This window comes from Heteronotia binoei, unplaced genomic scaffold (assembly GCF_032191835.1).
Source record: "Heteronotia binoei isolate CCM8104 ecotype False Entrance Well unplaced genomic scaffold, APGP_CSIRO_Hbin_v1 ptg000813l, whole genome shotgun sequence".
Lineage (NCBI taxonomy): Eukaryota > Metazoa > Chordata > Lepidosauria > Squamata > Gekkonidae > Heteronotia > Heteronotia binoei.
In genome coordinates this window covers 16,049-160,227 of record NW_026800104.1, presented here as the reverse complement: position 1 = coordinate 160,227, position 144,179 = coordinate 16,049, and the positions used below count along the sequence as shown (strand labels likewise).

Here is a 144,179-nt window from a genome sequence, read left to right as displayed (position 1 = left end):
GTGATTGCCTGTACAGTATGGAAATAATACTACTGAATGTATTCAGCCAACAAACCACCATCCTGTCTGATAACCATCTTTGACTTTTTTTGGGGAGAAATAACAAAATATCCATTATTACAGTAAGTATGATGGAAATGTAGAGGAGCGTGTATATGCTACAAAAGCTCACGTGCATGAAGTGTGTTCGTAATATGACTTACATAGAGATATACACTGTACCCCCCCCCCACCCCATGAGCTTTCTGCAAGGGGGTGACATTACACTTGGGGTGGGAGGCAGGTGGCAGACCTTGTCCTTCACTGCAAGTGTTCCTGTGTTACGCTTTACTTTTACTTGCAGGAGGTCATGGGAGCCATCCACCTTTCTTGCCTGGTGAACCCCTCCACTGACTACAGCCACTGCATATCAGCTCAGCTTTTATCTGCATCACCTGGCTTGGATTCCATGGAAAATGTCATTAGACGGAAGGGTTTCCATTGGAAGACATGCAACTTCCCCACCTGCTTTCTCTTACTGTGGCCCCCAAATGTCCCTCAAACACTGGCAAACCAACACAGGGCCTTCTCGGCTATGGCACCATAACCACAGAACCCTCTCCCCAGAGATATTTGCCTGTCCCCTTCCATCACTGTCTTCTGCCAGCAATGAGAACTTTTTTTGTTTTGCCAGGTATTCCCTCAATGATCTCTCCTTCCTGCCCTATGTTTTAATTATCATTTTATGTGCTTTTAATATGTTGATTTGGGTTTTAATAATTTTAATGCTTTTTTAAAAGAAAATAATGTTTTAACAGCCACCTTGGTGGCCTTAATTGGGCAGAAGGGCAGCATACAAAGACTGTTAGGTAAAATAAAGTAAGTTTCAAGTAGTCAGAGGGACTGACCTGGAAAAGTTTGAAGTAGTAACAAAAGATATGGTCTCCCATGAGGTTATTTCTTGCAAACTCTTGTCCCGCTTTTGCTATATTCTTTGCCTGGCAGGGAGAAGAGAAAATAAGTTAAAACTATCTTTAATACTTCACGACTAGATGTTGCATCCTGTGCACCACAAATGCAGCCACACTTGCAGCCAATTGCTCCACATCCCCCTTTCTGCTGCAGCTTGCTGTGGTTCCTGGAATCCTGCTTCTGCGGATGGATGGATCAATGGATCCATTGGGAACAACACAGGTTGCTTCCAAAGTGAAAGGCAAGAAGTGGTAGAAATCTGACTCCAGGAGAAATGCAGTTTATGCTAGTGGAATGAGCTGTAGACTCCAATCCTTGTTTCTGCCGCCCACCCCCATATATGCATAAATCTCCTTGATTTGGAATATATTACTACACCTTTTCAATGTTCACAATAAAGTAGTGGAATGGATATTCCTACTAAATTAATGCATATTTCTAGGTGATGTAGGAAGAAGAAGAATTGCAGATTTATACCCCGCCCTTCTCTCTGAATCAGAGACTCAGAGCGGCTTACAATCTCCTGTATCTTCTCCCCCCACAACAGACACCCTGTGAGGTGGGTGGGGCTGAGAGGGCTCTCACAGCAGCTGCCCTTTCAAGGACAACCTCTGCCAGAGCTATGGCTGACCCAAGGCCATTCTAGCAGGTGCAAGTGGAGGAGTGGGGAATCAAACCCGGTTCTCCCAGATAAGAGTCCGCACACTTAACCACTACACCAAACTGGACTCTAAACCCAGAATGCACAATTTCTTTGGTTTCCCGAGTGCACTGTATGGGTACTGTGTTCACCATGCAGAGCTTGGTGAGTGAAAATAGGTACATCTAGTCATCTCAGAACATCCCTTTGGTGGCATGATCTTAGATGATATGGTGATGTCCCTATAAACACAAGTGGCTATTTGGAAGTAATCTTTGTGCAAAAAGTACCCTGCATTCAGCAGCTCTTCATCTTCTCAGAGCATACAGATAATGCCACAATCCATGAATTTTAAGAATCCTCCCTTCCATATGGTTGTCATCATTTCTGTCAGCCCTAATGAAAACATGAATCTAAATGGCTGGATTCTGCTTTTCTACCACAAAACAGCACCAGACGAGAAACAATTCGGCATATACTCTGTTGGTATGTACTCTGGCTTAGCCCTTTCCTTTCCCAACATTCTTCTCCTATAACTCTCCCTTTCTCTGATCTTCTTCTCCCAACTGAGGTTCTAGCTCCACATTTCCATGTTGTATTTTGATTCACAAATCAGAATAGTGATTTGATTTCACTAGCATAGCTTTACAGGACTTGAAATGGGGTAAACTATAAGTAGAGCAGTGAGTGCATACAGATAGAAGGCTCTATGTGTCCTATGCAGCGTCATTCAATCTTGGTGGCACATCAAGACAGAAAATCCATGAGTGGCCACTGAGAACACCTCCCCAAAGGAATTTGTGTCTGAATGAGGCCTGGACTTTTGAGAATGCTATTCAAAGGCATTATTGGCTTGTAAACAACCACTTGCCTAAGTCCCAAGCAAACAGATTTTTGTGGACAATTTCCAAATTGTTGGGATTTTTTTTTTTTTAAATAAGTGTATCTTACTTCCTCATCATGGTCCTTGGCCCACTGCAGTTTTTCCAAGAGATCACTCAGGTCATCTTTAAATGGAATGTAGTGTTTCCACGGCTGTAACTCGTTATAAAAATGCTCATAGTAGATGGAATCCTGCTTCAGTACTACGCTGTTCCCGGCTAGAAGATAAGGCATCCGGTATGCAGCCACTGTGCCATCAATATTAATTTGGTATTTATACTGCAAAATACAAAATGACAGTAAACACACAGCTTATCAATTTTGTAAATACCCCTTTCCAGGGCTTTTCTTGTAGCAGGAACTCCTTTGCATATTAGGCCACAAACCCCTGATGTAACCAATCCCCCAAGAGCTTACAGGGCTCTTCTTACAGGGCCTACTGTAAGTTCTTAGAGGATTGGCTACACCAGAGGTGTGTGGCCTAATCTGCAAAGGAGTTCCTGCTACAAAAAAAGCCCTGCCCCTTTCCCCCACCAGGTAGGGCTGCCCGGTTCCCCCAGCCTCAGGCAGGCTGGATGGGTGTAGGGATGTCAGATCCAGGTTGGGAAACTCCTGGTGATTTGGGGGTGGCGCCTGGAGAGGACAGTAACCTCAGTGGGGTACAATGCCATACAATCCACTCTCCAAAGCATCCAATTTGGTCCAAGGAAATGGATCTCTGTACTCTGGAGATAAGCTGTAATTCTGGGGAATCGACAGGTCCTGCCTGGAGGTTGACATCCTGATCACCAATCTTCGGACTATGCTGGAAGTGTTTACAAGTTTCGGTTAACCTTGGGATCATTTTACACATTTAGCAACAAACCATGGTTTCCCACAAAATGCACAATTGATAGGGAGTTGAAGCCAGTCTTTATTCCCTCATTTATTTTTCACTTAAGATCAATGTTTCCTCTAAGCTGTGGAGTCTTGTGAGCAAAAAATTCTACTTCATGAGCTACTGGCATTAAAGTTGTGAGCTACTGCATAAATTAATTTGCTTTAGGACCATTTTTCCTGAGCTAAGACAAAAATGGGTGAGCCAGAGGGTAAAAAATTGTGAGCGAGCTCACATTAACTCAGCCTAGAGGGAACACTGCTTAAGATTTCTAAATCTGAAAATGTAATGTCTGAAGCAGTTCTTGGTTATTTTTTTTTTACTTCTATTAATTACAGCTGACATGTAGCTCAGAGACTAAAATAAAATCTTAAGAAAGTAGTCATGTTAATTATTTTCTAAGGGTTTTTTTTTTAAGTATAAAGAAATACAGGTCTTCATTTCAAAAATCCTTGCATCTACTGAAAACTGTAGTCTGTAGTGGCAGAGAAACATACACAAATCACATGTGCACAGCACAGAAAGTGTGATTCAGACATTAATCTCTAACAGAAAGGCTGCCAAGAATAGTAGTCTCCGATGCTGTAACATCAATAATGGACATAACAGTATCAACTTAGCAACAAACCATGCATCGATTTAAAGGCAGGGAATATTTCCACATCAGCACTAGTCAACATCAGGGACAGGCTGAGCTGGTGCAGGTACTGTAATTCCACTACAAATGTTCTTCCTGCAACTGGACTGCCAACCAAGAGAAAGGCATGAACTTAACATAATGTATAAACCAGCCCTGAGTGGCTGTTGCTGTGTTGTGATAAGAGTGTAAGACCAGAAATAGAGAAACAGAGGTAAAAATATTCAGTCAACTATGAAGCTCATTGAATGACTTTGGGCCAATCACTGTCCCCAAACTAAAGGGTGGTTGTGAAGATTAAAAAAGAGGATTAGAGAACCATGTATGCTCCACTGAGTTCTATGGAGAGCCAGACAGAAATCTCTACTTTAACTAGTATTGTTTCTTCTACTTTTGTCACAAAGAAGTATAGAAGGTTCGCCTTAGAGAGATTATACCCTGACTTGAAACAGTTGCACTGGCTGCTGATTGAATTCCAGATCAAATTCAAAGTGCTGGTGACTACTTTTATCCAGAAACGATCTTCGTACCTGGCAGACTGCCTCTTCTGACATGTTCCTCTCCCCTCAAAATTTGCATTCTTCAACCCACAACCCACATGTGGTGCCTGATCCTGGGATGTTCATCTGATATCCACCAGGATGAGGGCCTTTTTTGTTGTGGTCCCATCTTGGTGGAACCAGCTGTCAGATACACAGGTACACAGACTACACAGGAACTTCCATAAGACCTGCAAAGCAGAGCTCTTCCATTTAGCTTTTTAGTAGTCAGGTCTGTTTATGTGTGCTGTGTTTTAGTTCATAGCAAACTTCAAGAGGGGATTGGATAAACATATGGAGCAGAGGTCCACCAGTGGCTATTAGCCACAGCATATTGTTGGAACTCTCTGTCTGGGGCAAGTGATGCTCTGTATTCTTGGTGCTTGGGAGGGGCAACAGTGTGAGGGCTTCTAGTGTCCTGGCCCCACTGATGGACCTCCTGATGGCACCTGGGTTTTTTGGCCACTGTGTGACACAGAGTGTTGGACTCGTAGGGCCATTGGCCTGATCCAACATGACTTCTCTTATGTTCTTATTTGCCGGGGTGGCATTCTAGCAGGGACTCCTTTGCATATTAGGCCACACCCCCTGATGTAGTCAATCCTCCAAAAGCTTACAAGGCTCTTTTTTGTAAGGTCTTGGAGGACTGGCTACATCAGGGATGTGTGGCCTAATATGCAAAGGAGCTTCTGCTAGAATTCCACCCCTGCTTATTTGTATTATGTTTTTAATTGATATCTGTTAATATTTTAGCTGTTGCTAGCTGCCTCGAGACAGCTTGGTGGCGAGAGGAATAACAACAACATCAAAGGAAAGAATGAGAAAACCCAGTCTGCAGACTTTTCTTGACACACTTGACTAGATATCATAGCAAGTGAGAAAACATGAACTTATTTTACCACAAGCAATGATGGCTGTTATCATATCCATTGAAGCTTATGAGTTATATTCTGCACATAGCCTGAATATGCAGAATGGAGCAATCACTCAACCAACACAAGAAGAATACCAGTCATCCTTGCTTTGTGATCCTCTTTTTTGGTGATCTAAACAGCTGCCAAACACCTGGATCAACTTCAAAACATAAATTCTCTAAAAATGTAAATAAACTGGTGCATATTTATTTATACTGTACCTTGAAGAAATCAAAAAAGGATATATGCTTCACAATGGGGCCATACAGACTTTCATCATGCTGGAAAAAGAAGAAGTTGGTAAATGCTGCATCAATTATTTCAGGGTATTTTCTGCTTAACTTCACCAGTTCAAGCCTCTCTTTACGACTGTCTCGACCTCTCCAGATTGCCGTAGTGTTCTTTTCTTCCCACCGTGGCCCAGTGTTCGCTTGAACAGACATCATGTCCAGACTTACTCTATAGGAGGAAATGGAATAAATATTCTCAAAATGTGCCTTTAATAAAAAAGTTTATTCCCCCAGAATGTGATAGCAATGATTTATTCTGGGTCCATCTCTTCTCATAGCAGAGCAGACTAACTTTCCAGGGAAGTAGTCCAAGAAACACATCTCTCTAGGTGGACGTGATTAATCCTCCGGAAAATAGAATTTCACTAAATTCCATTGGGGCAGGCAAGTTAAAAGAAAAAGAATTTTATGACTCAATTGTGAAACAGACATATGTGAACTTTAATAAACTGCCGCTTTACAAGATGTTGGGGAAATCTGCATTTTAAAACTAGACTCACTAGAACAGTGAGAACCATTTAGAGCCGTCTGAGGTTCTAGTAAAGAATGCAGCATTGGGGGAATCTTTGTCTGATCCAGAATTTTTTAAAACAAGAGTGCATAGACAGCTCATGTTTACTTACAGTACAACCAAACTGTTCCAGAGAATGTACTTTTACTAATAAATTTAACACACATTGGGGAGTCTAAGGGGAAAAAAATCAGATCAAACACGATTGAAGTTTGCCCAGTCCTTGTTTTAAGAGGTACCATGATGATTATATATATACAGGGATGAAGAAAACCTGAGCTGCACCCAGCAATGTACCAACAGAACAAAAATGAAAAAAATGCCAGGTGACAGATAACTAATTTATTATACAAAGTCCCTACCATTTTGCCACGTAGGCTTTGTCAGGGGGAATCTGTAAAAAACATAATTTAATAGAGAGCCCTCTTTAAATTTTATATTTAATACAGGTAATAGAAGAACCCTTAATAAAAGTTATTAAAATAGTATCCTGTGTCTTTAATATTATTTTGATAACTTTGTAATAACTTTTATTAAGGGGTTCTATTATCTGTTTTAAATATAAAATTATGTTTTCACAGATTTCCCCTGACAAAGCATGTATGGTGAAATGTGTAGGGGCTATGTATAATACAGAACTTTTTGTTCTATATACATATACAGAGCAGTGTTTTACAGCTAGCAAGGGCAGAAGAACCCTCTTGGTTTGATGTTTGCACAACTATCATCCATACTGGAAATACGGCTTCTGCTACAACAGCTTTTGCTGAGGGAGATGAAATGACCTTAGATTGGCATTTCTTCCTCTCCATTCCATTCTCTCGCCGCTCAGTATTGTGGAACAGTTTTAGGTCTACTCTGGTCTAAGTACTTTACACATACCCTTCCTCCTTGGTAAACAGAAAAAAAGGCTTCAGTGGGAGGGCCTAAGGTTATTTCATTTTGTCCCCTCGGAACTTGTAACCATACAGCTTTATAAAGCCTCTCTCTTCAGCCAGCTCCTCAAACAGCATTTAGAGGTGTCGGAACTCCACCACCATGAATTTTGGAGATTACTCAGACTGTCATGGAGCCCAGCTACTTCCCAATCTCTGTGTGATGGACGTGTGCCTTTATTCTGGTAGCCAATCAACATGGTTATTATAGCAGTAGCTGTTTATTTGCTTGTCTATCCAATACAGTCCAATGTTGGTCGACAATACAGTGTGCACAAGAGAACCAGCTGGTTCTATCAGCTCAGTTTTTGGCAAAACAGATCATAGGACTGGACCACTGATAGCTTGATTTGAAATCGCTTTGTTTGGTATACAGAACAAGTAGAGGCATCATAGAGGAAAAGAAGGCAGATGTTACCAATGGCATGGATATAGCATTAAGCAGGGAAAACAACAACAAGCCCCATCCCTGAAAGTGGCAAGTTGAAGCTAAACAGGGTTATACTGCATCAGTGCAAACATGCACTATGCAATGTTTTGATTTAGCTGAGTATTGCTTCTTGGATTTTTTTTTTTAGAAATGCCATTTAGAGGCATAAACCAAAATGCACTGATTTACTGTATTTGCTTTTTCATTCTACCTGCATGGCAAAGAAGGAAGTCTAAGTGCTGTCTTCCCCTTGCTCACAGCTTCCACGTTTCCATTTGCAAGGCAGTCACTATTAGCCTCAGCACCAATTACCATCAGTTCTTCCATGCCTCCGTCCCCCAAGTGATCCTTTCAGGATTAGGGGATCTGGTTGGAGCAAGAGCTACACGTCTTGGTGGGCTTAACTGGACAGGGGATGGGATGGGAAAAAGATCCTCCATTGTTATGTCCACAGATCACGTGATCCAATTGCTTGTCAGTAAGAAGTATCATTTCGGAAAGTAAAAATCACTAATATTTCAGTGAATTAAAACTTCAGAAAAGCTCTTACCGGCCCATTGTTTCTAAAACAGAATCTGTCAGGTCATAGGTGGGCATTACGATATCTTTTGAGTCAGCAGATCCACACCAAGAAAATATGGGATGAATGCCCTGAGAGGATTTCTTCTTCTCCAAAGGCCAGTCTCCCAAATTGACAAAAAATTCTACATCAGGCATTTTTACCTAGGACACATACAGGCAATCATTATATATTTACTGCACTGGGCTACTTTCTCAAAAGTTCCATTTTTAATAAACAGGTCATAACTAAACAAGAGGGATCATACCTAACTAGTTTGGTGAGCCACTTTGGTGTAGTGGTTAAGTGTGTGGACTCTTATCTGGGAGAACTGGGTTTGATTCCCCACTCCTCCACTTGCAGCTGCTGGAATGGCCTTGGGTCAGCCATAGCTCTCATAGGAGTTGTCCTTGAAAGGGCAGCTGTTGTAAGAGCTCTCTCAGCCCCACCTACCTCACAGGGTGTCTATTGTGGGGAGGGAGGAGGTAGAAGGACATTGTGACTGTTCTGAGACTCTGAGATTCAGAGTATAGGGCAGGATATAGATCCAATATCATCATCTTCTTCTCTGGGAACTCATTTGGTTACCAAGTTTTGATCCACAGCTTTATAATGTTTGTGACCTGATTCTGTAACACTGCAGAATCCATAAATGTGACCATATATACAACCATTCAAAGAACATCAGCTACAAGCAAGATACAAAGAAGAAAAATCTCTGAAATTCAGCAGGTGTTTAAGTAATATGCATATTTTTTTACACAGCATTTGCTTCTCTGCATTTCATACAACTTGGTATTGCCATCCCTTTATTTTTGCTGGGTGGCTGAAACTGAGGCAGAGGAAGCAACCCTAAGCAGGTCTACTCAGATGAAAGTCCCATTTTATTCAATGATGCTTGCTCCCAGGAAAGTGTTCTTGGGATTGCAGCCAGATGTAAGCTGAGAGAGAGGGGGGCTTGCCTAAGCACACTCAATGAGTTCGTGCCTCAGCAACCATCTGAATGAAGGACCCCCCAGCTCAAAGCTTGTTCTGTTAGCCAGTACACTAGCCCAGGATGCTGACTTTCCCAGAGAAACTGCCTTTTAACAGTCAGAGGGAAGCAGATTTGTTTCTACATTTTGTAAGTGTCTGTGGTAAAGGGAAGTAAGTGCTTCAAAGAGTAACACTTCCCAACTCTCGTAGAGCACAATGCCATCTGCTGGTCTACAGCCCACAATGTAAAAGTGCAATTATAACTTCAGACGATAACTGCAGCTTATACACAGACCACATCACCTAGAAAAGGAATGCTCAACAAGGGTAAAGTTTGGCATGCTAAGAATTTACTAAGACTCCTGACTGGGATGACCCAAGCTAGCCTGATCTCATCAGATCTTGGAAGCTAAACAGGGTCAGTCCTTGTTAGTACTCAAATGGGAAACCAACAAGAATATCCAGAGTTACTGTGCAAAGGCAAGCAATGGCAAACCACCTCTCAACATCTCTTGCTTTGAAAACCCTACAGGGTCACCATAAGTTAGCTGTGAGAGTTTTCCACCATTGAGAGTTTTTGGATGGAAAACTTATAAGAAGATAGCCCTGAGTTTTAAACACAATCCTGCTGATGTCCCTTCATTTGGTGAGGATGTAAGGTAACCAGTGTGTTGTCAAAGGTGGCTCCTAAGAGCTTGCAGATTTTAAATCTCTTCAGTGTATGCAATGTCTTCTGCTCCTTCCACTTCCCTGCAGCTAATGAAATTTCTTTCTCTCTCCTTGTCTGGAATCAAGCAGGAATTATTACTCATGAAGTCCCTCTAAAGCGTGTTTTTCTTTTTTTTTTTTGCTTTTCCTAATCTCACAAGCACAGTTGTTTGTTGGAGTCATCTGGTTCTGTTTTTGCTAATACTTATGACACACCCTTCAGGCATCTATTTTAAATGCAGCCCAGGACACAAAGGGCCACGCACAGCATGTTTTGCATGCAACACGGCTTTTCAGACCCTCCATTCTCATTGCAACCATTCTAAAAAAACTCTTCTGAAGGCCAAAGTGTAGCACTTGGTGTGGTACAAGGGACAGCAATGAAGGGGAGAGCTGGCCTCCCTTCCATGTGTGCACAGAATTGTCTTTGACACATGAAGGAAATTACTTTGGATCTCAGCCATGATGTTCTATGAAAGTTATCCCCACCATATTGAACTGGCTCAGAATCTCAAGATGGCAGCCAGTCTCTAGAACATTCTGCCAATTGCAGTTTGACTGGTTAGATCTTACTCACCTATGCCACATTCAATTAAAATGTGGATTTTCTAAAAGTCCTTTCTACATGTTAATGGTGGCCAGAGATCAGTTTGTTTTTTGTTGGCTCTCATGTTGAATATTTTTGGGGCTACATAATCCTGCTTATTAATATCAATGTGTGTTTCTAGACTTTATCATTTGCTTTTACATTCTTGTTATTTTATTGTGTTGTATAGACAGCACATACACACACCTCCTGACAGAAAATGTGGTATATTTATTTTAAAATAGATTAAATAAATGCCAGTATTTGTTACCGGAAGGTATAAAAAGCTAACGAGAGACACTCACTTTTCTAGTCAAAGAAAGAAGGATGGCATCCATGAAAATCCTAAAGCCGACGTGTTCCCCATGGGTCTTTATATAAACCTAAAAGAAACCCGGAGATGCTGAATTAGCTTTCTTTTTCCTGTCAAAACAAATATAACTTAGAACCACCTCCATATTCTAACAAACAAATCAAGTAAACCATCTCCTTTCACTTTTTATAATTACAAGACTATGCAGCTCAGCAAGACAAGATATATGGGCCACCTTGTAACCGATGAGCCGTCACCCACTATTATTTGACGACCATTAAACAACAAGAGTTTAACAAGAGCTTAAGAGCTAACAATAAGAATGAATCAAATTCCAATTAGGAGGATTCAGTAAGGATTTACTGTAGAGGACTGGCACGTTTCAGAGCAATAGCTGGAATTCATGGAATTAATAATGTCAATGAAAAAAAATTAACAAGCAACCTTTGTAAGGTCAGTGCCAGCGGCTTCATAAACTGTGAAGGATGTCCAGGCACTGGGGCATGAAGCCAACTCAGAGTGCCAAACGCCCTGCATGGACTCCAATGCTTTCTATTGTGTCATATCAATACAAGGCTACTTAGGACCCAAACCTCTGTACATTCTGGGGAATCAAAGATAGTTTTTACACAAAGGATTAGGCAGGGCTTTTTTTGTAGCAGGAACTCCTTTGCATATTAGGCCACATACCCTTGATGTAGTCAATCCTCTTGGAGCTTACAGTAGGCCCTGTACTAAGAAGAAGAAGAATAAGAAGAATTGCAGATTTATATCCCGCCCTTCTCTCTGCATCAGAGACTCAGAGCGGCTTACAATCTCCTATATCTTCTCCCCCCACAACAGACACCCTGTGAGGTGGGTGGGGCTGAGAGGACTCTCACAGCAGCTGCCTTTTCAAGGACAACTCTTGCTAGAGCTATGGCTAACCCAAGGCCATTCCAGCAGGTGCAAGTGGAGGGGTGGGAAATCAAACCCGGTTCTCCCAGATAAGAGTCCACACACTTAACCACTACACCAAACTGGCTCTTTATTTAGGACCCAGACCTAAGTAGTCCTAGGCCCTGTAAACTCTTGGAGGATTGGCTACATCAAGGGTGTATGGCCTAATATGCAAAGGAGTTCCTGCTACAAAAAAAGCTCTGATTAGGGAACTTCAGAGAGGATAGGTTTATTTACAACTGTTTAACTATAATAGTGAAATAAAACCTCCATGTCCAGAGGCTGGGGACACCACAAAAGGGGATTGATCCTCTCCTTTATACCCTTTTTATGAAGTTCTAGGGCTATGTAGCTGATTACTCTTTGAAAAAAGAATGCTGGATTAGTGGTCTTTGGACTGAGCCAGCCAGCCAGCCTTCACAGTTTTACATTTGCTGTCCCCAGATTCTTTAATCTCAAAGAAACCACCATCTACCATATGAATCTACCTATTCACTCTGCTACTCTTTGGAGACCCCCCACTTCAGTTGCCCTCACCATCTAAATTAGAATGATTGGTGGTGACTTGAGAAAGGGCTTTCTTCATCGTGGCCCCAAAACTCTGGAACTCCTTCCCCGGGGCAATTCATCTGTTTCCCTTTTTCATTGTCTTCCACCATCAGATTAAGACTTTTTAAATTTCATTTGGCATATTCTCAATAATGGTTGATTCATCTGAATCACTCTCTTCCAACAGCACATTTTAAAGAATTCAATCGAAATGCAGCTTTGGAGGAGAGTTTTACAGATACTGTGGACCACCAAAAAGATGAATAAGTGGGTTCTAGATCAGATCAAGCCTAAATTCTCCCTAGAAGCTAAAATGGCTAAATTGGACTATGGTGCTTTGGCTATATTTCGAGAAGACAAGAGTCATTGGAAAAGGCAATAATGTTAGGAAAAGTTGAAGGCGGCTGGAAAACAGAGAGACAACATGAAATGGATTGACTCAGTCAAGGAAGTCATGGCCCTCAGTTTAGAAGACTTGAACAGGGTTGTTAATAATAGGATGTTTTGGAGGTCATTAATTCATAGGATTGCAATAAGTCAGAAATTACTTGACAGCACTTAGCTCACACACAATGACAGTTATTGGCTCTCCTCCCTGTTTCTAGCATTATTCATTTATGCATTTTTATTGAATTATTGTATAATAGCTTATATTTTACAAAGTTTTTAATTGTTCAGACATATTAATGTTTTCATGAGCATCACCTTGGGGACCCTGATTGTGTGGAAAACTGGCATAAAATGTTTAAAATAAATGAATTCCCTACTAGCAGTACTGTAAGAAAAGAAGATTCTTCTTTCACTTTCTGCGATACATTTTCTGTGATACACAGGGCTTTTTTGTAGCAGGAACTCCTTTGCATATTAGGCCATGCCCTGCTGGTGTAGCCAGTCCTCCAAGACCTTACAAGGCTCTTAGTACAGTGCCTACTGTAAGCTCCAGGAGGATTGGCTACATCAGGGTTGTGTGGCCTAATATGCAAAGCAGTTCCTGCTACAAAAAAGCCCTGGTGATACACCTTACCTCTTTGCCTGACTCCCTGCATTCCTACTTTTCCCTCATTCTTCTTCCCAGCTGTGTCACTGGTTGGCCTCTTCTATCCTGCTGAAACTTCAGATTAGCTGTAAGCAAGGCTCACACCAGGATTACATTCTGGCATTCTCCAAGGACTTTACTTCATACCTTCAGAACAGCCACCTAATCAGCAGTTATGCAGGCCTCAGGACAGTGTACCTTATTATCTTTTATGGTGTAATGGCACAAGCTCTGTCTCTGGCCAAATCGTTGTGGAATTTCTTGGGCGATCTTCTCAGGATCTACAGCAGAAAACTGGGCCAGGTCTCTCTGGGTTTGTGGAATGATTTGAGAGCAGCTCATCTCTTCCAGCCAAGCACCACTGTCTTCCTGAGGGCAGTCGCAGTTCTCATGATAAACAGGACCTGTGTACAATAAACAGTTTTTAAAATAATAATTTAAGCCGTGTTGCTGTCTGAGGTCAGACCTTCTTGCAGACTTTCCTGAGCTACAGCTGGTGGCCACAACCCTGGCCTCAGCCTTCAGGCTGCTCACCACCCCAACAGCAAGAGGACCACCATTGAGCCAGGCTATGCAGTTGAAGTTGGGCCAGACTGGCTAAACCATGAGGCAAATGGGGAGTAGGTGTGGGAAGTCAGGGAAGGTTGCTGGGCATGCACATGGCTAAGCCTGGCCCACATATTGGTCCTCTCCAGGCTGTGGAGGAGAAACTTAGGAAGACAGAACAAAGTGTGGACAACCCACTCCTCCCTCTGCACTTTTACCTGCTGGGATCTCATTCTGTCCCAGTATATATAATTATATAATATTGTATCATTTTAGGAAGTAATTGATATCTTTATTTATTTATTTTATTTTATTTATATTCCACCCTCCCCGCCGAAGGCAGGCTCAGAAGAAGAAGAAGATGAAGAAGATATTTGATTTATATCCCGCCCTCCACTCCGAAGAGTCCCAGAGCGGCTCACAATCGCCTTTATCTTCCTCCCCCACAACAGACACCCAGAGGTGAGTGGGGCTGAGAGGACTCTCACAGCAGCTGCCCTATCAAGGACAACCTCTGCCAGAGCTATGGCTAACCCAAGGCCATGCTAGCAGGTGCAAGTGGAGGAGTGGGGAATCAAACCCGGTTCTCCCAGATAAGGGTCCGCACACTTAACCACTACACCAAACTGGCTCCCCGCCCTCCCCACTGAGGGCAGGCTCAGGGCGGCTCACAGACCCAAGGGTCAACACAAGCACACTAGTGTGACCGATAAAATAAACAAGAATAAAAACATAAGACATAAAAAACAATTTTAAAAACATTTTCATGTGCTACTGTCATGATTTCAGGCAGCAATTAAATTCTGGTGGTTAGCTGTACTCAACAGGTCTCAGGATCGCCACAGTTTGTTCCAGAATGTCCAAAAATTCTGTAACTCAACTTCAGAGGGACATCATTGTTCTCTGCATTGTCCCAGGGTCAAACTTGATGTAACGATCCCTGTATGCCCCCTTGAACCACAATGGAAGGCAGTGTTTTAATAAATAAATTAAATTTAACCTTCCACCACCACAGGGAGTTGTAGCCAGACAGCAGCAGGTTTCCCTACAGGGACTCATTTCTGCAGTGCCAAAGAAGTCTGGTTCAGACCGGGTCTTCAGCACCGGGGAAGTGATTTCCCCCATGAAAGCTGCAGCTGCTTTCCAACAGCAACCACCCACGAGAGTCACAAGCAATGTTCCCTCTAAGCTGCAGAGTCTTGTGAGCAAAAATTCTACTTTGTAAGCTACTGGTGTTAAAAGTTGTGAGCTACTACCACTAATGTTGTGAGCTGCTGCATAAATTATTGTGCTCTGGAGTCATCCTTCCTGAGCTAAGACAAAAATGTGTGCACTGGAGGCTAAAAAACTGTGAGCTAGCTCACACTAACTCAGCTTAGAGGGAACACTGGTCACAAGTTAAATGTAATGGCCACATTTGGCCTCAAGATAGATGGGTGTGGTGGTGGAAAGTCACAGTAGACTTAGGCCAACATCATAGGGTTTTCAAGGCAAGAGAGGTCCAGAGGTGGTTTGCCATTGCCTGCCACTTCATAGCAACCCTGGACTTCTCTGGTGGTCTCCCATGCAAGTACTAACCAGGTCAGGGCATGATGTTTTAAAACCTGGAACACCAAATTAAAAACTGGAAGCTGACTCAACTCTTTCACTTGATGTGATACTTTTTGCCCATTGGCGCAACTTGAGGATGTAGTAATGCCTCCTATCAGCCAAGGTTCAAGGGCTGGATTATGCTTTCTGGGCAAAGATGATGTTCTTGGAATTCCTTTGCACAACAGCCATTGCACAAGCAGTAGCATCAGAGGTAGAATTCTGGCAGGAGCTCTTCTGCATATTAGGCCACACCCCCTGATGTAGCTAATCCTCCAAGAGCTTACAAGGCTCTTTGTTGTAAGCTCTTGGAGGATTGGCTACCTCAAGGGTGTGTAGCCTAATATGCAAAGGAGCTCCTGCTTGAATTCCACCCCTAAGTAGCATAATGTTTCATTGTCCATACATTGGCAGACAGAACTACAAAGTACCTCAATGCTTGACAGACTAGCAATGCATGGAACATCTCCAGTGAGGGGCACAGAGTGAGGGATCCAACCAGCCTCCTTATTTTTTGAGACACACCTCAGCCCCTCTAGCAGTATGTACCCCAGCATATAAGTGGCGATTTCACTGGGACTTTAAACAGCATTCAGGATTAGTGATTTTGAGCACTATTTCTGTACCTTTTAAGATATATGGAGATTTGGCAATGTGTTTGTCTTTGGTTTGAACCTCAATCTTCAGACTTTTGTAGCTTGCATACATTCTGTACCTCACAATGAAGGAGCCATCTTTCCTGTCCAATATTTGCACCCCTACCCGTGTGAACTGCTCATCTGGAGCTGTGATCTTCACCTGAAATGCATTTTCTCCTGGAGAGACAGTAAACCTATGTACGGAACAAACACAAGGGTGAAGAGCAACTCAAACAAGCTTTCTCATGTACAAACAAAGAAAACAGCAATGTGAAAATATAAAGTTTTTCTAAAATGTCAAACGTTGTTCAGAACTGAATGACTTTTATGATCATCTAAAGCTGAAATGCCTTCTAGTCATGCAATAGTCTATCCTGCTTTTTATCTTATTTTCTATTATTTTGTATTTGCTACTGTATTTTACTCCTGCCTTTCCTCTGAACAGTTTGAGCAGCATACATGGTTCTCCATTCTATCCTGGCTTCCTGGGAAATTTGTGCACATGGTAAAGAATCTGTGGGCCTGTTGTGGGGTTCCTGTTCAATGAATGTGAGATGCACAGCTATTGGTTACTGCTTTGCATTAATTCATAGCATAACCTACTCAGTACAACTTTCTTGAGAACATTGGTAGAGCTGAGCAAACTGGTTCATCTTTATGAGCTGGGTACCTCAATGTGAAACCCCTGATAAGCTTCTAAAAAACCTCAGCATCTCCAACAGCATCTCCAACGGGACTCTAGGGAAGTCCCTGTTCTTTGCTGAATTGGACCTGGATGAGCTAACAAAACATGACACAGAAATATTTAAATATGTTGTGATATCCAAAAAGCAAAACATGCACTTTTGGGGGAAAAGGGGAGGGGGAAAGGGGGGTATTTTATAGGTTCCTTGTCTTGGGAAATAGCCTGATTTTGAGGGTGAACCTTTTAAAAAAAATCAAGTTACACTTCCTAAACCATTCATTTTAGCAAATAATTAAATTGGGGTTGGGGTAATGCAAATGCCTTTGAAAATGCTCAAATTTTCTAGCCAAGTTTACTGTGTGGAAAGGGGGGGGGGGAACCTATAGGATGTTATAAAACCAACTGGGTGATTTTTTTCACTTCAATGAAGATGTCCTTCCCCTCAATTTTTTCCAGACTTATTTCTCTCTGGTTCTGCTTATTTTATTGAACAACAACAACAAAAATCATCATGCAGCTTCTCCCAAGTATAAAGTTTACATGAAGAACAGTGCAGTTTGCAAAGCTAAAATCCCCAATCTCAGCTAAATGACAATCTAATTTAAATTTAAAAAGGCTCCAAACCTGCAACCAGGTTCAATTTAAGGCTATTTAGGCAGCACTGCAGTTGCAACATTACCCTTCAGAAGGACTTAGGCTGCCCAACACTTCTCCCCAAACAGGAACTCAGAGCAACTTACATCATTCTCTCCTCCATTTTATCCTCACAACAACTTTGTGAGGTAGGTTAGGTTGAGAGCATGTGATTGGCTCAAAGTCATCCAGCAAGCTTCCATGGCAGAGCGTGGATTAAAAACAAAATCTTCCAAAGCTAAGTATAATCAACACAATGGAGTTACAACTATTCTCATGGGGAACTGGGTTTCTACATGTGGACTGACTTGGGGGGGGGGGGGAGTACAAATGTTGTGCAAGAGGAGGAAAGCCTGCAGCATTCAGTGGCTAACATGAACAAAAACAGAAGTTTTGCATTGTGGGTCTCTCAGGGAGTGATCCTCTCTGATGCTTTTTAACATCTCTATGCACGCTCACACAGCTGATCCAGGAGTTTGGGCTTGGGTGTCATCAATATGCAGATTGTCATCTGTATCTGTTAATGGATGGCCAGCTGGACTTGGCCACAGACATTTTGGACAGGGCACTGGCTGGTTAAGGCAGAGTCAGCTGAAATTGAATCCATCAAAGACAGAGGTCCTGTTCCTGAGTTGCGAGGAATGGGGGGGATCCATCTCTTGGCCTTAGATGCGGTATCTTTGGTGTTTGTGGAGCCTCCGTGTGACACTGGATGTCACCTTGTCTATGAAGGCCCAGGTCACAACAGCTGCCAAATCTGCCCTTTTCTATCTTCAGCGGGTTTGGCAGCTGGTTCTCTACCTTTCTTCCCATGACTTGGCCACAGCGATCCATGCAACAGTCACTTCCAGATTAGGCTATTGCAATTCACTCTACATGGGCCTACCCTTGTGCCTTACTCAGAAGTTACAGCTGGTGCAGAACACAGCAGCACTCCTGCTGCTGATAGTGTCTTTACAGGTTCATATCCAGCCGGTTCTCTGCAGTCTGCACTGGCTACCAGTGGAGTTCTGAATCAGGTTCAAGGTAGTGGTTTTGACTTTCAAGATCCTGAATGGCCAGGGACCAACATACCTATGGGACCACCTCTCCCATATGTCCCTCAAAGGGCTCTAAGATCAGCCAATCATTGTCGACTCAGGGCGAGTAACAACATAAAAACATACATTAATCCATTAAAAACCTAAAACCAAATATGTCTTCCTAGTTTCTACTAGGACCAGAGCCTTTTTAGCTCTGGCACCTACCTGATGGAATGAGCTCCCCATGGAAATCAGCACCCTGCAGGACCTATTACAGTTCTGCAATGCCTGTAAGATGGAGCTCTTCTGACCAGCCTTCCAGAGAGTTTAAGACATCTGACTCCATCTGCCCCTCCTGCTGTATGCTGGATACTGGCTGAATATTGGCCAGACCTGCCTTTGACTGCTCACCTGTGACATTAACTATTATCAGCATGCCTGGAGCAGATTCATAGATTACGACTATCTTGTGCTTAACTAATGTTGTGAATTATGATTTATTGGTCTGTTGGTTTTAGGTTTTTAATGGATTAATGTATGTTTTTATGTTGTTACTCGCCCTGAGCCTGCCTTGGTGGGATATAAATCCGATAAATAAATATTTGAGTATGCGCCAAAGTTTTTTGCTTCAAGTACAATAGAGGCACAATTACGTTGCGGCACTTGAGATTTTCCTCAAATGAAGGCAAGTTTCACAATAGCTTTACACACTGCATTTTTAGCTGTATACCTAGGATATTTTATGTGTACTTATAAAAGTATACACTTTCCTTTCCTTCAAGCTCCTTTGCAATGATTTTGAGCAGCGAATGAGGAGTTTTTATTTCTTTAAGAAAAATATGGTATCTTTTGTTAATATAGAATAAAATTTAGGTAAAATAGCAGCGATTCATTAATCACGGTAAAAGTTATAGTGAGTGGAGAGACGGCCAGACTTTACTGGAGCAACTGAGCATGGCTGGCTCCCGAATGGTCTTTTGGGTGGGGGGTGAGGCATGGGGCAGGGAGAGCGAGCCAATAGGGGGCACCCCTGATGTGATTAGGGGCACCTCATTCAGCCCTCACATCTGTATTCTCAACTAATCCCCCAGAAGGGCCATATTTCCTCTTTATTTTATTTCTTATTTGGAATAATAGATTAGAATAGTAGATCACAATGGAATTGAATGAACAGTAGAATGTTAACAGAACAAAGTTTGAGTCCAGTGGCACCTTTAAAACCAACAAAGTTTTATTCAAGGTATAAACTTTTGTGTGCAAGCACACTTTTTCAGATAGTGAAACAGAATATCCTCAACCATTACATATAGGTAACGGGGAGGCATGCCAGGAAGGGCCAATTTGGAATGGTAGATTGTATTGTATTTCTCTGGTCCAGGGACATGAGAGATAACTCTACAGCCAAAAACCCCACTTCAAAGAAGAAAATGCTGTAAGGTCAACTCCATGCTTGAGAGGAGACAGATGGAGCATAACAGGATCTCAGTTAGTTACTCGCAGCTTGCCACAATGAAGGATACATATGCTCATCAATGTCCAGTGCTGATGTATTTATTTCCTTCGCTATGTTCTCTGGTAGCCATTTGTTATGCTACTAGATCCAGATGGGCAGCTGAATTGGTATGAAGCAATAGAACAAAGTTGGAATCCAGTAAAGTGAAAGGCAAAGGTAGGCCCCCTGTGCAAGCACTGAGTCATTACCATGACATTTTCTTGGCAGACTTTTTTTTTTTTTACAGGGTGGTTTGCCATTGCCTTCCCCAGTCATCTACACTTTGCTCCCAGCAAGCTGGATACTCATTTTACTGACCCTGGATGGATGGAAAACTGAGTCAACCTTGAGCCAGCTACCTTCAGGTCATGAGCAGAGCTTGGACTGCAGTCCTGCAACTTACCATTCTGCACCACAGGGCTCTACCAACAAAGTTTTATCCAGAATGTAAACTTTGGTGTGCTAAAAGCAGGCTTCATCAGACAATGAAATGAAGTACAATTAGCAGTACTACTACATATAGCTGATGAGTAGTGGTTAAGCATGCAAAATAGTACAAAGTTTGAATCCAATGGCAAAATATTGAAATACATTGAAAGAATAATAAGTTTGGTCTGGATATGCTGTATGCTAATTTACTGTTCACCCTCTCCCTATATATATGGGCTGAACTTTTCTATTTCATTGTATCTGAAGAAATCTTATACCTTGAATAAAACTATGTTGGTCTGAAAGGTGCCACTGGACTAAAACTTTGTCAGGCTACAAAATTGTCTTTCATCCCCCACTGCCCCAACGAAAGAACAACCGCACTTGCCTCTTCCCTTCAGCGTCCACAGCCTGGACATAAAAATACCGAGCAGGCAGCACCACATCCGCTCTGAGACCGGGTCCCCATACTAAAGTATCCTCCGGACTGAGCTGGCTTCCTCCAGCCGGTCCCCAAAGCACCAGAAGAATTGTCCCCCAAGGCAAGCAGCAAGTCAGCCAAAGGCTAAACATTTACAGAGTTTCCCCCTTCAGAATTACAGCAGAATAAATGGGGTGGGGAAGGGCTCCGTTAGAAACCGATGTAAGTACAACGGGGGAGGCGGGTCTCAGCAGCAGGGATTTCTTCGGGGCTGCATCTCATCTGTCCTTAGGGGGAAGCTGGGCTACGCTCATCTGCCTCCAGGCACGACACGGCGAAAGGTCGCTTTGGCTGGGCGCGATTCCCATGGAGGAAGAGAGGAAGGAAAGCGCCGGAGCGCGCCTGCCCCGTTCCTTTGTCCTGCTGGCGTCGCCTGCTCTCACTCTCGCCTATTCCAGCAGCATCTTCGCTTGAACCCGACTGCCGAGCGCCAGAGGGGCGGGGAAGGGATGCTTGGTCCCACGGAAGTTCTTCCGAATGAATGATCGTCCCAGATTCAACAGACATGCTGGGTAATGTAGTCCTGGATAGATCTGAAACAGGCCAAGTGGATGGGAAGCAAAATGGAAATAATAAATTGCTTAAAAATCCATCCAATCTGAAAAATGCTGGTTCCCCAAGAGCTCTTAAGCACGAACAGCTTTAGAAAGCTAGGACTGAGTTGCGGCACCAGATTGCACAAGGAGAAGGGGAGAGAGGCGGGATGATGGAGTAGGCATGCAATAAGGTTGCCAATTCTAGGTTGGGAAATACCTGGAGATTAAGGGGATGGTGCCTGGGGAGGGCGGGGTTTGGGGAGAGGAAGGGACTCACTGATATAATGCCATAGAATCCCCTTTCCAAAGCTGCCATTTTCTCATGGGGAAATGATTTTTGTTGCCTGGAGATCAGATGTACTTCCGGGAGATCTTCAGGTCCCACCTGCAGGTTGGCAGCCTTACAACTCAGATATTTGCTGGTGGTAAATAAAGCAGCTAAATATGAAAAGGGAGGGCGGAGTTATTAAAAGAAAACTTGAGAAGAGTGGAATACTTTACAGGTGTCCCTAGTCCTTAGTCTTTTTTTCAAATATCCTGTGCTGGATAAGAAAGGAAGATTTTGACTTTTCCAGGGCTGGGGATAAAAAGAGACAAGGAGTAAACATGCAATGGTTTCTGATATTCAGTCTATGAATACCCAATTACTCTTTTTAAAAAAACAAAACAAAAAGATGTTTGCATGTACAGGCAGGATGTAAGTACATTCACTATAACATGTGAACAGGGTTTCTATAATCATCAATCAACCAGACAAAAATCGTATCCAAGATAAAACCTGTACAGCCACACACTTACTAGACAATGGGTGTCTTTCTAAAATTAAAACACTGACTTCTGATATAAACAATGCATTGTATGTTAGCCAGGTATTGCTACATTTATCTGTTGAAATTCTTACTACCATGCTACATTGTGACAAAAAGATCTTTTGTTAACCTATACCAAAGAATATTATGATTTTTTAAAAAAGTGTTTAAAGAATATGTGATCCAGGTACAATGATACAGGATAGGATCTCGTTGGAAACTAGCTGTGGCCGGTGTTACTTCGACTTCAGCAATACTAGAAAATATGAACAAGAGTCCAGTAGCACCTTAAAAGCTATCAAAATTTGTGGCAGGGTATGAGCTTTCCTAAAAGATGATGTCCTAAAATGTGATGTCCTAAAAGATGATGCTGTTAAAGTGATGCACACATTATGTCAACAAATCTGGAAACACAACAGTGGCCACAGGATTGGAAAAGATTGCTTTATAGTCCAATTCCAAAGAAGGGTAATGCCAAGGAATGTTCAAACTATCGCACCATTGCACTCATTACACATGTCAGCAAGGTCATGTTAAAGTTTCTACAAGCTAGGCTTCAGCAGTATGTAGATCGGGAACTACCAGAAGTTCAAGCTGGGTTTCAGAGAGGTAGAGGAACTAGAGATCAAATTGCTAACATTCAATGGATTATGGAGAAAGCATGGGAGTATCAGAAAAACATCTATTTCTGCTTCATTGACTATGCTAAAGCCTTTGATTGTGTGGATCACAACAAACTATGGCAAGTCCTTAAAGAGATGGGAGTACCAGACCACCTCACATGTCTCCTGAGAAACCTGTATAAGGGTCAAGAAGCAACTGTCAGAACGGGATATGGAACAACTGACTGGTTTAGAATAGGAAAAGGAGTTCGACAAGGATGTATATTGTCACCCTGCTTATTTAATTTATATTCAGAGTACGTCATGCGGAATGCCGGCCTGGGTGAAGCACAAGCCAGAATTAAGATTGCCAGGAAAAACATCAACAACCTCAGATATGCAGATGACACTACTCTAACGGCAGAAAGTGAGGACCTAACGAACCTCTTGTTGAGGGTGAAAGAGGAGAGCACAAAAGTAAGCTTGAAACTCAACATCCAAAAAACTAGGATCATGGCATCCGGCCCCATCACACCTTGGCAAATAGAAGGGGAAGACATGGAAGTAGTGACAGACTTTACATTTCTGGGATCCAAGATCACTGCAGATGGTGACTGTAGCCATGAAACTAAAAGACATTTGCTCCTTGGGAGGACAGCTATGGTGAACCTGGGCAGTATAATAAAAAGTAGAGACATAACCCTGCCAACAAAAGTCTGTATAGTCAAAGCAATGGTATTCCTGGTAGTAATGTATGGCTGTGAGAGCTGGACCATAAGGAAGGCCAAGCGCAGAATTGATACTTTTGAGAAGTGGTGCTGGAGAAGACTCTTGAGAGTCCCTTGGACTGCAAGAAGATCAAATCAGTCAGTTCTAAGAGAAATCAACCCAGACTGTTCCCTGGAAGGTCAGATGCTGAAGCTGAAGCTCAAATACTTTGGCCATCAAAAGAGAAGGGAGCACTCCCTGGAGAAGATCCTGATGCTAGGAAAGACAGAAGGCAAAAGAAGGAGGGGACGGCAAAAGATGAGATGGCTGGACAGTGTTACCGATGTAACAAACACGAATTTGAGCAGACTTCGGAGGATGGTGGAAGACAGGAGGGCCTGGAGTGACTTTGACCATGGGGTCACAAAGAGTCGGTCTCGACTGTGCGACTGAACAACAACAACAATATGAGCTTTCCTGATTCACTGATTCCTTCTTCAGATATTAGTCTTTGGATAGGAGATCACCAAGAAAACCCAGATTTCTGAGGCAGGCAATAGCAAGCAACCCACCTTTGAACCTCTCTTGCCGTGAAAGCCCTATGGCAGGGATGGCCAACGGTAGCTCTCCAGATGTTTTTTTTGCGTACAACTCCCATCAGCCCCAGCCATTGGCCATGCTGGCTGGGGCTGATAGGAGTTGTAGGCAAAAAACATCTGGAGAGCTACCATTGGCCATCCCTGCCCTATGGGGTTGCCTTTGTTGGCTGTGCACCATGAGGGCCCTTTCCACCACCATGTCTTAGATTGATCCAGGTGGGCAGCGGTGCTGAAGCAATAGAACAAAGTAGGAGTCCAGTAGCACTTTTAAAACCAACAAAGTTTAAAACAAAGTTTTATTCAGAATGTAAGCTTTCATATGCATGCATACTTCTTCAGACAAGGATTGAGGTACAGTGAGCAAAGCTACGTACAGCTGGTGGGCAGTGGTTAAGAATGCAAAGTCAGAATAGTGAAATTAACAAATTAAGCTGTCTGAATTGCCCTATTACTAGCAAGTAGGGTTAAACTAAGGATACGTTTTTTCTTGAAGATGTTCCTGTCCACCTAATTGCTAGACGAACTCATTCCTGCAGCGGAGGCACGTAAACTACATTTCTGCTTTGAACTCCCATTCCCGCAGCTTCTCTTGTCACGTCCCCTACAATAAAGACCGGGTCTTTGCCGTTTTCTAAAGCAACTGATGCAGAAACGTCTACCTCGATGTCTGGAGAAGAGCATTCCTCTCACTCCCCCCCGCCCCGTGCTGTTGGTTGAAGCAGGCAAGCCGAGGGGACGCCATGCACCCAAGCCAGCAATAACAGCTTTCCTTGCACGCCCAGGATTGGACGCTTGGGCCGCCCATAAGCCTCCGGGAGAGGGGCGGAGCTTGCGGGAGAGGGCGCAGGTGAGCGCGGGGGCGAGGCTCGAGCCTTTCGTCGCTTCCTCTGGGCAGCCGCGCGGGCAGCGGAGCCGCTCCGCCTCTGCTCCCCCAAGTCATGGCCGCCGCGAAGCAGGTAAAGGCAAGCTGCAGCCGTGGAGGGTTAGTTTCCTTTAAGGTTTCCTAGGGAGTGCTGGTGCAGAGTCGCTGTGTTGTTTCCGGGGGGGGGGGGGAGTTTGCAAACCTTCATGCATATGGCCCCCACCCCCCCAGTGGAAAGGAGGAGTCCCGAGCGGCTTCCACAGACGTGTTTTAATTCAGCTGCACAAGGATTTGAAAGAGCGGGGTCGGTCCAAATTCTTCGACGGTATAGTCTGCTGTTAGGCGTGGTGGATAAATGGAACCTCTGTGTAATAGATCCAGGTAGGCAGGAGTGTTGATCTGAAGCAGTAGAACAAAGTAGGAGTTAAGTAGCACCTTTGAGACCAACAAAGTTTTATTCAGAATGTAAGCTTTCGTGTGCATGCACAAATATCTGGTACTCCAAGGCAATGAGGGGGATCTTTTAGAGTGCCCTGTGTGTAAATGCCCAGAAGCTCCCAGGTGCTGCTGGAAACAGGATGGTGGACTGTCTGGACTCTCCTTGCGCTAATCTTGGGGTGTTCTAATGCAATTGTGGCATTTCCTTTGCTTTTTCTGATCCGAGAGCCTTCTAGTGTAAATAAGTTTAAAACCACAGCCTGTTTTCTACACACCTTATACAGTATTACTTTTTTTTTTTTAAACAGTAATCTCCCATTTTCCCTGTTCTGTATTCTGGATACTTTCCTAATTTAAGTAAGGTAATAATATAATTTTAACTTTTAATGATAATTTTTAAACATGTAGCATCTCTTTGCTTCAGCCTTTATTCCAGCTAGATATTCAGCAGTATATATTTGTAAGTACCACTTGTGCCATGGAGTACGTGCTTCTTAAGATGGCAGTGGGGGGAAATGATTGCTCTGGGGAGAACGTGTGGTTGTTTTTCTCTGTTATAGTACTAATAGTCTCCCTCCCTCAGAGCCGGATTAACAGTGAGGCAAAGAAGGCAATTGCCTATGGGCCCCGCCTACTTTTAAAAGGGCCCCGCCAGCCTATACAGGTTGAACTGCTGAGCGAGTGTCCTGGGGGTGCTTCATTGCCCATTGCAGTCTCCCTGCCCAGCCATGCACAGATCCTCCTTGAGCTGCTGGAGAGCCATCTGCCTCGTTGGATTCCCAGTGGCTGAGATAAAGGTAAATAAAAGGGCTTTGTGCAGTTCCAGAAAAGCCGTGCCCCATTTACACTGTGGAAAGGAGGAGCGGGGTGGTGTTGTCGGGTTCAGCTGGCTGGGGAGGGGAGCCCCTGCTCATGTTTCATAGGCTACACCCACACCAGCTGACCTCGCCTTTCCCTCAGCTCTGCACAGTTCCAGAAAAGCACTGCCCTATTTGAATTGTGGGAAGGAACGGCTTGGCTTCATCGAGTCCAGCTGACTGGGAAAGGGAGTCCCGGCTCCTTTTCAAAGGCTGGGTCTCGCTTTTGAAGATGCTGTGGAGGTTGCTCCTCGTGCCCAGCCACCATGTCCCAGCCCTGCACCTGGAGTCCCTATGGACCTGGGTCCCTTGATGTTTGCCCTGGAGACTGGGTGGTGTGGGACGTGGGAGCACTTCTATCAAGGGCTCCTTCCTTTGAAAGGACAGCACTTCCTATCAAATGAGGTTTGCATCTGCTTGAGGGGCGGCTATTTACAGCTCAACTTGAGCAATCATCAGCAGTTTGCAGAGGGAAAGCTGGTGTTGTTTTTGTGTTTTGAGGCAGTTGAAAGGACGTCCTTCCCTGATTCTGCTGCGGTGCTTGCAAAGACAAACCAGTAAAGGCTTTCCTGGACCCTCCCCCCTTAACGCTACCTCTGTCTTTGGTGCCTGACTTGAGCAATGGGGCTTCAGCTCAAACTGTGCAAAGCTGTATCTGGTTTCTTCTTTTTGCCCCAAGTAACTTTACATTGCAAAAGTGTTAGAAATACATTTTATTCCTCTCCAGAAAGAGATGCTTCCTAATGTTGAGCTGGAAGACATTAATACACCCCCGTCCTTAACACTATAGAAAGTCACTCTGGCTCTAAAGTACGTTGTCTCTCGAGTAGTCCTTCATCTGCTGCTAAATTCCTGCTTGACTGCATATAGAATATAATATAAAGAGAGCAGGAATGTTTCAAAAGCCCCTGATGATGCTGTGTGTGTGTGCGTGCGTTAATTTTACTTTATAGCAGGGGGGCCAAACTGTGGCTCAGGAGCCACATGTGGCTCTTTCACACATATTGTGTGGCTCTCAAAGCCCCCCCTGCCCCATCAGCTGGCTTGGAGAAGGCATGTCTCTCTTTAAATCATTTCCCCAAGCCAAGCCACCCAATGGCTTGGAGAATTCTGGGAAACAGAAAACAATTCTAACCCTTCAAGTACTTGAAGATGGTGATCATATCATCTCTCAGTTGCCTCTTCTCCAGGCTAAACATACCCAGCTCCTTCAACCTTTCTTCATAGGACTTGGTCTCCAGACCCCTCACCATCTTCATCGCCCTCCTCTGGACCCGTTCCAGCTTGTCTATATCCTTCTTAAAATGTGGTGTGCAAAACTGAACACAATACTTTAGGTGAGGTCTTACCAGAGCAGAGTAAAGCAATACCATCACTTCACATGATCTGGACACTATACTTCTGTTGGTACAACCCAGAATTCCATTTCCCTTTTTAGCCACCATGCCTGCAGGCTGCAGCAGGAGGTGCTGGCAGCGGGGTGGTGCTCCAACTCAGAGATAATTTGTGAGGGGCCCCCCAGGATTTTGACTGCCTAGGGGCCTCCACAGGGTTTAATCCGGCCCTGCCTTCCTTCAACATGTGATTAATGTACAGAATCTCCTGCCACAGGGTCTGGTGAGGACTGCTAAAATTAGATGGCTTTGCCAGAAGGGTTAGATAAGTTCACAGAGAAATCTACCAGTGACTGTCAGCCGGGACAGCTAAATGGAACATTCATCGATTGCCCTGTGTTCATAGGCAGCACATCTCTGTATCAGATGCTAGAAGCAGGCAGAAGACAGTTGCCTTTATACAGTTGTGAACTTCTCAGAATCATCTCCTGTACCATTATTGGGAACAAAATACTGGATAATGGGTCTGTAAATGGCCTCATCAAGTTTTCTCTGATGGAACTAACCCTGCTGGGTTAAATAAATAGTCTATCTAGTTCAGCATCCTGTGTCACAAAGTGGTCAGCCAGTTACTGTGGGGGGCTGACATACCCTGCAAGGTCAACTAGAAGACCTCCCCCCATCCCCCCTCACATTTTTTTTTTGTAAGTCTTCAATGTATTTCAAGTTTATTTATGCTGCATTTCTACCCAGTTTAGGGCTCCCAAGGTAGCAGTCAAAAACATTAAAATCAGCTTTAAAAGTTGCAGCTTTAAAAATTACACACACTATTAAGCAAAACACATAAATAGGAAGGAGGGTCAGTGAGAAAGCGCCAAACAAACAGAAGAGTCTTCACCCACTGGTACAGGGGGACAGAAATATATCTCTGGGGAGGAAATTGGTGCCACAAATTAGAATGCCCTTTATTTGGTTGCTACCTTATCTAGACTCAGATGTTTGGGTTTACCGGATGAAAAGTTCCTTGAATATGACCATAGTGGCCGGGTAGGTTCCTATGGAAGTAAGTAGTAGATGAAGAAGAGTTGGCTTTTATACCCCACTCTTCTCTACCTTAAGTAGTGTCAAAGTGGCTTACAATCACATTCCCTTCCTCTCCCCACAACAGGCACTTTGTGAGGTAGGTGGGGTTGAGAGAGTTGTGACGGAACTGTGAGTGGCCCAAGTTCACCCAGCAGGCTTCATGTGGAGGAGTACCTGGTTCTCCAGATTAGAGTCTGCTGCTTTTAACAACTAAATAATATTTAGTCCTTGTCAGTGCTTTTTTTTTTTTGCAGAAACAGCCCAGTAGGAACTCATTTGCATATTAGGCTACACCCCCTGACATCACCATTGCTTCACACAGAGTTTTTTGTGTGGGAAAAAATCCAGCTGGAATTCATTTGCATACTAGGCCACTTCCCCTGATGTTGAGCTAGCTGGAACTGCATTGCTGTGTGTTCCTGGTCAAAAAAAGCCCTGGTCCATTTCATTTGACCTTGGAGTGAAATGGACAAACTCACAAGAATCTTAAAAGATTATGATCTGGAGAAATTTAAAAGTGAATGGAAGAATACTGGAAGGTAAAGGGACATTTAGTGATTTTTGACAGCGGTTGAAATCCTGTGGACTAATGGACTAAAAATACAAAGGAATAATTTTCTTTGGTTTTTTTTCTTTTTCTGGTGCGATTTGTATTTTTTTTTAATCTTTTTTGATAAGGGTTAAAAGATGAGAGTAAGGATGGACTATATGAATCTATAGGGTTTGGTTTTTTCTTTAGTTTCTATTTTTTTATGTTGGTTATAAGGTTTTCAATATGAAGATTAGAATTACCTTGTTTTTTAGAAAAATTAGCAAACACCGGCGAGGGTCTTGAAAAGATGGGAGGGAAGGAGGGAAGGGAAAAAAATGTATTGGTGTTAATTTCATATTAATTTTTAAGAGCTTTATAACAATATATTGCAAAATAAAAATTGTTTTACACACACACAAAAAGCCCTGGTCCTTGTAATGAATTCTGATTTTCAACATCAGTCTGGTCAGGTTGGGTGAAAAAACACTGAATACGCTGCTGGGCTGAATAAACATTCTCTCACAGAGATAAGTGGCCTTCAAAGCAAACTATCTGCACCTGGAAGGAGCTTGTATGGTCCTTAATGGGGGTCTTAATTGATAAATACCATTCAGCTGAGCAGGGTATCTTGAATGATGTGAACCAAGATTGCAACACCTGTTCTTGGTTCCTTGGTAATAAGCATCCTGGACTGTGATTGGCTCTAGGGCCCAGAGACAATCTTACTCTATTTTTTATGAGATAGCTGTGCTTTTGCCTAAAGGCTGACTGCTTCTTAACTTCCTCAGTGGCTAAGACAGTTCTCTGCTGTCCTGGAGGCTGAGGCCTTGCTTTGTCTGAGAAGATGCTGACTTAACATCCATTGAAACCTGATGGTAACAATCTATTTTGCAAATTATTAGCTATTCTAGATAAATGTACTGTCTTGTCTTTTAAAAATATTTTTGCATGTTAAATAAAGCAATTCTTTTTATTAACCTGTTTTTTTCCCTCTTCCATAACCTCAGAAGCTAAACCCAGAAGCCTTGGACTGCTTGGTTTAGTTCAGAAACTCAGAACTACAAGTCTGCCTTGTAGGGCTGACTTTCTGGAATAATTTCCCTGAAAGGTTCAGAGGTCTGGTTCTTACCTCTGGAGTGCTTGGAGATAGTTAAAGCGTCTGGGGGCCTGGAGAGAGGGTTTAGACCAGGGGCGGCCAAACTTGCTTAACATAAGAGCTACATAGAATAAACATCAGATGTCTGAGAGCCGCAAGGCATGAACATCAGATGTTTGAGAACTGCAAGAAAGGAAGGCAAATAGATTGGTGGGGGGAGGGAGAGGTAGAAAGAAAGCAACTTTTAACTTTATATTCACTGTCCAGGCCACCAGCTGGCTTGGCTTGGATAAGTGATTTAAACAGACAAATGCCTTCTCCATGCCAGCCAATGAGGTCGTGGTGGGAGCTTCGAGAACCACACAATAGGTGTGAAGGAGCCACAGTCTGGCCACCCGTGGTTTAGACTCTCTTTAGGACCTTGGTAAATTATTTGGCTCTGTCTTTAAAATGGATCTCTCTTCTTCCTGGGCTTGGGAGAAGAGGAATCCATGACAGTTCTGGGCTGTAGAGGGCTTTAAATATCACCTTCAATTTGGCCCAGAAGCAAACGGAGATCCGATTTAGGTGAAACAAGTCTGGAGTGATATTGTCCCTGTGACCTGCTCATGTTGGCAGTCTGACCACAACATCCTGTGCCAGTTGCAACTTCCAGACACTCTTGAGGGGTAGCTCCATGTAGACGTTTTCAAGGCATTTACCACAATAGCAAGATTGTTTTTGCGAGGAAAGGCCAAAGCTGGTTAAGGTGCTCCTGGCCTTCACCTGGTCATCCAGACGGGAGGGCTGGTTCCTGCAGCATTCCTAAGCTACAAAGCTGCTCTTTGATGTGGTTCATCAAGAACAGCTGAAAGTTGAATTCCTGAATCAATTCATTGAGAGGTTCAGAAGAATGGAATTTGTAATTATGAATAAACATCATCAACAGCGTTACACTACCCTCCTCCATCTCCCAGCACAGGTCATCTACCAGGGTAGCCAAAGCTTCTTGAGGCCCATAACCAGGCCTGAAACCAGATTGGTATAGGTGAATCCTCAGTATGTTGAGATTGTTTCAATAATACGATTCCATAGTGGGTCTGTAAAGTACAGTCTTCCCCCCCCCTTTGGTGGGGTGGAATGGGGTGCAAAATATTTTATGGTTCTATTTTTAATAAATCCTATGAGGTATGATCTCTTGAGAATGAAAGCTACTTTCATCAAATACTCTTGAATTCTCATGCTCCTCCAAATACAGTCTAGTGGCACCTTCAAGACCAGCAAAGTTTTATTCAGGGTATAAGTGTCCGTGTGCATGCATAGTTCTTCATATTCTGTTCTGTTGTTTCAGACCAACATGGCTACCCATCTGAATTTATCTCCACTATCTTGTTAATCTCTAAGATGCTGCTAGATACTCAAATCTATTGTTCTGCAGCCCAACATGGGTGCCCTCTGAAATAATAGTAGTGACACTTAGCATTTGTATAGTTGCTTTTGTGGCTCTTAGAGCCTGGCAGTTCACTATTAAAAGCATAAAACATTGCAAACAGTGGACCATTAACCAAACAGCATCCAGTGATGCAACAAACACCCGGAACAGCATCGATTTTTAATCATCTTTAGTTGAAGGCCTTCTGGAATAAAGATTAGATAATTAGATTAGATAATTTTATTTATATCCCGCCCTCCCCGCCAGAGCAGGCTCAGGGCGGCTAACAACATCATTCAATTTCCCTTATACAAAAGACAAGGTTACATTAACATTAAACATTAAAAATTCTGATAAGTTTAAAATCACTTAATTAAATTGATAAAAGTGCTAATGCTAGTTGCGCTTTTATAATGGCGGTAATCATTAGCAATTTCTTTCTTCGTCAGCGAAAGCCAGTCGGAAGAGGAAGGTCTTGCAGGCCCTGCGGAATTGTTCAAGGTCCCGCAGGGCCCGCATTTCCTCTGGAAGTTGGTTCCATAGGTTCGGGGCTACAGAGGAGAAGGCCCGGTTACGGGTGCATTGCAGCTTCACCTCTTTCGGTCCGGGGGTGGTCAACAAGTTTTTTCCAGCTGACCTCAGTGCTCTCTGGGGTTCGTATGGGGAGAGACGGTCCCTAAGGTAGACAGGTCCTCGACCATATAGGGCTTTAAAGGTAATGACCAGCACTTTGTAACGAATCCGGTATGTTACTGGCAGCCAGTGCAGCTCGCGCAGCCCTGGCTGTATGTGCTCCCATTTAGGGAGCCCCAACAACAGTCTGGCCGCTGCGTTCTGCACCAGCTGCAGCTTCCGGGTTCGGTACAGAGGCAGCCCCATGTAGAGGGCATTACAGTAATCCAGTCTCGAGGTGACCGTTGCGTGAAGTACCGTTGCCAGGTCTTGGCGCTCTAGGAAGGGAGCCAACTGCCTTGCCCGCCTCAGGTGAAAAAAGGCTGACTTGGAAGTGGCTGCAATCTGGGCCTCCATTGATAAAGAAGGCTCCAGTAAAACTCCCAGACTCCTAACCCGGTATTTCCCCTTCCCGGGCGCCCCGACCCAGACAAAGGACTTCTGTCTTCGCTGGATTCAATTTCAGCCCACTCCCCCTCAACCACATTGCCATATCCTGCAAGGCCCGGTCTAAATTTTCAGGGACGCAGCCAGGCCGGCCGTCCATCAGCAGATAGAGTTGGGTGTCATCTGCGTATTGGTGGCACCCAAGTCCATATCTCCTGGCAATCTGGGCAAGAGGGCGCATATAGATATTGAATAACATTGGTGAGAGGACTGCCCCTTGAGGCACTCCACAATCCAGTGTGCGCCTCCGGGACCGCTCGCCACCAATTGCCACCCTTTGTCCCCGATCCTCGAGGAAGGAGGAGAGCCATTGTAAGGCAGACCCCCTTACCCCTATGTCGACGAGGCGTCGGGTCAGTAGCCGATGGTCGACCGTGTCGAACGCGGCCGACAGATCTAACAGATCTAAAGACATAAAAACGTATGTCTTTAATTTGTTCTGGTAAACCTGTACAGATGATGTCTCTTACTTCCTGTGGTAGAAAGTTTCCCAGCGTGTGGGCTGTAAGTTCCCACTTGCAAGACTTCAGATGCTGTGAATTATTACAGGAAGACCCCATTTCCATTAATTGCAATACACAGGCTGGTGTGAATTACAGTGCAAATGTGATTGGCAGAGTTGTTGAAACTGGAATGTAGTTCACATGTCTCCGTGTGATGTCTCCAGGAGTTTCTGGAATATAGTGGCACAATGATACCTTGTTTGGAGTGCACTTTCCAGGTTATCTAGTTGCCACTTAGTAGAAGCAGTTTTCCTAACTGCAGTGTCATGTTTTTTTTCAGTCACTGCAATCCTGGAGTTGTCCTGGAAACAGAATGGCTTTATCTATGGAGAACCTGGTTTTATATGAGATATTCTTATATGTGTATTGAGTGCAACTAGGGGGAAGTTATGGTCTGATTTTCAGATATCCTTAATTTTCTTTTTAAAAAGCCACAAGGGCTCTGGTTTGAGCTTTATGTATTCTTTCTGTAAGAGAAATCTCTCCCCCCCTCAATCTTCTTCCTTGTCTCCCTCCTTGTGACTTATTTTGAAGCATCCTTAAAAGCCTTTTCATCCGTTACACTTCACCAGGCTTATGGAGAGAATGCACTGTGATCATCCTGATACATGCAGCCACCTTTTTGACTGAAATGTGTATTTTCAGCCTAGGTACAACACGTCCCAGAAGAACCTTTATTTTTCCAGAGTTCTGGTCCATGGGTACTGAAACTGAAAATATGTGTGTTGCTGCCATTTTGTCTGAAAGGGATCACATGTTCAGCAGGTTCATGTGTGTTTCCCAACATGCATAGTAAGATGTAACGACTGAATAGGGCAAATAGATATTTGGGGATGTGATTCTGCATCTCTCATTGCATCCTAAGATGCGTCCTGCGAAGACTAAACTAACCAGTTGTTCCTTACTTTACAGAATTTCTGATAAATGCATGTGTTGTCAGCTGAAAAAATATATCAAGGTCTCTGTTTATTTCAGGAACTTCAAAATCGCCCTGGAAACTTGGAGACAGCAATGTAGACAGCATCTGAGTCTACAAGGAGCAGTGGCTCTCTGCCCTGTTACTATCAAGAAAAAAGCTTTATACGCTCATTCAATGCCTAACGTTTCAGACTCTCACTTTGAGAGCAGTTCTGGAGAAAATGAGTGTGGTCCTGGAAAAAAGACTTCAAAAGTTAATCATCAGGGTACCGTAAAGCCGTTTTGTGCTTCAGGTGCCTCCGTAGCATCTTTGGGATCTAGCGGAGACGGACATTATCCGTGGGGATGTCCCGTCACTCACACCCGAGAGAAGTTTTACACTATCTGTTCAGATTATGCTTTCTTAAACCAGGTCACATGTATTCGCAAAAGCCCAAGTGCTACAGTTAGTGCCTGCTTACAAGACAATGCTGCCTTAAATGCTGGAATTAATTCTCCTGGTTTCATTGGCATTCGAACTGACGCATCAGACATAGTTTTCAATGAAGATGCTAACTTGGAAAGCTTGTCCAGTAGCCTCGGAAAACTTCCACTGGCGTGGGAAATTGATAAGTCTGAATTCAGTGAAGCGGCACCAGATTTGAAGAACAGACCAGGTACGCATATAATTCTGATGAAACAATAAAACAGCTCTTGAAAATGTCTTTGACTCAAAACATTTATGTATTCTGCTTGCTAGAGCTATTATACATGGATAACACAATCTAATAGTAGAACAAAGTATGAGTCAGTGGCACTTTTAAGAGCAAAGTTTTTTTCAAGGTATATGCTTTCATGTGCATGCATACTTTTTCTCAAGTACCACTGAACTCAAAGTTTGTTCTGCTTCTTCAGACCAAAATGGCCACCCACTTGAACAATATAATCGTGTTCATGCTCCACAGCTCATATAAGTATTTAAAACCTAATACGGACCCTGCTTACAGGTTTACAATCTAAACAAACTAGAAACAATAATTAGCAACATGGACAGGTGAGCATTTTTACCGTGTAGGTAGGTGGACCAGTCTGGTGTGGCGTTTAAAGGGTTGTACTAGGATCTGGGAGACCCAGATTGAAATCCCCCCATGTGCTGTGGAAGGTTGTTGGGTGACCTTGGGCTATTCACCACTCTCAGCCACCCTACCTCACAGGGTTGGTGTGAGGATAAAATGAAGCAAAGGAGAATATTGTAAGCAACTTTAGGTCCTCATTGGGGAGGAAGGTATGGTATGAAGGAAATCAATAGATGACTTTGTTGAAGTCCACTGTGGCCTTTTGCTTATTTTTATGGTTCTTAGTAACACCTGCCCTGAAAGGCTGATATGAAAAAATGTAATGTGGTGGGGGGAAAAGCATGAGTTATGGGGAATGGGTACTGTACTCACATTTTGCTAAGCCAAAGGTGGGTTTTGAAGAAGGCTTTGAAGGAAAAGTTGGCACATTGTAGGAAGTTGGGATGTTATAGGAAGGAATTCTGAGTCACAGAAAGTTCCTTGTCTGAAACTGCATGACACCTTTCTTTTACAGAGATGGTGTTTGTGCAATAGCTAAGAGTGACTGACTTTAATAGTTTACACAAAAGGACTACTATACATAATGCCCTTAACTGAAGATAATACTGCTGTTCTCACTTTTTTGTTGGCAGTTTCACTGTGTATTAATTGTCAAGGCTGAATAACATTTAAGTTAGGGAAGTAATGGGGAAATCTGTGTGTTGAGCTATGTGAAGTTTCAACTCATGATATTATGTTTTTTGTTTAGAGAAGACTGATTGCATCTTCTAATAGACATTGCTGTGTGTTATGTATGCTTCAGCAGAATCCAAAATTTATCTGTATGTCCTAAATTTCTTGAACCTTATTGTAGAAAGAATCTTTAAAATGTTTTAGTGCCTTTTGACACTCATGTTGTTAGTTTGTTATTCCTATATTCCTGTTTTTATTTTGTTTTTTTGGATATGTCTCTTCTGCACCCTAAGGCAGTGATCACACAGACACTGAACGATGCACTTTCAGCCCACTTTACAACTGGATTTTAGTGTGTGAACTGGCAAAATTCAGTTGGAAAAGTGAAGTGAAAAAGGATTGAAAGTGCATTGTTTAGTGTGTGTGATCACAGCCTAATTCCCCACCAACTCTTTTTTCTTCCTTTCAAAAAGATTCCAGCTTGTGACAAATTAATTATTGTATCCAGGATAAATGAATTAAGTATTTAGCTATGTTTTTTTAATGTAGTGAATTGTCTGGGAGTGATTTATTGTTAAATCATATATTGCAGGCAACATGAAGAAGCAAGGAACGAAGAAATTGTCTGTAGAAAAAAAGAGTAAACAATACAAAGAATGTTCACAGCATTACCCCCTCGAAGAAATAAAACAACGAAAAGTGTTAGATCTTCGGAGATGGTATTACTCAAATGTTATTAATACTCTTGCAATTTTGTGACTTTTTTGCTAAATGCTTCATGCTACTTTATTTTATTTGTATTAAATATCACTCTGGGAAGAATGATCAGAGAAGAGGAGTCCTTAGTCTATTGCAGATGACATTATGCCCATTGATATCAATATATATAGAGAGGGAGCAGCCGTGGGTTCCCTGGCCCATCCCCACTTATGCATGATCACAGGCTCATGAGCACAGAGTCCCTGTAGGTAGAGAGGTTGTACTATAATCTGCCTAGTTTTGTTTTGGAATGTTCAGAAAAGCAGCATTCCCTATGGCAGGGATGGAGTTTGGGTATGTACAGTTCCTGTGCGAGCAGACTCTCTCCTCAAAATCTGGTGATCATGTATTGCTGGGGGAGGGGGGGGGAACCAGTGCATTTGTACCCGGTCCCCCTCTGCTGGAGGGAGCAAAAAAACTGCATTACAAGCATCATGCTAACCTGGCAATGCACAAGAATCTGGTTTGTCATTAGACTTGTACACACAACTTGCTTCTGCCTCCATCTTTCTCTCTTCTTGCACCACAGTGAGAGAATTAAAAAAAAATTCTGTGATGTAAAAATTCAGGTGTCTGGATTAACTGCAGTTTCCCTCTCTGTTTGCAACCATGCGAAAATATCAGCATAGTATAAGGCCCAAATGCAGGCAATTCTTTAGTTCTTTCTAGCCAGCATGGCTCTAATCTAGAGAATTGGGTTTGATTCCCTACTCCTCCACATGAGGCCTGTTGGGTGACCTTGGGCCAGTCGCAGTTCTCTCGGAACTTCTCAGCCCCACCTGCTTCAAATGTCTGTTGTGGGGAAGAGAATGGGATTGAAAGCCACTTTAAAACTCCTTAAGGTAGAGAAAAGTATGGTAAAAAAACATATTCTTTTTTTCTATTTTAGGCTTCTGTCACATTGTGGTTATTTACTTGTTAGTAACTTTTTGTTTAACGAATGAACTGTTTCCTATGTTGTTTTAATGTCCTTTTACCCAACTTTAAGATTTTAAAAAATCTGCTTTGATTTTTTTTGAACTGCTATTTATAGTATGTTATCTGTTCCATGCATCTGTCTGCTCTACTATTGTTGTTTTTATAGTTAATAATGTGAAAATTCATCCTGTATGTTGCCTTGAGTATGTTTTTGTAGAAAGTCATGACATAAATCTAATCCCCCCCTTATTTTAAATTAGGATACTGATTCTCTTGAAAGTTGCCAGTCTTTCTGTTGTGAGGTCAGTTGCACAACTTAACATAAGTGTATGTTACTCTGTATAGTAAAAAAATTGGGAACAGTGAAATTAGGAAATAATTTTTCTTATATCTCAGTTTGTCATTAGAACAAAAGCTTGAAATTAATACACTATTTTTTTTTAGGTACTGTATAAGTCGGCCACAATATAAGACTTCTTGTGGGATTTCTTCTCTAGTGTCTTGCTGGAATTTTCTGTATAGCACAATAGGAGCTGGAAAGTAAGTAATTCCTACAAATACTATTTAAATACATTCACCTGGGAATAACTTCTAAGAGCTTCAGTGTGATATTAAAATGCACCCCAATTGTTGCTTATAATTCTTTTCTATCCTAATTTTCTTATCCAGCTTACCACCTATAACTCAAGAAGAAGCTTTGCATATATTGGGTTTTCAACTCCCTTTTGAAGAAATTAGATTTGGTCCATTTACTGGCAATACTACATTAATGAGGTAAAATTGTTGGAATATATTATTCTATTACAATTGAAAATGTTTGCATTTTGCAAATATTTGAATGGGTATTACTGTACAGAATTCGGTTAAGTGGATAAAGTGTCCACTTTACATTTAAAAAGTTTGACATTTTTTGTTCATGAGTAAGTGTAAAGGCTTTCAGACTTGCAGGCAAAATCGCTATCATGATTCTTCTACCAATGAGTGGGTGAAATGCTGTTACATCACAGTAGTTAGGGAAAGAAAGTTTCTTATTGGCTGAATTGCTCTGATTGTTCAGAGGGGCAAGACAGACAAAAGGAGCAGAGTCAAAGGAGGTGGGGGAACTTAGTGGAGAAGGGTCCCCCCCCCTCCCCGAACTGAGTGGGCAGGTATTAGAAGGCAACAAAAAGAAAGTTGAGGGAGATAATGGGCAGAGGTGCACATATCTAGGACCTGCTGTGTGGGTACCTATAAAACTAGTCCCATTAGTTTCCTTTTCATGTATAGTGACATGGTTGTTACAAAGAGACTGAGCATGTATGAACTCCTTCCAGATTCATGTGGCCAGAAATAAAGGATTAAAATGCATCAGTAGGTCATTTTTGTTTTTTTTTAGATTCAGAGTATGAAATTTTGTACTTTTTTCCAGGTGGTTTAGACAAATTAATGATCATTTCCATGTAAAAGGATGTTCATATTTTCTTTATAAACCTCATGGTAAGAATAAGACAGCAGGAGAGACTGGTAAGTATCTAACTTTAGAGATCCTTTTCAGAACGTACATGTTGCAGAGCAGCAGTTAACAAAAGCAGACAGGATAATAGCAAAAGTGTGCATAGACATAGTAAGTAACGACAGAAGTTTTCAACATGCCTGTTCTTGGGAAGCTTGAACACAAAGGAACATGAAATTGCCTTATATTGAATCAGACCATTAGCCCACCAGGGTCCGTATCATCTACTCAGACTGGCAGCAGTTCTCTGGGGTCTCAGACTGAGATCTTCCACATCACCTAGTACCTGACCCTTTTAACTGCAGATTCCAGGGATTGAACCTGGGACCTTCTGTGTGCCAAGCAGACGCTCTACCACTGAGCCATGGCTCTTCCCCCTTCGCTTCTGCAGGAAATGTCTTTGTACAGTTGCCAAGCGTTTCACTAAACTTTGTTCTCAAAAGCTGATGTAGGAAGGAAAAGGTAGCAGTATTTCCTTCTGTTCATGTCTTCTATGGTCCTTTTCTCACCTCACCTTTCACTGCCATGTGGCTCCATCTAGTAAGCAGCTTAAAAAGACCAAGATGACATGGGCAAAAGCATCTTTTTTCTTTTTCAGTTAACCAGAGAGGCAGAACGTCAGATGGTCAATGCCAGAAGTGGCATTCTTGTTGCATGCTTTTTTTCTTAGATAAGATCAGCTGAATGCAAGGAGATAGGACAATATAGATAACAAAACGACAACAGTGAGGCAAGTAGGGCTTTTGTTTTCCTACAATATAATGCCTTCATATAAAATAAATAAGCTAAGTTCAAAGTTCATTGCCTTATGAATGCAAAATATGAGTAATTTGTGGGCCTCGGCTGCTATAGATTAATGAGAAAGCCAGTAGCATATGTTCCATCAAGACTTCTGTGGGAAGTTGTTCTCTGGGCATAGTCCAGTGTGCTGATTTTGACATGTAAAATCTTAAATGCCTTGGATTGCATCTTCTTTTGTGCGTACTTATACCCTATGTGGGGACTGAGGGAAGTCTCTGCATCTTTTGGGATAGGGTGGGGGGTTCCCCTTTCATCTCCCACCATGCCCACCTCTGTAGCAGGCCCCTTTTGTAGTGCTAGGCCTCAAATTAGAGATGGGAGGGAATTACCACCACCTGATTTCCTCCTTCCCCTTTTCAGGGATTGCCTGAATTCCTGGATTGCCTGGAGAATACCCATTTTTCTGCCACTCATTGGGCCACCAAAGCCTAATTCCCTGAGCTGTGCTGCAGCTTTAAAGGGTCTTGGAAATCTCTCCCAAGTCTCCCCACACCACCATCACTGCTGGGCTAGGGATAGGCTTGGTCCAAGCCATTCCTGCTGCAACTTGGAGAGGTTGGCATTGACACCATGGACTACGATAAATCACAAATAGTCCTTTAATCTGTTGCATTAGAATAGCAGTCCTGTGTAAAAGTATTGCTGGTGTTTTCTCAGTTGTTTGCAGACTTCCTTTCAGTTGAAGTTCACCTTGGCCTCTTCTGAGGGCACTACAGAATTGTACTGGCTGAGCAAGCATTAATTAATTTAAGCCCTGGCTAATGGTGTGTTTTAATAATGGGTTGGATCCTCTGCCTTTTTGTTTTTAACCAACAGTGGTTGCACTTGTGTGAGCATTTATTCTAATTCCTCTTTCCTACTGCAGATTCTTTCTGTTCTCAAAGAGCATGAACTCCTAGCCAGTGTATTTTCATAGCTCAGAAGCCATACTGCTGTCTCAGAACATGTGCCTCTGCTTCGTGTTCCTAAGCCCTTATGTTAATAGTCAAGGTTTGAATAGATGTAAAGGTATAGTAGGCAATATAGACCTTGTGGTTTCTTTGTTTTGTAGCATTTGGAGCACTGTCAAAGCTAACCCATGGACTGCGGGATGAATCGATGGCCTACATCTATCATTGTCAAAATCACTATTTTTGCCCAATTGGATTTGAGGCGACTCCAGTGAAACCTACTAAGGCATACAAGTAAGAACTACATGACCTTCTGCTGCTTTTTGAGTCCTTGACTATGAGCCAGGGGTGGAATTCTAGCAGGAGCTCATTTGCATATTAGGCCGCACACCCCTGATGTAGCCCATTCTCCCAAGAGCTTACAAGTTTCTTTTTTGTAAGAATTTGCTAGAATTCCACCCCTGATAAGAGCTTCAGGATTCTGGACCTGCTGGTGGACCTTCTGGTGGCACCTGGTTTTTGGCCACTGTGTGACACAGAGTGTTGGACTGGATGGGCCATTAATCCCACATGGCTTCTCTTATGTTTTTATGTTCTGATGCTGGCTACATTAAGTTCCTGTACACTGGGAATACGGGTACCTCTGCAGGTGTGAACTCTGGAGATGGAAGAAAGATGGTGGCAAATTTGTTATTCTTTTCCCTTTGTCTTAGCCTAAACTGATTATGTGATAAATGTCTCTAAACATCTTGTACTTCAGACCTGCTGTATTTCATTTGTAATGTCTAATAGAGTCTCCTCTATTGAGGGGCTTATCCTTGATTTATTTTTGACATACTTACATGCATATTAGCAAAGGTGAATTTACACAAGAATAAGCAAAGGCCCTGTAAAACCATCTTGGTCCCTTTGGAAGCTGACTTCTGAACAGAATCAGAGGATTGCCCCAATCTATTAAAAATAAGCATTTGTCTTGTGTCATTGGCATCTTAAAAGGTTAAGACGGCAGATTTATACCCCACCCTTCTCTCTGAATCAGAGTCTCAAAGCGACTTACAATCTCGTTTATCTTCTTCCCCCACAACAGACACCCTGTGAGGTAGGTGGGGCTGAGAGAGCTCAGTAAAAGGACAGGTCCTCTTGTGGATCAAAAACTGGCTAAGTAATAGGAAGCAGAGAGTGAGTATAAATGGGCAGTCTCTTCGCAGTGGAGGACGGTAAGCAGTGGGGTGCTGCAGGGCTCGGTACTGGGTCCCATGCTCTTTAACTTGTTCATAAATGATTTAGAGTTGGGAGTGAGCAGTGAAGTGGCCAAGTTTGCGGATGACACTAAATTGTTCAGGGTGGTGAGAACCAGAGAGGATTGTGAGAAACTCCAAAGGGATCTGTTGAGGCTGGGTGAGTGGGCGTCAACGTGGCAGATGAGGTTCATTGTGGCCAAGTGCAAAGTAATGCACATTGGGGCCAAGAATCCCAGCTACAAATACAAGTTGATGGGGTGTGAACTGGCAGAGACTGACCAAGAGAGAGATCTTGGGGTCGTGGTAGATAACTCACTGAAAATGTCAAGACAGTGTGCGTTTGCAATAAAAAAGGCCAACGCCATGCTGGGAATTATTAGGAAGGGAATTGAAAACAAATCAGTCAGTATCATAATGCCCCTGTATAAATCGATGGTGCGGTCTCATTTGGAGTACTGTGTGCAGTTCTGGTTGCCGCACCTCAAAAAGGATATTATAGTGTTGGAGAAAGTCCAGAAAAGGGCAACTCGAATTATTAAAGGGCTGGAACACTTTCCCTGTGAAGAAAGGTTGAAATGCTTGGGGCTCTTTAGCTTGGAGAAACGTCGACTGCGGGGTGACATGATAGAGGTTTACAAGATAATGCATGGGATGGAGAAAGTAGAGAAAGAAGTACTTTTCTCCCTTTCTCACAATAGAAGAACTCGTGGGCATTTGATGAAATTGCTGAGCAGACAGGTTAAAACGGATAAAAGGAAGTACTTCTTCACCCAAAGGGTGATTAACATGTGGAATTCACTGCCACAGGAGTTGGTGGTGGCCACAAGCATAGCCACCTTGAAGAGGGGGTTAGATAAAAATATGGAGCCGAGGTCCATCAGTGGCTATTAGCCACAGTGTGTGTATGTGTGTGTGTATATATATATATATATATAAATAAATAAATAATTTGGTCACTGTGTGACACAGAATGTTGGACTGGATGGGCCACTGGCCTGATCTAACATGGCTTCTCTTATGTTCTCCCAGAAGCTGCCCTTTCAAGGACAGCTCCTGCAAGAGTTCTGGCTGGCCCAAGGCCATTCCAGCAGCTGCAAGTGGAAGAGTGGGGAATCAAACCTGGTTCTCCACACACTTAACCTCTACACCAAACTGGTTCTCTAGCATAAGGTTTTGTGGATGTATCTGACAAAGTGGGCTGTTATTGACAAAAGCTTATGGTAGAATAAAAACTTAAAGTAGAATTTCTGCTGCAACAAAACTAATTCCTTTTTTCTCTTGCATTATTTGCCCATTCATTCTTTGTGAATCAGCTGGGACCATACTTGGCCCAATCCAGCAGTCTTCTCCACACAGCTGAGATAGCACGCATACAGAATAGCTGACCAGCACTTGTAAAGCCTTACAGAATCCCATTCCCAGAGAACAGTGAAGGTTTCAGGAGCAGAGCTTTTTTGGCACAAGCGACACTTTGTGTGTGGAAAAACAGTCACTTTGCAAGTAAATAGTCAGCTTGGTCAGATTAATATGTCTGCATTTCTATGTAGATTTGAGATCCACGGGACCACCCACAGCTTTGCTAATATGAAATTCTGTTTTTGAAGGGAAGTTTGTGGAATTTTAAAGGAAATTTGGGGGTTTCAGTCTGCTGAGGGCAAAGTCTGCCTATGAATTTTACTACTGGGATCAGTATAAGCTTTTTGCAGATTGTGTTCAAGGGTGAAAGGGATTCCCCAGCGCTTGACCCCTGAAAAGTTTATTTTATTTTATTTTTTTTTGACACAGAAAAGCTTTATTGGTATAAAGTTCAAGGTACAAAGGTGGTAGTACATCAGCAGATGCATAGCATATACCAATATATAGTGAGGAAGTGGATACATACAATGTTAACCATTAAAAAACTAATTACAACAGTAGTTGGCATGACATTAATATAGCATGGTGTGAGTCATTAGGGTTTCTGCTGTCTTTTGAGACTTTATCAATAAAGGGATGCCATTTACACACAAAGTCCGAGGAAGCGGTCTGGGAGGAGCAACGAGGATCTAAGTCATAGGTGAGCTTATCTAAGACAAAATAAACCCATAGTTTCAGCCACCATGCCTGTCTCGAGGGAGGAGTTTGTTGCTTCCAAACCAGGGCAATTGCAAATTTAGCTGCCACGAACATATGTGAAATTAGTTCCTCCGCGTGCTCAGGAATGCGTGAGGTGCCTACAAGGTTCAGGAGAGCGTACTCCGGCGTGAAAGGTGGGGAGTATGAGGTGAGGGCATGTACTTCTTGGTAAATTAGCCTCCAAAAGCTTTGTATAACGGGGCAGAGCCACCAGGAGTGAAAGAATGTGCCTCTCTGGCCGCAGTTCTTAAAACAAAGGGGCGAAGTAGAGAAGTTTATTCATTGTGATTAACAGAGAATAAATATGTGACATATAGTAGCAAGTTGGCATGCATAAGAACATTTTTGGAAAAGATGCTTAGCAATTCTGGAATCCAAATGTGCTCTTACTATTTTCATTTGCTATTTCCATTATGCTATTTCAATTTGGGGGTCCCATTCTTCCCTCCTACTACAGACTCTCATTCCTCCCGCCATCATGTTACTCAACAGGGTCTCTTCATCCCTAGGAGCAGAATTTTGGAGGGTGCAGTAGGCAAGAGGAAAAGGCCTATTCTGTGAGATTTGCTATACATGTTAATCTGGTTCAAACCCCATACGGACAAAATTTAGCTCTTGTGTAAATTCATGCGGTCTTATTTTCTTTTTTTATACATCAGAGGGCACCTGTTGCAGCAAGAAGTTGAACACTGGATACTGATTGGAGAACCAAGCAGAAAACATCCTGCCATTCACTGCAAAAAGTAAGTTAGCCCATCTTAGTGAGCTCACTAGATCTACAAAAATGCTATGCATCTGAATTTTTTTAATAACTGCGCAAAACATTTAAAACATTATTTTGCATATCATGTTGTGAATTTCCAGAGTCATGATAAATTTCCAGAGTCATGTGTAGTTACTGTACGCAAGCACAAGGAAGTGCCTCAGGGCTTAGGTAGTTGAGATCCCACCTGAATCCAGTCCTAGATACAGAAGATGTCCTGAAGAGGCCTGGATTTTTAGTCCTAAGATCATTTTAAGGTTAGCTAGGATGCATTTTCTTTGAAGATGTTGGGTTGTATTCTGTGACTGTACAGACTCCAACACAAGGACTTTTCAGCTGAATTGGGACCCTTGTGTCAATGGAGTAGCTTCCTGCAAATGTAAAAATATATAAATAAAGGTTAAAAAGGTACAACATATATGCAACTACAAGAACCACACATTTTGTACCCTTTCATCTGTATTTATATATTTACCTAGTGTTTTGTTTGTATATATATATATGTATATATTTTGTTTGTATATATATATATATGTATATATTTTGTTTGTATATATATATGTGTGTGTTCTTTATATTATGCATAATTAAAATATAGGGTATTTTTATATTAGCACTGCATGCGCATCTTGAACAGGACTTTGAAGAGGTGGCATTGAAATATCCAGATAAATAAAATAAAAAACAATTGTGCATTTGCTGCCCTGCATTTTAAATATACATAGACTTTGTGATCTCTTTATTTTACTGTGCAGGTGGGCAGATATTGTAACTGACTTAAATACTCAGAATCCAGAATATCTAGATATTCGGCACCTCGAAAGGGGAATTCAGTATCGCAAGACAAAGAAGGTAAGATTGATATGCAATAATAGAGAATTGTGCACAAAGTAATGTTGGTGAAACCTAAGTTACGTAGAACAAAGTTTGAGTCCAGTGGCACCTTTAAGACCAACGAAGTTTAATCTTGTACATGCATACAAAAGCTTACACCCCAAATTAAAATTTGTTGGTCTTAAAGGTGCTACTGGACTCAAACTTTGTTGTCTTGCTTCAGACCAACACAGCTACGCAGCTGAATCTAAACCACTTAGCTTTAAGATACTGTTAGAATCATGGTGTACAAGAGGAATGTAAGTATTAAAGAAAAAAGTGCATGCAGTTGACATAAGTAGAAAACAAAAGTGTTAAATGTGTGCAAGAAACCAGAAAACCTGAAAACATGACTGTCAGTATCCCCTATAGCTGAATTTAAATGTAAGCGCTAATGTGCATAAATTATAGTTATTTCTTCGCAACAAATATTTTTGAATATTCCCCTTTCAGCAAAATGTTGCCTGAAATGCTGTTTTTTTCTTTTAATTGCTTTTGAAGAGTCTGCCACAAGCATGTCATCTGTGACTGTTCTAAAGATATAATTGGTTACCCCAGAATTATTATTTTGCAATTTCTTCCTAATTCGCTTTTTGTAGAAAGATGGGAGACCCAGGATATTCTTTTACACCAGATCAGCTTAGTCGAGGGGCACAGTTGTTCTGTATGATGCTATATACTTTTTATATCTTTGTTGCGCCATAAGGAGATACAGAATATTCGTTTGGATCTCACCCTGACAAAATTGCCTGTCCTCACACACCTGTAGGCAGTATGCTCCCTGGCATATGTATTTAGTTATGCTCCTGGGTGGAGGTGGGGGAGTTGTAACAAAGAAATGTGGTAGTCCTATCAATTAAGTAACTTTTCTAAAAATGCCTTGTAATCTGTGAAATTAATAGTAGCCTGTCACTCCACTAAGTGAAGTTTTGAACACTTCCTCATGTCCATAGAGCCTTCTTCCTACTCCGAATTCCAAACCTTTAATGGCATAACAATTGCAAATAAGAGTACACAGAATGTAAAAAGTTAAACATAGGAGATAAAAAGGAGATAAAAACATAGGAGAGATTACATGTGCATTTATACAAGATCAGGTTTACATTTAAGAATGTCAGCCAAAAATTTTGCCACAGCCTCAGTAACCTCTCAATCAGTGTCATTCAGTAAATGACAGGATGGCAGAGTAGATGGATCTGCGGACAAAGAAAGCTTGCACCTTCTTCCTCCTCAAATGGCTCCCTCTAGTGGATGACTGACCTAAGCATGAGGAAAGCTAGGTAGGTTGGGGGAACGTCCTCCAGATTAAGGTAGGATATTGTTTGGAGTTTTGTTAAGTGTGACATGTTTTGTCTTGATTTTTAGGTAGGAGGAAATCTTCATTGCATCATTGTTCTTCAGAGGCTTCACTGGCAAAGATTTGGTCCGTGGAACTACCCGTTTGGAAACAGCAGGCCAGAATTGCAACCCCAGTCCCAGACACAGGGCTTAGCCAAATCTGAAAGTGAAGACAATATCTCCAAGAAGCAGCATGGACGTCTAGGCAGATCTTTCAGTGCTGGCTTCCATCAAGAGTCTGTCTGGAAGAAGTTGTCTCATCTTCATGAAAGGCGGAACAGTGGTTTCCAGAGTTACACAGACTATGATGGGAACGACTAAAAGGAATTTCTTGTGCAGCTGCTCTACCGTAAAATATATCCTTATGATATGGCAAGGTTTGTTGTGCACATAGCAAGGAATAGATATACAGGATGCCTTCTTGGCAGTGGTTGTTGCATAAAAACCTGTGGGATAGCTGTGCTTGACATAAGGAGAGGTGTTTTAGTGCAAAAATAAGCACAGAATATTGTACACTTAACAATCCAGTATAATCAGCTGTGGATCGGACAGTGAATACAGAACAAATCTAGATAAAAAACATTTTGGGGGAAATGTATTATTAGAAGAAATACATAATATTCAAAGCATGAGATTTGTTACTTTCCAATACTATCTATTGCCCATGTATTGACCTATGGCGGTAAATGTATAGAATACATTTAGTTTTCAGTAATGCAATAAGGACATCGTCCACTTCTGAATATACAATACACCAAACGTTAGTCAAACTTCTGGAATTATTGGATGGTTTTTGGTGTCTACTAGAACATTGTTCTGTATGATTTAAGTTTGTTTGCATTGATTGGGGGGGCAGGGCTTTGTTGGCAGCCATAGGCCAATAAGCCCAGGGAACTGTTAAGGTACCTGCTTGCTCCTTTTTGGAACAGGCAGAAAATACTTTTCACTGCCAGGTGTATACTGGTCTAGCACCTTTGTGTGTAAACTGAATCTACTTCACATTTGGTAAACTGCTTTGAAGCCAATCTTCCCACTTTCATATTATTTTTGACTACAGTATGAGTGGCTGAAGTTACAGTCCTGTTTCACTGACATTTCTGTCCCTCTCATACACTCATTTTCTAGATACTGTAATTGTTCTGTTGTGTAATAAAGGGGATAGTTCAAGTGCTGAATCACACTGACACCCCTAGTGATATACCTCTTTGGCCAGCACACTGTTTGTATCTTTTCAGACAACCATGTTAAATAGCTTTATTTGGATGTTACAATATTTTGCTCTCATAAAAAAAAACATTTTAATGAAAATATCAGTGGGATCAATCTTGTTTACAACACTTGTCATGGTATGTTTGTAGGTTTGCAGTTAACTAAAAATTGGGAACTTGCAGTGTTTTTTCCCCCATCTAATAAAGTTGTTTTCTAGTTTTGTCACTTGTGTATGGTCTAAGAAAGTTTGGTACTGAACAAGCTGGTTCTTCAGAAAACTTTGCTTCATGGAGAAGAATTCCCTTTGTGCCAAATCTTCTCCAAACAGTCAGTAAATAGCTTTGCACAGTAGATATGAAATAATATAATGGATGTCCAGTTACCTAAACTGCTGTGTTTGTGTTCACCTGAAGCATTTTGCCAGAGGTTCTTCTTTTGCTACAGCTTTGTTACCTCTTTCTCCCTCTCCTCATGTAGATCAGGATAGCTGCAAGTGATTGGGTTCTGAGAATTGGTGGTAAATGCAGTGTTCTCATATTGCTGTCTGTCTTGCTAAGGGAAACTGCTTGGTGCTGGAGGCCTAATGCGAAACAGCACCAAAAAAAGCATCATAATTGTGAGAAAATACACAGAAAGGGTGCATAGATATTTGTATTCTCAGCTTTTATAGTATTTAATCTTCACAGCCAAATAACAGTTTAAGGTGAATCCTAAATCGAGCATTGCAAAATCAGTTTTAAAGGGGAAATAACTGACTTCTGGTTACTGCTGAACTAGTTTTAATTGTATAACGTGCCTTGTTAGCACTTATCCTAGGAGCTAAGGCTGATGTTGATATAATGAACGTTAACGGTTGGTGGCACTGGGATGTGTCATTGAAATTTAGGGCAATGAGAATATAATCCCACAATGTGTTCCTCAGTGTAGCACTTCTGAATATCCCAAGTACTTGCTTACATCTTTCTAGATTCAGCCATCTTGGTCTGAAGCAACAGAACAAAGACTTGAGTCCAGTGGTATCTTTTAAGACCAACCAGGTTTAATTCTGGGTATAAGCTTTCATGTGCACAAAAGCTTATACCTGGAATTCAACTTCAGTGGTCTTAAAGGTGCCACTGGACTCAATCTTTGATCTGTTGCATCTTCCTAATTCATGTTCCTCACCTTTGGGCTTCTGCCTTGAATTGTTACTTTGGAGCACATGGGAGAAAGGCATGCTTTTAATAGGCTCTGTGAACAAACAGTCAGAGCTGGATGCGGTAAATGGAGTTTCAACACACAACCCTGGAAGTTTTAGTAATGTAAATGATTTTTATAAGCAGCTGTTAGGTGTAAAAAGATAAAATGAACTTTCCCATAAGCTTATGTAACATGCTGCAGTGAGTGCTGCCATCTACAGTACATATATCTGCAATGGTAGCGGAAAGTGCTGTCAAGTCATAGCTGAGTTACGGCGACCCCATGGGGATTTTAAAGCAAGAGACATCCAGAGGCCATTGCCTGCCTCTGCATCATGATGACCCTGGACTACCTCAGTGGTCTCTCATCCAAATACTAACTGGGGCCAACTCTGGTTAGCCTCCAGGGTTTTACAAGCTCGAACTAGCCTGAGCTATCCAAATCAGGGCAGATGAATCTAGCGGTGCCTTAATTGCAGTGTCCCTAGTCAGTGGCTGAGATCACGCACACTAAATAATGCACTTTCGATCCACTTTCAATGCACTTGGATTTTGCAAGTTCACACAGTAAAATCCAGTGGGAAAGTGCACTGTAAGTAGATTGAAAGTGCTTCTGTCTAAATAGTATTTGGATGGGAGACCACCAAGGAAGTCCAAGGTTGCTACACAGAACCAAGCAATGGAAAGCCACCTCTCAATGAGTCTTGCCTTGAAAATCCCATGGGGTTGTGTCACACTGCAGGGGACCAGGGAGGGCCTTCTATTGGCTGCTACCATTCTAGTAAAGGTCTGTATGGGAGGGCCGGAGCACCCACCCAAACCCTGTAGCTTCCCTATTAGCAAGTACCTTTTAACTGTGACAGAAGACACATGAGGACCCAGGCAGTTCAACAATAACAAGAGTTTTGGAGGAGAAACTTGTCCAGAGGGGTGGGACCTGGGAGGAAAGCAATAAAAGTCCCAGCTACAAAGGGACGTTCTCTCTGGGGAGTCTGCAGACCTAGAGAGGGTGGTTCTCTCTGAAGCTGGAGGCAGGTTGTAGCCAGAGAGGGATCCCTTATCCCAGGAGGGTGAGTTGGGTTGAAGTTAAAAGAAAGGAATGTCTAGTTAGTTGCATCAGAGCAGTTTATTTCTTTGTACCAACCTTTACTGTGTTTCTTTATTCACTGTTATGGTAAAAAGTTTTACAATCCACTTATTGTTTTTGAACACTTATAATAATTTTTTTTGAAGAGGTGGAAGCATCATTGCAAGAAATAAGGTTATACTCTATCATAATACTGCTAGGCAAGAAGCGGCTTTGACACCATGTACTAAGCTCTGTAGCCGCATCACTTAAATTTAAAGCAGGGGTGTCAAACCTGCAGCCCAGGGGCCAGAGCAGGCCCCCCGGGGGTTCCTATCAGGTCCCTGAGCAGATTTGCTTTCTTCTTCCTCTCTTTTGCTTCCTTCTGTGTCACAGCTTGCTTTGTCAGGCTTGCTCAGTCATACAGGAGCTACAGAGCTAAGCCTCTATTATCTCCATTAGCTGAGACTGCTCTCTTGGAGAGGAAGGGGAGAAGGAAGAGCTTACTTTGCCAAGCTGTCTCAATCATGCAGCAGAACTACTGAGCCATGCCTCTTTTCCTTCTATTGGCTGAGGTTCCACCCTCTCCTCTGTCCCCTGGGAAGGGTCTGAAAGAGCCAGAGCTTCCTTTACCCATTTCCCTCAATCACACAGGAGTGATGCTAAATCTTTAATTGTTTGTCTGTGTCCTTTATAAAGTTTATATATCCACTACCTGGTATTACATTTTATGACACATATGGCCTAGCCCGACAAGGTCTCACTTATGTCGAATTCGTCCCTCATAACAAATGAGTTTGACACCCCTGATTTAAAGGATTACGCTTCAGGCATTGGTTCATTGCCATGAACTGGATGGCCCAGGTTATTATCTTGTTAGTATTTGGATGGCTCTCGCTTTAAAAATGAAATAAACAGCAGGTGGGACTTAATACAATGTTTCTAATCAGAAATGTCATTTCTTCCCTTTAAAATAAAATAATTTCTCATCCTTTTTGAGAAAGTGCTATCTAAAATGGAAAGCTTGAATTCCAGGGCTCGTTGCAGTAGAAGGGCAGAGCATATATTTGACCTTGCCTCGATATTTCGACGTAGAAGTTAAATTGGGCATACCCATCCGAATGAAAGGGAATTATAGCCAGGGCAGCTGCGAGTGATCTTTTCAACGCCGCCGCGCAGCTAAATACAAAACAGCGCAAGCCTGTTCAGAGAGACGCTTAAAATCAATTGGCTTGCATTTGCTTTTGCAACGATAACGTGAATGCGGGGGGAAAAAATAATAAAAGATCGCTGTCTTCTATCAGAGACTTCCTGCAAAGACTCCCGCGACTCAGTAAACGCCAGGAGCCGGCCGAGTTCAGTGGCGGCGGCTGCAACTAGTAAGAACTACATTTCCCAGCAAGCACTGCACCACAAGGATGTGCGCAAAGACAACAGGCGCAGCCACCCCCCCCCTACTCTGGAGGAGTAATATAGGGACACCTCATCGTGGTTGCAGTTTGGTAAGTGCGTTTCTTTGCTTGGTGCTGCTTCAGCTCATATTGACTTATTTCTTCCTCTGTGCTTTAAGTCTCTACACCGGCCATTCCTTATATTCTTGTTAACGTAGGTTACTTTAATCCGAGAAGGACTGCTGGTTTCTTCCACCTTCTGTATCAACGGGGGGGGGGGGGGGGGGGGGCTGTTTTTGTATCTATTTTTCCCTTCTCTTTGCATAACAAAGCCTTTTAGGTAGCAAACCCGTTCCAGTTATATAGAACATCTCCCCCCCTCTGCTGTTCCTCCAAGAGGTTCAGAATGGCCTGCAGGGTTCTTCTCTTCGGTTTATCTTCACTGCAACTGGGGTCGCCAGTTGGCCACCGGCAGAGGATGGAGTGGGCTGGGATTGCTAGGACCAGGTTAGGAAACTCTTGGAGATTTGGAGATGGAGCCTGGGGAGGACCGGGACCTCCATGGGGTGCAATGCCACAGAGTCCACCCTCCAAAGCATCTGTTTTCTCCAGGGGAACTGATCTCTGTAGTCCGGAGATGAGCTGTCATTCCCACCTGGAGACTAGCATCCTTAATAGCAATCCTGTGGGGGTAAGCGAGGGTGAGGGAGAAAGAGTGAGTGAGCCAAGACTGTCTGGTGAGCTTCATAGCTGAGGGTCAGTTTGAATCCAGGTCGTACCAGGCTTGATCTGATGCGCTCACCATTATGCTATACTGTTTTCTGGTTAGCTCAGCATTTGTGTCTGATTTTAGTTGAACACCCCTTAACAGTATTTTTATTATCGTTTAAACAACTATCATGCTTCATAGAATAATAATATAAAGGCAGTCATTGCTTCAAGGGGCTTGGAGTCTGGTATGGAAATAACAGGTAAGGGAAGGCAGGGGACTATATGTGATTCAGTTCAGCAGCTTAGAGAATGTGCAAAGTTCCTGAAACTGTCAGTGAGTCACTGAAATGCCAAGCAAAGGGGCTGGGGTGAGGATCCTAGAATGTCTTGAATCTTTCCTCTGTCCCCCTTTCCCCTGGGCAGCTTCTCCCAGTACAGCTGAAAGTCTGCTTGACCTGTTCCATCCTTGCTTCCCATCATGCCAATAAAGGTTATTGAATTGAATCCTTGCTTCCCCATGTGATTCATTGTCTGTTTTTTGAAACGAAAAGTTTTTGATAACTGCTTAGAGAATGTTGTAGCAGCACCTGTACTTTAAGGGAGGCCTCTTTAGAGGCTATGAATAGAGCAAGGCTGATGTATTAAATTTAAAAATTTAAATTTTTAAAAATTTGGTTTCCAACAGATTTTTTGCTCCTTTTAAGTAAACAAAACAAAGATGGGAGTTCAAGGCCTTTGGAAACTGCTGGAGTGCTCGGGACGGCCAGTAAACCCAGAAACGCTAGAAGGAAAAATTCTTGCTGTTGGTATCCTTGATTGTAAATAGACCTGAGATTTAAATATATATTTGTTTGATCATTTTCCCCAGAGGACTGGTGCTTGGGGAGAAGTTCTCACGGCAAGCCTGAGATCTGTGTGCATCTGTAGTCTCTCCTGGAGGTCCCTGAACATAGAAGCCATGCATGTGCTTGATGCTATGCTTCTTTTCTTGACAGAGTAAATTCTGGAGGCATCTGCTTTGCAACTTCTGCTGGTCTGCATCAGAGAAATGAGGGCATTACTGCTCTTTTCATTGGAGCCACTGTATTAATGGTTGACTGTATACTGAATGCATTAGAAAGTACCTTTTTTAAAAGGGGGGGGGACTTGGTTAGCTAATTTAAAAGGGAAAAAAACTATAATAATTTGTAGGATTATCAATGTTGCTTTTGTTTTATATGATAATTGAAAGCCAATATACTGTTGTTAATTGTAGAAATTGCTTTGCCTTTTCTTGGTCACTAAAGGATGTTCATATTTCCTTCCAGCCCCTTTTTCTGAGCTGTTACAGTTTCAGAGGGGTAGATGTTTTAATTGGTTGTAAAAAAGCGATGAGCAGGCTTGTGGATTCCTAAGGGGCAAAAAATTTGATGCAGATTTTTTGGGGGCATTTTATGCGTTCAGGATAAATGACTGACATGCTTGAGATTGTCACATTGTATATGTATGTATGCAGGTTTTGTTTTTGTTTTTTGTAGCAGGAACTTCTTTGCATATTAGGCCACACCCCCTGATATAGCCAATCCTCCAAGAGTTTACAGTAGGTCCTGTAATAACAGCCCTGTAAACTCTTGAAGGATTAGCTACATCAGGGTGTGTGGCCTAATATGCAAAGGAGTTCCTGCTACAAAAAAAGCCCTGTATGTATTGGCTTGTCCAGTTATTTTCCTATCAATCCATTCTAAGATATAAGCATTTGGTTAAACCAAGCCATTAAAGGAGCAAGGGATCGCCATGGAAATTCCATCCACAATGCCCATCTCTTGACTCTTTTTCATCGACTTTGCAAGTTGCTGTTTTTTCGGATCCGCCCCATCTTTGTTTTTGATGGAGAAGCTCCACTTTTGAAGAAGCAGACTTTGGTATGTACTTTTAGATATATGTTTCTTTAAACACGTTTTGTGGGGTTTGGCTCACAGGTGATGTGATATCCTGTCTTATTACACATTTTGGAATCTTAGGAAGCATTGCTGGCTAAAGCAGAGACATGGGCACATCAATTCATAATGATGACTGGAATTGAACCCAGGGCCCTGCGGGGGGTGAATGTACTGTGTCATGCAGAAAGTCACTCTGGTTCGCCTTAAAATATATCACTCCCAAAAGAAAAGGGCCAATCATACATACAGTTCTTTGTTAGCTTCTAAAATGAGAACTAGTATTAGAGAAATTCACAGTGAATGCATGAATCCACACTATCTGTGCACTTTTGAGTTGTATCTTTCTAAGCCCTTTGAAGTGAATTGAAGATTGTACTTTACTCTAAATCCATACTTTTATTATGTTGTGAACATAGCACACATTGACTTAAATAGGTTTATAAGGGTGTAACTCAGTTTAGGAGTGCATATAAGTCAGACCCGTGGTGGAGAGTGGTAAAGTTGCAATACTGAAGTCGGAGCCCTCTGCTCACGACCTGAGCTCGATCCCGGCAGAAGCTGGGTTCAGGTAGCTGGCTCAAGGTTCACTCAGCCTTCTTCCAAGGTCAGTAAAATAAGTACCCAGCTTGCTGGGGGGGGAAGTGTAGATGACTGGGGAAGGCAATGGCAAACCACCTCGTAAAAAAGTCTGCTGTGAAAACGTTGTGAAAGCAACGTCACCCCAGAGTCGGAAACGACTGGTGCTTGCACAGGGGACTACCTTTACAAGTCAGACCCTTGGTCTGCCAAGTTCAGCATTGACCACTTTGACTGGCAGAGGCCTTCTAGTGACTCACATCACCTCCTGAGCCACAATTCATTCCCCTTTTCTTTTGTGATACTGTTGCAGGCTAAACGCAGACAACGGAAAGATGTAGCAGCCGTTGACTCCAAGAAAACTACAGAAAAACTTTTGAAAACTTTCCTAAAAAGACAAGCAATTAAAACAGCTCTAGCAGGCAAGAGGCAAGAATATATCCCTTCTCTTTCTTATGGAATGTGTGTCTGTGAATCCTGAATACCTATTGTTGGTAATAGTGTGTATCCTGTTTTATCAGCAATGATCAGTTCCCCAGTCTTTCAGATGTGAGAAGAGAAGAGGTCGATGATATCTATGTGCTTCCTGCTTTCCAAAAAGAAGACAAAAATAGGTGAGTGAAGCCAGATGAATAGGTATTATTCAGTCAGTTCTAGAGACAAAATCTTCTTGGCTATTCATGGCAACTGACCACTTTTCCTTTTGCAACCTTAGCTCTGAAGAGGAAGATGAGAAAGAATGGGAAGAGAGGATGACCCAGAAAAAGATACTGCAAGTAACTCTTTTAGCATAATTTCTTCTAAATTTATCAGAGAGAACAAGCTGGATGTGGGAATGTGGTTGCAGTTGAATTCTTCCAACTTGGTTGCATTGTAAAGCAGCTGGCCATCCTAGGAAAGTTCTTGACACAAGACCTTTTGAGAGCTCCTTTTACTTCAGTACTGGGACAAGAAGAACGATATGAACCGCATGAGACTGCTTTAGACTGAGGGTGTTCCCGTATGGATTATGTGCTCCAGGTTCAATACTGCTGGGTAGTGAGTTTTCCCACAGCATCATGGTTTCACTGGCTTTTCTCAAACCTGTTCTGTTCTGAGGCTTTGAGAAAAATTGCCTGGGTGGGGGAGAAAGATTGGGTGAGTGGGAAAGTTCAGTCTTTGTGGTCCTACCAACCCGGCAGCCATTTTCCTTGACGTGGAGGTGTTTTTTTTGTTTTTAATTGGCAGTCTAATAATATATTGCTTTACTGTTATATCAAAACATAAATCAGGCTTCCTAAATTCCCAGCTTTAATTGAAAAAAATAAAGGTTCTATTCCCTTTTCTTGTGGAGATACTTGGAAAAATACTTTGCAGAGAACTGGGCTAGAAACTAATTCTTTAAAAAATGAAAACTGGAAACTCAGATAACCAGATGCATATTTTAGTATAATGTTATACCATTGTAATACCATCATACTGCGTCTTTAAAAAAAACACCAGGGATTATAATTATCACATGGCATTGTGTGTAGAATGTCAAGAGTGCCTCTTGCCATGAATGTAGTTCTACGCTGTGATCTGTAGTTACCTTACTGCTAACGCAATGCTGTCTCCGTAGTAACCAACGGAAGCATATTTCTGCCTGATCTCAGACAGTCAAGGTCATGGGCCTATCTTCTGATTTTGTGTGCACCTGCAGAAGGGGGTATGAGAACCTCTCTCTGGTGGGAGGGAAAGCTTGCTTGCTTGGCGCCATTGTATTCAAATGCATAATGGTCAAGATAAAGCCTTTAAGTATAGAGCAAGAGCTTGCCATAATCAGTTTTCGCAAGAACCATGTTGCCCTATGGAAGTCAGTATTTCAATAAAGTCTGTTTCCTAAAATGGTCTGGTGTTGATAGCTGAACTGCTGGGTACTTGATATAGAATAGCCAGGAGATTCAGATTAGCTGGCAGCCAGTAGCTCTTTTTAGGGTTATGCACCACTAGATGGCAAGCTAGACTTGTTTTTTTAAGGCAAGAGATCCCTCTGTGTCACACCCCTGGTATTCCTTGGAAGTTGCCCTTCCAAATACTAGCCAAGGCTGATCCTGCTTTGCTTCCAAGATCTGATGGTATCAGGGTGGTATCAGGCTAGCCTGGGCTATCTAAGTCAGGGCAACCCCAGGGAAATGTGTTGTCTGGAAGCTGTGTTGCTGCTGCACTGTATTGTCAGTAACAGCAGCAGGAAAATCGTACAGGCCTGTCCCCATGTAGAAAACACCTGCCCAGCATTGTCTCCTCTATCTGGCAGCAGCTCTTCAGGGTCTCAGGCAGAGAGCTTCCACAGCACCTACTAATTGATCCTATTAACTGGGAATGGCTGTGATCGAACTTGGAGCCTTCTTCAAGCCAAGCAGATGCTCTGCCACTGAGCCACAGACCCTCCTCCATAGTTTGATGGCATGGCTTGTTCATACAGGGCCACAAGAGGGCAATAGAACAGGCAGGCTCTGAAAGCAGCCTTTGAAATTTAGGACTAATCCCAATTATGGCTTCCTGTGCTTTTGGTTCAGTGCTGCAGCATATGAGAGGTGTGGCTTGGAAGTGTTCTGTGGCACTCCTCATTTGTGGAATTAAGGCCTTCTGCTCAATAATCTACAGAGTATAATTGAACACATTTTAAATGCTTTCATGAAGTGGAAGAGAGTGAAACACAGGCTTACAGTCTGCAATGTGAACCAATGTCAAGTTTTACCCGTACTGTTAACTTGCTAGGTGGCCATCTCAGCTTTAACTTCTCACCCTTTCTTGTCAGTGGGATATTGTTTTACTCCTTTCAAATAGGAATGAGTGTGTACATAGGTAAATAATGCCATCATTTGTACCTTCCTTTAGAGCTCCCTGCAATCTTCATGTATGCTCTCACATCCACACACATGTACTCATCCACTCATTGTAACTTTGGGCATTATATTCGTTGCACATAATGCCTTAAAGCTGCTGCTTCCTGTATTATGTTATCAAGAGAGAATGCTTTTGTTTCATTTTGTATTGTTTTTGAAGTTCTAGTGAGTGTGTGTGTGTGGGTGCTGAGCTATTGCACAGTTCAGGATTCTCTTATTTAAATTATAAACCTCACAAAGCTGATATGTTTTGTGTCTTGCTATTGTTGTGTCTTGCTATTGTTCTGTCTCACGTAGGAAGAGTTATTTGAAAACCCTTGTTCTGTTGATGTTGAGTCAGAAGATTTCCAGAGCCTGCCCCCTGAAGTAAAGCATGAGATCCTTACTGACATGAAAGCATTCACAAAAAGAAGAAGAACGCTGTATGAGGCAATGCCTGAGGTAACTCACAGACTTTTCTTTGCCTTTTCTAGTCAGCAGAGCTTGACCGCTATTATAGATGGTGGGAAATATTTTATCATTCTGAAAATATATGACAATGTAATTCTCACTATGTTAGACACTCAAGTTGTCTGGACAAGAATGGGCCAGATACTAAATACACTTCTGACCTCTTAGAGAGCCAGCATAGTGCAGTGGTTAAGAATGCCCCTTTCCAATTTGTTTTTTTAACAATTCCTCTTGTTCTCTCAGTAAACATATTTGCCTTGGAAATATGGGAAATAAAAACTCCTTCAGATGTTCAATTTTTTTTTTTAATTATAGGAGTCCACTGACTTCTCCCAGTATCAGCTGAAAGGACTGCTTAAAAAAAGCAGCCTGAATCGACAACTAGAACATGTGGAAAAAGAGATGAACCAGCAGTACTCTGGCCAGATCCAAACCCAGTATGAGAATGATGGGGGCTTCTTGAAAGAAGTCGAAACGAGGAGGGTCGTGTCTGAAGACACCTCTCACTACATCCTGATAAAAGGTAGTTTTGCAGGAAGCCTTTTTTCCTGTATTTGCTCTTCTGCTGACTTCTGCATTTGCATTTTCGTGTACACGTTTTTCTAGTTGTAATATTTCTCTTTATAACATTTTTATCCCTTCTTTCTGCCTCTCGTGCCCTGATCTGGATAGCCCAGGCTAGCCCAATCTCATCAAATCTCAGAAGCTAAACAGGGTCAGTCCTGACTAGTATTTGGATGGAAGGCCACTAAGGAATACCAGGGTCGGGATGCAGAGGCAGGCAATGGCAAACCACTTCTGAACATCTCTTGCCTTGAAAATCTTACAGGGTCACCATAAGTCATGTGTGACTAGATGGCACTTTCCTTCCTTTCCTTCTGCCTCTTACGTTTTATCCTCAGTGCAACCCAGAGAGGTAGATTAGGCTGGGAGACACTGATCAACACAGGGGCACATGTTGTGCATTGTGGCTAAGTGGAGGGTTGAACCCAGGTCTGCCCTGTCCTAGGAGTTGGAGCAAATGTGGCTGAATGCAGATGCAATTATAGTTTTTTTAAAAATTAAAAAAGAACATGCAGTCTTTAAGTTAAATATAATAGAGGAGGCCCTGACTTAGATATCCCAGGCTAGCCAGATCTCATCAGATCTTGGAAACTAAGCAGGGTCAGCCCTGGCTAGTAAATGGATGGGAGACCACCAAGGAAGCCCGAAGTTGTTACAGCAAACTACTTCTGATTATCTCTTGACTTGAAAACCCTATAGGCTCACCTTAAGTCAGAAGAGACTTGATGGCACTTTACACACACATGCACATATATATGGAGGGAATAAGTGGGGTGCTAGAACAATCAGTATATGGAGGAAGTGACAGGCAAAGATTTTTTTGGGGGGTATTTTTTGTATTTGTGTGTGTGTGTCTGCACTTGGAAGTCATGGCGACCTCTGGTGATTGATCCCTACTGGGGTCCAGGAGGATATTCAGAGAGGTGGCTGAATAAAGCCTGTCCCAGTCTCCAGCTCTGGTATTCCTTAGAGGGCTTCCATCCGAGCACTTGCCAGAGTCAGCCCTGCTTAGCTTCCGAGATCTGATGAGATCGGGCTTGCCTGAGCTATCCAGATCAGGGCACGGGCAAAGATTTTTATGGGACTAAACAGCTTCCTAGAGATACTTCGTTGGTATCTTCCACCTCTTGCTTTCTCACAGAGTCCAGCATGGAGCCCAAGGCTGACTTGCAGCTTTCTGTGGCTTTCGAATTGTGTTGCTGCCAGGCCCAGTGGGCTTCCAGGCTGCACTGCCATCACTGGGTCGAGGCTACACTGCTGCTGTTGAACCCAATGCAGCTCCCAGCCTCATTTGGCCGCTGGAGATAAGAGTGTTTTTTGTGTTTGTGCAGAGAACACTTTTCATTTGGGGGAGAATTTTCATTTGTGTATTTTTAAAAAAACATTTCAGATTTTTTTGCACACCTGGGGAGTCCTCCAAGTGTGCAAAAATATCTGTTTAGCCTCTGTATGGCTCCAGTCCATGGACTTAGGTAGCAGCACATTGCAGCCATAAGTGGTTAATGGTAAATATATCCTGGCTGTTAATTGATCTCTTGCTCTGAATTTGGATGTAGTTTAGATCATTGGTGGTAAAAATGTGTAGACCCCAACACTATACCACACCAGCTTTCAAAACAGAAAGAATATGCAGATGAAATGTTTAAGAAAACTTTATCCAGTTACACAAAGATGTGTGATATTTTAACGAATCACATACTGTTGAAATTTAAACCAAGTAAACCACAGTCAAAAACTCTCAAAACTTGGCCTGTAGATTTTTTTTAAAAATTGCAGTTTATTTTCACTAAACTTGTATTGCAGTGTGAGCAAAGAGTGGCTTTTATTTCTCTCTTCCAGGTATCCAGTCCAAAGAAGGTACCTCCAGAGATCTGGCAACCACTTCTTCTGCATATTCTTCTGCAAGGCCTCAAGATTCAAAGCACAATATTGAGACCAACAAGACTTCAGTCAGTGTAACGCTGCCTCCATCTACCTTCTTGAAGACTGAATCGACTAATAATACCACCCCTGCTCCACCTTCTCCCAGAACTTTGCTGGCGATCCAGGCTGCCATGATGGGAAGTAGTTCGGAAGAGGAGATTGAAGATGAAAGGAACCATCAGCTCGAGTCAGATAAAGTCAGGACTGGCCCTGTTATAGATGCACACAATGTATCACCGAGAACACTGAGGGCTATTGAGGAAGCTTTGTGTGAGGAGGAAGAGAAGGTCCAGTCACTTTCATCCAGGAGTACTGGAGGAAATCAAACAGGACGAGTTCTTCCGAACGAGCTTCTTACTAGTAGTTCAGATGAGGAGGACCTGAAATCTGAAGAACAGCGTGGAAAAGAACTTCTAGTCCTACCTGTGAGGGAATCAGAAAATGAAATCCTTCACCCTGACAGTGAACTGGACAAAAAGAAGTACACATTGGAAACAGATATAAGTAAACCTGAAGAGACAGATGAAAGTATACCTGAAAAGACATATCTCCCTTCTGTGGATAAAGCATGCTCTTCTGATTCAGGTAAAAAAGAAAGAGATGAGAAAAAACAGACATCGAAAATGGATTCAAGCTCTCTGCAAGATGGCGATGTGGTGCTGCAGCCACTGAGGCCTTCGACACAGTTGGTCACCCTAAGCCCTTCAAACTGCACAGAGTTGGCCCAAAATGGAACAGTTGGAAATTCAGGGGCACCACTTCAGCAGCCAGGCAAGGATGCTTTTGGCAGGCAGAGCATGGTTTCTTTTACTCCGGAACCAGCCAGTCTTCGTGAGGAAAGAATGGAAAATCAATCTGAAGAGAGCGATTCTGATGGTATGCTGGCTTTACATGTCAGAAAATAGGGATAGCACTGAAAAATTATATATATGATGATGAAGGAACATGGGAGCAGTTTAGAGAAACTGCTGAGTAAGCTGGGAATTGTGGCTCTTAGAGAATCCAATAATTTTACCTCATATTTTAATGCTGTGAAATGTTTTGATTTTAATTCAAGTGATAGTATTTCAAGTAAATATAGCAGCATCCACGGCCCACTAAAGTACTAAGTAGTAGTAGATGCTGTGTGAGAGAAGGGTCTACAGCCAGAACATAGCCTCCCCTTCTTTTAAAAGAGAAAGCTTTTGTTTTATGTTTTGTGTGTAAGTGATGTACTAAAACAATCCTATCTTTCCAGTGTCATACTCTGCTTGTGGCTTTTCTGAAATACATAAAGTTTTTCCGTTTTCTCAATCCTGTTATAATATCATGGTTGCTCTTAAATTTGGTTCAGCTTCTTCCTCCTGTCTCTGTTCCTTTAAAAAAAAAAATTCTCCTCCTGCTTGGACATTGTAGATCCTAAAAGTATCACAGAATAATATCAAACTGCATAGAAGAAAATAGGAATAGGTGGACAAACAAAGGCAAGCCATGTTAGCTATTTCTGAAAGGGCTATTCTGTATAAATGTGTGGTCATCTTGATTGGGGGAAAGGGGTGAAACCATATCCCAATGTTCTGTTATAATTCCTTGAAAATGCTTATTGCTCACTTCAGTTCACATAATACAAGCAGTAACCATAGACTGTGGCTTCCTAGAGAAGTGGCTTCCTTTTGTGATGACTAAGTTTATTCTGGTAACAGGTGTAGAGAATTCTACCCTCATAATGCCTTCTTTAAAAAAAAAAAAAGCAAGCCTAGGAGAAACAAAGGGAAAATTAAAGAGGATTCACCAGGGTTTTTTGTTTTTGTTTTAGCAGGAGCTCTTTTGCATATTAGGCTATACCCCCCTGATGTAGCCAGTCCTCCCAAGAGCTTACAGGGCTCTTCTTACAGGGCGTACTGTAAGCTCGTTGAGGATTGGCTGCATCAGGGGGGTGTAGCCTAATATGCAAAGGAGTTCCTGCTACAAAAAAAAAAGCCCTGGAAATCGCTGTTACTTCCTTTCTAACTCCTGGGACAAGATCAGAGCAATAGCTAGCTTTGGCAAACTAAAATTGTTGTCTAATGGCGCATAACCTGCTATTATTTATTATCTTTTTACATTGATCAGATAGCTTTGTTGAAGTCAACGCTGAACTAAGTAGCGAGCTGCAGGATGAAACTGACCAGGAGAAAGGAATGGGGGCTGCCTCTTCAGTGGCTGTAAAGGGAGCCCATGAGGGTGCCACTGAGAGATCTCCGGAAAATGCTGTCAAAGATGCAGAGCTGCCAGTACAGCAAACTGGGGAAACCAGAGACCAGGAGGAAGATGCCGTTAACGAATGGCAGGATATCAGCATGGTAATGATTTTGCTGTCTTCTGCGCTGAACGGATATCAATAGCAGGGATGTGTTCAGAGTGCCAGCAAAACTCGATGACTCAGGTTGTCATCATTTACCTATGAGCAAAAAGTATTGCGTAGCAGCTTGAGAAATGGATGAAGGCAAAGAGGAAGGATTCGAGGTCCATAGGAACTGGGTACATGATCTCAGGTCTTTGCAATGGACTGAGAAATGTCCATCTTGTAATGAACTGGACACCTCATCCACCCAGACTTTCAAGACTTTCTTGTGATCACGAGGACTATAAGATTTAGTTTTTAAAACTAAAAAGAGAATAAAATGTCCAGCTATCTTTGATGCATATGTGTATCCCTGATCCAGTTTCCAGGGGGTTACAGTTTGGCGTAGTGGTTAAGTGTGCAGACTCTTATCTGGGAAAATTGGGTTTGATTCCTCACCCCTCCAATTGCAGCTTCTGGAATGGTTTTGGGTCAGCCATAGATCTTGCAGAGTTGTCCTTGAAAGGGCAGCTGTTGTGAGAGTCCTCTCAGCCCCACCCACCTCATAGGGTGTCTGTTGTGTGGGGAGAAGATAAAGGAGATTGTAAGCTACTCTGAGACGCTGATTCAGAGAGAAGGGTGGGGTATAAATCTGCTGTCTTTGGTCTCTTTCCTCCAGGGCATAGATTTGACAGTGCTGTAAAGCACAGTCACACCTTTGTAAGTCTTTTGAAGTCAGTGGTCTTAGAATGGTGTCTCTTTGCATTACAAGACATTGAAGTATCTCTGTCCTTTTGGTGGTGGGCGTTTAAGAAAGTAATTGGTCTTGCTTTGTGTTTATAGGAAGAATTGGAAGCCTTGGAGACCAACCTTTCAGTTGAGCAAAATGCACTCCGGTCTCAGAAACAGCAGCAGGAGCGTATCGCTGCCACTGTGACTGGACAGATGTTCTTAGAAAGCCAAGTATGATTTAATTATGTGTGTGTGTATATATATTGTTTACTCTGTAAAGGTAAAGGTAATCTCCTGTGCAAGCACCAGTTGTTTCTGACTCTAGGGTAATGTTGCTTTTACAGTGTTTTCACGGCAGACTTTTTACGGAGTGGTTTGCCATTGCCTTCCCCAGTCATCTATGCTTTACCCCCAGCAAGCTGGGTACTCATTTTACCAACCTCGGAAGGATGGAAGGCTGAGTCAACCTTGAGCCGGCTACCTGAATCCAGCTTCCACCAGGATGGAACTCAGATTGTGAGCAGACCTTGGACTGCAGTTTACCACTCTGCACCACGGGGCTCATACTTTATTCCAGGGGTGGCCAATGGTAGCTCTCCAGATGTTTTTTGCCTACAACTCCCATCAGCCCCAGCCAGCATGGCCAATGGCTGGGGGTGATGGGAGTTGTAGGCAAAAAACATCTGGAGAAATACCGTTGGCCACCCTTTCTTTACTCTATAGAGACTTCTTTTTACAAATGGGTAGAGTGACTCAGGCAAAGTCTTGCAGCCATCGTATTTGAGTCCCCATTCCAGTTCTTTTTTCTACTAGAATCACGTTGCATGCATTTCTCTTTCCTTATTTATTTTTATTTATTTAAATTTATTTAGTTATCTTTACGTCATATTTATATCCTTCCCTTTCCATGAGCAAATTCAGGGCAGCAAACAGGCCTAAGTGGCATATGAAAACAAGTACAACATTAAAACCTTAAAAAAAACATAAAAACATCATGGTGCTATACATCAAAATAGTACAGGCAAAATTTCTAAAAAGTCTTTTCAACAAAATTTCTAAAAAGTCCTTTCCTTGCCTTAGTTAAGCAGTGATGCTTCTTGATCCATTTCACTGAAATAATTTCAGGAATAATGTGTAGATTGTGTTTATATGATATATAAAAATGAGAAAATATGTTATGGGGGGAAATTACTTCACTTATCCCAATGTTGGGTTTGTCCAGAAGACACGTTTGAGGAATGGGAAGCAATAAAATAAATGTATAGTTCATAAAGCAAGCAAAGCAAACCGATATTTTCATATAGTTGAGGAAAAACAGTCATTTTACATTGTGAAGAAACCCCACTTATTTGTTTTAGTAGTTACTTTGTATGTTGTTGCTGTAGGATTTGGAAAGACCTCTGACAAGATGTTACCCAGCTAGAATCAAAAGGTACTTTAAAAGTAGCAGATTGTCCAGCGGTTTTCTTTTGCCCCCATGCAAATTAAATAAATCATTTTGAATCAGGTTGTTGGCAGAACTGTAAGAGGTGTGTGAAAATGAATTGGATGTAGCACTTGAGAAAACTGAATTGGATCAGCAGTAAACATGAAAAGGAGCCATTTATTTAACATACTGCCATGGTTTGCATTTGGGGAAAAAGAGAGAGGGAAAAGACTCCATGTGGGTTTTGTAGGTAGAAAAAAAATTAGAAATGGAGTAACCAGTTTCTCCAGAGCAAAGCTAGTGTTAATAGATGTATCGTATACCCACGATACAGCAAGCTTGGAAAATTGTGTATTAGAAACACCTGTCCACAAGAGATTGATTTGCATCACTCACACAGCTGATAGCCATAAATTTTACCAGTGAGTATTTTTCAACTAGCGATAAGGGTGCTCTCAACTTAGCCTGCTACTGTCTTTTTTTTTAAAAAAAAAGTTCAGTTCCAAAAATGCATTTTGTGTTGTGAGTTTGAAGTCTTTGCAAGGTATGAGTAAAACTGCACCTCCTGCTGAACTTACCTGGTGGTGATTTTTCATACAGTTTCTGTAATGAATAGCTGTTGCTGGTGCCAGTGGGCTTGAAGGGTTCTGCCTGTGTTTTTCCTCTCTGAAAAGCTGGCAGATGTTCCACTCTGGAGAAAGCAGGCTGTCTGAGGACAGTAGCTGTGTTTTAGTCCCGTAACTGGGGATTCCATCCTGTTTGAAAAACAGTAATTTTGTGGTTATTCTAGATGGTGTGTTCCTTGTTTACTTGGGTTTTTTTGACAATCGTATAGATTTTTCAGCTTGTATAAATTGTGTGTTAAGTGCCATCAAGTTGTTCCAATTTATGGTGACTCTTTGAATTAATGACCTCCAATATGTCCTATCATTAACAACCTTGCTCAGGTCTTGCAAACTGGAGGCCGTGTCAAAACCAGAGACATCTCTTCTTCTTCACCAGCAGGAGAAAGGATTTTTGCCTGACTCCCTTGTACTGCAGTGCATTTTGTTTAAGGGTCCCTCAACCCTCAACAGAGGGTTTTTGGGGTTTCTGGGGTAACAACCGCCTCCACAAGCTTTCCTTCTGCTAGTGATTCTGTTAGGCGCTAAGGCTAAGTCTCTAGTTAGGGGCTTTATGAGGCCTTACTCTTTGAGATCAGTAGTGGCCACTGCAGGATAATAAATGTTTCTTTCATGCTGAAATACAGGAAGAGTTGGCTATAAGGAGTGCTTCTGACAGAAAAGTGATTGTCCCTGTTTGTCTTGCAGTGACACACCAGAGTGATAACCAGCTAATAAAATGGATTAAAACCTCCCTGCACCTTCTTCCCAAGTAAAACTTAAATTAAAAATATAAAGGTAGTCCCCTTTGCAACCACCAGTCGTTTCTGACTTTCACAATGTTTTCACGGCAGACTTTTTTGCGGGGTGGTTTGCCATTGCTTTTGTGTTTTAAATGGTGATATGTTTCATTGAGATATGATGCCCATCAGTCCAGTTCTCTTCTCTCTTTACTTGATCCTTATCATTTAATGATTTAGAGTGCTTCACTAGGAATAAAGGTAAAGGAAAAGGTAGTCCCCTGTGGAAGCACCAGTCATTTCCAACTCTAGGGTGATGTTGCATCACAGTGTTTTCACGGCAGACTTTTTACGGGGTGGCTTGCCCTTGCCCTCCCCAGTCATCTGCACTTCCCCCCCAGCAAGCTGGGTACTCATTTTACTGACCTTGGAAGGATGGAAGGCTGAGTCAACCTTCAGCTGGCTACCTGACCCCAGCTTCCACTGGGATTGAACTCAGGTGGTGAGCAGAGCTTGGACTGCAGTACTGCAGCTTACCACTCTGTGCCATTGTGTCACAAAACTCTCTGGGTGTCCTTGGAACTCTGGAACTAGGCTGGGTTGCATCTGAAGGTGAGAAGGTTTTTGCCCACAGAGCAGGATTTTCCTGCCTTCCCAAACATTTTCTGTGCTAGCCTGAAATGACCCCAAAGTCCTATTCCTGTGGGAGAGGGGACTCCACCTGGAATAGGATTTGGGTGGTATTCGGGGTAGCCATGGGGTTGCAGAGGGGAGAAGAATCCTGTTCCGTGGGCAGAAGATCTTGTGTCTGCAGAAATGTCAGTTTGGATCCAAGCTGCTATCTCTTTGCCAAACAGGGTTTTTTTGGGAAGAAAACGTCAAATAAATAATGCAATGAGTGTCATCAATTACATCACTTACTTGAACACATGAATATGGTTTAGACTGAGTCAGACCTTTGGGCTGTCAAGCTTCATGTTACCTTTTGACTGGCAGTGCTTCTCCAGAGATTCAGGCTGAAGTCTTTCACATCACATAATACCCGATGCTTTTAACTGAAGATGCCAGGGGCTGAACCTGGGATCTTCTGCATGCAAAAGCTGTTACTGTGCCAGTGAGCCACAGCCCCTTGTTTACAACAACCATTGTGTATGTGATAAGTCTTGTCTCAAATCCAGTGGTTTTCACTGGAATGAATGCTCAGCTGCATTAAGAGGACAATAATCGCTCAATGCATCTGCAAACCATCTTCTGGCAAGGCTGTATCTGAGATAAATGTTGGATTTTTCTGCTGTTCCATATATAGGAACTTCTTCGCCTTTTTGGCATCCCATACATTGAGGCCCCAATGGAGGCAGAGGCCCAGTGTGCTGTTTTGGACCTCACGGATCAGACCTCTGGGACCATCACAGATGACAGCGATATTTGGTTGTTTGGAGCCCGGCATGTTTACAAAAACTTCTTCAGTCAAAAGAAGTATGTGGAATATTATCAGTATGTGGACTTCCAGAATCAACTAGGTGAGGCCAAAAACCTTGGTTATGTGGGTTTTTTGAATCCCTGTGCCTCTTCAAAGATACCAGTTTGGATCTGCTGTAAGAGGTCCATGTATGAAGCGGGGAGAGTAAGCTTTTTAACCCCACCCCCTTGCAGACCTTGGACTTCTTCCTCATGCTTTTTCTGGGTCCCTTTTCCCCTCAGGAACAGCATTTGAGGAGGCAATTTGGCCTGCTCCACACATGGATTTAGGCATCTTTGCTTGCCAAATTTTCAGGTTTTCCAATAGTAATAGATAAACCAATTGCCTTTCCCTCAGGTTCTGTCTTTATGAGTTTATTGCTTGCTGTTGACAAGTTTTGTAGTCTTGGGGATGTAATTTCACTGTCCAGAGATGTACCCTGGTTGGATTATCTTTATGGCTGCTGGGCCCAGAAGGGTATGCAAGGAGTGATACTTTGCCTTCGAAGATTGGGAACCATGTCTGTTTATATGGTATGACTTTAGATACAACACCTGTCAGACTTCTAATGTTGGCACTCCAGTTCTCTGTGCACCCCTGGCCTTTATAGCCCCTAATATTGCGACAGCACTAATGATTTAGATCGGCATCTAGCATACGAGAATAGGATAGATTTAATAACATTTTCTTACCTTTCTGGGGTATATAACTGGATTTTGTCTCCATGCTGCTTCTATGCACTCTTTTAATGAGTACCCTTTCTTGGTGGATATGTGTGAACACATGAGAGCTTCATATATTCATTCCAAACAGTAGTCATAAGCAGTCCAGTAGCTCTCACAGTGCCCTGCTGGATCAAACCAGTGGTCCATCTAGTCTGGCATCCTGTCCCACCCAGGGGCCAGTCAGTTGCCCAGGAGGGCTAAGAAACAGGATGTAGAGGTCAAAACTTTCCCCATATTATCGCAAGCCTAGCACTGCTGCCTCTGAATACAGTTGTTCACTATAGCTAGCACCCATTGAGGCATTCTCCTCCATGAATCTGTCTATTCCTGTTTTACATCCCTCTATGCAAGGGGCCATCACTGATCCTTGGACAATTAATTTAGGTCTCTGGGCTCTTTGCTGATGATCAGCAAGAGAGCCAGCTTGGTGTAGCAGTTAAGTGTGCAGACTCTTATCTGGGAGAACTGGGTTTGATTCCTCACTCCTCCATATACACCTGCTGACATGACCTTGGATCAACCACCAGTTCTCTCAAGGCTGTTCTGCTCAAGGGCAGTTCTGGGAGAGCTCTCTCAGCCCCACCTACCTCACAGGGTATCTGCTGTGGGGAGGGGAAGGGAAAGGAGATTGTAAGCCACTCTGAGACTCATTCTGGTAGTGATGGGTGGGGTATAAATCCAGTCTCCTTCTTTTTCTTCTTTAACCTCAGATGTCTATAATCTTTATCAGCCCTGCTGCTGGAGACCTCTTTATTGTAAAGACTGGCTTTGGTAACTTGCATAAGTTGAAGCTTTCATTCTGTTCCCAAGCAATACTTCCTTTTTCTGGGTATGTTAGTAAACCTGATCCTGTTGGAATAGAATTCTTAAGATTGTGCTGTCAAATCTAACTTTTTCATTTCTTCTCCCCCCTTCCCACCCCTCAAGGCTTAGATCGAAACAAGTTAATTAATTTGGCGTATCTTCTTGGGAGTGACTACACAGAAGGCATTTCGAATGTTGGTTATGTAACAGCGATGGAGATTTTGAATGAATTTCCTGGTCGAGGAATGGAGCCCCTTCTCCAACTTGCGTAGGCAGATTTCCTTCTTTGGTTATCTTTTTGTTCTCTGTCTTCTCCTCTGGTGCATATTCTCTATTAGCTGAAGAATTACAATTGGTAGGATCTGATTCTTGCCCACTCTAGAGGTGCTGTTGCAGTTCTCTTTATGAACCTTGTATCCTGTGACTATAATCTAAAGATCAGACGTGTCAGAAAAACACATGTGCCAATGAGTGCAGATTTCTTGGTTTGTTTCAAAAAAGAGTCAAGGGTTGAGGCCTAGCTGTACCTCTCGGGGGAAAGCATATCACAGTTACTGGGGCAACTGCTGAAAAGGTCTTGCTACTCACAGACCTGAAAGGAGACTTGGCGGTTGTATTGCATTTGTCTGTGGTGTCAGTTGTGTCTGAAAATCGACCATATAAGTAGAGGTTGGGTGTTTGTCTACAGGTGGCTGTAGTGTAATCTTATTGGCCATAAGAAACTGAAGTTGGAACCAAATGAGATTTCTTCACTTCCTTGTTCCTTCATATCTAAGAGACAGTATTAGCATGTCACCAACTCCCAGGGCCTTTTTTTTTTATCAGGAATGCACAGGAATACACTTCTGGCTGGCTTGGTGTCAGGGTGTGTGGCCTAATATGCAGATGAGCTCCTGCTGGGTTTTCCCATAAAAAAGCCTTGCACAAAACAGTGGTGGTGTCAGGGATGTGGCCTAATATGCAAATGAGTTCCTGCTGGACTTTTTCTACAAAAAAAGCCCTGCCACTATAGTTGGAGGGAATAATTCTCTCAGAGAGATGTACTGCAGATATTTTACAGTTGTAAAATAAATTAGGAAGCAACTACTCACAGTCTAAATAATCTTTGGGGATCATTTCTATATGGCTGTGTGCTACAGTTTATTTGGAAATGAAAAAAAATCATGATAAATCTAGGTTTTAACTTAGCCATGTGCTAGATGCGAATTTATCCAGGCTGAAGAAATGAATTTATCCAGGCAGAAGATACAATCCATAAAGGAAACAGGACAAAAAACCATGATCCTTAACAGAAAGATATCTATTGTATAATAACATTTAACAGAGAAACAGACAATTCAGATCTTACATGAAGGAAGTAATTCTGTAATTGTTTGAAACTAGCTGGAGAGAATAAAGAATAGAAACCATTTGAAAATCACATCTCTAAGTAAAGGGAGAGTGCTGTGTCACAGGCGTAATACATTTAATTACCTCACAATGAGGCTACCAACTTTGCATTTGCAAAATATTGTGCATAGGGGAGAGATTGTTTTTGGACATCCTAACATTCAGAGGGGTTCAGATGGGGGTGAATGTTCACTGAGGTACTCTGCACCCAGAGTGCTTAATTAAGGCTTTAAAGTTCAAGAGCAACTCCTTGACCTGGGTCCAGAAAATTACTGATCACAAGTGAAATTGCTGTAATAAGTTGCCGCTTCTTTGCACCAGCAGAAACAAACTACCTGAAGTTGTTGGACAGTATTCAAGGGCAGCCCAATATAGAAACCATTACAGTAGTCTAGTATGAAAGTTACAAAGGTAGCTATGCCTCTGGCTGAGTCTTTATATCTGGGTAGGCAGCCATGTTATGCCCTGACTTCCAGAGACCTTGCAGAATCTATCTGTGCTGTGCCAGCAGATAAAATGCGGGTCAGAGATGTGGGTTGTAGTTGGTCACACTCACTGGGAGCAGGCTGAGCTCCATCAACACTGCCAGCACCTTGGGGGCTCACCTAGATTCACCTGTCCAGGCCCATCACCTTTTCCCACATTACTGACCTTAGCCATGTGTCACAGTTATCTAGGCAGAGAACCATGCTAGGGGTGGGGGCGCACTTCCTTCTCATGTTCTGCATTTGGTAATTAACTTTTTTCCAGTACCAAAGCACCAAGCTGATAACTGACAGCTCACGTAAAGAGAAAACAAAGAACAAAAACAGTGACCATGTTTCTGTTCTGCAATTCTTCTTTCAGGGAATGGTGGGCTGAAGCTCAGAAGAGTAAGAAGATGTGTCCCAATCCACATGATACGACAGTGAAGAAAAAGTTACGGCAGCTGCAGCTGACGCCTGGCTTCCCAAATCCCTCAATAGCTGAAGCTTATCTGCGCCCGGTGGTAGATGAGTCAAAGGGATCCTTTGTTTGGGGAAGACCGGACTTGGAACAGATCAGAGAATATCCTTTCTCCCCCTCTTCTGTGCTTGTCCATTCTCTTGATCAATCAGAGCTGATAAAGGAAAGCTGTTTTGGCAGAACTGTTTCCATCAGCGAACTCTATAATAGGCTTGTTCCCTTCTTTCCGCAAGAGAGTGCAACAGTTAGCAGGGGGGAACAGAAATTTGTCTCTAAATACAAGCAGGATCCAAAAGCAGTTAATCGGCTCGATGCTTTGTGTAAATCCTGCTCCAGATGGAAGTCAAATTAGCAAGGGCAGCCAGTTCAGTGGTGTTTGTCTTGAAACAGTGCAGTGATTATTGGTGTACCTTGAATGTAGCCGTTGTCTAAATGTGAGAAGAATTGTGAAGCTCTTTGCACCTGGGAAATGCTGCAGAATTGCAAAACGATAGCTGTTTAAAACAATCTCAGTTAAAGATCATGGTTACATCAAGCCTTTAATAATTTCAGGTGGGTAGCCAGGTTGGTCTTAAGCAGCAGAACAAAGTTCAATCCCTGTGGCACCTTCAAGACCAAAAAGGTTTATTCAAGGAATAAGCTTTAATGTGCTCGCACACTTCTTCAGATACATTGAGCTTCCATTTTAGTGTAACTTACCTAAAGAAGCATGCATGCACATGATAGCTTATACCTTTTTTTGGTCTTAAAGGGGCCAGTGGACTCAAACTTTTCCCCTTTAATAATTGTTAGGGCTTTAAGGATGCCTCTCATACTGTTAGTTTATTTCTAATCTACCTTTCTAGCGGAGACTTAAGGTAGTGAGTTTTCTTAATGCAATAAAACCGCTAAGGTAGATATGATAAACAATACAGTAAAAACTAGAATAGAGATTTGGAAAACAGTGCAATAAGAACAGAACACAGAACAAACTGGATTACGTAAATCAGAGGAGAAATGCAAGGAGGTGAGGACAATAAAAGGAATGAAATCTGCTTAGTTTTCCCCAGCTGCTAAAGCTGCAACCTTATGCCCTTTATAAAAACACCCTCCTGAATTATTCTGTTCAACACAGTCTTATGGAGGTGTGTTTAGGGAACTCCAAGTGGGCAGCCGGGTTGGTCTGAAGCGATAGAACAAATTGCACCTTTAAGACCAACAAAGTTTTATTCAGAATGTAAGCTTTCGTGTGCTAGAATCACACTTCAACAGACAATAGGATGGAACGGCCAACAGTCCTAAATATAGAGAAAGTGAGCAGTGAATTAGTATGAATTAGTATTTAGGGAACTGTCATTAAGTGCTTCTGTTGCTGACTCTTTAACTGCTCACACATTTTGCCAGAGTCATTTTGGCTGGACCAAGTTGAAAACAGATGAAGTCCTGCTGCCTGTCCTCAAACAGCTGAACGCTCAGCAGGTAATACTAGAACACATAAGTATGTATCTGTGTGTGGTCATGGTGAATTCTCCAAACTGTGTGTGTGGAGGGGGTGTTGTCTTTTGCAACACAGTAGCTTAGGCCCACTGAAGCCTTTCTGCGGACAGATGGATTTCCACCTGCCAATTGCAATTTTCTTGCTTCTCCCTTCCCATCAATGGGTAAAATGCTGTTCACAGGAGTAGTGTCTGGAGCTGCCATGAAAGAGAGCAAGCTTTATAGGTGGAAATTCTTCCATCTGTTGCTCTGGTGGATCCAAGTTTCAGAGTCTGCATTCTTACAGAAACATGAGAACTTATTTGAATAGAAGAACGGCACTAAATCTATGCTGAGGTGTAGCGGTCACTATTTAAATTTCCTTAGGCGTGTCTTTGTGTGTATCTGTGTTATATCACAGTCAACAGAAACATCACAGATTAAGAAAGCAGATGGCAAGTGAAAATCCAGTGGCTGAAGAAAACAGCCATGCCAGGTTCACAATTTAGTCAACTATGAACGTTCAACTGTGATCTTAGAATATCTGTTATTTAAAAAAACCACAGAAAAATGAATTGGTGTGTTTATTTTATAAATTTTATATTCTGCCTTTAACCACATTTGTAGTTTAGGGATGTGGAATCAGCATCCAGAGAGAACATTAGAAGTGAAATCTTTTAGACCAGGGGTGTCAAACTCATTTGTTATGAGGGCCGGAACTAACATAAATGAGACTTTGTTGGGCCAAGCTGTGTTGGGCCAGGCAATGTGTATACCTGTTTAAGATTAGGTAGCGGAGTAATAAACTTTATAAAGGACACAGAGAAGCACAATTAATTTTTAAAAAGTAAAATAAAACATGCTTAAAACATTAGCACTCGTTGGTCATAAATCATAGAATCATGGAGTTGGAAGGGACCTCCAGGGTCATCTAGTCCAACCCCCTAAAGGTGCTTTCTTTGTATGTCTACCATTCTTTCTCATCCAGAGAACTGAGCAAAGGAAGCTCTTTCCTGCCCTCCCCAGGGGACCAAGAGAGAGGGAGCCTCAGCCAATAGAAGGAAGAGAGGCTTGGCTCAGTAGCTCTGCTGTGCAATGGAGAGAGCCTAGCAAAGCAAGCTCTGCCTCCCCCCCTCCCCAAGGGAGGAGTTTCAGCCAATGAAGAAAATAGAGGTTTTGCTTTGTAGCTCTTGTGTGATTAAGCAAGCCTGGCTACGCAAGCTGTTATGTAGAAGGAAGCAAGAGAGAGGGAGAAGAAAGCAGATGGCAGCCAGTTGCTCAGGGGCCTGATAGAAGCCCTCAAGGGGCCTCATTTGGCTTCCGGGCCGCATGTTTGACACCCCTGTTTTAGACAGTTTGAATTGTAGGATGTTTCAAGCAGGGAACAGTAAAGGCAGATAAAAAGCCAGAAACCTGGAAGCAGGTAGAAAGGGAGCATTCCTTTGGTTTATGTTCAACCCTCTTTGAGTTTTGCACTCCAGACCTGGCAAGAACACAGTGCAATTTAGATCAAATACAGTCGGGGAGGTGGTGGTGGGGAACCAATTTAGATAGTATGAAAACTTGTTGGCTAGAATTTTTTTCTGAGAGAAGCTCACCCCCCTTTTCCTTGTTAGCATGCTGGAATCGTTTCCAGATTATAATTAGTCACCTGTTAGCTTCCAATGCTCATGCTACCGTCAGTGTTGAGGAGATGGAAGATTCATCCAGATGGTGTCCTTTCATGTGTGCTGCTCCAGAATAAAGCCAGGCCCCCATTTCCCTGGGATCCCCTTCGGCTGGGAGTGAGAGATGAACCATATGCAATGGCCAGGACCTCCGCCAGCTGTGTGGTGCTCCAAAATCTATTGCTGTAAGGAGAGTTGCCAGGCAGAATCTTAAAAGAGATTAATAAGCATTTCTAAACTTGCCTCTTCTAGTCTCTGGTTAGAAACTGTGCAAATGACACCACAGAAAAAAGAACATTTTCCATCATTCCTTAATTTGGAATTAAGGAATTAAATCTATTTTTTAAAAAAATTAGGCATGTGTCCCACATGCAGAGAATGAAACTCACTAGCAGCAGTCTTTGTTATATTAACTGTGGCCATAGATTCTGTCCTAGCTATTCTCTGCAGTGTATTCCAGCACATAACGCAGTCCTTGCTCATTGCTATTTTTAGCTCTTTGCTTATTCTTTTTATTGTGTGTTTCTCATATATATCTTGTCTTTCTTTTTTAAACCAGCCCTTCCAAAGGCAGCTTACAACAGATGTATAAATATAGTTCAGATGAAAAAAATTACATAAAAATGCACTCTATTTAACACATTATTTAAAAGATATTATAATTATATTGACAGAAAAGCCTGTATTAAAGAGCTACTTGTCCAAAGTTAGTCTTCACCTTCCTGCTCAAAAAATCCAGGTCCAAGCTGTAATGGGCTGTGTTTATAAAGACCTGTGCAATTAAGATGCCACTGCCAAAAAGGTCATGCTTTTCATGCTGTTTAATCTTAGTACTTGGTGGATAGTATCTTTCAGAAGATTGTAGTTGACAGGTGTGGACTAATGGTCCCAGGCTGTGGAGAATTATTTTTTCCCTCCTTTTCCTGCAATTCCCCTCATGATAAATGTTTCTGTTGTAGACTCAGCTCCGTATCGATTCCTTCTTCAGACTAGCGCAACAAGAGAAGCAGGCCATCAAGAGTCAAAGGCTTCGCAGGGCTGTGACTTGCATGAGGAGAAAAGAGAAGGAGGAAGAAGAAAGTGAAGTCCTCCAGGCAACGGCAGCCTTTAAAGGAAGGAAAGAGAAGGAAGAAGGTGTGACTGGAGCCCCAAACCATAGGGGCAAGAGAAAAAAACATCTAGCGCCTAAGCAGGACAGCTTTTTTGGTGGAGGTTTTATAGGGGAGATACAGCTATCAGAGTCGTCCAGTGGGTCATCAGGTGACCAATCAGAGAATGAAACCTTGAGTAGGCGTCCCAGTGGGAAGAATGTCAAGATGCTCAAAACCAGTGCTGTGAGTCATGATGCCCCTTTGGGGCATGAAATGCCAGAAGAGGAAATGGGGAATAGTAGCTCCAGCACAGAGGAGGAAGCGACTATGGTGACTGCAAGGCCTGTTTTTGAGGGCAAAAGGGCAAAGGGACGGTCTTTAAGAGGAAGAAGGAAGAAATAATGTCAAACAAACATGGGCATTTCCTAACAGCTCTTTTGTAAATAGCACCATGAAATCTTCACAAGAAAAAGGATTAATCATCCCCCTCTCTCCCACAATTTTTTCCCCTTTTGAATATATTGGCACTATTTAAATGAGACCTTTTTATTATAGAAATCATGAACCGAAATATTTTAAACTTCTTTAGGAGGTTAATGTCAGATCCTCTTCCCCCATGAGCCTAGAAAACTCCCATTTGAATAAAATGGAGTCTTGCCTCCCTTGAGAAGTTTCTGAAGGTGATCAGTAATATAGATGTTTCTCACAGTGGAAATGAAATCGTTTTGTAATGTCGCCAATCCGTCACTCAGCTTCACGCTTCATGAAATGTGATAAGTAGCATACTCACCGTACAAGGTTTCTGCATTCAGCTAGAAGGAATATTTTGGGCCACTTCAGATTCTCCTTTCCCTGTTGTTTGCCTACATTGAAAATCATTTTAAATGTGGCATTAAGGGCAGTGTTGCATCCAACGGCAGCAGTGATGCATGGGGATTGGAAGAAGAGAGAGAGGGGTGGGTCACTTTTCAGGAGTTGCTGCAGATTCACTGCCCTTGAAACTATCCCTTAAACCAGTTTTGCTTTCAAATTGCAAAAATTTGGAATAACTTAGTTCTCTTTGTTGGGGGCAAAGTAATTGTACGCCACTCCAGGTTTGGTGCCTTCTAGAAGGTTGTTTTCTAAGTCGATAGTTGAGGAAGAAGCAAGTTCACTCAAATTTACTTGTTTAAGGCTGACTTAACAAAGAGCCAGGCTGGGCTTCAGCTCTCTTCCTTTGAATATCAGTGCCCGAAACACCCTCTAAGCAGCCCTGCAAATTATTACTTAGTCCAATAAAAGATATCAACTTACTCTCTGTGTTTTCATCCTTAGCATCAGAATCCTTATTTTTTTATTGTGCTGTCATGTCATGAGCTTTCCTTGGAAGCTCTTTAAAGGGTGTTGTCTCTTCCCAGGAGACATCCCATGTTATCTCTTCCTGTGGTGTAGTCCTCATGCAAGGACTGTACCACCTCAGTTCCTTGTGGGTGTCTTTTTCTGTGAAACACTATTTTTTAACAGATCAGAGTATTGTATTTCAATGTGTTCCCTTTCTAATATGATCTGGTTTTACACAGACGGCTTTCAATATCAGGCAAGAAGGTAGAGTTGAAAAGCAGATGTAAATGGCAGTATGTTTACCAAATAGTTTTGGCTACACAGACATTGAATTCCATTTCCTGCTGGCTGTGTTCGGAAGTGGGTTAAGTCAGACTGAAATGTTCTCCTTCATTTTGTCCAAATTCAACAGAACCTATTTACTGAATAAAGTTTTAAGAAGCAGGAGAGTGCAAAATGTGCACTCACATTTTACCTCCGCTGTTGGGAAAAAGCGAGAAGTGCCCATGCAGTGACCAACTAAAGAATTAAAAAGCATGGCGGAAGCAAGATATAATGACTGTGTTTCAAAGTGGAGAACACAATTTGGGGGGTCACTGAGGAAGAGAAATGACAGCATCTAAAAGCATGGCTATGTTCATTTCAGAGCCAGCTTTCCATAGGACTTGGAAGCCAAAGGGAATGCCGACTAGCCTTGTTCTAACCAGGTGTTGGGTTGGTAGGAAACAAATGAGCTGTTGATAGGATGGGAAGGAGATGAGGCAATAGAAAACTTTCTTGGACATATTAGGTGTATATCTCATGGCTCTCGGGTATGTGATATTCTGAGGTCCAGCTCTTATAGGTAGAAACTTCGGTCATCTGTGGTTTCAGGAAAGCAGAACTCTCTTGTTTTAAATGGTTGTTTCTACCTCTGTGGCTCTGCTTTAGTGTTATACTGAATTTAATGTTTTTATTTGGAAGGCACAAATGACAAGTTAGATCAGGGGTGTCTAACATGTGACCCACGGGCTGAATCAAGCCCCTGGAGGGCTCCTCTCAGGCCCTAAAGCATTTGGCTGTCATCTGCTTCCTTCTCCCTCTTTCTTGCTTCCTTCTATATCACAGCTTGGTTGCCAGGCTTGCTCAATTGCATAGGAGCTACAGAGCAAAGCCTCTGTTTTCTCCATTGGCTGAGGATCTTCCTTTGGGGAGGAAGGAGGGGAGGGATAGTTTGCTTTGGCAGGCTCTCTCAATTGAACAACAGCGCTACAGAGTCAAGCCTCTTTTCCTTCTATTGGCTGAGGCTCTCCCCCTTCCTGGTCCCCTGGGGAAGGAAGGAAAAAGCCAGAGCCTCCTTTGCTCAGTTCCCTCAATCCCATGGGAGAAATACAAAAAAGCACTATTAAAACCAACAAATGCCAATGTATTAATCATGTTTTAAGTTTTTTTAAAAAAATATTTAGTTGTGTTTGTGTTCTTTATGAAGTTTATATCTCTTCTACCTGGCATTACATTTTATGACACACATGGCCTGGCCCGACAAGGTCTCACTTATGTCAGATCTGGCCCTCAGAGCAAATGAAATTGACACCCCTGCATTAGATGAAATTTTGTGGTTCTTCCAGTTTTTTAAATTTCTGATCTTTTACTCTTTTTGAAGATGAACAGATCCCCTTGACGAAGCCTGTTGGTGAAACGTGTAGGGAATGTTTTGGAAATTTAATTATTTTATCTGATTTTGCAGCATTGGTCTTGGCCTTATTTTTTTAATCTCTGGTGACTGTTACTCTTAAATTTTTTTGTCAGTTTAATTCCAGACAGGCATCTATGTTGGTTTGTAGGATCAGAACAAAATTGGAGTCCAGTGAGACCTTAAAAGACTAATGAAATGTACTATGAAAACTTATGCTGGAAACAATTTTTGTTAGTCTTTCAGGTTGACAGTGGACTCTTGTTTTGTTGTTCTACTATTTTTGCTGGGTTTTGCCCAGAGTTAATATTTGTTGCATCTGAACCCATGAAGCTGCCTTTCTTTTGGGTCAGACAAGTAGTAAAGTTAGCTAACCACTTGCGGAACATTGTGAATCAGAGCAGCTGCCTCGACGCCATCTTGGAGTATCTCGTGTCTCGTACAAGTAGTCTTTCAGACTGCTTGTCTCTAGGTCATACAAGTAGTCTTTCAGGGTCAATGTCTGACTGGCAGTAGGTCTCAGGTAGAGGTCTTTCATCTGATGCTGACGATCGAACTCAGAACCTGCTGCATTAAAGCGGGTGCCTTGCTGCAAAGCCTCAGCTGTCCCCCTGAACCAGAGGGGGAACACATTCAGCAGTTTCTCTCTTCTTTTTAGTTAAAAAACAGCACTGACGGAAGAATCATGGAACTCTGGGTTGAATAGGTTGCTCTGTTTCTTTGTAGATTTAAGGAGGACAGATATCCTTCCCTAACAACATCATTTTAATGCTTCTACAGAGCAGAAAAGGACTTTGCTGCTTAGTATTTTATCTTCTGAAAGTCCAGCCAATATACCCAGTGAGCCGCTGTGAAATTATCTTACCTGTTTTGCAAAGATGAGCCTTGAAGGTGACCTTCCTGAGATTTTGGCCTGTCGTTCTGCCAAGTGTAGTATTTCATAACAACAGCGGCTCCATCCTCTGAGGCATGAGGTTTTATAGAACGTATCTCATCCCACCAGTGCGCCGTCCATTAATCTCAGTTGCTGAGCATGGTGTGACCCCACCAGTCCTTCCTCAAGTCTCCAGAGAGAGGTCTTTATTATTGATTTGTCTAATGGTTGCACCTGTAGCCTGTTCCAGGATTAATCCCTGAAAAATTGTGCAGAGGCTCTTTGTTCTGATGACGTGACAATCTAATTCAAAGACTTATGGGAGAGCTATATAGAAGTCCTGTAATTAGAACATCCTGTTTTGTGAATGCAACAGAGAGGCTGGAGAAAAAGGTTAGAATCTGGTACTGTATTAGGTCTTTTAAATGTGTGATGTTTATATGAAGGTGTTCACACTAAGAAGTTGGATATTAGGCCTCATTCTGTTTCTGTGATATCTATTTCATGCCATGGCAGGTTCCCCACACCCTTCCCAAGCATTGCTGACAGGATTTTGGGAAGTGTAGCAGCCTGTAGCATGAAGGGGAAGGGGGATGTTTGTTGTTTAATTACTATATACATATTTTTAAAATTCTGTCCTTGCTACCAGGATCTTAGGGCTGTGTACATCATCCTTCCCCTCTTCATTGTATACTCACAACAGCCCTGTGAAGTAGGATGAGCTGAGGGAGGGAGGACCTAGCCAAGGTCATTCAGCGAACTTCATGGCAGAGTGGGTATTTAAACTCAGGTCTTCCAGATCCTGCTTTTATTAGCAGCAGCTGCTTCACGAAAGTTCAGGGTGGAATAAATTCCATTTAAGACAGCTACATAATTCCCATTTAATCGTACCTAGCCCCATGGCACAGAACAGTAAAGCTGCAGTAATACAGTCTGAGCTCTCTGCTCACGACCTGAGTTTGATCCCAGTGGAAGCTGGGTTCAGGTAGCAGTCTCAAGGTTGACTTAGCCTTCCATCCTTCCGAGGCTGGTAAGATGAGTACTCAGCTTGCTGGCGGGAAATTGTAGATGACTGGGGAAGGCAATGGCAAGCCAGCCAGTAAAAAGTCTGCCATGAAAACATGATGTGACATCACCTCAGAGTCAGAAACGACTGGTGCTTGCACAGGGGACTAGCTTTACCTTTTTTAGCAAGTGTACCTCTGGATACTAGCTTCCTTAAAACTTTTTGGGACTAATGTGGGACTTAAGTGCCATCTCTTTTTTGCCATTTAGAGCTTCCTGCAAATAGGTTCCAGGATTAGAAATTCAACAAACTGAGAATCCAGGCAAGAACAAATCAAAAGCAAGCCTTTCCCTTGATAATGGATTCTGATGTAATAATTTCCATTCAAGTACAGTGATAATAGACAGTGGACATGCACAAGCAAAATTTGCTCTAAATGTAATGGAAATGAGGATATTTTTCAACAAATAAGAAACATCTTACTCTTCAGCTCAGCTGACCAGACTACAGTAAAAAAAAGGGTTCCTGTCACGATTAGTACTCTTGATCCTTTTGCAGAGAAAAGAGAGGTTCAATCCCTGTAGCCATCTAAAACCACAACTTGTTTCCTCAGCAGCCAATGCATTCATATTTTTTCTCTAAATCAGCTACAGATTCAGTAATAATGCACAGTATTTTTCACCAGAATATCTCATTTCTGCTAGTTTAGTGAAATTTTCAATAAATTAGACCTTTAGTCTTGCTTTATTTTAACTGCCATATCTAAAGTAACTAATCTCTGGTGTGATTTGTATATTATTATCAATATGGATCTATATGTCCAAAGTATAATAATAATTTAAATAGAACAGGATTTCATCTATTCCAGCAGAATTTTCTTTCCCAATATGAGCACTGAAGGCTAGTCCAAACAAGTAGATCTTACAGAAATTCAGAAAGGAGACTATCCTTAGATTTAATTTGGGAAGTTTGCTTTGGGAGAAAGCTCCATAGATGGGGGCAACCACTGTGAGAGCATCTCTCACCATGCTGTTGTCAAATCTGACATATGGATGATATTCATTGGTCATCCATGGGTATTCATTGGTCTTCCTTGGATAACATGAATGGGATTGGTGGTGGTGGGGAGTCAGATTCTCAGGAGTGATGTAATTAAGCTTCTTAAGGGTTTATAAGTTTTAAGCTGCATCTTGAGCTCTGTTTTGAAGAGAAGACGTTTTATATTTTGCCACCAGTGTTTTAAAAATAGTAATATTGCTCTGATGGTGTTTGTGTATGTGAAAGGGTGTGTGTTTGAGTGACTGCTGGTGACATGACAGGTGCTAGCCAATTGATGCCTTACACATGTAGTGTTTTCCCATTTCATTTTTTCTTAATGTACTGAATATTTATGTTCTGAAATTCAAACACTTCTGAGACATTCCACAAGCTTCTAAAAGAATCTGTTTTCATTATGACCCACTTTCCTAGTAAAGAGCCCATTTCAGTAATTTATTCAAGTTTTTTTTTTTAAATCTGTCAGGGTCTAAAAAGCTAGTGAAACATCTTCCACACACACCCCATTTCAAAATAAACCACGCTGAAAGTTTACAGCACTCCCCCCCCCCCCAGAGCTTTCCTAAAGAGAGGCATGCTAGCACTAAACCTGGAAATGTCCTTCCAAACTAGCACACTTTAAATCACAAGGTTTAAAGTAAGAAAAACAGCTTTCTTGCCCACAATCTTCCTTTAAAAAGAAATAATAAAACACAATGTTTCTATTTGGATGTGTTAAAATCAGAAGGTTTTTTTGGGGTGGGGGGTGGGCTGTGATTTATTCTACTAATCTGAAGAGAGGTGGTGAAGTCTGTGTCTTGTATAACATCTCTGTCTCCTAGGGTAGCTCTCCTTTATGTAAGTGCGCTGAGGGAAGATATTTTCCCTCCCAATGAAATTTGAAGGGCGTGCCCACTTTGTTCACTTCGCAGCTGTCAGGATTTATTCATTCATAATAGGGGGCTGCTGAAAGGTTATGTTTCAAACTTTACTGCGTTCCCTCTGGGGCTATTCATGAACTAAGCACTGGAAGAGAGAGAGAGTATGGATTTATAGTCTCCATTTCTGGACACTTGGAACAAAAGACTAGGTACGTTGCTGAATGCCTTGGTGTAGGCGTTTAAGACTCTAGATGTCGCCAGGTTTATTTTAAAGCATAGTTTTGATTCCTCTGAATGCCTTCAAACCTTTCATGGAATATATTGCCTATTTAGATAAGAAATTGGTCTAATTTGAAGTACCAGTAATACAGCCATAGTAAATATATATATATATATATACATTAAGCTAGTCAGCAGGGTAACATTTCTGAGTCCTTCAAGTTGTTTTGGAATTCGGATAATAGTATCCTAAAGGGATGACCTTCAAAATAAGCATCTGTAAAAGGCCATTATGTCTTCATGCTTGTGAGCGATTGTGTAGCTAAGCAATTCTGTCATTTAAGATGCAGTAAGATTCCCAGACAAAGCTCTCTCTGCCTCTCTAGAAGATAAAGGCTACATCTCTATGCTCACTGACCAGGAAGTAAGACCGAGCGAATTCAGCATGACTCATTTTCAAAATTGGGTTTCATCTGTCACAAAGCTCTATACAGAGTGAAATATTTTGTTATTTGCTGTGTAATGCTCTTAAAATAACAATTTCCCACTGGCACAGTAGGAAATAGCTAGTGTGGAATTACTGGAAATGATTTGGTGACACAGTACCCAGAAAAGTGTAGTGTTTCAGGAGAGCTTGCTTACTACTATTTCATTCCATAACAACTATTGATGCAGTTGTATGTAGCATTTGATAATGGAAAACACTCACCTATGCACTATAATAAACATCTGTTGCTGGCAGGTACCTGCTACAAACTACTGTGTCGCCTTGATCATTTAAATAATACTGACAGTGGAGGAAGAATTTCTGGTGCTCTGAACTACTGATAAAACTCTATATTACAGTGACTTTCCAAAATGTTGAGCATGTCAACTCTCACATGGGAGAGTTGAAAATCCCCTGCAAAAGGTAGGATCTCATGGAAAATTGCTACTGACTGAAGGGTTTTCTATCAGTGGAATAGGACTTCCTCATGTCCCCCTCCCAAAAGCTGCTTCTGGAGGGGGCAGACCCCACCCCAATAACATGGGGAGAGTCAGAGATCTGTGGATGGAAGAGTAAAAATTGGACCCCTTTGATCCGTGAAAATTTCTTCTGGTTCCAATCCAACATTTGCGGATGCCTGAAATTCCTTCATCCTGTTGTGAATATTAATAGATGCTGAGTCTGAAAAGTGTGGAAATGTGTATCTATTTTTGGATGGTCATTTGGAATTATCAGCATTTGCATGTGAATGTTGATGTTCACTTAAGATATAAATATACAGTTTGGAAGTAAAACTTTCCCCAAGGGCATCATAATTCCTTGTGCAGGATGGGAAGAAGCTGTGGACCCTGCAAGATTCTGTATTTTGGGCACAGCGTCTTGGGTGAACATCATTCATTCTGCCTTGCTGTGACCTTACTATGACTCTGTAGTCTGACCTTATTTGCAGTTCACTGTTACAACTACTCTGAAATGGGCAATGAAGAAAAGACTTGTGTTCTAGATCTGTCTTGGCTGTGTTATAGATCCTGCATATATTACTGTCTAGTCTTTGTTTTCCATTTTCATTTCTAGCACCTATATCCTACCTCTCTGGAGTGTGGGGTGAAATGGAATCAAAATTGTCACAGCACAAGCATTTTGAATCAGATGAATTATCTCGAATGCCAGAAAAGGAAAAAGGTAAATATTATCTTTCTTGCCCTCCCTGGTTTATGAAAGCCAGTGTAGTATAATGGTTACAGAGTACGTCAGACTGGGAAACCCAGGCTTGAATCTCCACGCTATGAAAGGTCACTGGGACTAGTCACCAACTTGCAGCCTAACCGACCTCACAGGGTTGTTTGAGGGTAAAATGGAGGGAAGAACAATGTAAGCCATTTTGGGTCACAGTTGAATGACAAAGCAAGGTATAAACAAAATAAAGGTATGCCACTAGCTTCCCAAGGAAATATGCTTCCTATATGCTGTTAGGGGATGCATTGTTCATTGATAAAAATAAATTGGAACATATAGATGGTAGCATCACACCCACAGTGCCTGAACTGAAATAATCATAGACCATTTGTGTAACTTCAATATTGAGTGGTATACTCATAGCTACAGATAAATATAGGAATGAACTATACACTTATGCTAAAGAGTTGCAGATTATTTTGTGTGATTTAAAAGGAAATGCCCTTTGCAAAGAAGTGTCTCAAACGCCTGACTCTTCAGCCTTGGGCCAGGTATAATTTCATTTGACCTGCTTACCCCTTGCATGCTTTTCCAGCATTTCCCATGTTGATTGCTCACTACTGTAAACAAGATACCCTCCAGGGACCGATACACCCCAGTGATTTAAAATCTTTACTGTGGAGGCACTAGTGTTGTCTGTGTAAACCAGTCCCTCTAGCATTTAGTATCATTTTGATCTGCAGCAATTTTCAGGTGATATTATTTAAGCTTCATATCATCAAAACCCTTCAACTGTTCATTTCCACTTATCAAAGAGACAAGACTTCTTCCTTCCTGTTTGGCAATTATGCGTTAGGAGACCGTGTGAATGCAGTTTCCGAGGGACACTTCTAGAAGCAGCTAGGCTGTGGGGGAGATTCTTATATAAGAATGGGCAGGAGCCAATAGAAGAAGATGGGCATTAATGTGAACTCAGCATTTAGCAGTTTTTAGTTTCCTTAAAATAGAAGCAAGAAAGAGTAGAAGGTGGGTCTTTAGCAGTTTCTGAGAATATGATAGAGTGACAAATTTAAATAAGGTAGCCAGTGAGTTTATGTAACTGGTAGACGGGGCCTGAGAGGGTGGTATGAAATATACATGAGCATTAACACCTTAATCTGTCAGGTCAGATGAGGGTTTAGTGTTACATAATCAGGTGTTCATGAGTTGCATCAGTACTTTAGCAAAGTCCATCTCTGACACACGGAGTGCCCTTAGGGTGAACAAACACCTTCTGAAGACATGTGGGATCACTGGGGGTGTGACAAGGTGTATTTATGGCCAGACCCCTGCAATACCATCTAGGCATGGAGCAGAGGGGATGTATGTGTGTGGGGGGGAGGTATTTGTGAAGTTCCTGCATTGTGCAGGGGGTTGGACTAGATGACCCTAGAGATCCCTTCCAACTCTGTGCTTCTATGATTCTATACTTGTAGGTTGTACTAAAGGGAAAGGGATGGAGAAGGGAGATGGCAGGCCAGTTGTAAGGCAAGGGGATTTCTTTTTAAGGTGGTTAACAGTAAATGAAAATATAAATTAAGATTTCCCATATTCTTTTGGTAATCATTGTTATTTCAAATTGATTTTGTTAATGTAATGATTAAGAGCTGTATAAGATAATGACTGGGGAAGGCAATGGCAAATCACCCCGTAAAAAGTCTGTCGTGAAAATGTTGTGGAAGGCACGCCACCCCAGAGTCGGAAACGACTGGTGCTTGCATGGGGGACTACCTTTACCTTTTTTAAGATAATGATCAAGTCATTCAGTTTATTATTATGGCCCATGGCCAGCATAGATCGAGACAAACTAATTTACATAAAACACAGAAAGCACACAGCCATTTGTATGGGAATATTATAGTATAATATTCAAAGACCTAAGAAGGAGATATTTAAGGGAATGACGATTATGATGATGATGAAGATGATGATATTGGATTTATACCCCACCCTATACTTTGAATCTCAGAGCGGTCACAATCTTCTTTACCTCCCCCCACCCCACAACAGACACCCTGTGAGGCAAGTGGGGCTGAGAGAACTCTTACAGCAGCTGCCTTTTCAAGGCCAACTCCTACAAGAGCTATGGCTGACCCAAGGCCATTCCATCAGCTGCAAGTGGAGGAGTGGGGAATCAAACACAGTTCTCCCAGATAAGAGTCCACACACTTAATCACTACACCAAACTGGCTCTGGAGGCCAACAAGATTGGCTATGCATCATAGTAATTTTAACTCTGTTGTTGTTGATGATGTTTTGTTGATGTGTTGTTTCGTTGATGCGTTGTCATTGAAATTATTTTTTTAAAAGTAAATGAAAATATGATGGGTTTAGAAAATATAATCATGTGTGAGTTACTGCTTCCTTTTGGTATAAAAATCTTTCAACTTAGAATTCACTCCATGCATCGTACAATGTGGTCTTCAGCTCACAAAAGTTTGGGCTGTGATAAATTTGCTAGTATTGAAATCCCCAGAAGATTCTTCTGTTTTTTGTTGCAACAGACCCATATGAGGTGCGGTCACACTCACCATTAAATCCATCTGCAACGCGCCTCTATTATAATCTGCACAACCAATTTTCCGATCAGACAACAGCCAGGCTCCCGTTCTATCCCATGTGGGTCCCGTCGCTGGTCAGTCAGAGTGCTCTACCGGACCTCGTTTCATGAGACGTCAATCTGCATTAGTGCAGGCACAGTGATGTCCGCTATCTGCACTATCGAGCAGATCCAGTGTCTCCTCCCTTCTCCACGAGAGACCTCGCACACCCACCATGACCTCGTTCTCGAGGGCGGGGATGCGCGTCGCTTTTAAATGGGTCAGATCACTAACAGTTGTGCTAGTCTGTTGGCACTACTTTTCCAGCACGAGCACTACGCGTGCAGAAAAAAACCCAGGAATTCAAATCAGTTCACATCTAGTTTCAAAAGTGAGTTTTGTTTCCAGACTTAAGGGCAGGTAAACGATTTATCGAGCCAACATTCACTCGTTCATTCACTGGCGCAGTGATATCACTTGCAGGGGGCTTTGGGCAGGAAGCGGTGGTGCGCTTCTGACGAGTCGCCAACAATGGAGCATTCAAACAGAGAAATTCCGCTCAGGAACCGTCAGAAGAATTTTGTTCCGGATTTAAAGCAGTATCAAATTAGTCCGTGCCCCAGTCGTCTCAACTTGGGACTTGAATGAGCTGACGTTTGGACAACCGCTTAAAATCCAACATGCTTCCTGACTCCACTCATGCCCTTAGCGGGATTTTCTGAATGTCTGACCTCACCCATGGATGCCCTACTGGAATCTGTCTCCAGTAGATGCGTGAAAATGTAATTCCAGAGTAGTAGTTATGATGGCCAATTGCATGGCAACAAAGAGATAAAGCCCTTCTATATAATTTGTTTGGGATGCATAATTTTAATTAGCATGTCTCGAATGCTGTGAACACTGTTACTCAGTAGGGAATGAAATATTAGTACACTGTGCTGTTATGATAGGTCTTCATCAGGATTCTGCTTTCTGTCAACATTATCTGCCTTGTTAAGGTGGCATTTAAATGTTCTGAATTAATAAATATGCTTTGGTTTAATATACACTTCCACCCATTGGGATTGTGCTGGTGGTGGAAGGGAGTGGATGTTCTACAATCACGCCCCTACAACCCCAGCTGTCCCCCAAATATTTGTTCTTGGGGGGATGAGGGATCCCTACAAACAACACAAACCAGAGTCATAATTCTAAAGTGGGGCAGGGAATTGGTGCGAATCACCCTCTGCCTTACATTTGCAGAAATTCTCTGTGGGATTCAATCCATGGTTGATCTTAAATGGTAAAGGTTTTATCCCTCTTAACTACACGCTTTGAATAAAGACGAAGCATTCATTCTGAAATGTGAAGGTGACTTCAATATATATTCATTGTCTTTTGAAGCATTTGTTCACTGGAGGCAGGAATTGTGTGTTCAAGGCTTTTCTGCCACAGTTAGAACATCTGCTTTTGCTTTGGTGTCATAATTGGGAGAACTGTGCTTCAGTGTTTCTGTTCTTATTTGATTGGTTGATTCCAGAAGGTGATGCTAGGGGAATCACTGCTTGTTGACATGGCTTTTATCTTGTTCCCCATGCTATTTAACATCTACATGAAATTGCTGGGAAGTTATTCAGGGTTTTAGAGTGAAGGGTCACCAGTATGCAGTTGACACCCTGATCTCGTTCTCCATAACCGCTGAGTTGGGTGGGTTTGTGGAAATCCTGAACAGGTGTCTGGAGAAGGTAACTGGATAGCTGAGGGCCAATAAACAAACTCCAAACCAGGCGAGACCAAGGTGCTGTTGGTCAATGGAGAAGCTGCTTGAGGTTGTGGAATCACCCTGTATGGGAGGGGGTTGCCTTCCCAGTGAAGGAGCAGGTTCATAAATTCTGGATTTTGCTGAATCCTGGTTCACAGTTTATTCTCTTTCTACTATGTAATTTTATATTGATTTTTTGCACAATTTTCTATTTTTATTTTAACTGGAGCTTAACTTGAATATCTGTATACCTGATAATGTTTTTGTCAGTTGGATCTGGTTGCTGACCATAATAATAATAAAACTAAACTTTTGGAGGTTCAGGTTTTCCCCATAGCATGTAACTTCTTTTATCAGCTGTGGCTGATATGTCCAGGGCTGGCTTCAGGGCTCCTGAACACACATTGCCTCCCTGACCATGTTCTAGACAGCCGCCTAGGGTTGCCTTATGGATGGGCTAACCCTGGATATGCCAGCTATAGCCATTCCTTGAAAAGCTTGATCTGGCCACTATGATCCATGCTGTGATCACATCCAGGTTAGATTGTTATGGCATTTATGATCAATCTTTAAACTAGCCCTTAATTTTGCAGTTACATATTCAGCTGGTTGAGAATCAGATGGAGATGGGTGTCACTGGGCAATATGAGAATGCTCGAGTTGCAGATCTCAAAGAAATAGATAACTTGAAGGAGTTGCTAGTTGCACACTGTAGAAGCCAAGAGTGCTTTAAAAGTTTCCTCCTAAGAAGCTCATGCTCAGAGAAGATGGAATATCTGCATAAATATGGCCAGTTTAGGTGGATGAGCCACAGTTCCTGTTTTTGGGAGCAAGCTGCATATGCCTTCCAAAGTGGAGTGTGGCATTCATGATAGAGGCTGAAAGACTGGGACCATGTGGCAAGACTACCACTGGACAGTTTTATTATACAAGGGTATGTAGCTGTGGAAATATGGATTACCTGTTGAGATGTGCAGAAAAAAAGAAAGATGGCTGTCTCTGTGGTCTTGTGAGGTCATAAACCTGTGTGTGGGCTAGCTGCTACACCATTTCAGATGGTGGGTGAGTGTGTGTGTCTCTCTCACACACACCAGCTCTGCCTGCTGCTCCTCATCTGAGTGGTATGAGGGAATGCCACAGAAATGGGGGAGATTGGTGTCTCAACAAACAGGCAGCAATCAGAAGTGACATCACATTTGGGCAATGCTCTAGCACTCACCCAATTTGGGTAAATGCTAGATGGTTGCCCTAGCATAATGACATTGCTGCCCAAAAGTGTACTGCTTCATGCAAGCTGCTGCAGGCTATGGGCCACCAACCCTGTGAGTGCATGATGGAATCATCTTGCGTGCATGCACGCACACACATACACACACAAGATACAGACAGTAGACAGGTAGGAGAGCAGAGGACCCATCTCTCAGATATCTAGTTTTTTAAAGTCTGTGTGGTACATGAAAGTGTGCATCACATTAAAATTTGCTAGTTTTTAAAGTGCTACCTTGGCTGCAACATGGCCACTCCTCTGTAACTTGTGTGTTCTGGGCAGGGATTTCTTGGTGTAGACGAATATTCAGTCCTGTTGGAACTTTCATGAAAGTAATTTCTGGGCTATGATCTCTCTCTCTCACTCTCCTCCCCTCCATATGGTTATACTGATGAATATTTGAGAAATAATATGTTGGAGCTGACTTGCTTTGCATATGTAGCCATCCTTCCTCTGGATAAGAGTTTATATAATTACTGGGTTAGAAAGGATGTGTTGTCAAAGAGCCAAATTTATCTCAGGGCAGAGGGCACATATTGCCATGTTGTAGTCTCAGCTTTCAGAACTGGTGCTAATTGCAGCTCCTTGAAATCACTTCAGTAGGGATACTTGAGGGCATTGCTGGATTCTTCACCTTAAGGCCTTTCTATCTTTGATATTTGAATTTCTATGGTTCGCTTGCCATAGAATGAGGTCAAACCTTGTTAGTCATTAAAGATGGCATTATTTTATTTAGGGACTGTGCATGCTACCTCTCCAGTTCAAGGCAACTCATAGATAAAAATACCGTAAACAACCTAAATTATCAAATGTAAAGCAAGCGAGTCAAAATTCAGGTCATAATTGTTTATAGATCAGGGCAGAGTTTTTTTTCTGGGGTAGCACTCCAGAATGAACCTCCAGACCCTCTTTGAGCAAACAAAATTCTCAAAAAGTGTCTAAAAGTTCATGAGGGACACCAGGGGAGCATGACAGTCTTTGGTCCAACAAAGTATGTTAAAATATGGTTGCTTCAAGGTAATCATTCAGTGTTAGGCACCAAAAGCAAGACCCAAAAAGAACTGGGAAGTTGCTGACGTGTCTAAAGTTTGGAAACAGCTTTAAAGTAGAGGTAAGTTGGTAATGCATGAAAGTAATATTGTTTCAAAGAATTCCAAGTGCTTTTCCTTCATTTCCCTCTTAAGAGTTCCAGCATCTCTTTTTCCAGAACACTCCATGGAGCAGGGACAGGAAACTTTTTGGGTCAAGTGCCCCCCCCCCCAATGCAAAAAGAAAAGAGGATGGGGAGAGAGCAAAAAAGGGTCTTCCTTGGCAGACATGCAAGAATAAACTTTAGTCTGAGAGATGACAATAGGCAGGGCTTTTTTTTTGTAGCAGGAACTCCTTTGCATATTAGGCCACACACCCCTGATGTAGCCAATTCTCAAAGAGATTACAGGTTTCTTAGTGCAGGGCCTACTGTAAGCTCCAGGAGAATTGGCTACATCAAGGGTGTGTGGCCTAATATGCAAAGGAGTTCCTGCTACAAAAAAAGCCCTGACAATAGGCATAAGATATCTCTGCTGCCAGTGTCTCCCATTTGGATGAAATGAACTCCCATCTCTCCCAGCCAAACCTAAAGTAGCACACAGTTTCTACCTACAAGTCAGGTGAGAACCTACAAGCAGGGGTGGAGTTCTAGCAGGAGCTCCTTTGCATATTAGGCCACACACCTCTGATGTAACCAGTCCTCCAAGAGCTTAGAAAAAAGAGCCTTGTAATCCTTGGAGGATTGGCTACATCCAGGGTGTGTGGCCTAATATGCAAAGGAGCTCCTGCTAGAATTCCACCCCTCCCTACAAGTTAGCCCAATGGGTTGATGCTATTCGCAGATGCCTGCAACACCAAACAAGATCTCAGGAGAACATGAGTGATTTGTATGGAGGATGGCTGGGGAGAGTCATATTCTTGGCTGCTTTGAAAAATATCCCACTGTCTTCCCTTTATTACATTCTTGTAACTTTTCTAATTAGTTTCTGAGTTTCTCTGATGTTGAGCGAAAGAGAAATAAAATTCTATTATTGGAGCTTTAGAAATAGAAATCATGATGGATAACAGCTCCAGCAGGCCACATATATCATGATAAACAATTCATTACATTCCTGGATAGCGACATAATACAAACAGCTTGGTATTTAAGAGAACAGCCTGTCGGCCCAGAGGATAGAGATGAGTTCATTATGCTATCTTTGGCTGAGCTTGGCTACCACTCTTTGTTATTACAATGCACACTCTTTTTATTGTTACTAGGACAAAATGGAGATGAGCAGATAGTTGCAGAAATCATGGGAAGACGTTTCTCTCCTTCACTGATAACCACCCGAGCCTGGGAAAAATTCCATTTTGTTGGACATGAGATAGAGATTACAGAAGCTACTGACAGTTACGGAGCCGTGGTCTGGCCTTCAGTACGGTTTTCATTTTTGGTTTTGGTGCCAGGAACAAAGCACTATCAGTGATTCTGTCTGATTCCTCGTTTAAATGACATTATATGGAACTTACACAATGGGGGATTAGAAATACATTGTCTAACCAGCCCTGTTATAGTGAACACACGTAAAATGTGCATGTATGTTAGGGTTACCAACCTCCATGTGCGTGGGGGGTGAGGGTGGAGCTCTCCCAGAATTACAACTGATCTCCAGACTACAGAGAGCAGTTCGCCTGATTCAGTGGGGAGGGCGGGATATAAATCAAATAAACAAAATTGATGAAAATGGCTGCTTTGAAGGGAGGTAGTATAATCCAGTAAGATTCTTCCCTTCCCCAAACCCTGTCCTTCTCAGTCTGCACCCACAAATCTAGGGTTGCCAGTCCCCTAATCAGGGAAACCTGAGTTTGATCCTGGTGGAAGCTGGATTCAGCTAACCGGCTCAATGTTGACTCAGCCTTCCATCCTTCTGAGGTTGGTAAAATGAGTACCCAGCTTGCTGGGGGGAAAGTGTAGATGACTGGGGAAGGCAATGGCAAACCACCCTGTAAAAAGTCTGCCGTGGAAACATCATGACGCGATGATGTTTTCCAGAGTTGGAAATGACTGGTGCTTGCACAGGGGACTACCTTAACCTTTATCTTGTCTAAGCCTTTTTTTTTTAAGCTTGTCTAAAACTACCCATCTGCGGGAGGGGTCTGACTGCTAACAATATAATCTGAAATAATGTTTTTCCTTCATTAGAAGGCTGCCTCATTAACTTATAGCTATTGCTGCTGATAATGAAGTCATTTCTTGTTAACCTTTCCCCTCCTTTCCATGTTAATTTGCTCTCTTCTCTTCTCCTCTCCCCAGGCTCTTGTTCTGTGCCACTTTTTGGAAACAAATGTGAACTCATGTAGCATGGACGATAAAAATGTCATTGAAATTGGAGCGGGGACAGGTCTGGTCTCGATAGTAGCTAGTTTCCTTGGTGAGTAGCACCTACTACTGCTGTACAGGAAATGGATAAATGCTGTTAACGTTAATTTTGTTAATGCCCCCCCAAAAGCTGGGATAATTTATTTTAAGATATTTACTCGTACTCATGACAATCACATTTTTTTTACAATATATACTAGTATGTATGACAATCATTTTGTTAACGATCAACATTCACTATTGAATGTTTGGGCATTCACAGAATTTGTCTGAAACTATCCCATGTGAATTCCATCATGCACCAGATTTCAAGCATTCCACATATACTATTAAAATCTGGAGTGCTAGTAAAAACAACCTGAGGGGAATGGTAGATCACTGTATTTAATTGTTTTTTTTATTATTTAATATTAGAGAAAGGAATCAAAAAAGGAGAAAGGAATACCAATGCATTTATTCATCTAATTTCTTTGTACCCCAACTTTCTCCCCAAGGGAACTGTTAGAAAAACTCATACAAAATCAATGCAAGCATCAAAAGAAAAACAAACTTGTATACATGAATCCATACATAGGCTATAATCATATGAACACATGAAACTGCCCTATGAGGCATCAATCTATTGAAGTCAGTACTGGATACTCAGATTGACAGTTGCTCACCAGGGTCTCAGGCAGAGGTCTTTTTCATTACCTCCTACCTGTTGCTTCTAACTGGAGATGCTGGAAATTGAATCTGGGACTTCCTACATGCCAAGCAGATGTTTTACCACTGATCCATGGCTGCCCCTTAAATGCAATGCAAGTACATCATAAAAATCCAGATTGTATCACTTTCAGAAAATTACAGTTATATAAAATGATTCATGAAAATGATTGTTTTCTCAAACAATGCAGGCTTGGCCAACTCAGCATTCCCCCTCCCCCCCAACCCCCCCCACATGTTTTCACTAACCAATTCTTAATACTTGGTGGGTTAGGTTGTTCTGTTTTTGAACTGTTTATAGCAGTAATCAATAGGACAGAGTTTCTGCAAAAGATATTCCTACTACTTCTTTAATGTATCCACAAGAGTGACTTGCAATTCTGTGGCTTTTGTCTTTCACAGGTGCCCACGTGACTGCCACTGACCTGCCTGAACTGCTAGGAAACCTTCAGTACAATGTTTTCAGAAACACAAAGATGCGATGCAAACATCAGCCCCAGGTGAAAGAACTGTTTTGGGGGGTTGACCTGGAAGAGAAGTTCCCCAAGTCTTTTTGCCAGTTTGACTACATCTTGGCTGCCGACGTCGTCTATCACCACCCTTACCTAGATGAGCTCCTGCTCACCTTTGACCACTTGTGTAATGACAACACTGTCATCCTCTGGGCCATGCGGTTTAGGCAGGAGAGAGAAAACCAGTTTGTGGACAGATTCCAGAAGCTATTTGACCTGGAAGTGATTTCTGACTTTCCCAGTTTAAATATAACCCTGTTTAAGGCAAAGAGAAAACACAGAGTGAAATGGTCTCCAGTTGGTTGTTAATGGAACCTGATAGTTAGCTAGGTTTAGAATCAAATGAGATGCAATGTGAGGAGAACCATGTCTGGATCTCCATGTGGTGTCTTAAGTTAAAAGCAACAGTGGGGAAGGAAACTGGATAGGGATCATGGGCACTTGGTTTTTGTTTTGGTTTAAGCTCCCCCCCCCCAGTATATCCCCCCTCTCCAATTTCAGAACACCTCTCCCCTTGTGCTCCTTGCCTTATGGGAGCCAGGATGTACAGATACCATTTAGAAGTGTGTGTATGTGATTTACAAGAGGAAAATCACATGGGGGGGGGGGAGGGTTAAATTCCCCTCCCCAGCAGTGCAGCCCCATCTGATTCAGCTGTCTAGCTGCTGCTATTTAAACAACAGAAACAAATGTGGAAGGGGTGATCCAAGTGATTCTGCATGCATGAGAGTTGGTGTTTGTTGTTATTTTATCATGGTAGAAAGCTGATCTTTATCTGCAGTCTTTTCTGTGCACTGGCTGCCGCCGCCAATGTGTGCCAGCTCTCAGGTTCACACTTGCCTGTGCATATGCAGATGTTAAAATCACAAACTTGGGGCACAACCAGCTGTAATGGGACCTGTACAACTCTTCTTCTTTCTTCCTACCACTATGTAATGAAACTGAGCATCCTGGGCTCCTCTAATCCAGAGGTTTTGCTCCACCCTAGCTATCATAGTAGAAAGAGGTTTTTCAGAGCATCTACATGATGTCATTGTCATTCTTATTCCGTTGCCTTCCATGGTTTCCCCAACTTTGACCTGATGTTTCCCATCTCTGCTTTTGCTCTGGTCTTATTGGCGAGGTTGGAGTCAAAGTAGGTTTTTCCACAGTGTGGATGGAAAGGTGCCGATTTCTGTTCTTCCCTGCCTTCCTCCGGCACCATTCCCTCATTAATATCCCCGTCTGTCCCCCACTCCTCCAGCCACTGGTGGCCACCCCTGATCTATACTTTCAAGGTTCCTTAAGGAGTAGACCATTGTCTGTGCAAAGTTCCAAAGCCAGAAGATGATACATTTCCAGGTATTGTATTGCATTTTGGTTGGATCTTTATCCAAATTATATTGGCTTCTTAGTGGGACCTGATCTCAACAGCATTTCAAATAGACAAAGGTTCATGACATAAAGTGGGGTCAATAAGTCCTCTTTGTCTATTTGACACTCTGAGAGAGGAGGAGAAAGCTTAGGTCTTCCTGTTCCTGTTCTGACATAAAACAGTATAATCTGTTCGCCCCATGAAGCAAAACATTACAGGAAAATCTATTATTTTAAAGTGAATTGCATTATGTGAAAACATGGCACTTCATTTATGAACAATGTATATGTGCTGGCAGCTGTTCCCATTTTACTTTTTGTTACTTGCTGGCTGCAACATCTATTCAACCCTTGCAACTGCTCTCTTACTATCTTTTTCTTCAGGATGGATTGGGAGGGGGGAATCCAGAATTTGGGATATTACAGTATTTGTCATTATTGCTCTAGGGTTGGATGAAGTGGGGGAATAGGATTCTCTAGAACTGTAATTCTGTTACTCCCTTTACATGCAATCATTTCAGCAGGTCTACAGCTGGCTTCCATTGGCAAGTTCATAACAATTGTGATGGCCCAAACTTTTCTCAGTCCCCTTATTTCTGCTTCTTTCAAAATGCACCCTGCTGGATTTTTTTTTAAAACAACTTTATGCTCAATTTTAAAAAACAAAACAGTATCTGCTGTAACATAGCAATTACAACTTAACTGTAAAGTGTAATAAAGTATATTTCTTAAAATTGTATAAAAACAAATTTTAAACAAATAAGAGAGAAGACATAACTTTTTTAAAAAAGATTATATACATACACCTTATTAAAATAAAACTTAATTGGATATAATGGGGTTTTTAAAATAACATTTCCAGCCAAGTTTCTATGAATTTTGATGTATAAGTATTATACTCCAAATGAGATAAAGAATCTGATATCTTTGCCATTATAAAAGGATCCCATATTCTGTTTTGACAAGATTCAATAGCTGGAGGGGAATTGTCTTTGCATTTAGTTGCAATTATTATTCTAGCTATTGTTGATAAAGTCAATGCTAGTTCTTTTTTTTTTTAATTATTATTATTCTAAAGGATATTTCCAGTAATTTAACAATATAACTTCTGGAGTAAAAGGTAAGTCATATCTTCTAATGATCTTTATCTGTTGTACAATTTTTGTCCGGAAAAGCTGAATGTGTGGACAAGTCCACCAACAATGCAGGAAACCTGCAACTGACCCACTGACCCACAGTGCATAAAGGAGAGAAAGACTTGTTTATATGTTGTAATTGCGTAGGAGGAAGATACCACCATGTTAACATTTGAAAGGCTTGAATTCTTATATTAAATACTTTTGATCTATGACTATGTGAATTCCTTTAAATTTTGGACACAAATACCCCTATGTGAATGCCATATATTCCATAATGTGCATGCTGCTGGTGACCTGAGACTCTGTGAAGACCATTGGTAAGAGATGTCGGGTCAGGGGATTCCAGTGCTTCTGGGGAGGGGACAGTACAGCGGTGGGAGCAGGCAAAGTTGGAATGGAAGGAGACTGAGACACAAGAGGGCTCGCTCCCCTTCCAGCCTGTGTCCCATCCCAAGGATAGCAGGTAGGGGGGGGGGCAAGTGGAAACACTCGCCTCCGTCCCTGGTATTGTGCAATGCCAGGTCCATAAATAATAAAACCTCAGTCTTGCAGGATTTTTTTATCAGGCAGGACATGGACCTGGCTTGCGTGACGGAGACCTGCGTGCAGGACGGGGAGACAGTTGCTCTCTCCCAAGTAGCCCCACCTGGGTTTTCAGTTCTTCACCAGGCTCAGACTAGCAGGTGGGGGGGCCTTTTTCATACAGGAGGATTGCTCCTTCAGAGTACTTCCGCCGCCAAAGATTGTGGGCATAGAGTGTGCTGGCCTGATGCGGGACGTGGGGGAGAGTTTGGCAATCTGGCTGGTGTACCATCCACCTAATGCACCGGCCAGTGCCCTACCATCCCTGATGGAGGCTGTAGCAGGCTGGGCATTGGAGCATCCTAGGCTTATAGTCCTGGGTGACTTCAATGTCCATGCCGAGGACGCGGCTTCCACTTGGGCGACGGACCTAGTGCTTTCCATGGCAGCATTGGGACTCTCCCAATATATAACAGCGCCTACGCATCGGGCTGGGCACACATTAGACCTGATCTTTGTGGCTGGAGTTGTAGTGGATCAGATTTCTGCCGAGGCAGTGCCATGGTTTGACCACCATGCCCCAAATTTTAGCTCGCCCACGAAGCCAGATGGACCCTTTGCTGCTTCAAATGGCTATGCGGGATCCCTGGCCCTCTGGTGACTTGTTGGATGAGCTGGTGGAGATCTGGAATAACCAACTCTCTACAGCCATCAACAAGATCGCCCCCCAACATCCTCTTCATTCTCATTCACGATCCGCTCCATGGTATACCCTGGATCTGCGATCAATGAAATGGCGATTAAGACGACTAGAGAGACAACGGCAACGTACTCGCGACGAAGCTATGAGAACATCTTATAGGTCATTTATGCAGACCTATGAGATGGCAGTCTGGGCCACAAAGAAGACTTACTTTGCATCCCAGATTGCATCTGCGACCTCGCGCCCAGCACAATTGTTTAGTATAATTCGGTCATTAACAACTTTACCGCATGGTAAACAAAACATTACAGAATTGGAAATTGGCTGTGAGGCTCTTGCGAGTTTTTTCATAGATAAGGTCTCATCGCTCCGACGTGACTTCCTGCCATAATTGATACAGTGAAAGAACTTGGGGCATCGAGCGCATCTTCTGGCCCAATTCTAGATTCCTTCAATCTACTCAGCCTGGAGGAAGTTGACAGGATCCTTTTTGCTGTGCACCCTATGTCCTGTGGGTTGGACCCATGCCCGTCCTGGCTTATAAAAGCTAGCCAGGCATTGCTACGTGAACCACTACAAAGTATTGTCAACAGATCCCTGGTAGAAGGGATCTTTCCCACACCTCTTAAAGAGGCTGTGGTCCGTCCCCTCTTGAAAAAATCATCTGCAGATTCGACCGTATTGGCAAACTATCAACCAGTATCAAACCTTCCCTTTTTGGGTAAGGTTATAGAACAGGCAGTGGCAACTCAGCTACAGGATTCCTGGAGGACACTTCCGCACTGAATCCATTCCAGTCCGGCTTTCGACCAGGTCACAGGACGGAGACGGTTCTGGTCGCTCTCATAGATGACCTCATGTGACATCTGGATCGGGGCGGCTCAGCAGTGCTGCTATTATTAGACTTGTCATCCGCCTTTGATATGGTTGACTATCAGCTACTGACTAGCCGCCTTGCCGACATGGGGATTCAGGGGTCCGCCTTACAGTGGTTGACCTCCTTTCTCCAAGATCGGGGACAAAGGGTGGTGATAGGGGAGGAATCATCCCAGAGGCACCCACTTATATGTGGTGTGCCACAGGGTGCGGTTCTGTCCCCAATGTTATTCAACATCTACATGCGACCCCTTGCCCAGATTGTCAGGAGGTATGGACTGGGTTGTCACCAATATACAGATGACACCCAGCTCTATCTATTGATGGGTGGCCAGTCCGACTGTACCCCAGAAAATCTAGACCTGGCTCTTCAAGCCATAGCATCTTGGCTCAGGCTGAGTCGGCTGAAGCTGAATCCGACAAAGACGGAGGTTCTCTACCTGAGCCGGGGTGGTCCAGTGGGGGGAGATCCTTCTGCCGGCTCTAGAAGGGGTGTCACTAATACTAGACCCTAAGGTCAAGAGCTTGGGCGTGTTCCTTGAGTCCTCCCTTACAATGGAGGCCCAAGTAGAAGCCACTATTAGATCCACTTTTTTTCATCTTCGGCGGGTGCGGCAGTTGGCCCCTTTCCTGAAACACAATGACTTAGCAATGGTGATCCATGTTACGGTCACCTCAAGAATAGATCACTGTAATGCTCTCTACATGGGGCTACCCTTGATGCTGACTCGGAAACTTCAGCTAGTGCAGAACGCTGTGGCATGGCTGTTAATGAGGCTCCCTCAATGGGAGCACATTCAGCCAGTGCTGAAAGAGCTCCACTGGCTACCTATTGTGTTCCGAGTCAGTTTCAAGGTGTTGGTATTGACCTTTAAAGCCCTTTATGGTCAGGGACATGTCTCTCTGCGGGACCACCTTTCTCCACATATTCCCCAGAGAGCACTGTGTTCAGGGACAAAAAATCTATTGTCCATCCCTGGGCCAAAGGAGGCTAGGTTGCATTTGACGCAAGCTAGGGCCTTCTCAGTGGCAGCACCAGAATTGTGGAATGCTCTCCCGGAGGCCATAAGGGCCCTGTGGGATCTTTCTACTTTCCGCAGGGCCTGTAAGACTGAATTGTTTTGACAGGCCTTTGATATTTAACTGGGAGAGAGCTGCCGCCTGACATCATATAGAGTACTTGGTGATCACTATCTGAAAAGAAGAACCCGCCTATATTGTACATTGTAGTGATACAGCACCATGAAATGGTTTTTTTAAAAATTTAAAATTGTAATTATGTTTTATTGGTTTTTAACTTGTGAAAATGAATGTTGTGAGCCGCCCTGATTCTGCTTGCAGAGAGGGCGGGATAGAAATGTAATGTAATAAATAAATAATAAATATATGAGGCCTGTCTTCCTCATTAAGCTTATATTGACAGTCCATATTCCACTTAGCTTGGTATAGTAATTTTGTTGGACTTCTTGCTCTGATTAAGATATTATACATTTTGGAGAGTAGATCTGATGTACTTCCATCTATGTTTTTCAATAACATTTCAAATTCTGTTAACGGTCTGGAGAAGGTCTTCGCTAATTGTGAAGAATCTACCATATGCTTTATGTGTAGGTATGTAAACCATGTAATTACTTTGCTTAATATTTGTTCTAGAGTCGCTTGTCTAAGATTTTCCCTTCATTAGTGATATCCAGAATATGTATGAGTTTAGAGCTAACACAATGTTGAAAAGCTTTATATTCTTTCTGGGGTGGGGGAGAGAGATCTTGCTGGATGTTAACATCCTGTGCAAGAAATATTCAGTTGTACTGTCACCTAGTGGAAATCTGGGATCAAAACAACTCAGGCCACAATCATAAACAGACAAGCAACTGAACATTTGTTGAAATACATCAAGGCTGAAATGAACCTACCAGAACCAACTCTGTGGCTTTAAAAAAACAGTTACTTCAGATATGCATCAATGTACAATTTATCCATGAACTCTGGTTTGGGGATTATTTCTGCAATGGAGACATTCCAGAGCAAAACAACATGTTAGAATATAAGAACATAAGAGAAGCCATGTTGGATCAGGCCAACGGCCCATCAAGTCCAACACTCTGTGTCACACAGTGGCAAAATTTTTTATATACACACATGTTCTTTGTCTATATATCATATTTGTCACTGAGTGCAAGAAATCCTCAAGTGAGTACATGCTCAGACCTCTCCCATTGGTTCTTCGCAGTAACCCCGTGAAGGAGGTAAGCAGAGAGAGAAAGAATGATTGGCCCAAGGTCACTTAGCAAGCTGGTCTCCCAAATACTAGGCTGGCACTCTAACTACTGTGGAATATTGCCTCTGCTTTACTGTCATTCCCTGTCATGAGATTTGAGTTCAGTGAGATTTGCTCACTGTGCCTCTATCCTGTGGAAAGACTGTACCACCTCAGACTTCAAGTGAAGGATCACATATAGTCGGGACCGACCCTAGACTGTCTGGCACCCTAGGCAAGGCTAACTTCTGGTGCCTCCCCCTGTACTGATAACGTCACCAAGTCACATGGGAGACACCCAATTTGGTGCCCCCAGAAGGCCGGCACCCTAGACAATCACCTAGTTTGCCAAGAGGCAGGGCTGGCCCTGCAGATAGTAGGGCATTCTCATATAGCAGTGGGGCTTTTTTCTGGGGGAACGCAGTTCTGGAACCTCTTTGTGGCAACAAAATTATCAAATGTTTAACAAGAGGGCCACCTGTGTGTTTCTCCTTCATTTCCCTTTTGAGAGTCCAGCATCTCTTTTTCCAGAAAAAAAGCCCTGTATAACACCCTCCACCCCCAGATACCCATAGTGGAATGTTAAAAGGATCAAAGTTGCGGGGTGACATGATAGAGGTTTACAAGAGTATGCATGGGATAGAGAAGGCAGAGAAAGAAGTACTTTTCTCCCTTTCTTATAATACAAGAACTCGTGGGCATTCAATGAAATTGCTGAGCAATCGGGTTAGAACTGATAAAAGGAAGTACTTCTTCACCCAAAGGGTGATTAACATGTGAAATTCACTGCCACAGGAGGTGGTGGTGGCTACAAGCATAGACAGGTTCAAGAGGGGATTGGATAAGCATATGGAGCAGAGGTCCATCAGTGGCTATTAGCCACAGCCTGTTGTTGGAACTCTCTGGGACAGTGATGTTCTGTATTCTTGGTGCTTGGGGGCGGTGCAGTGGGAGGGCTTCTAGCCCCACTGGTGGACCTCCTGATGGCACTTGGGTTTTTTGGCCACTGTGTGACACAGAGTGTTGGGCGGGATGGGCCATTGGCCTGATCCAACATGACTTCTCTTATGTTCTTATGTTCCTAAGTTTAGCCTTTATCATGAATCTGAATATCAGTTGTGCTTTTTTTTCCAAATGTGGGAATTCAGTATCTTTACACTTGTGGTCTCCCACTTATGTTTTGAAGAATGAAAGTTCATCTACAGTTGTATTGAATGAAATCCATCTTTGAATTGGCCCTTAAATAATTACATAGCCCTATCAATTTTAGAATGAGACAAATGAGACAGTGATATAAGTAGAGAGGTTGTAAAGAGGAAGATGATCACGCTGTTTTCTTCCAGTTATGGCTAACCGTTATTGCCTTTCAGTGTTACTGAAATGGAAAAGGGGGACTCAGAACAACTTGAATAACTGCAGATGAGTTGTGCTGCTGAATGCATTTTTTGAAAGTTAGGAAACTATGCAAAGCTCATTAAAACAATATTACAGATGAGACATCCTTAGCTAATCTGTGCAGAAAGAATTGTGGTAATGGTTATGAAAAAAAACCCCCCATAAAAGAACAAAGAGACAGCATGCATTCCTCAGTAGCATAATCCATAGCAATTGCATCAACAACCCTTTGTTTTAAAAAACATTAACATTCTGTATCAAGTTAACCAAAATTCAGGAGGAGGTGTGTGGTGGGAAAAGCTAAGCAACACAGCCCAAATATAATGGGAAAGCAATGCTATCTCAAACCAGCTCTCTTAAACTATGACATATCTCCTGTCTGAGGTTCTAACTTGATGTAACATGGGAAATCTGTCTTCAGCACAGTCCTCTGTGCCCCCCCCCCTTTTTGTTCAAAGCACCTGAAGGACCCTGAATCAAACTGGGCAAACAAAAGTGGAGAGGAGCAATGTTTAACCCTGCCAATTTTTCCTGGTCTAAATCTGGGGCTGTTTCACCAAGTGGGGTAAATAAAAATCTGGAAGGAAATTTAGATGATGATGAAGAAGACAAAGAGATTAGATTTATACCCTGCCCTTCAGTACCTGAAGGAGTCTCAGAGCGGCCTACATTCTCCTTTCCCTTCCCCTCCCCACAACAGACACCCTGTGAGGTAGATGGAGTGGAGAGAACTCTAACAGAAATTGTTCTTGAGAGGAACAGCTCTGTGAGAATTTGTGATTGACTCAGGGTCACATCAGCTGGTGTATGTGGAAGAGTGGGGAATCAAACCCGGTTCTCCCAGATAGAGTCCACTCACTTAACCACTACACCAAACTGGCGGAAAACAGTTCAGTCCCAACATCCCTTTCCCACTCTGTCTATAGGCTTCCCAATCCCCAGGTCCCAGAGGGGGATCCCCCGGTTTTACAGGCTTCCCCCCTCCCCCAGCCAGCTGGCCGGCGGTGGAAGCCCTGCCCCCAGAGCCATCATGCACCTCCATGAACGATTCCCATAGGGAACGACGGGGAATTGATCCGTGGGTATCAGGGGCTCTGTGGGGGCTGTTTTTTGAGATAGAGGCACCAAATTTTCAGTATAGCATCTAGTGCCTCTCCCCAAAATACCTTCCAAGTTTCAAAAAGATTGGACCAGGGGGTCCAATTCTATGAGTTCCAAAAGAAGGTGCCCCTATCCTTCATTATTTCCTATGGAAGGAAGGCATTTAAAAATTTGTGCAGTCCCCTTAAATGTGATGGCCAGAACTCCCTTGAAGTTCAATTATGCTTGTCACACCCTTGCTCTTGGCTCCTCCCCCAATGTCTCCTGGCTCCACCCCCAAAGTCCCCAGATATTTCTTAAATTGGACTTGGCAACCCTATCTGTCTAGCACTCTGTACCTGCTTTGGAGCAAACCACATCCCTGCCCACAACCAGCATACTCACACCTTTCTAATTTAATTTAATGTGCGATTTATATACTGCCCTATCCTGCAAAACAGGCTCAGGGTGGCTTACAACATTAAAACCATTACAATAACAGCAGATAAGGCATATTGAATTAAACATATCAACATTAAGCTAAATATAGTAAGAACATAAGAGAAGCCATGTTGGATCAGGCCAATGGCCCATCCAGTGTCACACAGTGGCCAAAAAAATTATATACACACACACTGTGGCTAATAGCCACTGATGGACCTCTGCTCCATATTTTTATCTAACCCCCCTCTTGAAGCTGTCTATACTTGTAGCCGCCACCACCTCCTGTGGCAGTGAATTTCACATGTTAATCACCCTTTGGGTGAAGAAGTGCTTCCTTTTATCCGTTTTAACCCAACTGCTCAGCAATTTCATTGAATGCCCACGAGTTCTTGTTTTGTGAGAAAGGGAGAAAAGTACTTCTTTCTCTACTTTCTCCATCCCATGCATTATCTTGTAAACCTCTATCATGTCACCCCGCAGTCGACGTTTCTCCAAGTTAAAGAGCCCCAAGTGTTTTAACCTTTCTTTCTAGGGAAAGTGTTCCAACCCTTTAATCATTCTAGTTGCCCTTTTCTGGACTTTTTTCAATGCTATAATATCCTTTTTGAGGTGCAGTGATCAGAATTGCACACAGTATTCCAAATGAGACCGCACCATCGATTTATACAGGGGCATTATGATACTGGCTGATTTGTTTTCAATTCCCTTCCCAATAATTCCCAGCATGGCGTTGGCCTTTTTTATTGCAATCGCACACTGTCTTGACATTTTCAGTGAGATATCTACCACAACCCTAAGATCTCTCTCTTGGTCAATCTCTGCCAGTTCACACCCCATCAACTTGTATTTGTAGCTGGGATTCTTGGCCGCAATGTGCATTACTTTGCACTTGGCCACATTGAACCTCATCTGCCACGTTGATGCCCACTCACCCAGCCTCAACAGATCCCTTTGGAGTGCCTCACAATCCTCTCTGGTTCTCACCACCCTGAACAATTTAGTGTCATCTGCAAACTTGGCCACTTCACTGCTCACTCCCAACTCCAAATCATTTATGAACAAGTTAAAGAGCATGGGACCCGGTACTGAGCCCTGTGGCACCCCACTGCTTATTGTCCTCCACTGTGAAGACTGCCCATTTATACTCACTCTCTGCTTCCTATTAATTAGCCAGTTTTTTGATCCACAAGAGGAGCTGTCCTTTTACTCCATGACTCTTGAGCTTTCTAAGGAGCCTTTGATGAGGAACTTTATCAAAAGCTTTCTGGAAGTCAAGTACATATAGATTAAATCAATTCCATAATTCAGATGATTGGCATAGCCTGAGACCACAATTCAAACAGTTGGTACAGCTTCAGCTAATTGGCCCAGCTTTGGCACCATTGATCCATCTCAATATTGAATCTCTTGCATTGGCAACTGCACATTGAACCAAGCGTTGTAAGTGTTCCAGGGTCACTTTCTGTGTATGTTTTGTGATGCTGAATAAACCACAGTCCTCTGCTTGAAACTGCATTACTTTTCGTTATATACATCAGTTGTAAGCATTCAATGCTTTTGCATAACATTCTATTGCAGGGGTGGCCAACGGTAGCTCTCCATATGTTTTTTTGCCTACAACTCCCATCAGCCCCAGCCAGCATGGCCAATGGCTATGGCTGATGGGAGTTGTAGGCAAAAAACATCTGGAGAGCTACCGCTGGCCACCCCTGCTCTATTGAACGCTATCTGTGGCAAGTTAAACATTATAGTTAAGGTTGCCAACAGGCTTGAAGGGGGAAAAAAACCCCTGTCCCATTCCTTTAACAGAGGCTGATTGTGTTCTCCAGGCTAGGTAGCAACCTTCCTCAGCACACACACTCTCTCTCCCCATCCCCCTCCCATTGTACCTGTTTTCTTCCGGAGATTGTCCAGGTCTAAAGATATAAGGAAGTTCTTTGAATCTAAATCAAATTTCCCTTCAGTGGCTGGTTGGGGAAAAGAAGGACAAGAGTGGCTGTGCTACATCCAACCAGTAGTCTAAGTCAACATCCTGTTTGACTTACTTGTTAAGCACAGAAGGCCAATGCCTTCCCTGTTGTCTGGCACTGGAATTCATAAGTTTCCAGTCTGTGAACATGGAGTTTCCACAGCCATCACACCTATGGAATCCATTGGTGGATTTCTCTGCCACAAATTTGTCCAATTGCCCCTTAAAGGCAATTAATCTAGTGACCACTATTATATCTTGTGGCAGCAAGTTCCACAAGTTGACTATTCATTAAGTGCAGAAATACTTCCATTTGTGTGTCCTGAACCTACTGCCTATCAGCTTTATTGGGTGCCCCAATTTCTAATATTGTGAGAGAGGAAGAAAAAGGTCTCTGTGTGTCCATTTTCTCTGCCTCAGCCACACTTTTAATAAACCTTTATTGTGTTTTCATTGTGCATTGTGTATTCATCTTTTCTCTAAACTAAAAAGCCCCAAACCCTTTAGCTTTTCCTCATAGGGAATGTTTTCCATTCCTGTAGGAGCTCTTAATGTAGAGATTAAATCTTCAGCACGTAATATGAGGTTGTTTTATCTCTGTTTCGACTTGGGGCTAAAAGAATTGGTGATAGCTCTGCTTTGTCTCTCTGAATCTCTCTAAGACATTCTTTTAAGCTTGGCTGATACAAACCATTAAATGATTAAAGCAAAAACATGCTGAGTGTCAGGCCCATTCCATCTGACACCTAACAGATGTTTAGATCTACAGAAACCAGTATATCTGTCCCTGCCTTTGTAACTTGGAAAAAAAAAGCCCTGTTTTTTAGATTGCATTTGGAAGAGGCAGCTTTGTGCTTGTTACAAGAGCCAGCCAATCCGTGTGTTGCACAGTAGCCTGGGAATGGAAGAGGGCTTAGCTCAGTGGTGGAGTATCTGCTTGGCATGGAGAAGGTCCCAGGTTCAATCTCTGGCATCTCTAGTAAAAAGGATTGGGGAGTAGATGATATGAGAATGACTTGTCTCTGAGACCTTGGAGAGCTGCTGTCAGTCTGAGTAGACAGTATCGAATGCTGATGGACCAATGGTCTGATTCAGCCTAAAGCAGCTTCATGATTATCTGAAGATTCACCCAATCAATATTTTACACAGTGAGCTTCTATCAGAAACAGGATGCTCATGGAAGCTCAACCATGTAAAGAGGCTCAAGAGAACCCCTCCATTCCTTTGAAAGGTGAAAAGGATAAGATTTCCAACCTTAATTAAGACATAATTTGGAACAATGTGATGTAGTGCTTAGTTTGTTGGCTTGGTTCATATTTCTCCTAGATTACACAAATCTTAATTTTATAAACCTTTTTAAAGGTTCTGGTACATATGGTCTTATTAAACAATTGGCAGTAGGGTTGCCAGGTACCTACGGGCAGCCAGCAGGGGAGAGCTTATCTGTAGCTGGGAGTTTCTTTCCATGTTTCAGTGACATGCCCACATGATTTCAACATAACCTGGAAGTGACATAGGGATGTTGGAGACATAGAGGAAATGCTCTGGTTTGGGGGCAAAAACTCTATGGTAGAATTAGCTTCTACCATGAAGGTTTTGCCCCAAAACCAAAGCATCGCCCTGACGTCCCTGATATGCCTACATCACTTCCTAGTCATGTTAAAGTCCCAGAGGCACATTGCTGATATGTCAGTTGTGCCTCTCTTGTTTAGAGGGTAATTCCCCACCATCAGCCAGTTGATTTGCGGTGGGACTTGGCAGTGGGGGAATTCTGCCCCCTCTGGGGTCTGGCATCCTGGCAGCATCTGCTGTTAAATGCTGCATCAGAATGACTTTAAAATCAGACTTGAACAACTGTGGGAAATCAAGAGCTAGCCATTGGGCATGCTGTGGTTATTGGAGCAATGGAACATTTATACAGCTATCTTAAGCCCTGTGGCACAGAGCGTTAAAGCTGCAGTACTAAGCTCTGCTCACGACCTGAGTTTGATACCCGGCAGAAGCTGGGTTTTCAAGTAGCCAGCTCGAGGTTGACTCAGTCTTCCATCCTTCCTGAGTACCCAACTTGCTGGGGGGGGGGGGAAGTGTAGATGACTGCGGACGGCAATGGCAAACCACCCTGTAAAAAGTCTGCCTTGAAAAAGTTGTGAAAGCAACGTCACCCCAGAGTTGGAATCGACTGGTGCTTGCACATGGGACCTTTCCTTTCCTAAGCACGTCTACTCAGAATCCCAATTCATCTCTATTCAATGGGGCTTAATTCCTGGAATGTATTTTTAGGAATGCGCTATTGTTAGGCTTGCCAGTCCCCAGGTCCCAGCAGGGAATCTCCCTATTTTACAGGCTGCTTCCCACTACCAGCCAGCTGGCCAGTGGATGGAAGCCCTGCCCCAAAGCCATGATCTACCTTTAGAGCTTGGCAGGCTTAGAAGAAGCTTGCAAAGAACTACTTGTGTTTTGGAAGGTGTGTGTACCTTTAAATTTCAGCAGGACAAAGCTGCAGGAGGGTGGGGTAAGCAGGCAGAGTCATGTGGCTTTCTGGTGAGTATGTGAGAGAGGAAGCCAGCACAGTCCCTCTCTTTGTTTGGCATTTGTTTCAGAAGTCATTTGTATGGATAGTAAACTAGAACCTGATTATTTATATGGATAGTAAAGAGTTAACCAGAACTGCTCTGGTCAGTACTTTTGGATCTCTATAGTCTGGAGGTGAGCTGTAATTCAGGTCCCACCAAGAAACAAATATCCCTAAGGAAGAATAATCACCTAAAAATGCCTGCAGTTCAAACTGTTGAAGATGAAATAGGGTGTGGTAAAGAAACTGGGAGGCAACCTCCTGTAGCGGGGTTGCTGGTACCACATCTACCAGAGAGTGAATCACCTGCAGTGAATAATTCTGTGAGATTATGCCAAAAGTACCTGGACATAGTTTTGAACTCCTGTTATGCAGCTAGCCCCTCAGCATGACGGCACGGTAGGCTGGGCCTGCAATGGATCCTTCCTATTTTCTAGTAGCTTGGAGTGGAATGGAGTTGTGGGAGGGATTTCAGGAAGGTGCTTAAATAAGGGGATGAAGAAAACTATAGGAAGTGGACTGGTAAGGATTAGCAGAAAACGATATGGCAGGTCTTAGAACGGGGTAGAAAGAAAAGGGATATTCTCCCAGGAAGATCAGCAACCTTTAGACATGGAACACTTAGCAGCTGGAATCTTAAGTTCAGCCCCGGTCCCAAAATCCTACATTATCTGAAACTTCAATTTGCTTTTCCCTCCTGGTTAAACAACGCAACTCTTAGCTTCCTTTCTTTAATTTGGGATGTTAATATTTAAACTCTGGGTGTTATATTTAAAGCAATATAAAATGGAAGAAAGCGGTAGCAACTTTTTTGTTTTTTTTAAAAAAGAACGTTTCCTGTTCTGATGGACAGCAATGAAAATGGTGACCCTTCTCCATCACTCCCCCCCTCAATGAATGGGTTTTATTATGAAGATTTATAGACAGGTGCATTGTCAGCTGAATTTTAATTAAAAGATATACTTGCAAAAGGAGCTGCTCAATAATGGGTGCTTTAAAGTCAGGCTCCTCGAGTTTGGAGATAATACAGCTAACATTTCAGCTTTGATGTAAATCCAAGATACCGTGGATGCATCTCCTGTCTCTGGTTCCCATCCAGTATGTCACACTTAGATAATGATCTTGGGTTTGGTTACCACTCTAAAGAGAGCTTTTATAACCAGGGGGTGTTGCTATGAAGGTTTGCCAGTAGGCGGCAGTATGGCTCTTTCCCAAAGTGGACTATTTATTTGGCAATAACAACAAAAAAGGGGGGAATAGAGCTCTAGGAGGACATCAGTAGGTATAAACAGGATAAAAACTGAAAGGAACAAATGCAGCAGGATATGACCTGCAAAAAATGTACTGTCAGGAGGAATTATTTCAAGCAATGTGAAATTTCTCTGAAGTAAGCATGAACTTACAGTGTGTAAGAGCTGGGTTGAGGAAACAGCTTTCCAAGCCTATAATATTTCACCTTTGCTAGGTTCCAGGACCCTAGTATAGCGGAAGAATTTTCTGGTATCTGTCTTGGGATAACTCATACCACCTATTTGACCCTTGTCTGTTGTGAAGTATATGTAATTTTTGTCTGGGGCATATGCATACTTTCTGTCCCCTTGTGAGTTCTACAGATATAGACCACCTTCCGTGGGTATCTAGAAGTTAAATTGAAATTTTCTGTAGTGCACATGCGTGTCCAATGCACAGACATACACATAAAGTCATCCTTGATGACATTTCTAATCCTACAAAGCTTTTCTCCAAGGAGATCCCGGCACACGCAATGTCTGACCATGCCGTTTCACATGCTGCAGCTGGTGAGGTTCCTCTCAAACTGTTGATAAAATACTATGGCACATTTATTTTATTTACGTATACTCCCCCCCTTTCTTGGCTTTTCAATCACCGTAGGACAGGTTCTCCCAAAGCCTAACATCTGAAGTTAACAGCAGGTGGAGAAGAGCTTTCAGAAATGTGCAATGTGGTGGGATGAGGGGGGAGTGGGGGGAGGAGAGAGGGAAGGGCTGGCGTCAGGATAGGGTTGCTGCAAATAAACAAGAGTGTCCTGATTTTCATCTGTGAAATGCTAGAAGCGACGTTGCTGGAGAGAGTTGGAGAATAGCAGGGCCACTGAAGTCACCAGCTGTCATTTAAGCCAAGTGAAATGCATGTGTGTGGGGCTCTTAGAGGCTTCTGTACTATCCACAGTGAAGCCTTTGCATTCACATAATCATCAGGAACCTTCATACAGTGGACTAAGCAACTTTTTTTTTAAAAAAAAAAATCGAATGTGTGTGTGTGTGAACACACACACACACACACATATTCCTTGGTTTGTTTGTTTTTTTAAAAAAATATTGCTTGGTCCACTGTATGACGGTACACACACAGAGAGAGAAGGGGAAAGAAAGAGCATAGGGTTTTCCCTTCACCCCCTCCCCTGTTTTTTCCCATACAGATTTGAATGATTAGGGCAAAGATTCTTCAAAGTTAACAGCTTCTGCAAGGTTAACAAAAAGAAGTTGCATCACATTTTTTTTTAAAGACGTGATTGGGACAATTAGCATTCTGTGCTGATGTCCAGGGAGACGCAGTCAAAGCACCAGAGTTCCAAGAAGATTAAGTATTTTGTGATCCATACATCATAATCAGCCCATTAGCTGCTGTGATGATAATGTGGGGATCGTAGCTCTTTTAAAGAAGTTGCATGCATGAGTCATCATGACCTATTTACTTGGTGCACCTTTTTATTGAGCCGTTGTTCTCTCTGCTTGTGGCACACCGTGGACCGAACAGCATAAGTTTATTAGTTGGCAGAACAGAGAGTGAAGCTAGCAGGTGATACTCCTCCCACAGCGGAAGGTTGGATTAGATGGCCTTGTTCAGCTTGCTTTCCAGTGTTACATTATGGCAAGTTGTTTTCTATCTATCCCACTCTTTCCCCTCTTGCTTTTTTATATTGGCCAGTTGTGTTCCATATATATTACAAGGTGAATTTATGATGTGACACATTACAGGGACTGCCAACATCAAACAATGGTGGGATCTCCAAAGGCACTTTACAAAAAAGATTGATGGTGGTTTTTGGAAAAGCCTGGAATTGAGCAGAACCAAGAGGATTAATTTCGACAGAACATTAAATTTTTTTTTGAAAAGAAAAGACTACAAACCTGCCAAGGATGAGCACTTCCAAGTCTTGTTTGCATCAAAAGGAGAGACTTACTTAACCCAAGGGAGAGTTAGCATGAATCTTGAAAGAGACCTTCAGTGATAGATCAGGAAACAGGCACATGCACCTCCCTGATTCCCAGACTGAACAGTGGTTGAGGACCCCAGTCCTTTCACCCAGCTGCCACAGACAGAGCCATTGAGGAAAAAAGACGCAGCATCATGCCTGTATTCTACACCATGCCTGGATCCAGTTTCAGCTAAGAATCTCACGGGGCTTCCAATGCCTATAGATGGTCCATCAGAGGAATGCAGAGAAGATGCCAGGCACCTGTCCATTCTGAGTGAATCCACCTCCAGCTGAGAACCCTTTCACTGAAAAAAGATTTTCATTTAATTTTATTTGTTCGTTCACTTATATACCAATGGGGACACAAAACAGCTCAACACAGAAATAAAATACAATGATACAAGAGAAAGAAACAGGAGAAGGGGAAGGTTTATAGATGCAGAGAAGATCTTTCTTGCTCTTTTTGCCTGAAGATCTTCCTACTGGTTGTAGACCAGGGGTGGCTTAATGTAAGAGCCACACAGAATAAATGTTAGATGTTTGGGAGCTGCAAGACATGAATATTAGGTGTTTGAGGAGAGGGGAGTGAGGAAGGAAAGAAGGAAGGAAAATAGATGGGGGAAACAGAGGTGGAAAGAAAGCAACTTTAACTTTAAATGCATTCTCCAAGCCACTGGCTGGTTTGGCTTGGAGAAGTGAGCTAAAGAGAGAAATGCCTTCTCCAAGCAAGCTGACAGGGCAGTGGAGGCTTCAAGAGCCACACAATATGTGTGAAAGAGTCACATGTGGCTCCCGAGCCACACTCTGGCCACTCCTGTTCTAGACTATAACTCTCAAGGTACAAGTCAAAGGCCAAGAGTCTTTGGGTTTATGCCCCCCCAGCCCCACCCAGTTCTTAATGATGCACACAGGAGATAAATCAACTACCTAGCACAAGAATCTTCTAAACTGGTGGGTGGCTTTTTGCTTAGTTGCCATGTGTGATTTTCATTTCTGTGACCCATTTTGGAAGGCTTTCTTTTGGAGGATAAAAAGCTGGATAAAGGTATAAGAAGTAAATAAATAGTTTCCCCATGAAAAACAATAGGACTTGAAAGAGATGCAGTATGTCTTGGCTTGCTTTCTGTCTCTTCTTGGTCTCTGATTGTGCTTTTTCACATACAAGCCTTAATGCTTAAATGGGTCCATAATGTGAATTGATAGGAACCTGCATTGCTTAGAATTCGCAATAGATTTCTCTTCTGCATTCTGTACTACATTACCATTTGCATGTGGCATAAATAGAATGAGATATGCCCAAGAGGGTTTATTTATTGTGAAAATGGTTTGAGGCAAAAAAAAAAAAATTCAGATACTCTCTAACAATGAAATGAAACAATCAGACAATGGAACATTTTTTTTTTAACATTGCAGAAAAATCCATCACTGGAGATTTTTAAAATAGCCAGTTGGCAATATATCCCTCTTTTTCTTTTATTTTAAAAATCAGATTATCCTTGTATCAGTAACTAGTATTTATTTATTTATATTATTTATATTAAGATTTATACCCCGCCCTTCTCACCTAGGTGTCTCAGGGCGGCTGAGTACCAAGAAGTGGGCTAACGATAAACGAGAACCTCTAACCTAAGGTCTAACCAGCAGGTGGAAAAAACTCTCTCGACTTTGGCTAATCTGGCAGCTAAGACATCTGCCCATGCAACCCTGCCGATATTTTTGAAGCCTAAACCATGACCTGACTGTGCTTCTCAGGCTCCATTGGTAGTTTCGACCAGAGCCTTTTTTGTAGAAAAAGCCCAGCAGGAACTCATTTTCATATTAGGCTACACCACCTGACATCACCAATGTTTAGCATAGGGCATTTTTGTAGCAAAAGCACAGCAGAAGCTCATTTGCATATTAGGACACACCCACTGATGCCAAACCAGCCGGAACTGTATCCCTGTGCGTTCCTGCTCAAAAAAAGCCCTGGTTTCGACCATCTTGGTTCCACAGTCAGAGCCAAAACACAAGCAATCTGGACACCTGATAATATTCTAAGCAGGATGTCCTCAGAACCACCTCAAAAAAGCATAAATCAAAATAAAATAAGTCTCACCAATCTGACTTGGCAGGTCTAAAGAACCTGGAAATGAAGACATCAGGACCAAAAGAATCAACTCTGAATACAAGGATGGAAGTTGGTGGACAAATGACTCCTTGCACTTCATCCCCTAGGTGTCTCTTGCCGCCAAGATCAGCACTGGTATGTGAACTACCATCAGCGCAACCCCCAAGACTTTCTACTCCAATTTCTCAGTGGGTTCATTCAGGATCTTGGCAACAATTTCTGTGCTGTTATCCTCATCAGGGCCTACCAGTATGGTTGGAACCAGGTATGGAACTGATAAATCAAATGATGGACTGACCACAGACACCAAGGTTCTGGGTTCCCCAGTCAGGTCCCGTGATTTATGGTTCTGAAGATGAAGCAGATCTACAGTTAGTTCAGGATTGACCTAGAAACCAAGGCTTTTTTGGGGGGGCAGGAGTGCAGTTCCAGCTGGCTTGGTGTCAAGGCACGTGGCCTAATATGCAAATGAGTTCCTGTTGGACTTTTTCTACAAAAAAGCCCTGATAGAAATTATTTCCCAATGACGCAGTAGGAGACTGTGACCCAGTGTCGCCAAGTGAGGACTCTACTCCAAACAGATGATACTGATGGCACAATTGCCGAAGATACAGGTCTTGGAAATTGATGCAAAGCCCAAAGACAAGATCTTGGGAAGATTCTACCTGGACACTTCTGCATCAGTAACGTTTCCTCACCTTGAAGGAATTCGGGACATGGCAAAGGCAATTTGGGAGAAACCATCCCCTATCCCTACCATATCCTGGAAAGTAGAAAATACGCATAGGGTGCAACAAGAGGCATGCTCCTTCCTATCCATTCTTCCATACCCATACTGCACTGTCATCCCTGATGGGTGATCTGGAGATGCAAGCCAAACAGAATCGGTACACATTCTACTTGGCAGGAAGGTGGATGCTTTGAGTCGTAAAGGGTACACATCCTCTTCATTAAACTTCAGAATAGCTAACTACCAAGCTATCCTGTCTGCATGCCAACTTTTTTTTGTGGGAGAAGATCACTCCATATTTAGATCAGCTTCCTGAGGATAAGAAATCGTTAGCAAAGGTCATCCAAGTCGAAACTGTCAAAATAGCAATTGAATGCTAGCAAATGTGCCTCAGATGCTTCAGCACGTACAATGGCCTTAGCTATAATTTTGAGAAGACACGTGTAGCTAAGGTCAACGGCTCTTCCTCCAGAAATGTGTACTGGAGTGGAGGATTTACTTTTCGAAGGCACTTTGCTCTTTTCAGCTAAAGCAAATGAATTTCTACAACAAATTAAGAAAAACTGGCAGACAGCACATTCCGTTGGAATAACTCCATCACAGACCCCCCAGTACAGGCCCAGATACCAGCTAAGGTTTCAGCCTTCCTATTGCAGCTTTCACTTCCCCTGCTATCAAAAGTATGCTCAGCAAAAGTCTTTCTCAGCAAAATCACCATAGATCTACCTCAAGGTCCAAGTCTGGCCAAAGGCAGCATAATTCCTCAAAGGACCACATGCACGCTTCCAAACCTGCTTTCTGACTGTTACCGGAGGGCAAACCACCTGAGCCATCTTTCCAGGGCAGATTGTCTGATTTTCTGCCATAATGGCAGGAAATTATATATCTGATGCATGGGTGCTATCCATTACTAAGGTTACTGTTTAGAGTTCACTTACCCCAGTTACAATCAACTGCTCAGGCAGTTGACAGTATTTTTACTGAGTTAGTTACTAAGTTAAAATTCTATTAGAAAAGGGCTCAACATTTAAGCCCTTCTGTTTCACAGTTTGGTTCATTAGATCTTTTTTGATTAATTAAAAAATGGTGATTTATGTCCTATTTTAGACTTCAGAGGTCTCTGTTTCTTCCTCAGCATATGTAAATTTCAAATGATTTCCCTAACTTCAGTTTCACAATTACACAGTCCAGGAAGTTGGTTCACAGTTCTGGATCTCCAAGATGCATGTTTCTATATCCGCATTCATGTAGATCACAGGAAGTGCTTACGGTTCTTGGTGTAAGGTATCCTGTATGAATATAAGGTGTTTCCCTTTGGTTTAACTGCTGCTGCTCAAACATTTACAAAATATATGACAGTAGTGGTTGTCTATTTAGTGATGTTCAATCTTTTATTATGATTGGCTATTACTGCTCCCTCAGAGCTGGAATTCCAGGGGTATGTATCTTTGGCAGTACAAACTTGCCTAAACCTTGGCCTACATATTAACTAGAAAAAGTCAACCCTAATTCCCCAACAAAATCCTTTACTGGGGCTAAGCTGGACTCCCATGCAGCTAGAATATTCTTATCAGGACCCAAACCCAAACTTATTTGGTCCAACAATTCATGAGCAATCAGTTTCAGAGAGTCATCACAATTCAAAGATTACAAGGCCTAATGGCTTCAGCAGTCTTCACGGTCCTTTTTGCCTGCCTAAAGATGTGACCACTCCAGAACTGGTTCATAAGAGCATTTAACCCTAGTTGTCACTCTCAAAACCACAATTATATCCCTAGAGGAATCCTTAGGGAGTTAAGATGGTGGACCCTTGATTTGAACCTTAGAACAGGAGTGCCCTTTGGGGCTCAATCTCCTCAGATCAGTTACTAATGTTGCTTCCATCTCAGGGTGGGGAGCCCATTGTGAGAATGTGTGTCAATGGCACATGGTCTAATATCAAAAAGAGACTGAATATTAACTATTAGAAATGAGAGCAATTACCGTATGTCTTCAACTCTTTTTCAGGTCTGCTACACAAGAAGGTGGTCCAAATTCAGACCAACGACACCACTGCAATGTTTTACATCAACAAACAGGGTGGTATCTCAGCCCTTTTCTTGTGCCAAGAGACTACTTGCATCTGAGAGGGGGCAATAGCAAACCACACATCAACCCTCCAGTCAATTCATTTTGCTGGTGCAGAAAACATCACTGCAGATGAGCACAGCAGACTGTGATAACACACTCATTAGTGGTTCATTCACCAGGACTATCATATACCTCATTTTCATACAGTGGGGGTTTCCCAAGTTAGAGCTCTTCTCAAAAAGACACAACTCAAAAGCCTCCCTTTTATGCTCCAGAGAAGCATGGACCCTTTATCTCTAGGAGATGCCTTCCTGTTACCCTGGAATCAGACATTTTTAATGCCTTCCCTCTCTTGCCCTTGATAGGGAAGGGTGTAGTCAAACTGATCACAGACAACTCTCATTGCATAATAGTCACTCCATTCTGGCCAAGGCAAAATTGGTCCCAGGTGCTCCTAAAAAATCAAGGGGCAGGTTTATCCACCTCCCTTAAATTCAGGATCTCCTGAGCAGAAAGGTCAATGCTTATCTAGGGCTGGAGAACCTACACCTGACTGCTTGATTATTTATACCAGATGGCAGTTCTCCAACATTCTAGTTAACACTCAAAAACCTTCCACTGGAACATCCTATTCCTTTAAACAGAAACATTTTCTGGGATGGTTGGGAAAGAGACATATTCCATCAGAAACCTGGCCTGTGCACATACACAGTACCCATGTGTGAATACACAGTGACAACTCAATGAACGACAGTTACAGGTAAGTGCAACACTATTTTCTTTTCCACTAATAGTACAGCATTCATCCAACAGAATAAGTCTTCTGCTGATCTGAGTCTTGCTGTGGTGTAGAAGGGCATGTTCTGTTAGAGGAAGGCTCTTTGAACAAAGAGAGGCTTTCCCATTATCAGAACAGAACATTTCAATCCAGCCCCCAAATATAAAGTGGAGCTTGCAACAACATTCATAGACTATCTAGCACTAGTTAGCTCTGTGTGGTCCATGATGGGCTGGTGTTTTGTTGTGTTCTGTGTGCTTTCTCCTCCCTGTCCTTTCTCTGTGGTCATTATTTTTGTTTAGAGGGCCAGAGGAATGGAAGGTTTGGCAGTGAATCCTCAACCGTGTCATTGTGTTATGAAGTTATTAGGAGGGCTGGTTTACACATCACAATGTCCTTGTGGGCGCCATGAGAACTGTCAACCAGATGTGTTCTGGAAGTTGGGAAAGTAGCAAGGGAGAAGCCTCAAATTCTCTCTCCCTGATCACTGTAGACCCATCCTAAGAAAGCCAACGTGAGGTAGCACTTAGGTCATTGGATGAGGATCAGGGAGAATGATGTTCAGTTGCCTTGTAGGCTAGGGAAGCATGCTGGGTGGCCTTGGGCTAGTTACTCTCAGGGTTGTGAAAATAAGGACACCTCCTTGTACACTAGAACCATGTATACCATCTTGAGTTTCTTGGACAAAGAGTGGAATAGAAATGTATTGGGTCTTCATGTACCTGAGAAGCACAGAATTCCCAAAATGTATGTGGTTAAAAATCCTCATGGAGTTGTAATGTGTGAATTGGCCTTGACATTCATATTGTGATTTGGGTGTCTGCCAGAGGGTGTTTTGGGTGCTTTACATTTATTTATTTGTTTATATTCCACCCATTCTGTACAGACTAACAGCATAAAATAGCCAGTAAACAAAAACTATTAAAACAATAAAACAATGATAAATGACAATGGTGCTACTTCAGGCGGATAATGTAATATTTTCTTTCCCACATGCACAGATCCTAGGCAGTTAGTAATAGAAGCACTATGGATCCAGATGTTGTGGCAGCCCTCTCCCATTAGATGTCATATTTATTCTTTTGAAAATATATATATTAGTGCTGTTGTATCACTATAGTTAAGTATGGCATACATCTACTGTCTCTTCTTACGTTACCTCAGGGCTATGAGATTGTTTTAGACTGTCTCCTGAATCCCAAGGTTCTGTGGTAACAGAGGCCTGGTCTACACAAGAATAATGAAGCGGCAAAGTGCTGAGGCGGCAGAATGAACTATACCACTTCAGACTGCAAGTTAGGGATTTCATTTTTCAAAAGTTCTCCTACATTAGCAATTCTATATAAGTGGAAAAGCAATACAATGCAAAAGATTTAGCCTAGTCCTTTTCTCCCTTATGTGCTAATTTTTAACTTCAGGGAATTTTACTTTTTAAAATTATGATTCTCCATCCCCACCTCCCCCCCACAGTCTGAAAAGTTGCTGCCCATTCTACCTCCTCTACTCTACCACTTTTAACCCACTCTAACACCTCATTCTGCTGCATGGATAGACCATCAGAACCCTGAAGCATCATGGGATATGCTATCAGTGTAATTACTTCACACCAGAGTTGCCTCTCCTGAGAGATTGACAATTCTGGGATGGGAGGTAGCCCCATCATTGACTTCTCCCACATAGGGTTGCCAGGCAACTGTCAAGAGGGTTGTGGGCTGGGACCTGCGGAGGCTTGTGATGCCAGCTGTTGTGCTACATAACTTGAGGTAAAACACATAATGTACTACAAAGAGCTGCCAGGAAGTGGCATTTCCAAATAGGGTTGCCAGGTCCTACTCAAGAAATATCTGGGGACTGTGGGGTGGAGTCAGGAGCAACGGTGTGACAAGCATGATTGAACTCCGAAGTGAGTTCTGGCCATCACACTTAAAGAGACCGCACACCAAATGCCTTCCTTCAATTTGGAAATAATGAAGGATAGAGGCACCTTTTGGGGCTCTGGTCCATTTTTTTGGTGCCTCTGCCTCAAAAAAAAACAAAAAACCCACACAGCTCTGCCCCTGAGCCCAAAATATCTGTAGATCAATTCTCCGTTACCCTATGCCAGGGGTGGCCGACGGTAGCTCTCCAAATGTTTTTTGTCTACAACTCCCATCAGCCCCAGTCAGCATGGCCAATGGCTGGGGCTGATGGGAGTTGTAGGCAAAAAACATCCGGAGAGCTACCATTGGACCACCCCTGCCCTATGAGAATTGGCCTCCATAGGGTATAATGGAGTGCTCACAAACATCCCCCCTGCTTTCTGATAACCCTGAAGTGGGGTGGTGGCAGCTCCAAACTGGGGGATCCCTTGTCTCATCTGGGGGTTGGCAACCCTATTTCCAAGAACTATCCTATGTCACTTCCGGGCTTTTACTGGAAGTGTCATAGCTCTGCACATGATGGGGCCAGTATATATATTTTAAATTTTTCTCTTGCCACCACTCAGGGCAAGCGAACTGCCTTATGGGATCAGACCCGGGCTCCTCTACTTCAGCATTGTCTCCTACTAGTGAGCAGCTAGGGGCTCCTAAGAAACTCCCATAGAGCATGAAAGCAGTTGTCTGCCACCATTGCTTATTGTTATGACTTAAAGTTACAACGTTAAACTCTTTCATGCCTCATTCTCTTGCATCTGCTATGTCAGGGGTATCAAATGTCGACCCAGAGGCTGGATCAGGCACCCTGGAGGGTTCCTATCAAGCCTGAGACCAAGTCTGCTTTCTTCTTCCTCTTTCTTGTTCCCTTCTGTGTCACAGCTTGCTTTGCCAGGCTTGCTTAATTGCACAGCAGCTACAGAGCAAAGTCTCTATTTTTCCATTGGCTGAGGCTCCTCACTTTTGGAGGGGGGGGGGAAAAGGAGAGCTTGCTTTGCCAGGCTGTCTCAACTGCACAGCAGAGCTGCTGAGCCTAGCCTCTTTTCCTTCTGTTGGGTGAGGCTCTTATGTTCTTATGAGGCTCCATCCCCTCTTCATCCCATGGGGAGGAAGGGAAAGAGCCAGAGCTTCCTTTGCACGGTTCCCTCACTCATACAGGAGATATGCAAAATCTTTAATTGTGTTTGTCTGTATAAAGTTTATATCTCCACTACCTGGCATTACATTTTGACACATGGCATGGCCCAAAAAGGTCTCATTTATGTCAGATCTGGCCCTCATAAGATATGAGTTCGACACCCCTGTGGCTTCTGTATATGGCGGTTCCATTTAATTAATGTAATTCATTCCTCCATGACCTGCCTTTCTCCCCAATGAGGACCAAAAACAACTTACATCATTCTCCTCTCCTCTTCTTTATCCTCACAATAACCCTCTCAGGCAGGTTAGGATGAGAAAGTGTGACTGACTCAAGATCACCCAGCAAGCTTCCAGGGCACTAGTGGGTGTTTAAACCTGAGTCCTCCAACACTTTTAGCCAATATGCCACCCTGGCTCTCATCATGGAATTGCTTCTGCGCTCTCTTGAGTTGTTTTGCTGTTGCACAGCTTCTTCTGCTGGAAGCGCCCTTGTACCTGAGCCAGCTTGCTTTTGGCTCTCCACAGCAGAACAGGCCATGAAGTACATCTGGAAAATGTCAACAGGCAATCTCATGCCATGCCCCACCTGTAGCTGCCCTGACATAAAAAGTGGAATGCATTCTGGCATCTCCAGTGGTGTCATAAACCTGGCGTGGGCTCAGAGAAGTCCTTGCTCATAAAAAAGAGCATAAAAGCAGTACCATTGGTTAAGACCAAAGGTGCATCTTAGTCCAGCACTTTTTCTCAACAGTGTGCACTGACAGATGCTTACAAGCAGCTCTCTGCTATTATCTGCTCCCAGTGCTGGGTATTTAGAGATCTATTGCCTCTCTACAGGGAGGTTCCATTTAGTTACCATGGCTAGTAAACATTAGAAGCATAGAGCTGGAAGGGATCTCAAGGGTCATCTAGTCCAACCCCCTGCATAATGCAGGAAATTACATCTCACATCACAACTCCCTCCATCTTAGATCCATTCCAGTCCAGTTTCTGCCTGGGTCATGAGGTGAAGATGATTCTGGTCGCTCTTACAGATGACCTCCAGAGATACCTGGATCGAGGAGGGTCAGCACTGCTGTTGCTGTAAGATTTGATAGCAGCGTTCAACATAGTCGACTATGAATTGTTGGCCCACTTCCTCACCAATGTTGGAGTTAAAGGGACTGCCTTGCAGTGGTTTTCCTCCTTTCTCCAAGATTTGGGACAGAGGGTGGCAATTGGTGAGTTGGTCTCCCAGTGGTACCCACTGGAATGTGGTGTGCCGCAGGAGGCAATCCTCTCACCGATGTTGTTTACAATCTATATGCACTCCCTCGCCCAGTTGGTGCGGAGGTATCAGCTGGGATATCTCTAGTATGTGGATGACACCCAGCTCTATCTGTTGCTGGATGGCCACCTGGACTCTGCCCTGGTAGATCTTGACTGTGTGCTGGCGGCTGTGGCTGGGTGGCTCAAATAGAGTTGATTAAAACTTAATCCGTCTAAGATGGAGGTCCTGTGTTTGAGCCAGGGTGGAGTTATTCTGGAATCAGGCTCCTGAACCTTGATGGGGCACCACTACTACCAGCACTGTGGGTTAGAAGCCTTGGGGTGATCTTGGATGCCTTGCTTTCTGTGGAGGCTCAGATCACAGTGGTTGCAAGATCTGCCTTTTACCATCTTCAGCAGGTCAGGTAGCTGATTCCTTACCTCTCTGCTCAGGATCTTGCCACAGTGACCCATGCAATGATTACCTCAAGGTTAGATTACGGCAACTCACTCTACATGGGCTTGCTCTGGAATCTGATTTGGAAACTCCAGCTGATGCAAACTATACCTGTGCGCCTGCTGACTGAGATGCCTATAAGGGCGCATATCCAACTGGTGCTTTGCCAGTTGCACTGGCTGCCAGTCAAGTACCTGATCTGTTTCAAGGTAATGGTGTTAACCTTTGAAGTCCTTAACATTCTGGGGCCAGCATATCTAAGGGACCACCTCTCCCCATATAGCCCCTGGAGAACCCTATGCTCTGCTGAGGAACTTCTGGTTGTCCCTAGCCCAAAGGATGTCCACTTAGCCTCAAGTAGGGCCAGGGCTTTGTCTGTCCTGGCCCCTGCCTGGTGGAACAAGCTCCCACAGGAGATCTGGGCCCTGTGGAGCCTGCTGCAATTCTTCAGGGCCTGTAAAACCCAGCTGTTCTGCCAGGCCTTTCGTTGAGGCAGTGGACATTACCAACCATCAATATGGCCTCCCTGCCATGTACTGGCCCACTATGGAGTAGTGCTTGATTATAAAGTAGTACTTTTATGCATTGTTACTGTTCAGCCAAGGACTGGATTTTTGACATGGTCACCATCTGAATTTTTAATTAGTTAATTGGTTTGTTTGGTTTTATGTTTAATTAGTTGTTATAGAAATTGCGCAATTTGTTTTATTTGATGTGACCCAGCCTGAGCTCATCTGGGAAATGTGAATGAATGGCTATAAATCAATCAATCAATAAATCCCTTCTTACCCTCCCTCTCATCATCTGCCAAAGTTCCCAGAATCAGCATTGCTGTCAGATGACCATCTAGCCTCTTTTTAAAATGAGAGCCCCACCACCTCTCAAGGAAACCTGTTCCACTGAGGAACTGCTCTGAGGAATAACTGATATCTCATGTGATTTGAAACCTTTTCACAAAAGATTTTCATTATGTGTGTACAGTGGTGCAGGACCGCATTGCTGTTGGTGGTTTGGGGTGCATAAATTTGCCCAGAGGATACAAGATCTTCCTCATCCTTCTTAAGTACTGTGTGTGGTAAAAGCTACAGCAGGACCAACGGCAGCACTATAAGATGAAATGATCACATGTAATCTGCACCAGGATCTCTGTCTCTTTAGGTGTGTAAATCACTTTATTGACTGAGTGGATCAGACCATTGGTGAATTAAAAACACACACACACTTCAGCCATGAAGATGAAATGCACCATTTGTATACAGTAATTGCAATGATATTATCTTAAATTGTAGAAAGTATGGTGTCGGCAAGGTTAGGAGGTAATTGTCACCTTTCCTTCTGTAAAGTGTTAAGCGAGGATGCTTGATTATTGAAGGGTTCACCTTGAGGTCTCTTCCATAGTTATGATCAACATTATCAAATGTTTAACAAACTGTCTGTGTTTTAACAGTTCACGTATGCTTGATCATATAATTGCATATGACTAATCAAATCCTGCTTTCCCCTTCTGTTCTCTCAGTCCACTGCCATTGCTGTTTCTCCATCTGTTGTTTGCCATATTCATCGAAGTTCATAAAACAATAACATTTTTTCAGTTAGATCAAGATGGGCAACCATGTTAGTCCGTTTGTAGCAGTAGAAAAAGATCAAGAGCCCAGTAGCACCTGAAAGACTAACAAAATTTGTGGCAGGCAGCTTTTTGTGGGTTGCTGCTCACTTCTTCAGATACAGCTAGAATGTGAATCCATCTGTCCTATATGGCAAGTGGAGTGATTTCTGATGCTGAAAGACATTAGCAGCAAAATGACAATAGCAGGTGTGACTGGATTAAGCGTTATATGCAGAAGGGTAGTAGGTACAGAGGAGCCCCATGGCACAGAGTGATAAAGCTGCAGTACTGCAGTCTGAACTCTCTGCTCACGACCTGAGTTCGATCCCAGCGGAAGTTGGATTCAGGTAGCTGGCTCAAGTTGACTCAGCCTTCCATCCTTCCGAGGTCGGTAAAATGAGTTCCCAGCTTGCTGGGGAGAAAGTGTAGATGACTGGGGAAGGCAATGGCAAACCACCCCTTAAAAAGTCTGCCGTGAAAACGTTGTGATGCGACATCATCCCAGAGTCAGAAATGACTGGTGCTTTACCTTTTTAGTAGGTATAGAGAAATTACTATTGGTAATGAGACAGGAAACCTAGGTCTCAGTTTAGTCCAGGAAGATGCATTGTCTTGAGCTTCATTATTAATCATAATTCAGCACTCTCTCTAATCTCCCTTTGAAATTCCTTTGTAAGAGAACTGCTGCTTTTAGGTCAGCATCTGAATGTCCTGGAAGATTAAAGTATGCCCCCACTGGTTTTTGAATGTTGTGGTTCCTAATCTCAGATTTATGTCCACTAATTCTATTTGTCAAAGGACTGGCCTGTTTATCCAATATAGAGGGTGGAAGGCCATTACTGACACAAGATGGCATTTATCACATTAGAAGTTGAGCAGGAGTATGAACCTGAGATGTTATGGCTGTTGTTGCTAGGTCCAGTGATGGTGTTGCTAGGATCTATATGAGAGTTCAATTGGCACCTTGGTCTGCTGCAGGCTTTTGTACCAGAGTCCATGTTACTGTTAAGTAGGTTATCAGTTAGTGGCTTAGAGTTGTTCAGTGTCTCTTTTTGCTGCCAGCTTCAGGGATCTTACAGGCAAGGGCAGGTTTATTATTTATTTATTTAGATTTATATCCTGCCCTCCCCGCTGAAGCAGGCTCAGGGCGGCTCAGAACTGTCAACATCAGTATCAACTTGTGCATGTGTATTACCTCACTATCACATGGGAATTATACTTCTTTTTTCAACACCTTTCTGACATACCTTTCAGAAGTATCTTTGCACTGTGTGGCTTTTTTGTGTTCTTGACCCATCATGCCCATATGATCTCAAACCTTTTCACAAGTTACAGAGAATGCATGTACAATCCATGTACAGTGTATGCTTCATTTTTTGAAAATACATGCATTCTTAAATACAGATGTCCAGTTGAATGTACATAATTATTCAGATGCTAGTCCTTGGTTTCAGTTGCAAAGTGTATATGGGTTGGCTCTTCTTGCAAACAGACATATGAACATTCTGGCAGGGTGTACATGTGTTCACGAGCCCTGTTTAAATGTTATTTATTTATTTAAAGCATTTATTAGACACCTTTCTACCTTGAGGATAACAGTGTAAATAAAAATAATAATCACAAAAATACATAAAATCATAATTAGGACTGCTAATAAAGAAAGAAATCAAATGTAACAGTGAATGCATGTACATCCTGCATATATTGCTGTTTGTAAGAAAGAGCCAATGTGCATTTGCTTTTATGAATGAACCCAAAGATAAATGAGAAACCTGGATAAATGTGATGTTTCAATTACACATGCAGTACTTCATGCATTGAGCATAACATGAGATTTACTCAATGCACATACATACGACAATCAAATATGCACTGTGCATGGATTGTAACTTGTGCTCAGGTCCCTGGTGTTTGTTAACAGGAAAGGCAAGCAAACAATTCAGATTGGGAATATTTTGTGCATGTGCAGTCTCATTTCCTCATGGGAGCTGTAGTTATTTTTCAAGGGAAGACAGCATAGTTCACTAGGCAATTGAATTCCCTGCATTATGGTGCATTTGAAAGTTGATCGTATTTTTTTCTTTCATCTGCACGTCTAGTTGAAGGCACCACAATCTATTTTTCAGTCTTCTGGATAATCAGAGTGACCTGTGCAAACCTCTAGAAATGTGTTGCTTGCCACTTGCCTGAAGAAAATCATTCTGGGCAACAGAGGACGCTGCACCATGAAAGGATCCATACCACTGAAACCCGTCACTGCTTTAGATGATGTTCACCTGTATCAAATGTAATGATAGCACTGATGGGTACTGATCACCGTATTTCTGATCACTGATCAGAAAAATGCGTACTGGTTAATGTATTTCAGTTCACATGCTAAACTAGATAATTTAAACTGTATAAAAGGATAAACTACAGCATAAAATCAATGGAAGTCTGCTGCTGGAATCTCCTGTGCTGAAGCACAGACAGTTGCTTAAATATCCTTCCCTGTGTTAAAAAAATTCAAGGCAGGATCCAAGCAAAGGTAATCACTTTAAAAATCTATCGGGAGAGTGGAACGTATGTTGAAATAATTCGCATTAAGATCAATAGGACTTTAGCGCTTAATTTTGCACCCATAATTAATGCAGAGACAGTAAGGTTGAGGCTGTAGGCGAGTAGTAGACCAAACCCTTTTGTCCTAAAGGAACAAGAAGAATATGAACACTTTATATTGTTACTCACTTTTGGAAGCCAAGAACAATTCCACTTTGGAATTCCCCATAGCCAGAACTATACTAAGGTTGTACACGCACATACATATTTTTTATTAAAGCTGTCATCTGATATGCTCTCACAAGAACCCAGAAACACAGTGCAAAGAGACACTCTTTATAAAGCTAGGAAATGGGAAATCATTGTATTTTTCCTTCTGCTGATACCTTCTTTCTTTCATTGGTCAGTTAAGTACGCTTTCCTCTGGAAAGGAAGTGAAAGAAATCAGGGGCACCAGTTTTAAGCTTAGTTTGCACTGCTGAAGGGGGACTTGACTTTAGGAATAAAATGAGACAATCCAGGTTGCCTGTTTTGATGAGCCTTCTCCTGCCATAGAACTTCATCCTTACTGTCACTCAATAGGGCAGTGGGGACAAAATGTTGTCCTAAGACATCCCTTCCAGCTGTGCAACTGGAAGGGATGTCATTGTGTCACAGGATGCTCTGGATTTACTCTAAACTCTATGGTTTTTAACCAGAGTTTCAGGTAAATCCTAGAGCTTCCCACAACGTGGTGACAGCAGTTCCCATTGTGTTGCTGGAAGTGATGTCACAGCATCACAGGATATTGTTTGGATAAAAACATTCTGGCTCTTTTCAGAGGCTAGCTGTGTTGGTCTGCAGTAGAAGAGCTAGTCTAGTAGCACCTCACAGACTATCAAGATTTGGGGGTATGAGCTTTTGAGAGTCAAAATTCCCTTTGTCAGATGGTTGATGTTAATATATCTAAGACAGGATGGAGAGTTTGTAGAGCATGTCTTAACCTCACTCACCATGGTCAGACAAAAATGCAGGAAGGGAAGGAGTAAGCTGGAAGGAAGTAGCCCCAAAGACTAGATTCTAGGCAAAGTTCCCTCTAAGCTGTGAAGTCTTGTGAGCAAAAATTCTACTTTGTGAGCTACTGGCATGAAAGTTGTGAGCTGCTGCATAAATTGGGCCATCCTTCCTGAGCTAAGACAAAACTGTGTGAGCCAGAGGCTTAAAAATTGCGAGCTAGCTCACACTAACTCAGGTTAGAGAGAACACTGATTCTGGGTAATATATAACAGCATGGCAGGCAAGACGAAGGATACAAGATCAGACCTATCTAGCCTTGCTAGATCTACAGCCCCCTCTAAGAAGCAGTGTGCTCTGTATTTTGAGCATTAAAAATGCTGTGCCAACTGGGGTTCCTTGAAGTGCATTAATAAATACAAACCAATTATTACTATTGGATAAGCAAAAAGGTGGGTGAGAAAGGAGATGAAGTGGGAATAAACAGGCAAGCTTTTGTTGAAACTAACAAGTGTGCTATTTCTCAATGAAAATGTAACATATATTGCGTGCACTGTATCCAAAGGCAATCACCATGGAGGTCCATTGAAATTAATGGGTATTCCATCGCAATCCTGTGTGTGTTCCACTGAACTTGACAATATGAACATCTAAGAAATTGTAAGTGGAATAATTAAGTGGAATAATGTAAGTGGAATAATGTAAGTGGAATAATTAAGAGAAAATCCCAGAGAAAGTAATAGTATTTGCTCCCAAGTAAACAAAGTTAGGATTGAGTTCCATAAAATGCAACTACATCCCATTAATTTCTATGAGATTTCAACCTAGTCACATAAACAAGAGGATACAGTTAACAGTGCAGTCCTAAGCAGAGTTATGCCTTTCTATGCTCATTAAATCCAATGGATTTAGATGGGTGTACCTTTGCTTAGTGCTGCAGTGTAAATATCCTAAGGCAAGCATAACATAGAGGAGCCTAGGTTACAAATCTTTTTTCTCGACATTTAGTTTTCTGTGTACAGTTTCTTTTGTATAAACTGAGGAAAAGTGAGTTATGAGATTCTCAACCTGCACTCTGAATTGGCACAGTCCTGGAACAGCTGTACGTGCCAGTAAGGTGCCAGTGCTTAAGCCACTGTAGATCAAGTGTGGTATAGTAGTTAAGAGTGGTAGATTGTAATCTGGAGAATCTGGTTTGATTCTCCACTCCTCCACATGCAGCCAGCTGGGTGACTTTGGGCCAGTTATAGTTCTCTCAGAACCCTCTCAGCCCCACCTACCTCACAGGGTGACTGTTGTGGGGAGAGGAAGGGAAGGCACTCTGTGACTCCTTTGGGTAGTGAAAAGCAGGGTATAAAAACCAACTCTTCTTCTTTATCAGCTGTTCATGCAATATGAACTAGCCTCCCAATCAGCTTTTAAAGTCATGCAAGTTTTCTTCACCTTGCCACCGAAACACCTGACCACTTCTCAAATTATCTCACTAGATATTGTTAATAATTTTTTTTTTGCCAGAGAGACTGAATCCTTGATTAAGAGATGCATATGAGCTGCCACCCAAAGCTTTGCAGACACTTTGATGTCTGCAAGGAGATCTCATGACACTGGCCTTGCCCATCCACTTCGGTATCAAGTGTTATTCCATGCCTGCCAAGAGAGCTGTGCATATGCTGGAATTCCATGTGTGAAGTGAAGCTATTAGAAGCCTCTGGATCAAGTTGATGCTCTTCAAGGGGATTGCATAGGAGGCAAATACCTACTGCTCTATTACAAAAAAAAATTTAGATTAGCAGGTTTTGGATATGAAGGTTTGGATTCAGAGACTTCAGAAGTACCATGGGAAGTTTCCATGCTCCAAAACTATGGGGCTGTTCAGCAGCTGCTTCATTCCATTATGGATGAGTGACATAATAGATAGGCTACTGAGATAGGCTGCTAAGAAGCTGAACAAGATCAACAATAACTGGCCAAAATAGTGCAAGATTAAACCCCGTGGAGGCCCCTAGGCAGTCAAAATCTTTGGGGGCCCCTTGCAAATTATCTTAGAGTCAGAGCACCCACCCTGCCCCCCATGGCCCCTGCTGCAGCTTGCAGGCACCTTCTCAAAAGCCCCTTTGACAAACTTGACAATGCCAGCAGCAGCTGCACCGGGCAAGTTGGGCATAGAGTGGCTCAGTTGTTGGCTGTGTGTGCAGGCTCTGAGGGCTGCAAGCAGGGGAGAAACCATGGGGAAAGGCTGGCGCAGGGCCCCTAAAGGCATGGGGCCCATAGGCCAGTGCCTACTTGGCCTAATTGAAAACTGAAATGCTGGGACTCATAGCTCTGCTAAGGATCTGAGGAATTACTTTTTCATATTGATGTCTACATATGTTTATCAGTTTTCTCCTTATTCACATTATGCTTAAGAATCTTTTCACCTTACATGGTGAGTAGAAACCAATGGAATGTTCAGAGTGAACATCAGCCACAAGAAAACATATTTGTTTTCCTGTGGTTTTTGTGTAAAGCTGTAAAATGCAGGTTGAAGATCTGGAGTGCTGTAAATGACCAAATACTCAGAGTCACACATGTATTTATTGTCACCAGTTGCAGGCTTTTCCTCATGCAGAACTGATTGTGTCTAAACAGTGGCAACAGCCCAACTATAACCTTCCTCTGCTCTCCCCTTGTTCTCCTGCAACTCAGGGTTTAGGGGAGGGACCATGGCTCAGTGGTGAAGCATATGCTTAGCATGCAGAAGGTCCTAGGTTAAACCCTTGGCATTTGTAGTTAGGGGCTAGGCAGTAGGTGATATGAAAGACCTCCATCTGAGACCTTGGAGACCCACTGCTGGTCTGAGTAGACAGTACTGACTTTGATGGACCAAGGGTCTGATCCAGTTTGGTGTAGTGGTTAAGACTCTTATCTGGGAGAACCGGGTTTGATTCCCCACTCTTCCACTTGAAGCTGCTGGAATGGCCTCGGGTCAGCCATAGCTCTCACAGATAAGAGCTGTCCTTGAAAGGGCAGCTTCTGTGAGAGCTTTCTCAGCCCTACCTACCTTACAGGTTGTTTGTTGTGGGGGAGGATGGTAAAGGAGATTGTGAGCTGCTCTGAGATTCAGAGTGGGTAAGAACATAAGTGAAACCATACTGGATCAGGCCAATGGCCCATCCAGTCCAACATTCTGTGTCACACAGTGATCAAAAAACCTAAGTGCCATCAGGAGGTCCACCAGTGGGGCCAGCACACTAGAAGCCTCCCGCTGTGCCCCCCCCCCCCAAGCACCAAGAATACAGAGCATCACTGCCCCAGACAGAGAGTTCCAACAATAAGTTGTGGCTAATAGCCATTGATGGCAGGGTGGTGGGATATAAATCCAATATCATTATCATCTTATAAGGCATCTTCTTGTGTATGAATTCCACATCCGTAATGGTTGGGAGTGATATGTGGTTATCACAGAGGAAATTACAAAGCTTCTGCTGTTTAAGAGGTTTCTGGACTAGCAATGCTGCAAGATGTAGGAAATCATTTTGTGAATAGAGTCTAGAGATAACTTATCCAAGACATAATTCAGAGCTGAACTATACCTCTGGAATGGCCTGAGACATCAACATATTTTTAAAAAGGTGTAAAATCAGTACTAACTCCTTATAAATTAAATTTTCTGCGTGTTTTCCTGTAAAGCAGCCTGCCAAAAGTTCACTGGATGTTGTCAGAAATTGTCACAGGTAGATTCTTAATGTGTTTGCTTGCTGTATGAAATTAATTTTTTTACATGTATTATCCTCAGTGAATCATCCAGGCAGGAAATCAACCTGACCTTTATGAATTGGTTTATTGGCAACCCCATTCTGAAATAACTGACAAGACTTCATGAAATACAATTAATTAATGAGGTAGGGCAGAAGTTCTCCATTAAAAATATCTTACCAACCTAATATTTTCTTCTAGAGATCACACCAGTGGCTGCACACGCTGTCAGTTCCGGTGCTGCATCATGATGTATTCTTCAGACAACAGCCTCTCTGTCTGAGTACTGCCTAAAAACTATTTTAAAAATTCTATTTGGGAACTACTGGCTCAATTATAGCTTTCTGTACAACTGCACTCATTCCTGAGGTGATAATTGAGGCAATCAGTTTCTCATTATCCAACTGATCTAGCGATAGCATTTTAATTTTAGAAATTTCATAATGTCTGGTTTAATAGCCAATGACGTTAGAGTAAACATCTGTTTATAAAATACATAAGTGATTTCCTTACCCAGTTTGACACATTGATAGCCACATTGTGATCTGTATGTTTAACAATCAGTTTCTGAATTGCAGGGCACACTTACATGTATGGTTGTCTTAACACTTACCCTGTTCCTAAAATTACTGGTAAATACACATGGATATTGTGATGATCAGGGCTTTTTTTGAACAGGAACACACAGGAACGCAGTTCCGGCTGGCTTGGTGTCAGGGAATGTGGCCTAATATGCAAGTGAGTTCCTGCTGAGCTTTTTTTTTTTTTTTTTTTACAAAAATCCCTGTGTGAAACAATGTGATGTCAGGGGGTATAGCCTAATATGCAACTGAGTTCCTGCTGGGCTTTTTCTACAAACAAAGCCCCGGTGATGATTTTGTATACATACTGGAGTACTAAGTGACTTTAATTTCTACAAAAGAAAGTAAAGAGGTAAAAATCAGAGAAGTGTCCTGACCTGCAGCCTAGATGTTGCTGTCCAAAGACAAACTCTTCTTCCTGTTCTTGACTGTATTTCTTTTTCTGTCCATTCATTTCTGTGGAAGAAAGTAAAGTGGTTGAACTTAGATACACTTATGGAAGGAGCTAAGGGAAGCGATTGTAACACAATGGTATATAAAATAGGCTTTCCATCCAGAAGTTCCAATGCTTGCATCTTTTGCATCTCTACTTGGAAGACTATTGTGCATATGGATGGATGCATTTTGAATAGTTATATGCCCACCTTTCTCATGAGCATCTCACAATCTGAGGAAGTTAACTATTTTAATACTTTTATTATAATTTTTTTTGGTTCAGTTGTAGATTTTTTTAACCATTTGCTAGCTGAAAGAAACTGGAAATGTTCAAGTTGGCTGCAAGGATGTTGTGAACCTTGTGGTGTTGAGAGCACTGTTGAGAGCACTGTGACTGTCCCTAACCGTTGTGACTGTCCATGGGTCAAGCCTCATATTTCTCCAACTCACTGAGGCAGCTACCAAACCGTGATCAAAGGAGGTGGAGGCATGAGGGGCTGCCAAGGAGTAGTAGCAGGTTTGTCAGTAAAAGTACACCTCACAGTAGTTACTGTGAGTTTGAAGGGGAGGAAGACACGTGCCAAGTGGGACTGTAGGGAAGGAAGTGGCATAGGGGGGCAGCTGCTCAGCAACGTTGGGAGTTCTTTGGAAGAGTGGGGAGACCCAACAAACAAGGCTTTGGCCCCTGATGAGCACCAGAACTTTTTGTTGATGGGTTGGGTTGGGTCCCTGATCACAGTCAGTAAGGAGGGTATGAGCTGATTCAATGGGCGTTTAAGAATCCCTCCTTGTCTACAAGAACCAAACAATTGCAGGTTTCAGTTCTAACTATTACTCACGGGGCAAAGGCCATAATTAATTATGTCTCTTGATGGACTTACAGAAAACCTGGGGCTGAAAGCTTGTCTGGATTTGTCTGAACATGTTATGATCATAGAGTGCTCATGGTTTTTTATTGTCTGGGAGGGCCCATATTTTGTTGCTAAAATACAAAAAAAAAAAAATCCAAGTCTTGTCATCTGTTATATTAGCAAGGGAAGTTAAAGTATCTAGGCTTCTTCCATAATCAGATGTTGCTTTACCTTCATAATGGATGTAACAACGTGGGGGGAGGGATCTCAGAATAGTTATTCTAGAAGGCTTGGGGAACTTCAAGAGCTTGGAGCTTGGAGAGCCAGTTTGGTGTAGTGGTTAAGTGTGCGGACTCTTATCTGGGAGAACCGGGTTTGATTCCCCACTCCTCCACTTGCACCTGCTGAGATGGCCTTGGGTCAGCCATAGCTCTGGCAGAGGTTGTCCTTGAAAGGGCAGCTGCTGTGGGAGCCCTCTCCAGCCCCACCCACCTCACAGGGTGTCTGTTGTGGGGGAGGAAGGTAAAGGAGATTGTGAGCCGCTCTGAGACTCTTCGGAGTGGAGGGCGGGATATAAATCCAATATCTTCATCTTCTTCATCTTCTTCTTCCAAGTGATATGGAATGTGGTTGATGGCAAACTAGTGAGTCTTCCATAAGAGTGTGGAAGTTCTTCCTACTTCCAAGAAAATTCTGCTTTCCCGAAGAGCACTGGTATAGCCCATAGCCTTGCCTTGACTCAATGGATCTGAACACAAGTCCTTTTCCTGCTTTCTAGACCCAGAAGGATAACACTGTATCTTGAGCACCTAGTGAGGAGCACAGGTTTATTCGTACAAACAATATTCAAAAAATGAAGCTGAAGAAAACTATTAGGTACAGGGTTTCTAAAACAAGCAAACCACCATATTGTCATGCAAGTGGTACAGGCTGACACAGTTCTGAAAAGTTCCAGGGAGTGCCATCAAAGGGATTGTCTCTACTTAAGTGCTTAAGCCTTGAGCAATTCTAAGGATGACCTTCTAAATTCCAATAAACAGTAGCACTCAGGAATGGTTTATTGCATGCTGTGGAGATCATACTCGTCATTGATTCTCTTGAACTTTGGTCCCTTTGGCTGTTTTAGTAGATAATAGGAGTTGATGAACTCAGAAGGATAGACTCTCTCAGGAATATTGCAGTGACTTGAAATCATTACCTTCACACAATTTCCTTGATATCAACAGTAACTACCCTGTCCTCCTCTGCCTTTTTGGATATGACCTTATTTCTGGGATACCTTGAGAGACAGCAAAAACAAACAGTTTGTAATTTGCTTTTTTTGTAGAAAATCTTAATAATTTATTAATCTATTAGTGTTTTTTTTTAAACTACTAAATAGAATATTTTCAAATGTGTGTGTTTCTTTTATACACTCAACGAGTTAAATCAGAGACAGGAAAATGATGGGTTAAAAACTAGTTCTGATTCCCCAAGCAACGTTTTTTGGTTCCAGCCAAATTAAAATCAAGGTTTAACTTGTAAGCAATAGAAGAAATGAAACTTGATGTGTATTTTGAATATATTATACTACTATCTCAGAGCAAAGAGAAGCAGCTGCGTGAGTATGGGTGGACTGGCAGTGGCTCTCTTCTTATGCGGATTCCAAGTATGTGTGCTCCCTGCCTGTAGGGCTAGTTGGTACTGATAACTGCTACAAGCAGTCAGAGGCAGGATATTTTGCATCTACCAACAAGAGCAACACTGTGCTCTCCAGGAGTTTAAAACAAGCCCTTAGGTTTGTGCATATTGCAATCAACAGATACTCTGACAAAATGGCTTCAGAGTCTCTAGTGGTATTATTTTACCCTAATCTGGTATGCAATATGCCATGTCACCAGTATTTGCTGTGTAACAGAAATAGGAAGCCTCTGGTTGGCTCTTTGCTTTTGGGATAAAAAAAAAAATGTTCAAAGGAAGTTGTCTCTCACCTAATCTGTGATCAAATAAATTCTCTCAGAAGTGTATGATTCAATTGGAGGTGTTAGATCTACTTCAAGTTCTGCTCTGAAAATTTCTTATTTAGATTTCTTTTACATAAAGGTAAGAAAGAGAGCCTGTGCATGCCAAAGCTGACAGAGTTGTTAAAGGAAGTTCTAGTGAGTATTCATAATGACTTAAAAGCAAAGGCATCTGGGGAGATATTTTAGACGCCAACTTACTCCTCCATATATTCCATTCCACCCACTGCACTATGTAACATTCTTGCTCTTTTCTGTCACCCCTTCTATGTAAGACCTGTAGTGTTCTGAGGTGACCCGTGTTATTCTGCCTCCTTGCTTTTCGTAGTGTTTTCTACTTATTTTTGCTGCCACCAAAGGCTTTCACTTTAGAATTTTAAGTTGGACTCACAGGACAGAATGGCTTAGTTATATTTGGTAGAATGACAGAATGTTCAGTGTATGAGGGTGGCTCTGAGATAAAAGGGGATCCTGTACTCTAAATAAACAGTTGTTCCCTCTTAAACATAAATAGAGTTTATTTAAGGGTATAACAGCGTAATGGTTTGAAATAGGTAAATAAGCATAATGGTTTCAGATAGGTACAGTTCTTTCTTTTTGTAAAGTTCCTCAAACAGAGAAGATAAAGGCTTACTTTCTCACTTGCCTCTTAGGCTAATTACTGGCAAATAACTTCCACAAAGTTTAATTTCCCACTTTGCCGCTTAAGGGAATAATAACACATAAGACTGAAGAGGAACATAGAGGTCTCTCACAGCACTCCACTATTCATCCACTCCACTCTCATCTCTCTGTCACACTCACACACACAGACACACACAAACCCTTGCTGAACAGCGTGCAGTTACCATCCAATCATAACCAATAATTCATCAAACCCCACTAGGGTTGCCAAGTCCATTTCAAGAAATATCTGAGGACTTTGGGGGCGGAGCCAGGAGCAAGGCTGTGACAAGCTTCATTGATCTGGCCATCACATTGAAAGGGACCACACTCCTTTTAAATGCCTTCCCTCCATTGGAAATAATGAAGGATTGGGGCACCTTCTTTCGGGGGGTCATGGAATTTGACCCCCTGCTCCAATCCTTTTGAAACTGGGAGGGTATTTTGGGGAGAGGCATCGGATGCTGTGCTGCAAATTTGGTGCCTCTCCCTCAAAAAAAACCAGCGCCCCCCCCCCCGGAACCCCAGATACTAGCAGATCAATTCACCACTATACCCTATGGGAATTGGTCTGTATAGGGATTAATGAAGTGCCCAGCAGACATTTCCCCCCCCTCGTTTTCTAATGACCCTGAAGCGGGGGGAGGGCCTCCAAATCGGGAGATCCCCTGCCCCCACCTGGGAATTGGCAGCCCTAAACACCCCCCCCCTCTTACTTCAGAGGACTACATTTTAACCCACAGAAACATACATATATTTTGGTATTAAGCTTTAAAGCCCTAAATGGTTTGGGACCAACGTATCTGCAGAACCACCTCTCCTGGTACATCCCCTGAAGAGCACCGCACTCAATGGATAACAACTTATTGGTGATTCCTGGGCCAAAAAGTATCCGGCTGTTCTCAACCAGTGCCAGGTCTTTTTCAGCCCTGGCCCCGACCTTGTGGAACTCTCTGTCTGAGACCTGATGCAATTCTGAAAGGCCTGTAAGACTGAGATGTTCTGCCAGGTCTATGGGTGGAGTCAGCAATGGCTTTAATCAAGGCTAGCCTCCCTTCCTTTCCCTCCTCTTCTCCTTTGTCTTTTTCCCCATTCCCTTGTTTGTTACTCCCCTATCCGTATTATATTTACTTTCCCCCTGGATAAGTGGCACTATGTCGTATTCCCTTTCCACCTGCCATCGTATTTGTGGTTAGTAGTATGTAGTAGTAGTAAGAGTTGTTTTAATAATTTTTATTTAACGTTGTTATCCACTCTGAGCCCTGTTGCACTATAAATCCAATACATAAATAAATAAAAACACCACCCTGAAACACAGAAATAGAACACACACACACACAATATTCACATAGCCAAACACCACAGAAGTTCCAAGTGAAAAACCCCAGAGGATATTTTCAATCCTTGTACGCCTTGCATAAGGCAAGTCTTTCAAACACTAGCCTGTCACATTTACATGTTATGTTCTTAGGTGTATGCTGAATGAGTTTGGCTGCATGTGGAAGATGTCCTTTGTTTGGCATTCCCTCGATGTTCCCTCTTTCTGTCCAGTGCTTTGTTGTTTTAATGTTATTTTGTTATTTTAGTTCTAGTTTTAATTGTTTTAATGCTGGGGGGGTTGTTGGTTTTTAAGATGTGATTTTATTATGTATGTTTTATTTGGTTTGTTGCCTTCATGGGCAGAAGGGTAGGGTATATATTTTGTAAAAGAATAAATAAAAAATTAAGACTTCGACGAAGGGCTAAACGGGAAACAAATTTTGTATGAAGACAAACATTCACTTTGTCGCTGGTGCCTCTGCTGGTGGCAAAGTGGAAGAGGTGATAAGTGAGCCACTGGTCCAAGCTGAGCACTCCCTGATGGGCTGTTGAGCACAGTAAATGGCGCCTCTTATGCAATGTATGAGATGAAGGCTCCTCGCACTGGCAAAATGCACCAGCATTCTCTCAGTGAAGCTGTACGATACGACTTGAGTCTGGTAAATGTGTTGTCTCCCCTAATAATGGATCACAATATTTATTGAAACAATTCAAGTGTCAAAAGTAATTCAGGTGAAAGTGATTTTCCAAGGCATGGCTTATCCAAGTAAGTTGTGATCAATGCTTTGCTTGTTACGTAGCATTAGAAAATGTGAGCATTGCTTCTGTATTCTCATGTTCAGTCAACAGCAGCAATAGGAACAAGGCCTGTCTGGGAAGGACCTTCTATACCAGCGGTCCCAACCTTTTTGGCACCAGGGACCGGTTTTGTGGAAGACCATTTTCCCACAGACCGTGTGTGTGTGTGCAATGGTTTCAGGATGTGACAATTGTGCTTTTATTTTGGTGTGGTGATGAAGTGCAGGAAGAACCAGGTTTGATTCCCCACTTCTCCACTTGCAGCTGCTGGAATAGCCTTGGGTCAGCCATACTCGTAGGAGCTGTCCTTGAAAGAGCAGCTTTTGTCAGAGCTCTCTCAGCCCCCACCTACCTCACAGGGTGTCTGTTGTGCGAGAAGGAGGTAAAGGAGATTGTAAGCCACTCTGAGATTTGGAGTGGAGGGCAGAATATAAATCCAATGTATTATTATTGTTATTACTACCACCACTACATTGTAATATATAATGTAATAATTATACAACTTGTGGCCCGGTTGCTAACAGGCCATGGACTGGTCCCGGTCCATGGCCTGGGGGTTGGGGACCCCTGTTCTATACTTTGAGTGTTGTTTCTGCTGTATAACAATTTTTTGCCAGTCTTTGGCAAATCTTAATGACAGGAGGATATCACAGCTGTAGAAGTTACTGCATTTCTTAGAGTGTGATGTTGTGTAAATATTCAGGAAAATGACAAGAATCAAAGCCACAAACACTTGACTGAGAATCACCACAGGCTCCAAGCAAAGCCCTGCATGGAGGCACAAAAGTGGGAATGATTATACACATGTTCTGTTCCTATACCACTTGCCCCCATTCTCTCACCCCAACCACGTCTGCGCAAAGGTGCAGATGTGATGGTGATCATGCTGGGTACCACCAAGGCCTGAAAAAACACACATTTCCCCTCAGTCAGGTGCATATTCCCATTTATATATATATATATTTGTGTTCCACATGGGGAAGAAAATATCTGTGTGGCAGAGGCCAAATATTTCCTCTGGACCCTTCATTATACTACTGACCCAACCTATATTTTATATAAAAGCAAATCACATGATTTGTCTGCAAGGCTGGCCCTAGACTGTCTGGCACCCTAGGCAAAGCCAATTTCTGGCAACCCCCCCCCCTTCATTGATAACGTCACAGGTCACATGGGGGGCACCCAATTTGGTGCCCCCAGAAAACCAGCAGCCTATGCAGTCACCTTGCTTGCCTAGCGGCAGGGCTGGCCCTGATTGTCTGGATCTGGTCTACTTAGTGGCCAGGGCTGTGGCATTTTGTCTGCAGGTACCTCCCCCTCGTGATAAGGGGGGTGGGATCAAATCTGATGAATGTTCTTAGGTTTATCCCCACATTCCAAAGTTCATTTACTTTCCACACCTCCCTGAGATGTACAAAAGAATTAATGGAGGCTTTTCCTGGCTTTGAATGTCCAGTTGAATGTCCTCCTCCTATCAAAATCTGCCCTTCAGTGATCAGGCCTTGGTAAACTCATCTGCATAAAGAGCAAAACTTGTTCTTATTTAAGGAAGAAAAATGTTACATACAGAGTTCTGGTAGGTAGGGGAAATGCTTCGATTGGTAAACAAGATTATTCTGGGGGGAAAAAGCAGTCAAATGAGTGTGTTTGTAATTCTCAAATCAGTTTATGGAAAAAAGATTCAAGAATATTTATTTTGGATGAAATTGACTTGCTAATAGATGTGCACAAATCATAGGGACTATAATCATGCAGCAGCAGCTATTACCATAATGCTGAAGATGGATAGAACAAGATTATGAGACTACCAATAGCAATGTGTGATCTTGCTAATTCAGGAATGTCTCAATGTGCTTAATAACATTGAGGGGTAGCTTGTCTCCTCTCTCCCAGAATTCTTATTAAGAAGGATATGATTAATTCTGGGTTTGGGGAAAGTTAGGTTTATTATGTTTACCGTACCCATTTTCTATTTTTAAAAAAAATTAAGTTAAAAGAAAAATCATACTCGCCTAAGGAAGGATGTAGAGGAAATTTTGGTAGTAAGATTGGGGAGGGCTTGGGGGAAAAGGGGAAGTGGGGGCTGCATTGGGTGTCACATGTTACACATCCACTCATCTGAGGAAACACAGTTTCCAGACCTAAGAACCTTCTAGAGGCACACAGATCTGGCCTATTCCTGTTTAAATTCTGCAGCAAAAAGAGGAATTGTTCCTGATAGAAGGTTTGTTCAAATGTGGAAAAGACTGGTTTCAACACACACACACACACAGAGCATTTAAACCTCTCTCATTTACCATTATCCTTCCAGAAGTCCACGACTTTCCCCATCCCCTCACTCGTGAGATCCTGTACTGTCTTAGACTTAAAATCTCTGTCTTTTCTACAGCATTCCTTAACAGCCATACACTGCTAGACTTGAATTGTGATGGGATTAATCATAGTAAATAATGGCTGCATCCAAAATTGTAAATAAAATATTTCAAAAGTCACTGTGCTGCCCGTAAGATAAATACAATCAAAAACTAAAAGTACAGTCAAAGGTCATTAGATTGGCATGTATCCATGACACCAGTGTAAATAAAGTATGGTGCTTGTTTTGTATTTTCCTTTGGGGTTGTTGATTTACTGGGGAATCAGAAAGACACATCTCAAGGATTAATGTATTTGAATCTTTTCTTTATAAAGGCCCCATGTATAGCTTGTCTGGGTAACTTTGTACAGTGTAATGATTCAGTTTCCTTGTTGTTGGCTAATTAATCCAACAAGTGGAAACCTGCAAGAACTTGTAGGTGGTATCTCCTTTCCTGCCCCCCCTTCCCCTTTCACTTTCCTAAAAACCCCTGTAGCCTTCCCCCTTTTTCCTGCTGTCTTTTCTCCTCTAGGGTTGCCAACCTCCAGGTGGGAATCTGGAAACCTCCTGGAATCACAATAGATCTCTCCAGAAAACAGTTCCCCTTTAGAGTTGCCAACTCCAGGTTGGGAAATTCTGGAGATTTGAAGGCGGAGCCTTGGAAGGGTGAGACCTGGGGAGAGAAGTGACCTCAGCAGGATATAATGCCATAGGGTCCAGATGAAGGTAGGGTGGCTGTTGGGTGGGAAGATGAGACAGCTGCCATCTACAGGTTAGGAAATTCTAAGATATTTGGGGGCTAGAGACTGGAGAGGGTGGGGTTTGAGGAGGAGAAGGGCCTCAGATGGGTATAATGCCGTAGAGTCTGTCCTCCAAAGCAGCCATTTTCTCCAGAGGAGCTAGGGTTGCCGATCCCCTGGTTTGGAGGCCCTCCTCCCGCTTCAGGGTCATCAGAAAGCAGGGGGAGGGGAGGGAAATGTCTGCTGGGCACCCCATTATTCCCTATGGGGATTTATTCCCATAGAAAATAATGGAGAATTGATCTGTGGGTATCTGGGGCTCTGCAGGAGCTGTTTTTTGAGATAGAGGTACCAGATTTTCAGTTTAGCATCTAGTGCCTCTCCCCAAAGTACCCTTTAAGTTTCAAAAAGATTGGACCAGAAGGTACAATTCTATGAGCCCCCAAAGAAGGTGCCCCTATCCTTCATGATTTCCTATGGTAAGAAGGCATTTCAAAGGTGCGCGGTCCCTTTAAATGTGATGGACAGAACTCCCTTTGGAGGTCAATTGTGCTTGTCTCAACCTTGCTCCTGGCTCCACTCCCAAAGTCTCCTGGCTCCATCCCCAAAGTCCCCAGATATTTCTTGAATTGGACTTGGCAACCGTAAGAGGAGCTGATTTCCCATCTGGAGAGTAGTTGTAATTCTGGAGAGGGTTGCCAAGTCCTCTGTGAGCTCCGGCGGCTCTGGCAATTTGGGAGGGGAAAATTCTATTGTACCATAGAGTTTTCCCTCCCAAATCACTAGAGCATCCAGGAGAACCATAGAGTTTTCCCAGAAACGCCTAGAACGGCTGGCAAGCAATGTCATTGGTATGATGATGTCACTTCCAGGTGACATCATCGCCCCTGTGACGTTGGGGGAGATTCCCCCCACCAGCCCAATGTGGGCCGGCAGGTTGGAAACCTCCAGGGTGGGAGAACCCCCACCTGGCCCTGGGGCTTGGCAGCCCTACTGGAGAGTAGTCTGTAAATCCAGCTGCTACCTGGAGGTTGGCAACACTAGTTCCCCTGAAGGAAATGGCTACTTTTGGATAGACTGTATGGGATTATACCCATCTGAGGTCCCTGTCCTCCTCAAACCCCACCCTTCCCAGTCTCTAGCCCCCAAGTCTCTTAGAATTTTCTAACCTGGAGATGGCAGCTCTCTATCCATTCCACCCAACAACCACCCTACCTTTATCTGTCCATCATTCTTAAGATTTCTCTCCACCCCCAGCAGCCTCTGCCCATGAAGACTGTGTGTGGTGCTGGCCACTGGGCGAGGCCCACTTGCATGGTAAGGAACCCTCAAGGACTTGTGGGATGGCACCTCACTTCCTCCTCTATCCCCCTTCCCACACTATTTCCTTTTTCTGTTCTGGCAACCTCCATAACCTCTCACCTTTCCCTTTCTTCTTCTCAGCCATTAACCAGCCATTAATCTGCCTATAGCTATATTTATTATTTACTTTATTTATACTGCACCCTTCTCCACAGCAGGGAGAAAAAGCAGCTCACATAATTCTGTTTCTTCCTTTTTTATCCACACAACAACCCTACAAGGTAGGTTAGGTTAAAAGTATGTGACTGGCCAAAAATCACCCAGTGAGCTGCCACAGATGGAGATTTGAACTTGAAGCTCTAACTGCTACACCCAGGGCTTTTTTTGAGCAGGAACCCTCAGGAAAGCAGTTCTGTCTAGCTTGATGTCAGGGGTGTGTGGCCTAATATGCAAATGAGTTCCTGCTGGGCTTTTTCTGCTGTTGCAGAGTAGCAAGGATCTATGCCTAGTTGAGTTATAGAAGTTATGGAAGTTAGGAGATATTAAATAATCTAGAGATTGCTGCCAGGCCTAGATTTGCCAATCTTTAAATGTGACCTGGATATCTCCCAGAACTACAACTCTGCTCCAGATAGCAGAGATCTGTTCCCCTGGAGAAAATAGCTTATTTTGAGGGTGGTCTCTATGGGATTATATCCTTCTGAAAGACCATACCATTATTCTGCCACAAGGTGGCTACTAACCAAACTGTATCTGGGATAGGTCTTCAGTAGAAACTATTGAGCATTTCTTTTTGTGTGTCATTTATTCTGATCTGAGGAGAGAATTTCTGGATCCTCATCTAAATAAGAAGCCTGTTTGCTGTTCTAACTACCATTTAATGACTGTTAGTGGACCTGGATTTTTATATGTGTGTAAATACATAACTGCTGCAATTAAATGTCATTTGTTTATAATGAATATTGAACAGCAATAACTCCCCCCCCCTTATATTGCTGTTTTTCTGGTCAAACAGCCTATTGGCTTTAAGACCTAGAAGGGAAAAAAATTCATTCTATATCCAGCTGATTCCACCACAAAATCTCCAGGAATTTCCCAGCATTGAGCTGGCAACCCTAGTC

General features: G+C 42.6%; 4 protein-coding genes across 5 annotated transcripts in view; 3 read left to right on the top strand and 1 right to left on the bottom strand.

Moving 5' to 3' along the window:
- The window catches only part of LOC132590820 (protein O-glucosyltransferase 2-like), a 24,125-nt gene extending 2,890 nt beyond the window's left edge, over positions 1–21,235 (bottom strand). Inside the window, exons 1-8 of the mRNA XM_060263752.1 lie at positions 20,695–21,235; positions 16,034–16,239; positions 13,470–13,675; positions 10,740–10,817; positions 8,157–8,329; positions 5,662–5,899; positions 2,543–2,752; positions 888–977 (exon numbers count right to left, since the gene is read on the bottom strand). Coding sequence (XP_060119735.1) covers positions 888–977; positions 2,543–2,752; positions 5,662–5,899; positions 8,157–8,329; positions 10,740–10,817; positions 13,470–13,675; positions 16,034–16,239; positions 20,695–20,879 — 1,386 coding nt within the window. The 5' untranslated portion in view covers positions 20,880–21,235. The remainder of the gene's footprint in view (positions 1–887; positions 978–2,542; positions 2,753–5,661; positions 5,900–8,156; positions 8,330–10,739; positions 10,818–13,469; positions 13,676–16,033; positions 16,240–20,694) is intronic.
- A 3,625-nt stretch (positions 21,236–24,860) lies between these two features.
- LOC132590818 (basic immunoglobulin-like variable motif-containing protein) lies at positions 24,861–48,545 on the top strand. 2 transcript variants are annotated; one of them, XM_060263749.1, is made up of 10 exons: positions 24,861–24,997; positions 34,252–34,850; positions 36,514–36,640; positions 38,043–38,138; positions 38,268–38,372; positions 39,007–39,101; positions 40,943–41,075; positions 44,797–44,880; positions 45,656–45,752; positions 47,139–48,545. In XM_060263749.1, the coding sequence occupies exons 2-10, from the start codon at positions 34,370–34,372 to the stop codon at positions 47,430–47,432; spliced, it is 1,512 nt and encodes a 503-aa protein (XP_060119732.1). In that variant the 5' UTR covers positions 24,861–24,997; positions 34,252–34,369; the 3' UTR covers positions 47,433–48,545. The 2 variants fall into 2 exon arrangements, with proteins under 2 accessions (XP_060119732.1, XP_060119731.1); XM_060263748.1 differs by having other exon boundaries at positions 24,911–25,023.
- A 4,805-nt stretch (positions 48,546–53,350) lies between these two features.
- On the top strand, positions 53,351–77,594 carry LOC132590819 (DNA excision repair protein ERCC-5-like). Its single transcript, XM_060263750.1, has 15 exons — positions 53,351–53,472; positions 54,392–54,567; positions 55,475–55,590; positions 55,683–55,775; positions 55,877–55,937; positions 58,326–58,469; positions 58,794–59,001; positions 60,882–61,841; positions 63,057–63,286; positions 64,111–64,230; positions 68,074–68,287; positions 69,879–70,023; positions 71,991–72,191; positions 73,463–73,547; positions 76,171–77,594. Exons 1-15 carry the CDS (start codon positions 53,385–53,387, stop codon positions 76,702–76,704), a joined length of 3,375 nt encoding a protein of 1,124 aa, XP_060119733.1. The 5' UTR covers positions 53,351–53,384; the 3' UTR covers positions 76,705–77,594.
- A 5,643-nt stretch (positions 77,595–83,237) lies between these two features.
- On the top strand, positions 83,238–95,587 carry LOC132590817 (protein-lysine methyltransferase METTL21E-like). The gene is made up of 5 exons (XM_060263747.1): positions 83,238–83,299; positions 84,871–84,978; positions 92,849–93,006; positions 93,885–94,002; positions 95,058–95,587. Exons 2-5 carry the CDS (start codon positions 84,906–84,908, stop codon positions 95,474–95,476), a joined length of 768 nt encoding a protein of 255 aa, XP_060119730.1. The 5' UTR covers positions 83,238–83,299; positions 84,871–84,905; the 3' UTR covers positions 95,477–95,587.
- Positions 95,588–144,179: the final 48,592 nt, after the last annotated feature.

Excerpts from the sequence above, each read along its gene's own strand:
- LOC132590818 (XM_060263748.1), top strand. The coding sequence starts at position 24,980 with ATGGCCGCCGCGAAGCAGGTAAAGGCAAGCTGCAGCCGTGGAGG. Across the intron at positions 25,024-34,251 it reads GCAAGCTGCAGCCGTGGAGG|GAACTTCAAAATCGCCCTGG; the intron begins GTTAGTTTCCTT and ends TGTTTATTTCAG. Across the intron at positions 45,753-47,138 it reads AGTATCGCAAGACAAAGAAG|GTAGGAGGAAATCTTCATTG; the intron begins GTAAGATTGATA and ends CTTGATTTTTAG.
- LOC132590819 (XM_060263750.1), top strand. The coding sequence starts at position 53,385 with ATGGGAGTTCAAGGCCTTTGGAAACTGCTGGAGTGCTCGGGACGGCCA. Across the intron at positions 55,938-58,325 it reads CCCAGAAAAAGATACTGCAA|GAAGAGTTATTTGAAAACCC; the intron begins GTAACTCTTTTA and ends TGTCTCACGTAG. Across the intron at positions 58,470-58,793 it reads TGTATGAGGCAATGCCTGAG|GAGTCCACTGACTTCTCCCA; the intron begins GTAACTCACAGA and ends TTTTAATTATAG.
- LOC132590817 (XM_060263747.1), top strand. The coding sequence starts at position 84,906 with ATGGAATCAAAATTGTCACAGCACAAGCATTTTGAATCAGATGAATTA. Across the intron at positions 84,979-92,848 it reads AATGCCAGAAAAGGAAAAAG|GACAAAATGGAGATGAGCAG; the intron begins GTAAATATTATC and ends TATTGTTACTAG. Across the intron at positions 93,007-93,884 it reads GAGCCGTGGTCTGGCCTTCA|GCTCTTGTTCTGTGCCACTT; the intron begins GTACGGTTTTCA and ends TCCTCTCCCCAG.